The sequence below is a fragment of the Anser anser genome (assembly GCF_964211835.1).
Source record: "Anser anser genome assembly, chromosome: 10".
In the NCBI taxonomy this organism is placed as follows: domain Eukaryota; kingdom Metazoa; phylum Chordata; class Aves; order Anseriformes; family Anatidae; genus Anser; species Anser anser.
The window spans coordinates 5,661,248-5,805,426 of NC_139730.1; the positions used below are offsets into that span (position 1 = coordinate 5,661,248).

At 39.0% G+C, this 144,179-nt stretch overlaps 2 long non-coding RNA genes across 6 annotated transcripts; one reads left to right on the forward strand and one right to left on the reverse strand.

Annotated features, from left to right (window-relative positions):
- Positions 1-41,112: 41,112 nt before the first annotated feature.
- On the reverse strand, positions 41,113-42,997 carry LOC310905255. Of its 3 annotated transcripts, none has more exons than XR_014588887.1 (3): positions 42,772-42,997; positions 42,420-42,561; positions 41,113-41,721 (listed from the first exon to the last, which is right to left on the reverse strand). It is a non-coding gene; the product is annotated as an uncharacterized lncRNA (long non-coding RNA). The 3 variants fall into 3 exon arrangements; XR_014588888.1 differs by having other exon boundaries at positions 41,113-41,343; positions 41,587-41,721; positions 42,420-42,997; XR_014588889.1 differs by having other exon boundaries at positions 42,420-42,997.
- Positions 42,998-43,144: 147 nt separating this feature from the next.
- LOC310905070 lies at positions 43,145-114,420 on the forward strand. 3 transcript variants are annotated; one of them, XR_014588757.1, is made up of 8 exons: positions 43,145-43,306; positions 44,319-44,429; positions 66,055-66,162; positions 106,092-106,172; positions 109,601-109,699; positions 109,814-109,915; positions 111,525-111,609; positions 113,914-114,420. It is a non-coding gene; the product is annotated as an uncharacterized lncRNA (long non-coding RNA). The 3 variants fall into 3 exon arrangements; XR_014588758.1 differs by lacking the exons at positions 106,092-106,172; positions 109,601-109,699; positions 109,814-109,915; positions 111,525-111,609; positions 113,914-114,420 and adding an exon at positions 66,617-71,377; XR_014588759.1 differs by lacking the exons at positions 106,092-106,172; positions 109,601-109,699; positions 109,814-109,915; positions 111,525-111,609; positions 113,914-114,420 and adding an exon at positions 71,398-71,751 and having other exon boundaries at positions 43,146-43,306.
- Positions 114,421-144,179: the final 29,759 nt, after the last annotated feature.

Genomic DNA, 144,179 nt, shown 5'->3' on the forward strand with positions numbered 1-144,179 from the left:
TGTAGGAGTCTGTGACATTGGGCAAGCAGAAATTTCAGGCAAGCATCCACTGTGTAGATGCATTACATGTGCAATGATTTCAAAACATCCCCAAATGATCACTGCTTTTTTGGACCTATTGATGACAGCAGTTATCTAACTAAGCTACGTCTATTTCAGAGTAGGAAGGTCAAACAGTGGCAACTTTTAAAGTTGCATCCCACCATACACATGGGTTCTGCTCTAAAAAGTGGACTAGTTTAACAACGGCAGGAAGCCCTTGTAAAGGACAGGGATGAAAATACACGACAGGGCCAGAAAATTGATGTTTGCCTATAACAGAATTGTGGGCACAGCAGGAAATGGACCAGATCAATGCTATCAGCTTGAGTGCAGGTGCACAATGGGCCTGATTCCCTTTTCCAGTCAGGCTACCAAAGGCAGTGTATATGTTTCCAGTAGGACCATGCCCACTGGGGTAACTGGCCCTGTATTTTGGGAGCTGGATAGAAATTGAGAGCCCAGAGCACCACCTGTAATCCTGCAGCTCTCCTGCTGAAATCTGTTCTCCTGCTCTGCCTTAGTTTCTCTACAGAAAAAATAGAGAGAGTAAAATATTTTGGAAAACATTTTGAAATTAATTTTATCCTAACTATAATCATGTGATCCTAAATCATACGGCTGGAGTTAGGTGATGTGCACAGTTTTCCATCTTCCTGACTTTACCCCATGCAAAAAGAGTGTGAAAAGACAAAGCTGTGATTTTTTATTTTTATTTATTTATTTATTTATTTTCAGAAAGGATTTCCAGGAAACATTGGCATTTGGAAGAATCAAAATAAAACACCCTGGCTTGGGACTGCCTCTCTCCTGCAAGGTGTTGTCAATCTCACGCTCCCTGTGAGTGAGATTAGATACGTGCACCCAGTATTTTACACACAGACCTGATCTTAGCTTTTGGGTCTCTCTATAAAACATTCTCATCAAGAAGAGCCACGAACAAGCCTCTTCCATTAGGACAGATTTCGTCAGTGGCTGTTTAGAACCAGCAAGTTGATTACTCCTTTCAAGTTGGAAAGTACCATTAAATTCCTAGCCAGGCTTCCACACAAGAGCAGTCATTAGTGCTCCTTTTGGCTTCGTGCCCCTACCTATTGTCTGGTGAGAAACCTTGAAAAACACATCCAGATTCTTCCTTGGAAAGATGCAAAAGTGTATGAAATCTTCCATGACAATAGTGATTCAGCTGAATAAACCAAATTTGAGAATTGGTTCCATCTCTGAAGGTTTAGGGTGATATATTTGTTAGTGTTTTATTAGTTCTGGCATAATGAAAAATAGTCTGCATTTAGGATAAAAGTATGGTTGTTACAGCAACAGGCTGCATTTTTGTGTTTGGATGAAACGTTTCAGTCTTGCTGGGAATAAGCAGATCGTTTTTCCCAGCTCCTCAAGAAGTCAGTGCCAACCTTGTAAACTCTTTCAAATCTTCTTGAAGTGCAGCTGATGCCAGAACCAGTATTTTTCTATGAAGTTACATTGTTATTCTTTTGTTTCAGAGGCCCCGTGTCGTGCTTTCTCTGTTTAATGGGTATTTCCTTTGACTCAAGAGTTCAGAACCAGGCCCAAAGAATAAAAGACATTTTCCCTAGGAAATCCACCCCCGTGACTGAATCCTGAGAGTGGATTTGAACCGATCCTGTAAGCATTACCAATCTCCTCAGCCCTCCATAATGTCACGTTTGAGCACATCTATGAGAAGGAACAGCAAGATGTTCTTTGGGAGTTCGTGGTATTTCATTCTCATGGAGCTTAAGTCATTTTAAAGGATGAGAAAGTTAGTGTAATGTTTTTCTCTTTATTTGCAGTGCCTTGAATTATTTTTTATGAAGTTATTTGTACACATTTCAGCACTTCCTGTTTGGGAGCAGACTTGAGGGCTGAAATACCATGAGAAAAACTTGTTATCCTGATGGCAATTTAGATCTGGCTAAAAGGAGGATGCACTTAAAATCCTGACATAACTCATATTTTTATCCAAGTTCTCCCCTGATTTACAGACAAAAGATTTGTTATGATTTGTGGGCCAGATATTTTCTGATCTTCAGACCACACAGATATTGAAAGTTTGAATCCTAACTGGACTTTGAGATTTGGAGTTTCACTAGATAATATCTAACACCTAGAATGTCAGAGTGAGATTAAGTGATTTTTGTACCAGGCAGATTTTAGGTTAGACTAATCTGAAAGTAAATCTTACTTTAATTTGTAAAAATAGTATATTCATTTCTATGTCCCACCAACATATTTACAATTTGTATTCTATATGCCGTAGATGCTTTCAAAACCACTTTTTTTTTTTTTTTTTTTTTACAGCTCTTTCTTATGTCAGAGACCAAAATCAGGTGTATATATATATATATATATATATATATATAAATATATTATATATATATATTATATAAATATATATATAATATATTTAATTTGCTCTGGGCAAATGAAAGAAAGAAGCATTGCCATCAACAGATGTACCACCAAACAACCCAGTTCTGTCTAACTTGGTTCTTGGCATCTGTGTGCTATTTCTGTCAAACTCAATCAAACTAAATGTTAATTTTTGAAGCAAAACCCCTATGATCATTTCACTTGTGATGTAAGCCAGATCTAACCTCAGGACTGTCAAAGGCCAGAAGTCAATGACCCAATTTGGCATGCCATGCAACCCCTTATCAGCAGCAAGTGCTTTTCCCGTGTCTCATTCCTATTTGTGCAGATTATTCATTCTCTGTGAAATTTATTACAGATACCAAATAAAGTATTTATATAAAATCCATCCTGGCTACAACTTCAAGAAGCTTTGGCTATAGCACAGTGTGGCAAATAGATCCCAGAATATATGTCAGGTAAGAATAAAACCTTCCATCCAGATAGGAATCTGACTTTACAATGGCAAATAGTTGCTCTAAGCCTCAGTCCAGCTACTGTTGAGAGCTAAAAGTCCCATATGAAATGCTTTAGTGAAAAACCTGTGCTTGGCTAATGCAATTATGGAGCTTTCTCTAATTGCTCACTCACTTGGAATATAAGATGGAGTACTCTTAGTATGTTAGGACTTTTCTACTCTGATTATACTTGAGCGCTTAGTGGGACAAGATTTTGACCTAGATTTCTGCATTCACCTGAGATGAACTTGGGTTACGATGGTTCATCAGTGTTGGTCTTTGATTTCTTTTTCCCTTTTATGCTCCTGGAGCAAGGAAAGCAAAAGCCTACCAGAGCAAAATTAGCTTCAGTTTTGCCAAACTGGTAGGTAGTAAACCAGGTATATCAGAGAATTTGGACAAGCTGAGTAAGAGACGAGCTAAATTAAAAAAAAAAAAAAGGGGGGGGGTGGGTAGGGCAGAGTGACTTCATTCACTGATAATATTTTCCTACATTTCAACAGGAACGCTGTGTGATGAAGAAGGGGATTGTCTTCTCTCTGGGAATGTGTTTACTCTGGGTTGGTGACTGTCTGAAACCTCTGCATATTTGGTCTCCTGATCTGGCAACCTCTTCTGCTTTTGCGGACTTCATCTTCCCTCATGCATAGATTGTCTTTCTTTGGGGAATTTTTCTCAAGGTATCATCAGCATTTGCTCATGTTTCATCCTTTTTAGGATAGCAGGAGGTTCACAGCAATCTGTGAACACCACCTTGACTCAAAAAGGTGTACAGATGATGCAGTGAGAGAGAACAAAAATAATAGACTTAGTTGTGGGCAGAAGTAATAAAAATAATAATACAAAAATATAACGAGAGAGCTAAGCAAGCTCCCTCTGCTTGCTCTGTGAGACAGTCATTGGTTGAATTCAGTTCAAGTTGGTTAAAGAAAGGCTAGTTAAAAGAATTCCATATTGAAAATATCTCTAAGGTGCAGACCTCTTCCAAAGCACTAAAGGAACCCAAGTATCTTATTAGTGCAGAAACTCTTTAGTAAAGCTGGATGGAAAAATAAGACTAGGAAATAACTAATTTGTCCATGTTTCGGTTCTTTGCCTATACCCTTTTTCTGACATAATTTATTTAAGCAACGTATTTCTGACAGATTTAACTGCAGTTCTGATCCATACATTGTCAGTCCCCTTCACATTTTCCTTTTGTGGTTATTGTGTATCCCAAATCCATACAAATAGAAGATATTTGCCTCAACTGGCTTGCACACACAGCCTACAGTATGTAAAAAGTTAAGAGAAGTCAGGCTGTGCTGGTATCAGTGCTTTCTGGTCTCTGAACACAATTCCAAATGCACAAACCTATTTTTAGAATATGACATTCCTTTATTTATTTATTTATTTTTCTTTTTAAACTATCTATAACTTTCATTAAAAAGCCGTGATGTATATTACAGCCACACAGGGTTGAAAAAAAATAAAAATAGTGCATTAGCAGTGAAACAATAATCCTGCTGCCAAATGTACAAATATTCACTAATAACTGTTTCAGTCCTGCAGGCCCTGAGGAGTGCTTCATCTTATTCTTCTGGCCTGGTTTTTGACAGGGGGCTTCCCTTAAATCCATCCACCGCTCAGCTGTTCACAGCTCCCTGATTCATACCAGCCTGCTCTGCCTGCATGAGCACTGTGCTGGTTCCCGTGGCCAAGCTTTTGCAGCTGATGCTCTTCATCTCAGGAGGTCAACTGGGGCACCGGGAGGGAAAGTTATAGACAGATGGGCCCCCATGTCTGCTTTTCCTGAGGTGGTACCAGCTATGGTTTCTGATTACAGTCAAATAAATGCAGTGGATGCTCAGGTATACATGCAAACGCCGGGTGTTCCCCAGGTGAACCCAGCTGCAGCAGGAGACCACCATAAACTGCACTGCTGAGACCTAAAAAGAGCGTTTATGAAATTAATTGGGGCTTTCAAATAAAATGCATTTAATGTAAAACTGATAAATCCATTAAATGTATATTACAGCTGCAGTTGCTTTATTCAGGCAAAAGATTAATTTGTGGAACAGTTTGCTATTGCCTATGTAGTTATCAGTGAATAATGATCTGGTGGTTTCATGCCTGAATTCCAGGTAGATAATAAGAACAAAACAAAGGATTAATGCATTTTATCTACTTCTCTTCTATTTCTACTAGAGCGACCTCTTGGAAGGCTGCAGGAATGCAAATAAGGGCAAATAAACTGTTCTGATACTGCAACTCCTGCCTGGTTGTGTACGCGAAGGGCTGATGTTTGTAAAGCTGTGACTGCTGTGTTGCGTTAAGCACTGAGGAACTTTGCAAACACACCAAGTCCATCAATATGACCTCAAAGCACACATTTCCCAAGGTGCAACCTCCCAAAAAGGAGCCAGGAGTTCTAAAATCAAGTCTCCAGTTGAAACTCCACCATGCACCCCATTGCTCCCAACAGTGTTTTGCCTTTTTTGGGGGGGATCTGCAGTGTTCAGCTCCATTCAAAAGGATGTACTGTCCACGTCGGTGAACCCTCAACACATGCTCTTATTTTATCCATAAGTCAAGGGAGCAGCTGGGAGACATTGTGGTTTTTTTTTTTTCTTTTCTTTTCTTTTTTTCTTTTTTCTTTTCTTTGTTTGCTGCCCCATCTCTGACTTGGAGGGTCAAATCCATGGCAAGTTCATTTCTGGGCCAACTCTGCCAAATTATATGATGTGAATTAATGTCTACTAGAGCTTAGAACAGCAAACTCTGATTTAAGCTCTTAGGTTGAACTTGTCTACAATTGTTGAGGTGAAAGGCCAGTTCATAGCCATTAATTAACCTAATCCATCTCAATCTACTTTATTTTATACCTTTTAGGGTTTGTAACTCTAAGAAATATATTTAGATAAAGCAATGCAGTTAAAATCCAGGAACATTGCTAAAGAGACTCACCACCCATCATTGGTTTATACTAGAGATCCCTTCAAGCATATTTTTAATGCAGCAAACTAATTTAATCATATATTTGTTACTTAGTCCCAACACACAGTTCAGTTTTCTATAAAATTGATTCACATAGGCATTCCATTAATGTCAGGGTTATTTTTGATTCTGACTTTTAGTCAGTTTGCAGTAATTTCATGAATAGGCACACATTATTGTCAGACTCCCCCTGTTTTTTCCTTCCACCTCCTCCCTTATTGTGGTTCTAGTGCTAAAGCACATGAAAATGAGGGAGTGAAATTACCTTGTGAAATATGAACCTAAACACGACCCCTAAGTACAGCTTTTGGGGACTGGTGTGTACAGAGCAGCAGGCAAAGAATATTCAGAAAGAGTAGCAAGGTTCAAGCTTTATCTAAAAGCATATGGGAATTTCTTAAGAGGATCTAATCTAAAAATAGGATTAAGACATATTACCAGATGTCTATCCCCCAAATATTCATTTTTAAACTGAAGATATTTAATGACTGAGTAATATTTAATAAGTTATTAGTTGACCGTAGAGGCTTCTGAAATTGAAATTCCTTGGAAATGTCTATCACGATAATAATTAATAAAGGTTTTAAACCAGCATCTTCATTGGAATGGTTTTCTGCCATATTATAGAAGACCATTTTTTAAAAGTATGGGCTGTTTTAGATTTTTTTTTTTAATAATACACAGAAAACAGAAAATCATATGTGCTGTAACACTGAAATGCCTAGGCGTAAGTGGAAATGACCAGAAAGTAATCAAAAATGGTTTGAAATTTTATTTGTAAGAGTGAGATAAGAATCTAGATATTTATCCATTTTTATCTGAATGTTTCTATCCTAGAAAACAGTCCAGAAGTGCAGAGCAACATGTGATGTTTAAGGAAGATGCTATTAGTGTGTTTTGTATGGCTGTCTTGCAAGTGGCTCTTATGTTACAGGATACAGTCAGACAGCTCATTTAAGGTACAGCAGATCTTATTGATCTCAGCATCTATGAAAACCTGGAGCACATCTGAAAATAAACATTTCTCAAAGATTTAAGTTTTCTACAGACAGATAAATGAGGAGAAGCTGCAATAATGCTAGTAGAGGATTTCCAGTAGAGTCAGAAATGTGGGAGCATGCAGATAAACCCTGATCCACGTTTACTTTTGAATTTCTATCTCAAGTTTTCTTATGTATATCCACATTTGACCCTTGAGTTGTGGTTTATTTTTATTTTTATTTTTATTTTTATTTTTATTTTTATTTTTCTGATAAAAGCCTGGATAAACCTGAAGGCTAGTCTCAGATGGAAGTTACCCACTTAGATTCACAATGTAGGCCAAAATCAGAGTTCTCCTGAGACACCTCTTAGCTAACTCTCATATAGACATGGTCTCTTAAGCTAAATCAAAAATACCATCCAAGTATGTTTCTTGTGGTATCTGGACATGTGTTTCACAGAGAAGAATATCTAAAAGATTTAATGACAGAGGTTTTTATTGGATTTCCTCCCCTCTTCCCCATCCTAATGAAAGTTTCTTTAAAAAGTCCCAGGTAGCTATAATTCAAATAAATAAATAAATAAATAAAATTAACCACTTTTAACCACTTTTATAATTCTTAGAATTCCTCCTGAAACAGAAGGCTTTGTGTACCCTCAATAAATTTGAGTTGCACTGTTTCCATCGCCTGGAGAAATTTGATCTCCTTTGGTGGGAAAAGAAATCTGTAGCCAGATAGAGAGGGAAGAGATTCTTGCCAGGGTGACAGAGACAAAAATGTTGGATTTGTGGAAAACCACAGAGCCCCTAATCATTTCCAGGGTGCCATCTATTGCCGTAGCTAAAGGGAAGCTCTGAGAAGAATGGTGATGGGAAGCTGAAGGAGCTGTGTTAGCCTTGTAGCAACACTTGGAAATTGTGCCCCCTCCTTCCTCCCCTTCAGACCTGTTGAAGGCTGGCACATAAAACATGAGGCACAGCAATGCCTAGGGGGGAAATTTAGCTGATTTGCTTTACGGTTGTTGTTTTGAGTCACTGATAAAGCCAAGCACTAGAGAATAGTTTGTTTGAAGTGTGTGCGTGCTCCATTCTGAGCAGGATGGCAATTATCAGCTTATACGCCAATCTGATAATCACAGCAGAGAATGACTGGCAAGTGTTATGTTGATATTTTGGCTGAGGGATAAAGAGGACCGTTTCTGCTTCCCCTTCATGTACCTGAAGTTTTGGCTTCAAGCGAACTTGGGAATCCAATACACATCCAGGTTTTTATTGTGCTTTATTGTGTTCTATTTTATTTTTTGTCCAGCCAGAATAATTAGTTATAGGGTAGAAAATACAGTGGAAACAAACATTCTTGGAGAGATCTTCCCATTCATTTTTTTTCCCTTCATCATCTGCCAGCTGCAGGCAGAATGCTCTCCACTTGGCTTCCCAGGCTGGAAGAGAAATTAAAAGATAAAGGGACAAAAAACTTTGCAGGGGGAAGAGGCAGCACCTCATGCCTGAAATATTGTTGTTTTCATTGGTGAAGGTAGAAGACATCAGCCTGGTACTGGACTGAATACAAACACTGCAAGTATGTTGTGAGGCTCGGTTCCCTAATAACCAGCAATACCATCTCCAAAACAGATTATCTAATAGGAAAAGTGAGCACTAGTCCAGCAATTAACGTGCTAGTCTGAACTTGATAGATGTAAATTTCAAATCCTCATTCTACAAAACCACTGTGCCATAAAGTTAGCTGCTTGAGACCAGATGAACAGTGATGCTTTTATGAACAGTAACAACAGATTCGTGTTGAAATTATAAATAGGAAATTTTGTAGGGATGGAAAATCATGCCTGATTTTCAATGTGGACCTGGCCTCTAGTCTCTTGTTACTTGTCTGAGTTCAAATAGCTGTTTTCCATATCAAAGCAGTGCTTTAGAGATAAATAAATTAAAGATTACACAAGTATTGCAGAGACAGAGACAGAAGTTCAGCATTTCAGAGTGCCAGGTCACATTAGAAAGACTGACTTATTCTCCCATGACCCAAACACTCATACCTATGTATATTTATGAAATATGTAGCAGATTATTTTTCTAGGCTACCTTAGTCCACAATCAAGGAGCTGAAATGTGGCCATTTGTACAGTATTTCAACTTTTATAGTTACCTGGAGAGTCAGAGAAGTTTTGCAATGCTTATACTGCACAGTACATGGTTAAATGGCAGCTGCAACAACCACAGCGATATCACCTGCACACTGCAGAAGTTAGGGAAGGAAGAAATGTGATAATAACCTCTCATTCATTCTCAGCAAATTCTTTCTTGAGATGTTTCCCTCACCAGTCCTCATGAAGCTGCTCTGCTCCCCATTGAGCACTGCTCTGTGACAGAAATGGGTCCATTTGCTGTTCTGCAACCACCGATTCCTAATGAATTAGACTTCTTGCGTTACACATGAGTTGGATGGCCCACGCTGGGAAGGGGTGGTGAATTCTGACTGGGTTATTATTTTCTAAAGCAATCCCCTTCTCCAAGGTTAGCATGGGCGTGTACGTGTCTGCCTGTGTGCATGCTCAGAGGGTGATTCTGATCAAAGCTATCACTTCTTGGCCTGTGTCTTCACCCTGATGTAATTTTGTCATGACTAAGATAATGTTCTAGTATGGGTAATAAAAACACAGAATAAAAAAAGCTTTATTTGTTCTCCAAATTCCATACGATTTTGCCTTACACATTCTTTACTCTGGCCCTCTTTTTTCCATGAGTTGCCAAACTAAAGTTTTGTACTGGGCCATTAAAGAAAAAGTGAAAACAAAACTTTTATTGACATGAACACTTTTTTTTCCCCTCTCTGTCTTCACCATTGGGGCCTCAGCTAAAGTGACCTGAGGCTAAATAGGCTCTCAAAGAAAGCTTTCTTGCCAAAGAAATGTCATTGCTGTTAAACAGTACTAATGAATGCATAGATTTAGAACCTTATTTACATTGAAATTTGTTTAGTAAGCCAACTTAGGTCTGAAAATTGGGACAAACTGTTTCCTCAATAATTTAATAACTCCAAAGACCTCGTCCATTTGGTAAAAGCAGTCTCACCATCCACTTACAAATGCAAAGTCACGTTTCCCAAAATTGAATAAAATGCTAATAATACAGCAGATCCACAGATCAGCAAGTAAAGTGGCTTTTAGCTCTGAGTTCAGCTGGAGACAGAGTGAATAACAACAGTCAGCTTACTCTGTCCTAAGGAAAATGGTTTTATTCCATCAATTGCCTGTGTTTCAAGTGTTTTGAAGGGTTCACATTTATTTTCGTAACCTTGCTGGATTTGGCACCCTTGCCAGTAGTGCTGGAACTTTCAAATTGAGAGCTTTTCATTGAAACAGGCCAATTAACTCGCTCGGGTCACATTCCCTATATGAACTGCTTTTAATGGTGATCCGTACCACCCATTTTGTGGCAAACAGAAATCCATAAAGAAAAACAAATTCATTCCTTTCGGTGAGTGCTTCCCTGGGGAAGGCATATACCAGCTGGCTAACTAAATATGGGACACTTGAACAAATAAATAAAACATCCCTCCATTGCACACCTCCCCAAAAGATACTGTATATATTTTGTTGACACCATATACCTTGTATCTACATTTTAGGGATGAGCATTTCTGCAAAATCTGGTTTTGTTATTTTGACTGAGGTTGCCTTAATGCAGAGGCTTGAATCTTTGCCCAGATAGAAACTTGTCTACAACTTAAAAAGTTTGGAGACTAGATTATAGCCTAGGTCCAAGGTAATTTACAATACAGTTTTCTGCTCTGTCCCATAGGGACAGAATTGATCTTTCTAAAATAAAGACAATAGTTGCCATCTAAGGCATAAGTTGGCAGGAGTACTGATTTGGGAATTTATTCTCAGTTGAAAGTTGAATACTCAACTCAATATATTATGAAATGTGCAGAGCCCTGTGAGACATAAAGCTACCTATGCATACTCTATATTCCACTGTGATAGAGCAGATATAAGAAACACTACCACAGAGAATTTGCGAGGCCAGACTTTGATGTCACAGCGAGCACAGTCCCCCATCATTCTGGAGCTTGTGCTTTTCCCATTGCACTATACTTATGCAGAATTTCAGTCCTGACATTTATTCACAGTCTTCTGCTACCATCACTTAAAATAGAGTTTTAAATGTAAATAAACAAATGCAGCCAGGCCATATGAACTCCTCTGCTGAATCTGGGGTAGTGAGGAAACAAGAGAAACACCAGTAATATCTAAACATTTTAGATATGTCTGAAAAATGATGTGATATTCCCATATAGCAAATATTGTGTTGAACATGGCAGGTCTCAGTCAAACTAAGAGCACCCAAACAAATCCACCTTTCTTCATTACAAACTATAAGGAAATAAATTTTTTTGAAGCTGAGCCTCTATCAGAATATGATATTACATGACACTGTAACCTTTTTCCCTCCAGAAAACCACCCTTTATGAATAAAACATAAGTGACCTTTAAAAACTTAGCAGTTGTACTAGGTGATTGCATATTAACAAGCTTTTTGAGGAACTAGGACAGGCACTGTACGTTTCAGTTAAGGACAGATAATAGAACTATTCAAATAATTTATTATTTTATACAATATAGGGAAATGTAAGAAAACTACCTCAACAAGAGTCTGCTTAAATTTTTGTAAGTATAATTTTATGTGACTCCCCCCATTCATCTAAATTATGCAGTCACTGCTAAATGAAAGACTTCCTTTTAAAGGACAAGCTCGATTCTCCTCTGCTTGAAGTTTCTGAACAGCTTTGGTTTGAGGCCACTTCATGGGATAAGTTGCAGTGATTACTAGGCATTTTTCAAAGGATGTCTAAGCCTTCTGTCCTTCCTTTGCCAAGATAAAGGGTTTGGAGACAAGACCTGAACTGATTTAAATCAGTGGAAATACTGGAACATCAAAGCATATAAAGCAATATATATGGGCAAAGAGGACTCAGTTTTGGCTGACTGTCTTGCTCTAAGAAAGGCTCTTGACTTTATTTGATCATGTCTACTGAAGCCAAGTGAAGAAGAGAGGGAATAGGTTCACACCTAGGAGACCATTTCCATGAAAATGATCATGACATTTGTAAGTTTGCAAAATTACACTATATCACTTCTTGCATAGGTCTTCCTTCATTCCATCTGCTTTCAGTAATAGTTCTAGAGTATAGTTATCCATGGTAGAAATGTAGGGTGCTATTCTGGTGTTCTCTCCTGGTCCATCATATTGGATTATCTCCTTAATTATGCATTGAGTACATAGAGACCTGACAGACGAAAACAATAAATTGCTCAGCACTTTTTCTCAGCATATTTTTTCTACCTATCCTGTTGCATAGGATTCCTTCTTCTACTAAAGGGCATGATGGTCATATACCTCATACCATGTAAGCTGTCAAGTACCTGGTTTAATAATCATGAAATGATAGTAGTTATGAAGCATTTTAGCCATTGCAGAAATCCAAATGTTTATTTTAAAACACAATATCCATAGGGACACTCCCTCTAAATTTATCAGCAGGATTCCTGGAAAGCTAAATTCAAATGAAAAAGCTGATAAACCATGCCCCATTGTTTGTTTTCTTTGTATCATCTTAGCTATAATTGCCTTAGGGTGATTAGATGTTACTTCAACCTTTTGCTACATAAGCTTCTTCCTCTGAGTATTAAAACTATATCCAGGCACAGGAAAGAAAAAAATCACTGACATTCGTCATTTCAGTATTTAGGTTGTCTGAAAAGTTCCCAGGCAGGAGTCTTGGGTGTGTTGAGTGTGTCTTTCCCTAGTGCAGACAGAGCACATAGTGGTTTGTCCTTTGAGCCAGTAAGAGGAGTGAAAGGGAAAAAATATTCCACAAGGCCAACCTGATAGGTTTTCTCCAATGTGTCATTACTGTGTTTCAGAGCATCTGTGTTGCTGCCATATGAACTGGATAGGAACACAAAGTAATCAATTTCAGTTGAGAGCACTAATTTATCACCTTGCCATCTTTTATTGCAAGGTAGAGAATCTCTCTTTCTCTGTTTCTCTCCTACTTTCTAAATGCAAAATCAGGACAATAAAGAGCATCCCCACTCCCGCCCCCCTCCGGCCCCTCCTTTCTCCAGTTCTTCCCTCTGTCTATTTGTTTATAAGACCTTGCAATTAAAATAAATATTCTAAGAAGCAGAAACGTACATAATCATACTCCATCTTTGCTTGTTGAAGGGCAAGAACCACACTGGTTCCCATTAGAAAATATACAGGAATACTCCAAACTTTAGCTACTTCTGTATTACTAAGAATCTCCTCTTAGCTGTTCACCTAACCATGCCAGCTAAAGACAACAAGTTCACTTTACTTCTTTCCTGTGAAAATGGAAAAACTTTTGTTTCATTGTCCTTGGCATAAATATGCTCTACTGAAACCAGAAAAAACAAATACCAGTACAACGGATGCGTACTTTGAGTGTCAGAAGTGGACTCCACTTTGCAACCTCCTACACAAGAAACTGAGAGAGGGCATGAAAGAAGGGCAGAACTTCCCCTAAGGGGATGTCTATATGGTCTCTTGCAGGTAGACATGAGCTGACTCTGTGTGATTCTGTATGACTGAAGATTACTTGAGCCATTGGACTGCAACACCACAAAGCCAAACCCGAGTGTGCTGTCAGCCACAGGTCCTTGTCTTCTTGCTTGCAGGTGCTCTAACTGTGGGTTTATCAAGCCCCTATCTGAATGCAAAAGACTCTGTAGGGTTCTGGTTAAGCCCTTGTTTTATGTATTCTTTGCAATCCCCAAAAGCACACAGTATAGTACAGAAAGAAGGAATTTCAAGTCCTTGAGTGTTTTGGGGGGATATGTCTCTCAAACCTGAGCTTCCCAACTCACCACCTATTTCTAATGCTGCTTTCCAATCATGTTTGCAGCACTCCCAAGAGTTTTTCTGGCCTTGAGTGAAGTGGGGTTGTCTCATCAAAACCAAGAAGATTTGGGGCACACAAATGTGCACAGATATTCTTTCATGACTCCTAGACGTATATAGACATATATCTACTATCTGCAGTTGCTGGGGGCAACCGGAAAATAGTGAAACACCTAATATCCCATCCTAGCTATCAAGCCTTTCCCTTACTTCATTTTTACAGTGCCTTTAAACACTATTTACCTAACACCCTATTAGCTAACAAGTTCTTTTTGCATTTACACACTTTTTACTTTCTTTGTTTGCTGTTGTTTCAGTCTTAGAACCTTTACAGTAAATGCTAAAGTCTTTCATCATCATTTTCCTCAGGAAAAAAAAAAAAAACACCTTAGTTTATCCACACATGTGGTTATAAATGTATATATATATATATTCTAGGAACCTGACATTCCACTGCCATTCCCAATATATCTTTCTGGCCACCAATTTCCTAACCAAAAGCACATTACAGATCTGATGCTTTCCACGGCTTAGTAGCACATCAATAAACTAAAGATTATTGTGCTTTGTCAGGTTTTATTTTGTAACATTATGGGAAATTCTCTGCTGCTTTGGATGAGTGCATAAACTCTTATTGCTTGACAATTAACAGAACTAGTAATAGAAAATGCAATGTAATTTACCTTAGTACAAGGGATTTTGGTTAACAAGAATTAAACTATTGAACTCTCCTCTAGTAGGAGAAGGACATTGTCTCATTATGTGTGCAATTTTTTTGGTAGTTAAATAAATAAAAAAAGCCCATACACAACAGCAAGTGGGTGCTAGGCCTTCGCTGGATTTATTATGAAGGCTATGAGAAATTCTTCTCATGTGCTTGCTTTGGAACTAGACAAAATGATCTCTTTGCAAAATAAGCATGCCATAGCACTTTCTGTGATACAGATAGAGTTCACCCAAATAAATAATGTTGAAGGGGGAGTTCCTTTATATGCTGTGCAATTTCAGTGTGCTGGAGAGTGGAGAGTTCTTCTTACTTCTGTTGCTGAATTAGGAAGGTCAGTATTCAATTCTCTCCCTCAGCAACTGCATACTATAAATGTCAAGGGGCTACCCCATTACTCTGAGGACCAGAGTCAATCTTTTCATGTTGATCTCCGAAAAAGTGGTTTGTGGTTTTTTGAGCATTCTGGTCTAGAAAGGTCTTTTTTCTTTTTCCTTTTCCATTTTTTTTTTCCTCCAGGAATAGGAAGGAAACTTTAAATCTAAGAACAATGATTTTAAGGTTGAATTTTTCCCTATCAGCTGGGAATATTCATAGAATCATATAGAATCATAGAATCATAGAATGGCTTGGGTTGAAAGGGACCTTAAGGATCATCTAGTTCCAAGCTCCCTGCCATGGTCAGGGATGCCACCCACTAGATCAGGTAGCCCAGGGCCTTGTCTAACCTGGAACCTTTAGACCAGTTCAAAATGAAGAACATATAAATGAAGCCATAAGAGAAACGAGTTGAGGATTTGGATTTCAGGGCTGGCACTGAGGGTTCAAAGCACAGCCTCAGTTTCTGCATTGTTATTGTGAACCTGAACAAATCTATGGAGAATCTGCTTTGCGTAGACTCTGAGGATAGTGAGTTTTGCATTCACTGAGCATATCTAAAGAGGAGCCTCAGTAAGAAAATATACCACAGCACTGCAAGTTTTATCTGTCTCATGAACAAAATTTGATTTTTACATTTTAAAAGGTATACTTTGACCTGTTGTTACTTTCAGGCCAAAGAAATGATCTAATCAAATTTAAGGCCATAATAAGTAATTCTTTACAACCTCCTCATTTTGCATAGCTTCTTTATAGTAGGACTCATATCTGAGTCCTAAATGAGTGAGGGGCAAAGGTTAGTGTCTGTCTGTGCCTCTCTGTCTGCCTATCCATCCCTTCGTGTTTCCAGCTTGGAATCGTGGATCATAGCGGATCATGGTTCTTACAGTCAATTTTCCCTCATTAGCACTAAGTAAAAACTTGATTCAAATAAGAGGGTTAATTTTGTTCTGTAAGAAAATGAGGAGAAGGATATTTATTTAAGATATTGCATGCCTATTTCTTACCACATTTCAGTGGGTTTTGTATTCTCAATTTTGGAGGTAATTTAGATAATCCCAGACAAAGGTAAGAGTATTGGCCTTTCTTGTAGCCATAAGTGTGCCCATGGGTGAAAAAGTCAGAAAGGTTTCAACAACGGAGCAGCCCTGTTGAACACGTCCTTTTCTGGAGAGTTGGGTGTGTTTGAACAGCGGGCTTTGTAAGCAAAGCAATAATCACCTCACATAAACAGATAATGATGGATGTTATGGAATTGTGAATTGGGGTTTAAAATTGTGCCCTCTTGCCCTCAAACTTCCTTACACATACAAACAAAACAAAGCGGAGTTTGAGATGGAAGCATTAGACCGGGTTGGCTGAAAAGCTTTCCTCTTATTGGAGGGGTAAGCCTGTATCAGATAGTGTTGAAATCTCCTACTTGACCCTTGTCTAACCTTCAATCCAGAACGCACAAAGTAGGACAGAGCTAATCCCAGCAAGTAGGTTTAAGCAAACAGACCAACAATTTACTACCACTCCAAGAACGTCAGTTTCCAAACTTTCTATTCACTCACGGTTTTGAAAATAAGAGCCATATAAAGCAGAGGTCTGTTGCAGGGAGTGTATGAAGCTCCACTTCAAACACAGTGAAAGCCACCTTAGCCAGCACTGCACTAAACATCTGTGTTTCTCATGGTACACGTGGTAGAACATACATAACGCATGACTTCCAGAGTACAATACTGTAATTCTTCAAGTTTCCCTGCTCTTACCACTTACCTCAGGTCTCTGGTCAAGACATTTGCCATGACACATAGCATTTTATATGGCACAAATAAATAAAAAAAAAAGCATAAAAACTGTGTGTTGGGGGAAGGGGTTATTGATATTAGTGTAGATTTTGTTTTTAAACAAGTGATTATGGAGTAATATTTTTAGGCTGGAAACCTCTCGGCCCTTCCTACATCACCTTGGAGTACCAAAGATGCAAGAGAAAAATTGAACAGTGACAATTCTTCAAACCTAGCTTGCCAATTGGGAAAGTTTGTTCATTTTCTCAAGGCCAGGTAGTACTGACTCTGGCTGGGTTGATCTGTTCCTGACTTTCCAGTTAGTTGTGACAATTTAAGTGGCCTCACCACATGGGAAAGGCACAAAGCAAATTGGGCAGGAAAGCATTATTCAAATTGGGTAGGAGTACAGGATCATACTCATTATGGAATAGACTCTGACCCTCAAATATTACTTTTGCACATCACACAGTTTCAGACCTTGAGGACTCCTCTTTTTTTTTTTTTTTTTTTTCCCCCTGTGGTTCTGAATATAAATTGTAACTTTGTGGCTGAGCTCAACGTTTAGGTTTATGGCTGCCAGACTCAATTCTTTGGGGAGTTTGGATCTGATTCCATTACAGGACATTGTGGCTTGGATTCACTTTTTATGCTTCTGATTTCCACTCAGACATTTTCATGATAGAGATTATGTACAATAAGCATTGACATGAACATGGAAAATTATGATGTCAGGGCTGTTTAAGAGGTGTTTATCTGTTATGAGGCAAACATGTCATTCCCTATATACTTTTTTCCTTGAGATTCTTCATTATAATTTTGCCCTACAAAAATCAACTAGAACTTTGTTAAATGGTTCATCAAGGCCAGAAACAATTCTGGCTAAGAGATTAACTACATTGAAAAGCAAAAGAAGTGCAAAACCAGCTGGCACTGCCATAAATTACTGGGGGAAAAAAATGTAGTTATGCAATTCTTTGTTTGCCTTTTTTTATAGTTTGTTCCAGCATGAGCATCTCTTTTTAAAGAGAGTGCTAGTGAAATACCACCAGCCTGAAGCAGAAATGAGGAGACTGTGAATGTTTCCCACTGAAATATACAGTGAGCTCATTAAAAATACAGTCAATTTTTTTAATAGTAAAATCATTTTAAGTTTGCTTATATGGTGCACATAAATCCGGAAGCCTGAATTATTGAGTGTTATTAAGCCTAATGCCTTGAAGCCTGCACTATTATTCCCTCTGCACTGTCAAAGGCAGTGCTGAGCTGCCCACAGTTACCAGAATGACACTTTCTCTGTCAAATGTGTGTGCTGAAGTCACTGTGCTCCTTTTTGAACCCCTCATCCTTTTCTCAGTCTTTCCCTGAGCTTTTCTGGGTAATGGAAATGAATGCCCAGCATTTGGAGGTGTGAGGTCAGATACTGAAGAAAAGAGGATCCCAGGAAAAAAAAAAAATAAAATAGGGAGTGAGGGTTGGGGATAAAAGCAAGTCTGTAAAAGAATGAGTGGAGTGTGGAGAGCCTGAGAGTTTGGATCTCCTCTTATCTGAATCCTTCTCCCACTCCACTTCATGTTGAATCTGCTCTCTTATCTGTTTCTCATTTTTGGTATGTGATTTTGTTGGCACTAGCAGGGATTTTTTTTCTCCTCTCATTCTGGAAGACATGCCAAAGAGTGCACAGAAAGCTCATATGATAATCTTTTAATGGTATATGTGAAAGCATGAGGAATTTAAAAGGAAGAAGGAACATACTTGCAATTAAAATCACATGCTCCATCCTGTAAATAGACTTTCACTGAAAGAGTCACATCTTGGGCACATGCTGCAGCAGTTCCTGCACATGGCTCTAACTGTCATGAAACTACTTGCTGGTAAAATATTTACACCTCCTCAAGTTATATACAGAGGGCAAATCTCTGTGAAGCAATGGCAAGGGAGGGAACTCGGTGAACTAAAGTTCCCCTCTATCATTTAAACTCTTCATAGTACATGAAAGCCAAAATGTTCTTACCATTTGTCAGTTGCTAGATAAACTTAGTAGTGTCATGTCTGAATATGTGATGCAGTTTGTCAGCTCATGGTTGCATGGTGGTTGGTTAGACATTGGAATGGGTTGCCCAGGAAGACGGTGGAGTCACTGTCCCTGGGGGTGTTTAAGGAAAGGTCGGATGTGGTTTGGTTGGAAGTGGTTTAGTGGATAATATTGGTGGCAGGGAGATGGTTGAAACAGGTGATCTTGGAGGTCTTTTCCAACCTTAATGATTCTATTATTCAGTGATCTACCTACACATATGGATGCATCTCTGATCCCATTACCAGTCCTGCTGGTTCTGGCTCCAATCTGTAGCTGGGGACTGGAGCTGGAGTACATGCCCAGTATGCTTTAACAGCACAGCAGTTTTTAGCTGATGTAATAATTTGGAACCATTGTAATCACGTAGTTACAAGTGGTACCAGTACCATGGCCTCTTGTGGATCAGAACTTTCCATTCATTACTTCTATTCCAGACAAAAGACAAAGACATCAGCCCACTGGCATTTGTTGGTTTGAAAGCGATGTATTTATTTCTGTAAAAATGTGAGTTCTTCCTTCATGTAGCATTCACAGTAGTTTATTACCACTGTAGAAGATAGAGCAATAAGCACAAGAGCATTCCTGCAAGCTTCCCCATGTGCAAAAGCCCCCATGGGTTTGTTTCTCTAGGACTTCTCATAGTGACTGAATTGCTTTACAAATTGAGTTTCTTTTAAACATATTTCCATGAGTTTTGCTGTCAAAAGGCCTTTTCCTAGACCTAACACTCTGGAAATGCTTAATTTTGTTTGAAAATTAAAACAGTCATATGTAAACTTCTCATAACTGGGTTGAGTTTGTAAAGACATTATTTTTAAATGGTCATTGAGATTCATTACCAAATCATAGAATGTTATGGTTTATATTTGCCCCCAAACCTGAAGTATTTTGAAGCTTAACATAGTCCATATAACAGATGGTTAAAAGGATATTTTCTCACTCGTTTTATGAAGAATAGTAGGTTAGCTGAAGTAAGGTTTAGCATTATGGCTAAATAAGTTATTCTAACATGTTGTAGAGAGCATCAGGAATAACATCTCATACATCTTTCTTCACAATTAATTCATATCTTCTGTGTATTGGACACTTACGCCAAATTTTTGTGTCTCTGTCCTTCACTGAGATCTTTATCAATTGGAAACGTACACTGGTCTTGAAGCTTTAATGTTAAGCACATTTCCACAAGGAAGTATTGCTTTAACAAGGGTGGAAAATGCTCTCTTTAGAAGAGCAATTATCATTAAAGATTCATTATCAAAAGAATAGTTACCTAAAGCAGAAAAGTATGAACAGACCCACTGATTCATTCTCTTGACAAAGTGTGACAGCAATCCCAAGATGAATATATTTCAAAGACTAGTACAAATCTGGTCTGTCTGTCTATGCATATCTAATATGCCTATTGCTGTATTACCAGGCTGGGCACATCTTCAGCTGATGCCAACAGGCGAATACCTTTAATGATGAAATGACATGTTTTAAACTATGTCGAGACCTGCTTAAATATTTTGAACAACTGGTTGAATTTTCTCTTTGGATTCCTGTTCCAGGTCATCTTCTCAAAAGGGTTAATTATTTCACCAACTTCCTAGAACTGAAAGTGAGCCTGCAACTTCACACCATAAGCCCATGTGCTTTCAAACATTTTGAGATTCAGCCACTGTTAATCTGTAGGCACAAGTGGCACAAACTGTGATTTGCTTATCTCTTTGCCATGAATCATTTATTTTTTCATAGTTCATTCCAAAGCAGATTCAGAAGAGTCTATATATTCAGATTTATAGAGATCTTCAACTGAAGATGAAATGGAGATTCTGTTCTTTTGGAGTATATGTGTCTATACACACTAAACTGGTAATATGCAGACTCATGTGAATCATCTTTACATGATAAAACTGCCTAATTTTAGTAGAAATTGAATTCAGAAGACTGAATATTTATAAGTATTATTACATTAAGACACAATACACTTTTTAACATGAAAATAATAACAAAAAGAAAATCCACTTTGCCAGGAAAAACAATATAATGACAGTAACCAACTGTGTTGGCTTTTTCTCATGTCAGAGTTGGGTAGGAATGCCAGGACATATTATAAACTCCTTCACCAGTCATGAAACTCTCAACAAAATCATTTGTTGTTTGTTTAAATACAGATTTAATTAAATTTTCAGAATCTGGCCAGTTATCGGTAACTTTGGTCAGAATGAGAATCTTACGGAGACAGTTGTGTCTTTCCCATCTCTGCTCTTATATAAATGTTATTTTTGCTAGGATATCTTCCTTCACCCCCACCCCCCAAGCAGTTCAGAGACAATAAAACACCAGGAATCCCTGAAGAGTGGTAAAATGCTGACATGATTTAAGGAGGAAGACTCTGATAAGAAGATAAAAATCTAATAAACAGAGTCTGGAGGACCTTGGCAAGTCTCAGCTGCTTGCCAGTGTAAGCAAAGCCCCTCCCAAGGAAAACAAAGGGAACCTTAATCTCAAGGACATTCCACTCACAAGCCATCTGAAGGAGAAAGTCAAGGCCATGACCTCTGCAGTCTGAAGTTATGAGCATACTGACAAGAAAATATTTGACTTGGTTCAAGAAGCAAAATCAGTCATTGGATTTTTTAATATCTTTTTTCTTCAGTAAGAGACAAAATAATGCAGTGCCGTGTTATGTGTAAATGTGTACATATACCCACCCCTTCTCACTGTTAAATGGAAGGGAAAATCACATGCACATGATACATGTTTATTATTATTATTATTATTATTATTATTATTATTATTATTATTATGCAAGGTATATACATTGAATCAAATATCTACTCCCCAAGACTTCCCCAAAATAATTGTACATGACTGCTGTATTTTTGACCAGACAAGACACAATGTCAACAGATTAAAATGTTGCCTTTGTGTCTTATTGCATGTAACTTTAGGCCACTTAAAAGCTTCTAAAAGATAGCTAGGCTATAATTAGTTATAAGGAGTCTAAATTGGTTCAGATAAATCAAATGGAAACACAAAACGACATCTAAAAGCCAAAGTTTTCTCAGGCTGCAAAGATTCATTGTCTCCTTTGGTCACCATCTACTTACCCTTAACACTCACTCTTGTGCCCTTCCGTAGATGCTTCACTTGTTTTTAGCATCGGAAATGGAAACATCAGCAACATTCAGAAAGCAGGGTCCCCAGACTGCCCCACAACACTTTTCTGAAATTTCTGCTCTGATGCGAAAGGTTGGTAGGGTTTAGGCATTGAAGGCACATATAAGATGGTAGGAACTTCTCGGCTTTCTGGCAGGCATTGATTTTGTTCTTGGAAGTCATCATTTCTTGTTCAAGTGCAATTTTACAAAATACAAAATACAAAATATGATGTTTTCTGAAGCTGGCTCTCGAAATCAACATAGCTCCATCAAAACTCTCTTCTTTGCTATCTGTTGACATTTATTCCCAGGAATTTGTGTAAGCTTTCCTTATTTTGGAGGAAATTCTCCCCTAGCACAGAGGATTAGGACTTGGTATGTCACACTGCACTTGTTACAAGAAGATCTCCAGCTAAATATTTCATACAGATTTTTAATGCCCCATTTGTTTCCAGATGCTGGTAACTTTATTAAGGTTAATTGTACTGCCCTGAAACATGGCTATGAAGCATGTAATTCACACACATTGCTGTCACTCATTCACCCTTTTGGTTCCCTTACCAATGCCTAACAATGATTTCATCCCTGGATGGTGTAATCTACTGAGACCTGCTTTGCCAGTGTGGCCCAACGAAAGCATCTTGAAGTGTCAAATCACTAAGTTACTTATATCGTTAGATGTAAGTAACTCTTTGCCTATTCAGAAAGGTTCCAGACTGACCCCTGCCCTTAGAAAAATAAATAATGCAATCTGTGAATAAGAAGAGTGGTTATTTTACCAGTGTTTCACTGGCAAAATAACAAATTAGGAATTTGAATTTCAAGCTACGGGGGAGTAAGTTGTACAACATAAAGAGAAGCAAGGATGATCTGTTGGAGAGATAAGCTTGACAAGCAGAATTTGGGTTCATTCTGGAACTAGGCTAGCATCCATCAGAAGTCTGAACTAATCTGAACTGAACCCTGCCCCTCCAATAACCTGCCTTGTTGTTGTGGCACCTGATGACATTTTCTGCCGTGTTGTGTAATGACTTAAGGGCTGTAATGGGTTGCATGCTGTTAAATGTCATCAAATGCCATGAATCATAAACAATCCTGGCTTCTAAACCAGAGATTAGGGATATTTATGAAGTTTAGTCTCAGTTTGGGTTTTCCAGACTCTTGAAGTTCAGAGAGTTCCTTTTATTCTCCCTCTCACTCTCTCCCTCTTTTATTTATTTATTTATTTTTATTTTATTGCGCAAACTGCATCCTTCTGCCGCGATTGACCCTGCTGCTAATATACCCAAACTGCAGAGCTTGATGTTAATCCAAAGGAGTTGAACGTCTGAGCTGATTGCCTGCTGAGAGCCACTGTAAAACTCCAAAGCATGACTGCAGATATTGAGATTAGATATTGGAAGATGAAAAAAAAAAAAAAAAAGAAAAGAAAAAAAAGGATTCAACTGTTTCTTCTCTGCAGAAGCATCAGGAAACAATCCCTATTATCCCACTTGTTAAGTGCAATTTCTGGTTTCCGAAACTTTGCAATGTTACAAAGCTTTTATTGATCCTAAAAGAATGAAATCAGATACAACAGCGAAGCCATAAAGCAGAAAGATAAAAGAGGAATAAAAGGGACAAGGCACTTACTGATGTTTGTTATAGTCTTAAATGGAATTAAGTACAAAAAAAAAGAAAAAAAAAAGAGAGAGAAAAAAAAAAGATAAGCACTAAAAAGTAGTGAGTGGGTGTAAAATCCAGATCAGGCTGTAACTGGCCATATGTATACTGATTCATATTGTCATGCTCATATAGGAAGATGTTCTATGGGACAGATCTCAAGATCATTTTTGTTTCACTTTACATTAATTTTCTGGAGAAAAGACTGAGGATTAAATTTATAATCAGTGCTGTATTGCTGTTCACCTATGGCTTTAGTGGAAGAGACAAGGGAATTACACACACAGACACAGACACACACACACACACACGTTCTCCACTGCCACTAAATTGGTCATTCTATGTTGTAATATTTGATACTTGCACACGTGCCATAATGCTCCCATTTGGATTTGTTATCCCCATTCTTATTAGTAGTCCTTAGATAAAGATTGTCCATCTGTGAGTGACAGAGTTGTCATGTCTGTCTGGTCATCTGCTGCTGTTCAAGATAGATGCTCACAAGCTTTATCTGAAAGCTCTTTTTAACCAAATGATCAAAACTCTATGAAAACAAATAAACAAACAAAAACTGTTTAAACTGCTCTGTGCAAGATCTGATTTTGCCCAAACCTGATTCTTCACCCAGGGAACGAACCTTCTTATACATTTATTATGGCAAGCAGCACTGACACTGAACAAGTGTAAATATTCATTAATAATGACAAATCGTTCTGAATGCTGCACACAAGCAATAAAGGAAGGAGCTCCTACATAAATAAAAGAGCGGATGTGTCTGAATGTTTAAGACCTGGTATTTCCAAAGCACCTTAAGGAGGTGGATGTTCCAGTTTCAACTCCCTTGGACACTTTTGGAAATCCCATGTTTGGGCAAGTTATGAGCATCTGAAAGCATGTGCTTCATACCCCGGGTTAAAAGCAGACGGTTTGTGTTTATATGCTACTCTGCTGCTGAGCCGAGCTCTTAGAAACATAGGCAACCATCCATCCTTCTCCAACTCTCCCTCCCCAGCACTCCCCAAACTTGTATTAGGAGTTGAGGAAGAAGTCAGAGGTGGTTATTGTGCACAAATCATCTGCTGGCTGAAGTTTTTGGTGGCAGCCAAGAGAGAAGAAGGAAAAAAAATTAGAAAAATTTCAATTTCAGGACCATTATTATTTTCATTAATCATAAGAGGCGCTGTCACCCCTGTCCTTATTCTTTAGAGGGAGATCTATTATACGGTCCATTTAGTCCAAGCCATATTACCTCATATGTTTTCCTGGCTGACCAAATAAGACTTAAGAGATAAAACAATTTACTGTTCATTATGATCCGTGTCACTGGAATCAATCTATTAACCTACATTAACTGGATATGTGACGATAGCTCACATACACGCTTCTCCGATTTAAAAAAAAAAAAAAAAGGAAAGAGAATAAGGGAGGGGCTGCAAGGAGGGGGGTGGAAAGGGAGAGGGAGAGGAAAAGGGGAAAGGAAATCAAGGCCCATAAAGTGCAGCAGACGTATAATTTGCCAAGCGAATACAACTTCATTTTCAAGCGGCCACTGCTGCGCCCTCCACATCTTCACGCAGCCCCTGACCTGTGAAGAATTCTAACAAATTGGCTTCTATTGTGAAGCCAAAAGGTGCCATCAATGAAGGGACGGTTCGCTGGTCCTAAAGTATGATGGGAAATCGCAGGCTGGAATAAAGAGCTGCAGTTTTATGAAGTTAACCCGTTGAGGTTAAATCCAAGCAGGGAGGCTGGAGCCGACTCTTGCCCCTTCCGATGACTTAATCTGGAGAAGGATGATTTATTCTGACGTGTTGCCCATATGCAGGGGAACGTCCCTTGCCGAGCAAGGTAGAATTGTTTCTTTCCAGCATGCAGACGATGCAACTTCTGCTACGCTACAGAACATTCATTCCCTCCCTTTTGCTCTCTATGCTTGATAGATTGTAAGTGTCTAGCGGGAGGAAAGTGAATCAATAGGTGGTCTTCCTGATGCTCGTTTGCACAGCAAAATAACTTTTGAGTAAACAACCAGTGAGTTAAGGTAGTGCCAGCTCTACAGAGCTCCATCAGCCTATTTACTCTGGATTTGCAAATGCTTATTAAGGGCCCACATAGGTACAGGTTCCTTCGACATGTGAGGTCCCGCTGGTGGCTGAGGACTAGGAGACTTTTCCTTCATGTTGACTGCCTCCATGCTTTTTGACCCAGCTGTGCCTGCACGCAGAAGCTGTGTGCACCTAGGACCTGGCAGGGACTCTGCCCTCCTGGGCTCCACACCTACAGGGGAGAGATGGGAATGGTGCTGGGACCATTTGCCAAGGGTTTTTAATCTGCTCTTTGCAATTATTAATATGGCAAGTACTAAAGTTCATATTGTTACTACAGCTGCTTTAATCGGGTACTGGAAGTAATTTGGTTGGAAACCAGCAGGTTGAGACATATCTCATTCACACTTGTGCTCTTCCCTTGAATTGGAGATACCTCACTCTTATGCAGGTATCAACCTTGTGTTACTCCACTTGTCCTTTACATATGGCCCTTATGACCTGAGCACTGGATTAGCAATGGAGCTGCTACTGTCCTGAGCTTTGCATGCTATCTCTGTCCTTGTGTAGGACACTAAAGTGTGGGCATGCACAACTGTGTACATTCTCCAAAGACTTGGCCCAGTTCTAACTCTAGCAGGAATTATATCAAATTCGACTCTTTTTTTTTTTTTTTTCCCCTAGAGATAAGGTGGGCTTTAATAGCAGTGACTAGCGGAGTACTATTCTCGTGTGTAACATCTGCCTTAACGATTTCTTCCAGCCCAGCAAATTGCAAATACATAGCTACAAGCCCAGTGCATAGTCCTGAACTTTTTTCCTCATTTTTCTGTAAAAATGGTAATGAAGGGCTGCAATGGCACTCACAGGGAGTGTAATGAATAGTAGAGAAAAATAATATTATGGTTGTGCCTCATAGTTTTTGTTCTATGCAGTAAGCCATCATGCTAGGAACTGGACTAACATTTTGCAGAGACTGTCACTGCCCCACTGTGCCTTCAGGCAAAAAAGAGACTGTAAATTAACAGTCTGAGGGAGAAGAAAGAGAAATAGACTTGCCAGAGGCCACCCCAGGAACTAAGTGGTAGAGCCAGGGATAGAATCAAAGCCACCTGCTTTGCCCATTTGACCATATTTTCTTTAATCTTTTAAATGATCCATTCATTGCAAAATATATAAAACTAGATCATAACATCAGGGGTTCAGGGGAGGCTGTGAACGTGGTCCTTATCCAGGTCTCATATTGGTTCTGTTTACCCATTCATACTGTGTTGGGTCGGACACTGGGCCATGGATCCAGCCTCTCAGTCATGTTCCCTTGTCAGCCATGTGCCTCCAGCACTTCAGATCTTCACTCCTCAGGTTTTCCACCTGCAGCATAAGGCTAAACATACTTTGTCCAAGGCAACAAAACAGTCCGAAGTACTTGGAAAACTGCAAGGTATGAAGTCCACTGGGGTCAAAAAAAATCAGAATCACTGACACAGGGGCAGTTCCAGATACTTCTAAGAGAAAAGAAAGATTGTAGAGGTTACAGAAGCTATTTCTTTATTCTCATAGATACATTCTTCAGAAAAGTGAAAAAAATGTACTGAAAATCATTATTTATTCTTGACACTTTTGCAAAATCAGTACTAGTCCCTGTGGTGGAACAAACAGGGGAATAAATTTTCCAAGACTGTTAATACAAGACCATAATTCTTCAATTAAAAACAAAACAAAAGAAAACAAAACACCAGCAATATATAACTAAAAACAATAAGGCAAATCAACCTTATGGCTGTTCTATGGTGAGGAATTTTTAAGGGCAGAGCATGTAACACCTAATTAAAGGAACAGAATATTTTTCTCACCATAGGTAAAAATCAGTGATAAGTGAGTTAAACAGACAAGAGGAGTAGTGGAGCCACACATATTTCTCCTTGAGATGCTGGAGGCCTCAAGAAAAGCAAGGAAATTAATGTACTAGAGGTCTAGTCACAGTTGGTGAAGGAAATAAAAGTTGGGAGTGTATTAATGTCATGGTCCCAGACTTTATTCCCTCTCCAGAGCACACACCATTGCGACCTCAAAATCTGAAAATTAAACTGAAAGGAAATGTTTGTTCTTACAAAATAGCAATTCATTACCGAGAATGGAGATATTTAACCAATAAATGATTGCTTAATGGCCCATAGGACCTTTTCTGCAGCTACAAAAACACTGCATGTTGTTAAACAACCAAGAATATCTCTTGAAAATGCCATACTTACAAATAACATGAGGGATTATTTGCTGCCTGATGAATGTCCATAAACAGACACTCCCCAGGTGCCCTGGCATAACAGAGCACTGGGGATCAAGGTGGGGTGGAAGAGAGGAAGGGGGGAGTTCAGTTGGAAGAAAATGTGTCTGTCTCCTGTTACATGCCTCTGCAGTGACTTACAGCTCGCTCAGTCCGCCCATCTCTCTGCTGCCTTTTATCTTACAGTGGGCAACTCAGTGTTGAGTGAAGGGGAACAGAACCTGATACTTTCTCCAGAGTAAAGAAGTCCTTCTGGAAGAGGAATGTTGCCATGAGACTGTATTTTCAGGCCACCGCAGAAATGTTCTGATTGAACTTTTAATGGCTGTTGTAAAGTCTTTTCCTATTTTTTTCATGTGAAGTCCAAGTTTACCAGTAACCACAACAACCTCAGCTTTTCCTGCTGAGCAGAGAAGTGCTGAACATTAATCTGGGGCCTGGCTTTCTGCAAGTACTTCCAAACGGCGGTTGTGACTGAGCAGATGACAAGGTCTGCTGCTCAGTTCAGCATTATAGGATCCAGTACTTCTGCCTGGTCCCAGCCATCTCTGCTTAACCCTAGGCATTTCCAGCATGACAACTGCAGTAGGAATTAAGTTAACCCCTAATGCCATATGAACATGGAGACACAGAGCCTGGAGCAGTGACTGCACGTGTAACTCATCAGAGTCATTAACAGTGATATAAATGACTTGTGGCACTTGAAAATGAAGTCTGTGTGCAAGTGCGTATATACACATGTGTGTGTGCATAAACAAAACATCTGAGTTCAGAGCTTCCAGTGAGATGATTTTCACTTCTTGTTTGTCCCAGGACACTGTTAGAGGCTCCTAATTAGAAGCATTTTCCTTCATTAGTATTCTCTTTCCCAGCCAATGCTGCCACAGATGAATATTAGTTTGTCATTAAGGCAACCAATCTTTGTTGCTCTCCCCACTGAAGAATTTAAGATGGGTAAATGTGGCCAAGAAACCAAACTGAAGGGACTGAAGATCCTGGTTTCTTCTTCAGCTGATTGGTAACATGGAGAGGTGGGCAAGGGCCTTGTGTGAACCCAGAGGCCTACCCCTGGGAGGGCCTTGTGGGAACACAGAGGCCTACCCCTGGGAATGTCACTCTGTAGAATGACAGTTAAAGGGCTCAGCTTGGTTTTGTAAAGATCCAGTCAATCTAGGGAAATCAGTCGAATTATCTTTAATGCAATCAAAAAAAAAGTCTGTAACAGATAATTCACTAGGTGTACAATAATAACCAGATTTGAATAATACAACCAGATTTGACTACTACCAATTAAGTTAGTAATTATTTGGTTATTATTTCATTATAGGCAAACAGAATTTATGACTCTGATAATACAAGGAAGTTTTGAGTCCATTCTACTGCTCCAATATCCTCCCTTAGGTGGAGGACAGAAGAGCAAACAGCACGAAGTAAATAATAGCCATGCTGATAACTAGAAAGTTTTCAGATACAATGGTGACAAGGACAGTATGGGAACGTATACAGAACAGAAAATGGAATAAAAACTGTGGAGACATTTTTTTCATTGGAAAACACAGTAGTAGAAAAAGACACAAAAAGGTGGCAGTGAAGCTAGAAAAAAAAAAAAAGAAGCAGCGGGGTTATCACTGGGACAGGAACACTGTCAGATCAGTTGTACACCTTCAAACCAGGTTATGAAGGTGTATGGTAAAGAATTGGACAAGAATTTTTTCTATTGTAAAACGCACAAACCAACCGTTTGTTCCATGGGCACAGGGAGAAGAGATTAACCCTAAGTTCGGTAACTACACTGCCTCCTTTACTGCCTCATTCGGACCAATACTATAGTACTATAGTACAAAGAAAATGTTCCTTAATGAGCCCTATCTGCAACAACTGATGTGTGGTAACAGTCACCTGCTATAACAGACCTGAACCTTTGTTGCTACACATTTCTTCCCTTTTCCCCCTGCTATACTATTGAATTTCTAGTACAGAAAAAGCATGTAAGGCAAAGAAAAAGCTGTCTACTGTAAACTCTTTAGAGCAACCCCACAGGAGACATTTGAAGCTCCGATGAGGCATCAGATTCTCAATTACTGAGGTACACCTTTTAACATGCCCAGGAACTGACTTGCTGACATGCTCTGAAGAGTATATGACATGCCAAGGTCTTCTGGCATCAAGCCTAAATGTTTCTCCTTTTTGTGCTCAGGTCTTCCATTTGGCATCAGAAGATGTCATGGTGCCAATGTCAGTCCACCTGGATTGCAAACAATGCTTCCATTCAGTTCCCAGCATTTAATCAGTAACTAGTATCACTGTTATTTTCATTCAGGACTGTTTCCTTTAGCTCTAGCTCCAGGTGCCCTGATAACAAGGGAGCAGTCGATTTACTTCTTGCTGTAAGAACATACCATACAATATTCTCAGCAGCAACAGCACAAGGCAGATGGTTTGTAAGGCAGCTCCCATTTGTAGTGCCTGCCAATAACTTGAGCAGGCACTAAAGCGGATGCAACCAATTAGTAGACTTACCCACCTGCTGGCTGGACTTACAGACTATGCATCTTGGTTGCTGTTGCAGAACCTACTGGTCTCCTGGCCTAAAAGTTTTGGATATGAGTTAAAGGGAGTGCCCTGTCTCGTGGACTTTATTCTGGTGGAAAGACCACATTTTCTCTTTGTGCTTAGTTGTACTGCTGTATAGTCAAGCTTAAACTCTTTGCTTCTTTTATAAGGGCAAAGCTCTGATGCATCAACACTCAAGAAGGCTGAATGCTGGGGTATAATTTCAAATTTCCTGGGCTATAACTTCAAATTGGAATCAAAGATGACTTAGCATTTCAAACCTTCTGCAGACTCTTCAGGAAGGTCAGAAGGAAACAAAGAATTAGATATGTCCTTAGCATACTTTTCTGCTTTTAATAGAGCTATGCCAAGGCCTGAAATGTCCATCAGAAAGGAGGGTTAAGTTGTCTCCAGCTAACGAAGATGAAAAGAATAATTTAATGGAGGTGGGAGCGAGAATGCAGTGTAGGGATGAAAGGACGAGCAGTAACTGAGACTGAATTTAAACAACTCTGGAGAATAAAATGATCCTTTAAAAAAAAAAAAAAAAAAAAAAGATAATTATGTCTTACAACAATTACCCTGGCTATGAAGCAAAATTAGCATAGTCCTTTCTAATTTAAATGTGTTGAAAGTGCCTGAGCATGACAGCAGAAAATTACAAGGTTTACGACACGGGCTTTGGTTAAAGTGATGGCAATCGGATTATTGTAGCTTTTTGTCTGTTGATAGTAATGATTGCAAAGTTACCTATAAATATTAACTGTTTAGTACTGGGAGACTTTTGGTTTAGATGGCTAAGATGTACTTCTAGACACTCCAAGCTGTAAAGTTCTTGCACAGAAAACACTTCCCATTATAAATCATATTTGGTTAATTCTGATTCATCAAGATATTATTCTAATATAATTCCTTGAACAGGAAGATCCTGGATTTTGATTTAAATCTACTTTTGAAATGATTATATCCATTTTATAACTACTTCATGCTTCTTCAGCTTCCTCATGAAGTGTGATAGTTCAAGGATATTTCAAACCTGGATTAAAAATATTTTTATTTATGGATTGAAAGAACCAAGTCTGACCATGTGGAGATGTTTCTTTTTGGTCACCTTGTAGGCAAACTGCGAAATTATTTATTTATTTATTTATTTTGTGGTATGTCTTCAGTTTTCCAGATCAAATCAATTCAGCTGAAGAGTTATTAAAAGAAATAAAAAACAGTGGTATATCATGATTTACTCTTATATAGTAGCATCAGTTTGATAGTGATAAAAAAAAAAAGTGAATAAGCTTACCTGGGTTTTGGCCCACACTGATGGTAGAGACATTAATAGTCTGTATTGTCCACATTTTGTCTGCATGAGTTTTACCTTCGCTACACTATTGATCATCGCTTTTTAGATTGGGTTCTCAAAGTAATAAAAGTGTTATAACCACCTTTTTTATACAAGACACCCTTTCTTTCCTCTCATCTATAACAGACAAAGCAATGCTGGGATAGAATCAGAGATTGGCTGGGCCTGCCTGCATGGTATGTCGTCAGCCATCCTCACACCATTCCATGGCACCCATAAGAAGGCATCAGTCATTGAAATGATCCGAACAGTTGACATAGACCAAATTTTGAAACTCTTCCTGTTTGTGCAGCACAAGAGGTGTGTAGGGGATGTGTTCATCTGACCAGGTGAGACTGGAATACTGCAGGATGCTTTCCAGCAGCTATAAAACCACTGAGGCAAAAGACACCTTGGCTCAAAATGTCTCAGAACGCATGAAAGATTATAGCGGGGTAAGGTTAGACATGGAGTGAGGTGTAGAACTCTGCTCTGCTTTATCACTCTTCAAGTAGGATATTCTCTTTGGAAATGACTTGTCAGCTAATTGAGTTAGGGTCCTCTGTTAAAGGACTCCAGCCCATGACAGAATTGGGACAGATCCATCTGCAGAATCAGGAACAAGCAACTGCCTCATCCTAGCCCCATATTCATGTGAGTTAAATCAAGCTGGGCCGATAGGGAACCAAAACTTGAGAGATTACAATTCTGCAAAAATGTTGTCTCACATGCACTGAGTTGGACTAGAAATATATTCTAGGCAAGACAAATGTGCAGCACAGGTTGTGACGCAAGCACACCTACAGCCCAATTGCGCCTTGCACCCTAAAGTTCATTCTACAGTTTCATAAATATTCTGTGGTGGAGTCTGTTCCTGCTGCATGTGAATTCAAACACCATGATTTATATTTGTACTAAGAAGGTCAGTTGCTCAAATACTTTCATTTATTAAATTAGCTCTGCAGTAAATTAAAATGAATTTTGTTAAACTACTTTACAACTTGGGAGGTTTAGAAAACAGAATTGAGATCAGCTGTTTCCTGTGGACTCTTATTTTCATAACCTCGCTGAATCTTCTCTGCTTGACTTGAGATATATCTATATGTTTATATATAGAGAGAAATAAATTTTAGTGTACACAAGACAAAAAACATGTATAGCTTAGAATTTAGTTTCAAGTATGAGTCTACTTGATTCATGCATAAACTGATTTGCTTTTTACATTTTTGGGTCTGACATTCAGATTAACTTGGGTTCCTCAGTTTCCGAGTTTACTAAAAGCTTTATTTTTTTTTTTCCTTTTTCCTTTTTTCTTTTTTTTCTTTTTTATTTTATTTTATTTTTTCTTAGTAGGATTCTGGGAAAGAAATTCCATGCTATTGAAATGTTGGCTTATTAAATTAATGTAATTACATAAAGAAGCTGTGTTATATTTTGAATAGATCTTTGACAAGATGCTTTGCTCTGAATACTAAAAAGAATTCGGTTTTCCTGTATGTCTGATTCAAATGATTATCAAAGGCATTTATTTTTTGTATGTGACATGTTGTTAAATATGTTAATTTCCTAGAAGCACAGTGTAAGAAGAGCAAGAGCAGCTGTGTAGGACAGTGAGCTTAAAAATAACAAGGCTGAGCTCTTCTTGGGAATTAATGTGGTCCAACGGGTAGGCAAGTAGCCTACGATTCCAGACACCTGGGTTCTGCTCCGAAATCTGCTACTGACCTACTATTTTCTATTGAGCAAATCATTTTACCCTTTGCTTTTCTCTTCCTATCTACAAAACAACCAGGATATTTGCCATAGAAACTGTTCTATATCATTATAGTACAATAGGGTTTGATATGTGGGAATGCCTGAGTAGTGAAAACTTAGTATTATGCAGAGGTTATCAAAGCCTGCTAGAGCCCTTATATGTGAGGAAGAAGTAGGAAGCCCAACTGCATCTTGATTGAGTTGGATGTTAGACCTCAAAGGTTTGACAGATATAGCAATGTTGGACATGTGCTTTATATAAATAAATTGTTTCAGCTTGCATAGTAGTTCCATTTAATGTGTGGTGATGATGGGCAGGACTATTTAATTGGAATTATAATTGATTTTGATATTACCCACATAAGTGAAGGATATATGCTGCAAATGTGGATGTTCCTTGGGATTGCAGAAGCAAACGACTTGATAAATGACTTGCTTCGTCAGTCCCTTTCTCCAATTGTCTGTCAGGGTGTCTTGAAGATCCTTCTCTAATTCCACTGTAAATATCCTAAACATGAAGACTTCTTCAGCTTCCTCTTGGATGCTAACTCATATTTTCATTCATCTTGTGTTCAGAAATGGTTTTACAGTGATCCATTTCCCCATTTCCTCATCTCCAAGCTTCTCATCCCTTTTCACCAGGTTTTGTTCTGTTAATGCCCTGAGCGTGGGTTATCAACCAGCTGTTCCTTTTTGGTACCCAGAACCTCAGGCAGAACATTGATGCACTCCTTCTAATTTGGACACTGAGTTCTCTCAGTAGTGGAAAGCATTTCTGCCCTTTTAGGAAGTATTCTATTTCTTCCTAGGTTGGGTCACTTTGCTTGAAAAATCAACAGCAAAACATCAGTAGCCATCAGGATGAGGTCCTCACTAAGATAATTCATGTAAAGCCCAATATTCTTTCACATTGAGACCTTTTTACAGAACCCTGAAAATGGAAAGGAAAAAGAATAATCTCTGAAAGGATGTAAATGTGACTATCCCCTCTTTAAAAGTCCCTTTATAATACCAGACTGTTATATACATATCTCTGTGTAAATGACACTCAAGACAGTAAAATTTTCAGATAGTTTTGCTGTTTGAATATCTGCCTGAAAGCTGCACGAGGAATCCAGAAACAAAATTAACAAGAAGAGGAAAAGGGATTTCCCTCTTAGTAAGAATAATTAAAGCATGAAAGAACTTTCTAGGGATCCAAAGCCAAATTACTGGGAAACACATTCTGAGGGTGATTTTTGTTTCAGTTTCTGTTCCTTTTATCACTGAGTTTTATGTTTGCACTTATTTAAGCTGTCTGGGAAAAGAGGCTGTACATAAAAGACGATTAGTTTTTAAAGCACTCCAGGGTTGGTTTCAGGGAGAGTTCTTTGTTTTGTTTTGCTTTAACTTGTTGTTGGTGGGGTTGTTGTTTTTTCCCCCTCTTAGATAGAAGACATAAACTGTAGCTCTTAAATAGATGAATGTTGAGAATAAAATTACCAAAGACTTCTTTTTAGAAGGGAAGGCAAAACAAGAAAAGAACAAGGAAAAACCATCCGTGGCCTATAGCAGTCACTCAATGATGCTGAAATACCAGGCTAAATTCTCAGTGGGTGGAAATCAATACACCTCTGGTGAAGTCCATGAAGCAACATCACTTTGCACAAACTGAGTGTCTGATAGCTACATATATATTTTATCTATCTGTATGCAGCATTAAAAAAAAAAAAAGAAAATATAAAAGCATTCTTGAAAGTGAATGAAGTTGATTCTTAAAAAAAGTGGGTTTTAGATGTTGAATATTTATTATGCTGATAAAAGGACCCTGATTTCCTGCATATAGCTGCCACAAATAAAAAAAAGGGCGGGGGGGGGGGGGGGGGGGGAGAAAAAAAAGAAAAAAAAAAGAAAAAGAAAAAAAAGAAAGGCACATCTTAAAAGGGAAGCAATGAGCAGAAACTGACCTTTCTGTGAGCAAGCAGATGAGAGAAGGTATTTGGCTAATCCCAGCTGTCGCTGATTGGTCAGACAGAACCGTGTTGAAAATGTCTCCATCTGGGCTAATCTGCTCTCAGTTGGATGAGCTGAGGCCTTCAGAGTTAACCTGACATTTAACAATAATTACCCTTTTGGATGACCCCAGCCCAATCTCCTGCTCTCTTAGAAATCTCTCTTTTTTGTGCGTGCTCCCAAACCCCTTGGCTCTTGTGTTAGAGATAGCTGAAGAGTGATAATACGATAATCAGATATACTATACACACATGCACACATGCACACATGCATATGCACTTGCAAACATACACACGTGTGCACAGAAACATATTTAAAATGTCGCTCCTCAGCATGTAGTGCTTGATCGCTTCTGCACAGTTTATCGGATTCTTGTGTCATGCAGGATGGGAGATATTTTAAAAATAAAAATAATTAAAAAAAAATAAATAAGAGTAGTCATGCTTACTTGCTAACCTTTGTGTGAAAGCTCTAAGTTTCTTTCTGGCACTTGGATGTCTCTTATCTATGGTGAGGAGAAATGGTGCATGGAAATAGGTTCAGATAGAAAAGAAGAGTTCAGAGGTCACAAAGGCTAACCGTAGATGAAATGTGGCTATTTCTTTTTACCTGAGGCTGGCTTCATCTTTTCTCTGAAAGGTCACTGTGATAAAACAAAAACACATCTCAGGAGAGGAATCATTTATCTCTGGTCAGGTTCTCCTCTCCATTCTGTTACTTTATTTATTTTTCTCATCTTTTGTGGTCAGATTTCTCCAAGTGTCACCTCCTTCCTGACTGAAGTTCAATGCTGGTTTTGGGTGTTGGTAGAAGTTTGGCCTCATTACACATATTGTGTCTGTTTTAGTTGGAAATCACGTCTAGAAACTTGGATGATTCCCCAAATCACTTTAATCTGTTGGTGATGAGCTGAAAAGTTTGAGAAAATAGCTGTGCTAATGGAAAAAGAACAAGGACAAGTCTATATGATAGGAAGCTCATTTCCAGTATTTGATTTATTTCATATCTCCGTTGCGACCATACATAAATCTTACCTCTACCTCAGTTTCTTTATTTGTCCAACTAAGATCATAACAGTCATTTCACAAAAGGGCTGTGAGATTAAAGCACCTTGACGTTCTTAAATAGAAGACAATTAAGAAGAACTATATATCTATACATGGTATATCCTCTTACATCTTGGGTGGCTTCCAATAACCAGCCTTAATTACAATAATTATGCCTCTGGTTACTACCAGAAGCTGCGAGTGAAGTGAAAGAAATCAGAAAAAAAAAATGTTTAACCAATGCCCTAAGCAAAAATTCTTTATGAAAGCCTTATTTTCTCAATTTCTAAGCAGTTCTCAGCTGGAAATTCAGGTCCAGGTTTCTGTCTTGTCTTTGGACTACTTCATCAGCAAACAAAATTTGCATTTGGAATTGGGGTTACAGGTGAGGATTTTTTTGTTTGTTTGTTTCAATTATTTACTGATAAGCTCTTCATTTTGTATTCATTTCTTATCCAGAAGAAAGATCCTATGGTGCTTATGGTTAAAGTTCCTTTGACTGTGAAATGGCTGTGAATTATCTGACCTGCAAGTCAAATCCAGTTCTGAATATTTCCATGACCCAAGCAAACAGTCCATTTCACAGAGCATAGTTCAAATAGCCACCACTTGGTGAAGTCTCTGCTTATGCATTTGCCAACCAAGCAAACTAAGGCTGTTTACCTGCCCCATGCCCTTTGCTGTCTGTAGTGCCATGTGGATAAGCACAAGTTCAGAGACCGTCAATCTGAGATTTTAACAGTTTATACATGTGAGGGTTCCAGTAATTTTCTGGAGTCTCCACATTGATTTGGTTGTGAGATCATCTTTTTTTATACTTCATTGTAGCTTGTTGTCTTTCCATGGGTATTCAAAAGGGTATGTGGTATGGAATTCTTACCTTGTGAGTAACTCATTAGGAATAGCAATTCATATTCTATTTTCCTCTATGTTCCAAAATAAAAACTATGTCATAGACTGTTGCCCCCTGAAATCGGTCATAAGTTTTCCTTTCATATGTGATAAAACAACTCATTTTGTGGAGCTCTGATTGCTCTCTCAGCTCTTTGTATATTGTCTTAGAGCAGGACATGCTTCGCCTCTTGGAGAAAAGAGCAATTTTCCAATCCCCAAAAGAAGAATGAGTCTCTAAAAAGTATTCAAAAATTCCTGTAGTTCTTCTGGATGAAGATGCTGCCTACTATAACAGCCTGTGCTACAAACGTTCTAGAAATCTCTAGGTCCTCTTTAAAAGGGCAAAAGCTTATTTTAGTTTAGTTTAGTTTAGTTTTTCCTTCATCTTTTATGTTTATTCTTGGCTGCAGCTGCTGCTGTTATGCCCTTTGACATGCTGAGGTCCAACATTTTTTGCGCCCTTGTCCCCTACACTGTTATATCACAGATGAACTTTCTACAGAAGAGATTGTGCTAGATTTGGGAGGTATGAAACAATGTGAAATATTGGCATCCTCTCACCTGTATATTTGATTTGTTCTACAAAGTAGTTTAACATAAAACCCAGTCAATGTTTTCTACCCTTATCCTCAGGACCAAGGTCCAATTAATTTCTGTGGTGGATGAACAGAATGTCAAAATGCTCAGTTCTGGATTAACTGCACAAGCTAGAAGAAGCTTCATTACTTTGCTGAAGGTGAAGAAACAACTAACCGTTCCAGCAAAATCAAGAGATACAAAATCTTTTCCTCAGTGATGAGAAAGCGTGCAAGTTTAATTTCCACCAGGTACTATTTAACTGACAAGAAGACAAGTCCTCAGTGTTCTTGAGCCATAGTAAATTGTTGTTAAATAGTCTCATCCATATCTGATAAACCAGCTCTTGCCCTTATAAGCAAAGGTAAATATTCTACAATAATTAGGGTTCAGTGGGAATAGTCTAAGAACCAAGAGATCCTATTTAAGGTGTGTCCATTTTGATTCTTACAGTTTATGTACCTGTCCTTTAGGCTGTCTTTGGAAGATGTCATCAATTATTACACAGTAAAGAACACACAGTCAGAGGTGCATGGACACTGAATGCATAAGTAGACTCTCTTCTTTATTCATAGTAGGTAGTGCTTTATGCCTTGAATAAACCAATGAAGGGAATGAGATGAGAAAGTTTTGTTTGACATAAGTAAGAAGATTACAATTTAGCCCTTTGATATAACATCAAGGACAAAACTGGCTGCCTTATTCTCAGTGAATGACAGGGTTTTGACGGTACCTCAGTTTCACAGGGGAAATTTCTAACCCTTGTGAGCAAGGGTGTGGGGGTGGTATCCAGACCAAACATGTATCACTCATTCCTCACAGCAACAGAAGCTCACCATGGCTTTTTTTAGTTAGGTGATGTCAGTGTTGGCTTTTATTAATTCACATGATTGCCACATCTGAAATAGAATGATAATATCAGTGATACGTAGTAGTGGATTGGCTCCTTTAAGTGTTTACCTCTTTGTTGTACAGGAGCTATATCCCTTGACAGTGTAATTGAACCAATGTTTTGCTTCAGCTGATTTCCATCCACAAACTGTTTTGGAGTTCAGAGAAGAGATCACCTTAAACCATTGAATTCTCCACTTTCACAGTCAATTAGTGATGGCTGCCAATATGGAAGAGGGCAAGGGATATGGGCTGCCCTTGAGAAAATGTCATACTATGCTGATGTCATAAAATAATAATACTACATACTAGGCGTCATTACTTTTGCTAGTACATAAAGGCAGCCGAGCACTAGAGCTTCTTGGCTGTACTGTTTACATAGGCTGGGTCAGGTAAAAGTGTGCTGCTAGAAATGCAAGTGGAACAGCCTGTGCCATTTGGACAAACTGAAATCTAATACCACAAGGTTAGAGTTTACAGTGTTAGTCTTCCTATTATCCAGTCCTTATTCTCAGCCTGTGCAAATTGGACCAACTGCTTTGAAATCAATAGAGCGACGTAGATGAATGGTGCTTTCTCATTTTATACCCTGCAAGAATCTGGCCAACCATTCCTCTATACGTCATTCAAACGTAGCTATATAAAACCTACTAATAGTCTATTGAGCTCTGAACCTTATAGAAGCCTGTGTATTCCAAAACCCTTAGGAAAAACTGCCTAACCATCATCATGCAGGCAATAATTAAGCCCAGTAATATTCGGCAGACAGAACCTTAAACACAAAATTCTCCATACAGAATTTTCTAGCTATCCTCGATGTAGGACAAAAAATGTAAACTATTGTCTGACCCTTGCCTCTATGCTATTTTTTTTCTCCAACATGATCAAACTAATTAGCTAGATCATACTCCAACACCTATTTAGCTGCAGAGGGAAAATACGTATTTTAGTAAAGGCAAAGAACTGTCTGTACGCAGACAGACAGTAAACGTATATCGGTTTCCTCACTCCTCTTTATTTTTTTTTTCCTTTTGGTTTAAGTCACCCAGACCTTGTCTCTTCAGTAATGTCATAATCAGCAAGCTGAAGGCAAGGCTGCTGATAATTGTTCTTTATGTTGCTCTTTGTTTAGTATCTGATTCAATACATCTGCGTGGACACCATTCCATCACCTTCTTAGTAACAGAGGTGAAAAAAATCAATGGCAATCAGATTACCTTGTTAACAGAAAGGCTAAAGGGCTAGTGTGTTAAGTTCACAGTGCATCACCTTTCATTTAAAACATCTCACTTGTGGGGCTTGTGTTTTATTTTTTTATTATTTACCCTTTATTATTATTTATAGCACCAAGAGTTCTGTGGTATGCCTTGATATAATTGCATTAGTGTTCCCCTAGGTTAGACTGGACAGCTGTGACATCTTTTTTCAGAGATTCAGTGTTAGTTCTGATAAGGCAGCTCTTTCTGCAGGTCCTTGTTTCACACAGGGTTCATACCAAAATTCAGGCAAGTTTGAACATCTTGTATAATTGTGTGGGGGTATTTTTCCTGTTCACTCTCTTGCTTTCCCCTCATTCTCTGAGAACAGTCAGTGTGACTTACAAGATATGCTGGATAGAATGTCCATAGCACAGCACCAGCTTGTACTGAAGAAACCTAGAGATATTTAGCAAAAAGGAGGGGAGATAAAGAAAGCAGGAAACAATCCTAGTAGCCTGTGATTCCCTGAGCATCCTACTATTAGGATTTAGGTATCTGACTGCAATCTGGACTAAAGAATCATTCTGATAATCTATAATACATAAAGTTGCTGTGACCATTTTAAATGACTGAAAAGATTTATTAGAACCATTCTTCTGACTAGACATAGTTTGCATGACCACCTTATGCTTTCCTATATAAATCTGTTATATTCCTCCCTTCACCTCCGAGTCCTTTCTTATCACTGCTGGAAAATACCAGCAAGAGCTATGTCTGAATCAGCCAGGTCTCTGCCATGAACAAAACAATTCCCGTTTATCTGTTGAAGACTTTGGTCAGTTAAATCTTGTGGAATCCTTCCTGAGAGATATAGTGCTGCACAAACTTTATTAATCAGGCTGGGATATCACAATTTGTTATCATAAATATGAATGAGCAGGGAGTGTCTCCTACAAAGAGCTACCATCTTTATAACTGTTATCTATTATATGAGTCATTCTCATCAGCGAAGGGACATTTTAGAGTGGTTTGGAATTAGACTTTTTAATGACACTGACTTTTCCAGAGTTTGAATAACAAAGCCTCCAGTCTTGTATCTGTTATTTCATCTCTCTTCTGCAGCTAAAGTTGTGCTTAGGCAGGTACGTGTTGTACATCAGTGGGCAAGGAATTATGTCCAGCAAAATCCCTGAGGGAAAACAAGAGGCAGGACAAAGGGGAAAAAAAAATGCTGATTAAATTCAACAGGATCTTTATTTTTCATTCCTTGAAAAATGTTGTTCGAGTATCTTTTAGCTCTAACTGAATTCCAGGTCGAATTGCATGTAACTATTAGAGACCTCTTCACCACAGATTCCCACAGCTAAAGTCATTTCAATTAATTAAGTGTTGCAGGGGTTAGTAACGACTTTAAGTTGAGGAATGAAATTACTTTAAGAGGTGGCAAATTCCTTGTGTGTTTTCTCCTCCTTCATTTGGATTATGGCTGTCAAAAGTGGAATTGTGTCAATGGATTAAAAGGAACCACATATGTAACAGGCTCTGGTTGAAACGCAGTCCTTTGTTTCTAAGGAAAGACAAAAATGGAAAGTAATTCAAAACTAGATGAGGTAAAACATTTGTTTCTGCAAGATATGGGAGTGGTATAAGTCTGCAAAACACATAGAATATCATTCAACTAATTACTCATATCAAAAATGGTAAGAGGAAATCCAGACCAATCAGACATTTGGAAGTGATGAGTGATTTTGGATAGCTAGTACCGGGGAACTTCTCAACAGGATCCCAAACCAGTGGTGTTTATTGAGTCCCAGCTCCAATTTCCCTAGCATTTCTCCATTCGTGAGTGTCGAAGACCTGAGATATGGTCCCCACCAAGATGAACATGCTGTTAACCTGGCAAACAGCATACACCCAGACAGCTTCAGTGCACAACTCCTCAAGCAGACAGCAGAGGATTTATGGCCCTGGCCTGCTCCAGCCTCCCAGTAATTACCCCTGCAACCCTACACCCTGACATTTCCTGGTCAGGCAATGAGCTACCCATTGGTTGCAAATAAGGAGGTCTATTTTGTACCCAGAGCTCTCAACTGGAAAAAATTACAACGCTGGTGGGATTTCAAGTTCTGTGGCTGTGCAGAGTGGTAAGAATTTCTTGGTCTGAAGAAGAGTACGGCACAGAGGAGAAGTAGAGATGGGAGGAGGGAGGCAGAAGGAGGGAACACAAATGAAAGCAAGAAAAGCTCTGATCCTGCAAATACGAACCTGCATGGCTATGAAGAGCTGCCTGTGCTGGTCTCTGTGTAGGGTCAGAATCCCACTTCTGGTGAATGGGAGGAATGGGGATCATTTGCTGTATAAAGCAGAATAACTCTTCAAGAAATTACTAGCACATTACATGGTACATCTGCAATTGATATGGAATTTCACACTTGTGATACCCATTATACAATAACCAAAGACAAAAGCAAGGCATTTAGGATAGATCTATAGACGCAGCAATATCTAAGCTTTACACATTTTCTTAACCTTTTTCATAGAATAAACTTCTTTGTGAAGCACTGAGCATCTTTAGGAGCCTATAGAGAAACACAGAGTGAATAAAAGATGCCCTTACACTTCCACAAAACAGTCTTTCAAGGACAGAGTTGGTTTCTCTATTAATGAAGCTTTGGAAAGAACTTAGGATTTATAAAGCATCCTGATGAAGAAAGCAGCACTGTCCACAGGACTCTGATTTTCTGGCTCAGGGAACCAGGCCCTCCAGAGGCCCTGAACACCTCCTGCCAAAAACCTAGAACAAAGAGAGAGGTTTCTGTGTGAAATCATTCTCTTCCCCCCACTTCATACATAACAAGATACAGCCTTGCAATGGAGAAGTGAAAGCTTAAGTATTTTACTAATTAGCACAAACTACATCAACCTGGCAGGTTTGTGTAATGTGGGAGCCTCAGCTCACAGGTGGCTTGTATTTCTGGTTACACTAGATGAGATATATTGAGTGCTGAAGGTGCTAGCTGAATTCTTTCTTTTGTTCTGATAGCGTTATTAGCTAGGGAGCTGGAAGCAAAGCAATAGGGCTTATGGTGAAAGGAAGATGGAAAAGTTGCTGGGATAGAGAAGCCAAAGCTGGATGAGGATTCTCTTAAAAGGTTTGTGTTAGAGTAACTTGTTTAGCTAGGAGACTGAAAATAAGCAGCTCTTGTAGAAGGAGAATCTGGCTGTGGGACTAGGCTCTCTGAACAGCACTGTAGCCTTAGCTATAGCATTACTTTCAATAGGGCAACTCAGCAGGGGAAGGAAGAGGCTTGGTGCTCTCCATTGAGATGCATATACCAACATAATATCAAGAGGAGGTTTATAACTGTTGTTGGATGAGTCTGAACTATGCTTACTTAAGAGATAGTTCTGGTGCTACTGGATGGAGAAGAATGTTGGAGATGAAGACTGTAGTATCTTTCTATTTGGTCTTCTGCCCTTCATGTTCGAGGACTGTAAGGGCTGGACAGCCCTAGTCACTGCAACAGCTGCTTCTAGACTTGATGCCCAGCTGAGTCCTGTCCTCACTTACACAACTGCATTTTAGTTTTTTTTTTTTGAGATTTAGTTTGTTATTAAGGCCATGTGTTTTTCATAACTATGATTTTTGCTAGAACCCATGAGTATTAGGGACTTTTTGTTGACAATAATGGAAAATTCCTGTTGAGCAAGATTCAACTATGAACTGCTGTTAACTTAACTCCATATATCTTCAAGGGTGTGGAGAAGGAGGCTTTTAAATACTTCTAAATAGTTCATTTAAAAAGCTTTTTTACATTTTTTTCTCATTACAACTTGATATTAAACTAAATAGTTTCATGAAACCTTTTTTTCTTCAAGTTAGAACTAATCACTTTTATGACAAGGCTGCAAATTTTATATTTTTGGAGATGACAAAAAGTCAAATATATTTACTCGGGGGAAAAAAAAACAAAACAAACAAACAAAAAAATAAAGTAAAACCAAACCCATAAGTTTAAAACAGAAAAGGGTTGGGGAATGTATATTTGAAACATGATAAAAATTCAATCAACTTATAGGCTAAGGTTTTAATACAATACATCTATTTCAGTCAGGGAGAAAAGAGAAAGCAATCTCTTGACGTTTCTGTGTGTTCTCCAACAGAAGACAGGAGATGGACTTGATGCCAGGAACCAGACTCGATGATCCTTATGGGTCCCTTCCAACTCTGGAATTCCAATTGCTGTGGACTTTCAGTAGTTGGTGATGTGCAAGGTAGGAAAAACTTTCTTTTTTTCAACTTTGTTGCAATAGAAACTTAACTGGAAAAAATCTTGAAGATATATTACAGTCAAGAGGGAGATGGAAGCTGCTCTTAGTCACTTCTCTGACTGCAAGAGCATTTCAATAACTTTAAACACTTTCTTCATAGGGTAACCTGGTAATACCCTGTTCCAAACTGGGGTAGTAAGTCACTCAGGATAATGAGACCTCCATAGAGACAATGTGAATCAGGGTCTCGCAAAAGCCTGAAGACACCAGACTTAATGGGAAGAGTTGTTTGGTGAAACAATGAAATCACTTAACCGCAAGTAGTAATATGGAGGCGAGGGTTCTGCCCACAAGTAATTACTTAATGGTGTAAAGCATCACAGAGAAAAGCTAAAGTTATATTTTGTCTATTAGAACAGACAGAAATCAGTTCACTTGATTTCTTGCCTGGTTATTTTATATATTTAAGAGATTAGACTTATAATATTCTAAATGTTATAATTCTAAATTCTATAATATTCTAATTCTGTGTTGTGGCTGGGCTAAGCTTTAAATATGCTATGTCAGGGAAGGTTTGTGTCTTAATGTGGGTTTTAGCTTTCTATGACATAATGGAGATATTCACAAAGTTTGGAAAGCCACAAAACCAGCTCTGGGACTTATTCAGTCTCAAAAATGTGATGTTTCATGGCCTCCTCTTGAGGGCTATAATACACTTGTATTTTCATTATGGTACACTTCAACACATACCATTGCTGCAGATAAAGCGACTCCACGTTATGTAGTGTTGTAAGAACATAATCCTTGAATATTGCATCTCAGCCATGCTTGGCCTGGCATCCTTTCAAACACTAGGTGCCCTTGAAGGATGCGTGCTGTTTTTAGCTAAGAGGATGCTTTCCTTGGGATGGGAGATTATCTGCACACACCTGTCTGACAACGAGCCAAGCACATGTACTTGTCTGACCCATAACCAACAACACCTTTAGGGTAGAGCCACAGCAAACTTTGCAGCCTCTTCCTGATGTTTTCCATGCACTTCTGGTTATCAAATTCTTGCATAAAAGACTCCTCCGCACTTTTGCGATTTCCTGTGTCTGCACACCGACCTGTACCTTTATGCCCCTTCCTTTGACTCATTTCTGAAAAAAAAATCCCTAAAATCATGTTGAAAAGTTATTCTAACAAAGTGTTGTGCTTTCTTGAAAGACCTTATGAAATATGCCTATGTTGACATGTTGAGCTTGATGCCCAATGGTTTGTTTGAGATGTTTTTCAGCATGAACTTCTTTCTGTGGTAGGGGATGGTATGTTTTTACTCAGAGTAGATCTATAAAATAAAAATCCTCTGTATATAAACATAGGTGTCTACTCTTAAAAATTTCTCTTTATGCAGTATCTATGGAAATACTACTACCTAGGAAAAAAATGTTTATTAATGTTTATTACAGCACATAGGCTGTAATCTTCTTCACGTATTGGTGACCCCAAGACAGAGCAGAAGGCTTCAACCGGATGGCAATGATTTAAAAAATCAATGTAAATTATGATGATGAACATCTAGAGCTTACACAAACATGCATCCAATGTGGTTTGTCTAGCAGCCAGCGAGGCTCAAGTAAACACCACAACAGTGCCTGCTCCCTTGGCTTAAGTGCTCTCTCAAGGGCTCAGCACCATGCTAAACAGCTCAGCATGTGAGAAAAATGGTATTTTGACTGTAAAAATCCAGCAGTTATATTTTTGTTTGTATTTTGACTCTTTCCCATGCAAGATCCCTAACTACCCGTGTGCGTACCCATGTCTCTGAAGCTGCCATATTGCACAATGTGTTATCACGGTAGGTCAGATTAGAGTTATATTGCCAATACTATTCCAGTAAGAGAGCTGGCATGAAGAAAAGATGACAGAATTAGTGGCCAACTGGGACATTTTCTGACCTACTCTTTAGGAACCAAGTCCTCTGAACTTTCCCATTATCCTTCGGCTTCATCCTTTTAATAGGGACCAAATCTCCATTAACAATTGAACACTGACAATAAGTGCCATCAGGAAAAGGAAATTCAATTTTAGTGGGGGATGACAGCCTTACCTTTTCGCGCTTAATTGGCCGTATTGTCTCCAAAAGTTAATTGGTTACTTAGTCCAGGTAGTTAGTAAAATGTTTAGCTGCGTCAAAAAGCCCAGGCTCCTACTGTTAATGGGGCATGAAATGGAATGTTTGATACTGCAAATAAAATCAGTGATATTCAAGGATGTTATGGTAGGTAATGCGTTGAAACTGCCATTTAATGGGTCCTGGAAGATTAGGGTAGTGTCAGCTGGAACCGCCCGGTCTCTTTTCTGACATTGTTAGTTGCCTCTTCATTTACTTAACGGCTGTCTGCACTGATTACATAGGCATAAAACTCCCTACAAAAAAACAACAGAGACACGCTCTATTAGCAGTCCAATTAGAACTATTTGCATATTACAGTTCATTTCTGCTTAAGTGAATCCCTAATACAACTTTAGGAAAAAAAATTCTATTGTCATTTAAAAAAAAAGGAAAGAAAAAGGCAAGAAAAGAAAGGAAAAGCCTTAAAGGTGATCTCTTTTCTACTTCTTTCTCTCTGCATAAATTCAGTAAAGGTCCATTAAAAATAAGAGGTGGTGTGGCAGTCTAAAGGTGAGAGATTTCTTTCGATACCTTACATCATGATGACTTTCAATATGCCGGTAAATCCATGACAACTTTTTTATGTGGCTGTTGTGGATTTTTTCTAGATTATTTTCCACTTTTTTCTTTGAAATATCCTAAAGAAGGTGTTAGACCAACCTTCACCTTGGGTTTCTTGAGCTAAGCAGCTAATATGTCTGGGAATGGGCCTCGGGAGGAAGCACACTTGATGCTGTGCAGTTCACCTACACTATTAGCAAATGATAGTAAACGATTCCACCCCCCTCTGTTCTCACCCCCCTCACACACCCAGAGAGGTTGGAGCTAATAGGGTGGTAATACAGCCTTTCTACTGCTTTGGAAAACAATTCTAGGTAAATTTTAAGCTATAGTCAATTAGAATAGATGTCTCAGTTTGGGACGGGTGAGAGCAAATACATCCAAATTACCAGAATTCCAGAGGAGTCCTGCACACTCAATGTTATTCCCTGTAGAATACAGGGTTGAGCTAGAAGTGGTAGCTGGTGTTGCTAGAGCCTTTATTTTACCCATCTGTAGAATGGGAAGGTGAGCAACCACATGGAAAGGTTTCTATGGGACTTCTAAGTGACAGCAGTGACTGCAGGCGCAGCTGCAATGGCAGCATTTGTGCTCACATAAACAACTGAGCTTGTAGCTTTTGATGCAGTACCCTTCAGGGTTCTTAGGTTGAACGCTTCTTAGAAAAAATAACAATATTACTAGTAATAACAGAAGAAAATCATTTTTAGTCCTCCTTTTAATTTCTGCTTTTCCCAGAGTCTGCTGAGCCTGGTGAATTTGAAGGCTTCTTTTTAAGATGGTAATTACAATTTGTGCACATGCTTGCCCACAAGGTGGACGGGCTGTTTCTCCTGTGAAACAAAAACGCTGATTTTCCCTTCTTCTCTTGGAGCTAGCAATTTTTTTTTTTTGGGAGGGGGGTTCTGCTCTCACAAAAACCTGGGGACTGGCAACCAGCGAGGAGCTCCTTGCCTGCCTCTTGGTTGGCCAGGATGATATCTCCGAGGGTCTCCCAGCTGGGATGGATGGATGGAAAAGCTGAGTTGCTTGATTGGTACTTGGATTAGAGGCACCTAGAGGAGCCCAGGGGAGATCTTTGATGTTCAAATGCTAATGTAAATACCGACAGAGTTATTTCCAAAGCTCGCACAGCTCAATTCCTTTTTACATGCAGACCTAATTTCACAGGTCAGCCAACCCACCTCTGCTATTATCTGGATTTAGCGATTAATAGAGGATTTCAGTAGTTGACTGTGACAAATAGTGACTAGGGAAGGGAGGGAGTGAAAAACTGTTCTAAAACAAGGAAGGTTTTTAACAGGTCTTTCTCCCCAAATCCATTATTTTTATGCTGACACTTAAACAATTGTAAACAAACCAAGTACCAAGAAAATCTCTCAATGCAAAGAGTGAAATTCTCTCTCTCCCCCCTTCAATTCTTGTTTCGCATGTGAGAGGAGTCTCTCAGTGTGCAATATGTATTGTTTTTATGCCCTGTTGGGTCCTTTGTATCCAGCCTCCTACTTCCTATCTAACACTCATTCACACTTATCCAGAGATGTGGATTGTCAGACCAAACTCTGGCACTAAAGCTCCCACTGCCTTCCTGGGCTGGCCCGCCCCGGAGGATGCAGCGTGGTGGGGGGACACGGCCCTGCGTCCCTGCAAACAGTCTGTGCTCCCTGCCAAGAAAATGGCTTTCTGGAAAAGGGCTGCCTGCTAATGAAACGGACCCAAATCAGTAAGCAGTGATTAAGGATTGGGCAGTGTTTGCTGTTGCTGTTACTTGAATACATGCTTTTCTTGCAGACATTGGAAAAGAAAGAAAGCTCATGGTTATTTTAAGTAGTTTCTTGCAGCTGAGATGAACCAATGGAAAAAGCAGTACTTGGAAAATATTCATTTTCTTTCTAACAACAACAACAAAAAAAAAGGAATGGCAACCAAAATTGCTTTTTTAAATAAAACATCAGCCTAGGAATGCAAACCCTACTCTGTTTATATTCAACATCTAGTCTTTTTTTTCCTCTGGTTCAATGTCATGCCTAGTGGAATAGCAATTCACAGAAAACATGGGATAAATCATTAGTTCTAGTTTATTCTACTTTTTATTTACAGCAAGAAATTCTTTACCACTGAACTGAATTGATTGCTGGCATGGGACTGTTTGATTATTAGTGTGGGACTACTTGTGCACGGCTGTGCTTCGTGAGTGAAGGTGGCTTTTTGGGTGCAGAGTGATTGTGTTTGCCTGATCAGTGGCACGGGGACACCTGATGCCTTCTTAAGGCTATTCTGCAGATAACTTGAGATTCTGGAAAATATTTTACCTGTTAATATATATTTTTTGAAGTAACAGAAACTGGGTCCATTTAAAAAAAATCTGCTAGATTATTAGTTGCATGCAAACAAACAAAAAAAACCTGCTTGGTTATTTATTGCTTGCAAAAGCAATTTTGGTTTGTTTTCCTTTCAGTAATGGGGGGAATCAGGTTGCCAGTTTCACTTTGCATTTAAGATTAGACTCCCTTTCTGGTCCTCCTGGGATTACCAGCACTGAAACAGGAGGGATTTTTGACTTTTTTTTGACAGTACTGCTTTAAAAATCCAGAAGTTTGTACTCTAAATATTTGCCAGAAATGCGTTTAAAAAAAAAGTTACATCTTGTTTCAGCTAGAAATTTGCATCACAACCTCTGATGAATGTTAGCTGTACGCTGACGGCCAGTGTGCCTGTAAGCCATGAAACTTGCCTATTAAAGGGAATATGTGGGCTGAGAAGCTTCAGGGTCAGTTGGAGCCAGAAAGTGCAGCGTCACAAGAAAAAAAGTTTGCACAAGTCCTGCAAATGTAAATGAGCATAATGGCATCTCTGGGCCCGAGTAGAAATCTGGAGGTGGGTCATTCTATTTCAGTTTCGTGCCTGTCTTGTCGAGAAAATCCATGCGGTTTCATCATTTTGTTTGTGTAACTGAGAGGCATCTTTCCCCAGTCTTGGTTTGCCAGCATGGGACAGAAAGGAGAGCAACCACGTGTGGAGTTCAGCTCTGAAGCCCTGGCTCTAAAACACCCTTGTCCTGACCTGGCGTTTAGCAGCAGGATCATGTTACTAATAAGTGCATGTTTGAGCACAAATAAAATAAATACACTTTATAAAACTCAGGCCAGTTTCAAATATTCAGGCAGCTGTCTCTGCCAGTCACCTGCCAGTTTATTGCTTCAAGTCTTTTCCTCTAACTTAAATTCCTTTTATTCAGGAATAAATGACTTTTGTTGTTCTTTTGTTTTGTTTTTTGTTTACTGCTTTGGCTGAACACAGAACCCTTCTTGGAAATCTTTTTTTTTTTTCCCAAGAATGGTACTTTGGCACGTGAAATAATCTGGCTTTTAAAAAAAAAAAATCCCCCACAACATTTCCAGTACTTCTGTCCCAATGGAAGGGAAAAAAATAAAAGGGTAAGGGAAGGCTGGATTCCTCACTTGTTGAGGAACTGGCAGAACAAATCTGTTCATTAAAGAAAAAAAAAATATGGAAAACTTGATAACGATACTGCAGACTTTTTTTCAGTGGATTCATCTTCTTGGTGACATTGGGTATGTCCTTTAGGACTTTTCCTACTACTGTTTGTGGGAGAGGAGGGCAAAAGAATTTTCTTTTCCTTTTGCTGTTTGTTTAGTGACAAATTCCTGTATTGAGGGGACAAGCTTATGTCCAGGCTCCTGACCACAGAATGTTTATTACTTAAAACTTTATTCTCTCCTGTAGTAACTTCAATTTTAAGTTCTACCTAACAAACCATTCTCATATACATATGTGTTCACATAAATACGTACGTTTGCTGTTCTTAGTAACTGCATCAGTAGTTTCCAAACTTGTTGAAACACAGGCTCGTTGTTAGCTGCCTGAATTGACTGTGAACAACTGTGTTTTCATGAGCCATCCTAAATCTTTATAATCAAACTGGTAATGGAAACAATGCTTCCATTGACCATGCTGAGTACTCTCTGAACTTTGCAGACCAGATGAGTACATCTTCTAACCATGCTTCTGTTTTTGCCTTTTTAAGTCAGAGCAAATGCCCCCAGTTCTATATCAATTGCCCTGTGCCCTATGATCTCTTTGTTGCTCTTCCCTGAACTCTGTCCAGTGCTTCCATGTGCCCCCACTAACACAGTGTCCAGAACACATCACAGAATTGCAGGTGCATTTATTACAGAGCTTTGGCATACAGAGCCCTTTGAAGCCAACGGCAATTTCATGCATGTGCATTTGAAGGAATATAATTTGACCCCAAGGAAGCCTGCAGTTAGACATGGGTAGCAAGCATTTGATTACCTGCATGCACCTTTAATTATAGCAAGGTGCATGTAATTCAAAATGAAGTGCCTGATTCACTGCTATGTTGCTCTATTTCATGCTGGAATAATTGAAATGAGTGGAGATGTGCCCTGGTGGAAGTGGTGTAAAACTGCAGTGAGCAGGCTGTAAAGGTGTTCTCCAAGTTTTCACAGAGTTGGCAAGTGAAAGATCCACCACGCCTTGCAGAGCAGTCGTCTTACTATATATCTAACAGATCTATAGAACGAGCATCCGCACAAACACACTACATTTTCATCATTGATTAACCAGTCTCATGACCTTTTCAGTGAGAGAAATAATTGGCAGTTTTAACTAACAATAAATTGATCCCATTATTCAGTATAGAATATTCCCCTAATTTCAAAAGAGATGCTTATTAAAGAGGCCAGCTACTTTCTATCAGCGTCATGCATATGTAAGTGAACAGGGCTATTATATGCCATCTATGACAATGGCAGGACAAGTCATAAACACAAACATTCGCACACAGCTAGGTCTCCAAAGCTCCTGTTTGCCAATTACAGTAATGCTGATGACATATCTAGTTTAACGCACACAGCATTAAAATAGTCCCCCCTTTTCTAGGAAAATCTAATTACACCAAGCCCAAGCACTCAATCAAACCTGTTATTCTGTGGCTAAACAGCCCAGTGTTAATGCAATTTGAGGAGATCCAGGCCGTGACTGGGAACGTCATGTATTAACAATATCTAATGGGAGCTCCCGTAGGTAAATGAATATGCTAACAAGCAAGGTCGCTGCTAAATCTAATATCTTTAAGCTGTTTAATTCCAAACAGTCCCTTAATAAATCAATTGACCGGGAGAGCTGATGCCCCTATCAATTATTCAAGAGGGCAAATAAATATTTCAGATGATTTGATAGGAAGGCTAGTGCTGGTCTTATAGAAAGCTTTGCATTTCATTAGCCTCTTGCTAAAAGTTTTATAATGTGCAGAACAGTGGTGGTTCTCCCTTATCCAGAAACCCCAAGCATGGGGAAGAAGAGACTGAGGTATCCTGCTTCAGCCACCTAGTTTGCCAGGGCCTCAATGGCAGCTGACATGGGAAGAGGTGAGCATAGTGTCAGGCTTCCTAGTGACAACTCCTCCAGCCCAACAAATAACGGAAGGAAAATCAGAGCACATTTTCATTTCTGGGGAATCCAAACGAAAAGTAATCTAAAGAAGCTGGGATTAGTGGTTAATACCATGTGCCATGCTGTCTTTTGTAAACGGGGAAGTCATTTGTGTTTGCATTGTATTATTTGTGTGTTTATGTTAACACTGAGCCATGATTCAAGTTTGCCAAACGCAATTCCCTTGAAGGAAAAGCAGAGTTATTAAAAGAGGTGCTGCCTGTAATTGATCTGCATTAAGTAAGTGAAGCTTGCAAAGTGCTTGAAATACTTGGATGGAAGAAGCCAGGAGTGCAAAATATTATTCTATAAAAGCAAAGTATTATCATTGTATCTGAAAAATTGCTGATCATTGAAACATGTGGTTTATTATAAAATCAATAAAGATGAAGTTACAAGAGAAAGGGAGAGAAAATGTACCTGTCGCTGGAGAACAAAGGGAAGAGGGAAGTCCCCGAGGAAGCTTCTTGTTTAAGTGTATGTAAATTTGCTTGCCTCTGTCCGATCCTTTTATACCACTACTACAGATTAAAAGTCGATGATTACTTATACAAGCATTTCAGTTTATGAAATGAAACCTGTGCCATAAAATGTAATCTATTGTTCTGCAATGCGTCCACTAGATCTGTATATGAATCTGCGTCTCCCTATGATTATAAGTCAGGGTCTACAGTCCTGCCACAACTCTCTCACCCAAAGTGTTTCCTTTGAGAGTCCCCTGTAGGAACTGGGAGAAGAAATATGCCTAGGATGGAAGTGTATTGGCACCAAAGTTATCAACGCTGAGTCTGAAGCCTCCCATGGAGTCTCATATGCATGGACAATATATAAAAAAAAAAAAAAAAGTTTCTTGTGAAAATAGTGAGTAAGGAGGGCTCTGCCTGGCATGGTGCTCAAAAGGCAATGCAAAGTCTCCAGTAGTACCCACCAGCATCCGCCAGAATTACAGGCTGGATGAAATTCTGTGAAGGATGTTTTGCAAAGATTTCCTCCCCACCCATGCCTCCGCATTAAGTGATATTCTGAGGTGTGAGGGAGAGGAGATCTAGCCATAAGAGTCCTGCTGGTTTAAAAATGAAATGCAAGGGAAATTTTAACATCATGCTGGACATGTAAGAAAACATTACACTTTCAGAAGGTGGACGTGAAAAGCATCTGACACTCCAGACTGGGTCCTCAGCAGAAACAGTCTGACTTACGCCTCCTCTAAGGTAGGCTCTTTTTTCTTTTTCTTTTTCTGCTTCTTCTCCCTAAATAGCAAGATCTGTATAAAAATCACTGAATAAGGATCTTCTATGGCAGAAGTTTTACATTGCAAATTACTCAATGAGGTATGAAAGAGACATCTCAGCTGTGTAAAATCATAATTTAAATGTTAGGTTTGGTTTATTTTCAGCCTCATGACTCAATGGAGTAGATGCTCTGTATGGCATTGAAAGTAAAATCTGGTCAAGTTTAAAATCAGATTCAGGGATTTTAACTCGTTAAGTAACTTTCTGTTTTGCCTCAAAAACACCATGTTATCATGTATGCTGAAGCCAAAGTAAATTACATGGCAAAGTGGGAAGAGGAATTAATGTACAGGTTGAAAATATAAAAGCAGTATAGGGTATTGAGAAAGTGGAATTATTAACTAAACATAACAAGGAATAACATGGAATCCTAAAATGCTAAATTTTGTGATTATTGAAGTCTTCAGGTTGCTCTTACATTTTAGACTTCTGTGAAGTATAGGGTCTGTACTAGGGGGGATTGTCCACTGAGGATCTTCTAGCTATGTTTATGATAATGCCGTTCTATCTGCAAAGCTTCTCCTCTTACTGAGTGATTGTGATAATGAGGTACCTCACAGAAGCACATGGATATGCTGTTGACGTCACTTTTGTCCTTTTGTTCCTTCTTTTTTTTCCTTTTTTTCTCTCTTTTAAGAAATATATAGAAAATAATAATGAGAAAGTGTTCATCTAACTCATTCACAAGGTTCTACCTGCCATCCCTTATGCTCAATGAGTATGTGAGGGCACTGTTAGGCATATGTGCATGTAAATTACCTCTAACTGCACATCTCTATTATAGGCAATTACACTAATGTGCCGGAATGATACATTTAGTGTCTTCAGAAGATAGAAGCTGGGTGGAGGGCAGACTGATTTGAAGATCAATCTGGATGAAACAAAGAATGGTATTTATTTGGCAGACCACTGGGGAGAGCTGGCTAAAACTGCAGAATGAGATAACATTAGCCATTTGATACATGAGGCTTGCTATTTAGGAATCTTATTTGCTTTTAATTAAAACAAAAATAAATGTTTGTGGATTTCTAGGCTAAAATTGGGAACTACTATTGTCTCTCTGTATAATAGCTGTCTGAAGCTTTATGAGTTGGCAACCAGAAAATGTGCCAGATATTTGGATTTGAACTATCCAGTCTACGTCTCAATTAATCTGTTAGAATTTGGGTTCACTTGCTCATACATACAAGAAGACCCTCAAAATTACTATCTGTAAGGAAGAAAAGGTGATGTCAACATTGTCTATGTGGTTGCCAGCTAAACTGTGAAGTGTCTCTTTTTGGACATGAATTCGTTGTGCTTGCATCTTTTTGCCTTTATCCCTGTGAGTTTAAACTTCTGAAATACTATTTGCTGGACAACTTCTGTTGACTAAAAACAAAACAACAAAAAATCTGAACTCATAGCAGCAACGCTTTTTGTTGGTGTTCCATCCTAGATGGCTTCGAGTGTTGGGCAAAATTCAGGAGGCTTTATATTGGTGCTTGAGGCTCAAATGCTTTAGCTGGAAGTTACGGGAGTGACGTTCTCTCTGCTACAGCTGCTGTCAACACAAAGCCTTCACATGTGGAGGAAAAGTTTCTCGATTAAAAGCAACAACTATCCCCATGACTATATCCTTCCAGAATATCACCATGACTATGGGCTTCTGCTGCTGCTTGCTTGTGTTGTGGGCTCATCCTTTAGATAGAAGCATTTGGGAAGAGACAGAGGAAAAAGTGCATGAAGTTACCTATGAGGATCAAGCAAGTGACAGGTCTGGTTGTACCACTAGCTGATATCGATAATATCACGAGTTTTCTAGTTTCATAATTGTGGATTTACATGTTGTAAGTCTTACAGCAAGCTTGGGACAGAGGCTTTTCTCATTACTGGTTTCTATTTCAAATACATAGACTTAAGATGGCAGTGACATATTAAAGATCATTATCTGATAATACAATATGTCTTGACCAGATCAACTTGTGCAGGTAATTTGCTCTACTGGAAGCAGAGAGAGACTAAATACAGAAAACAGGCTCATGAACATGCTTAGTGGAATAAAAGAAAAGTAAATAGGAAAAAGTAAGCAATCCAGCTGTCTTCCTTCTATGTTACAATAAAGCATTAGTGCTAGTTTCCATGGCAGCTTAAAGAAATCCTGCACACTATAACTTAACACAGGACGCCCTGCAAGTACCGTGATGGTCAGAAGTGATGATCACCATGATGAGCCATTTTGATAACAAAATGCTTGATAATGCTGCCTGCTTGGGGGTGACAGAATGAGCTACACTTCAGAGGGCCACTGGCCACTGTGATGTGATAGGGACATAGAGCACACAGCACAAGATCAAATAGAAAAACAAGGTTATGTGTATTTGTGGGATGCAGGGAGAAGAGGAAAGGGTGGATGGAAGGAAAAGAAAGATAACACTGCTCCCAGTATGGATAAAAGGTGAGAAGTCTTTAAATGTTTTCTGAAGAGTTTAATACATTTTATTCCAAGGACCTGCTTTTTTTGCTTTGTATCCTATAGGCTGCTTTAAACAGTTTTCACATTTTATTTTTTGGCTGCACCATGAGGGGATTACTTCTGATGTTTAATGAATGCAGGGAAGAAATCCGAAGGGCCATGCATGCGCACACACGCACACATGCATGCAACTTAGATGTCCAGCAGATAAGTGCAGTATTTTGTTTACAAGGAGATATTACACTGGAAATCCTATTAGCAATCAGACAATCTGCTGGCTGGATTTAGTAAACTTCAACCAAAGGAGTTATTTAAGATGGCACATTAACCCCCTAAAGGCTTGGTTTTGCACTGAGGGTGCTCCCCTAACTTCCACCCATGCTGCATAGCCTGGCAGTAGATATTCTGTGTACAAAAGCAGGGTTTCGCCAGCCCAACTGTTTAAAATCAAGACAGAAATACGTGGTACCTCTAGGTAAGGGCCTTTTACTGCATCACAGGGATGCTGGTGTATTTTAAATTACGCCTTATCACAAAATCTCACTCTAGCCCTACATTTTAGTGCCATGGTGTTTGGCACTGAGAAGGATGGAAGAACGTATCCCTTTTCTGGAGAACAGGGCTTTGACTTGGAAAGGGATGCAGGCAGACAGACTCTGTCCCCATAGTGTCCACGTGTAAGACTCGCTGCACCATCGTAGCTTAAAAAGACAACAAGCAGATGGAGAGAAGGGAAGTAGGATGCAACATACACAAATTAAAAAGTCGCAGATGTGGTAGACGCATATCCTATTAGTTCTGTCTAGAGTTGCTTGAAAAATGCTGAGGATAAAAATTCAATGCTAGCTGAAAAAAATAGTGTTGCGATATGTAATATTTTAAACCTCATCCTAGCTTTACCTTGAGTTACTTCATTCTTCTTAAGACTGTGGATATACACAGGTGAAACTGAGAGACTGGGGGAGGAAACTGCTGTGATGAGAACTGCAGTGCTGAATGTACAAATCTGTGATGTGTGAGTTTTTTTGAGAAATGCCTGCGGAGCTTACATCCCAAAACCTGTTGAGTATTTGTGCTCTTAGGTACAGTCTTCAAAGATCCTGCAATCTGTAATAATCTTGGAGATTTTTACCTTTTTTATTTTCAATGAGGTGTTAGGTTAATTGAAAATTTGGACTCCAGTCCTGAACAAGAAAATTCAGATCTTAATTTTTCTTTGGTCAAGTGTTTCATTATCACGAGATCAGAAAATCCTAGAATGATGCAATGATTCAGATTTTAAAAAGTCTTTTTTTCTCGTTTTTAAAACTTTTTCAGTCTTTATCTGTCGTGCATTTTGAGCTACTACCACTGCTTACGCTCACAGTTTATGACTTTCTCAGCTTACTTAAACTCAGTCCTCTTCCAGTCTGCATTTCTAACTGTATATCTTTTCCTGAGGATGAATCATTTAGCACCATCACTCTGACTTTCACTCTCTCACTCTCTATGAACTGAGCTTGTTTGACAAATTCTGATCCTTCCTGAAAATATCTGGCTTAGTTTTATAATATTATTTATTTTTATAGCCAAAAGCCCAGCAGGTGAAGAAAAAAATGAAGACAATTTGGTAAATAATGAACACAGGGATGACATATTGTTTTCCTGCAATGAGGAATAAATGCACTTTATTAAGTGACCTTTCCTCTGGTGACTGCCAAGAAATTGGAGATAATAAAGCTCTTACTTGCAGAGGATTTTAGTTGAGAGGAGGTATTGCTTAAAAGAAAGGTCCATTCCTTTATTAAAACCTTGTTGCAGTGACATCAGTATGAATCAAGTGTGTTATTGAGACTATTTATGTTGTAGTTTTCCCCTTCCCTTTCCACATGGGAGTTTAGTTCCCCACTCTGATAATTTTCTGATTTGGAAATTCTTATCCTGGTATTGCTTTATTTTATTTATTTACTTATTTATTTATTTTTCAGGAGGTGTAATATACTTGCTGTGAGTTTCCCTGGGCTTGTGTGTGAGAGAATTCCGAGAGTGCCAGCTGCTTGTGTTTATCATTGAATCCATGTATGATCATAAGCAACTTAATCAGCTTTGTATCTGAAGCAGTTACAGTCACTGATGACCAACGGGAATCTTTCCACTGGTTTCAGTGTATTAAAGGTCTAATCCAAAGTAGCAGAATGGCTGGGAGAGGATGAGGTGGTTTGCATATGTATGAGGCTGTGTGTGCAAAGAAATGTTCACTGTATATGAAGGTGGGGGAGATGCTGCGTCTTTGGGGTGCGTTATCTTTAGGAAGGAGTCATACCTCTTGTAGGGTGTGCCCAGAGTAATCGCACAATTCATCCATACCTACGGCCACCATGTGTTTGCATGGTTTAAAAGTTTTATTATGGCAGACAGGAGCTTTAGCTTTAGGACAAGGTTTCTTTGGATATTAACTTGCATGAGAGGACAGAAATTATTTGGCTCAATGACTCTGTAGATGCTCTTGGGCTTGGCAGGACAGATTCCTGTCATGTGCTTTTTCTCTTTCCCCAACTTAAAATTTAAGAGTATCTTCCAATGGTATTTTCTACCCATGGAACCTACACTTTGGGCTCACAGCTATGAGTCAAATTGGAGCTAGACATCTCACAAGGTGAAACTCATTCTGGTAATCATCCAGTAACTAACTACTAGGGTAAATCAAAGCCCAAGCAGATCTGGTTGATGAGCCCTGCAGCCTTGGTACCAACATAGAGATTAGAGCAGAGACTAGGGACAAATCATGCATTAGAAGCTCTGGTTTGAGCACAGGCACTAACCACAGGTGTATATATATATATATATGTATATATATATTTAAAAAGAGGTCAGATCTCACCTTAAATATGTATGAATGAAAATAGGGTTGGCTACTGGTGAGGGAGACTGACAAAGGAAACCGAACTGGAGCCCTCAAATCCTTTTTGAAGGTTTCCACTCTTCCCCACCCCCTTCACCCAAGTTACTAAAAGCATCAAGGAAGAGAAAAAGAAACAGAAATATAAAATGCAAGTCGCACTTTTTAATAGATTTTTCTTCCTTTTCCCCAAAGGGTTCAGCTGCAGAGAAAGAGTGGAACATAATAATCCTTAGCATTTATATAGCACTTTACATTTCCAAAGCTCTGTACAAACATTAACTGATCAATCTTCACAACACCCCTGTGGGTTAGGGATGTATGATTAACCCCATTTTACATTGGGGGAAACCATAACATTTTAGAGCCTGACTTCCCCCCATCCCTCCAGAGGTGTGTGGTTCCTGCAGATCCCGCTGGTTTAAACAGGAGTTATCGTGACGCTTTTGAACACTGGGTGCTTTGCAACAGCCTCAGGGCTACATTGCCTATCTGTGGCTGGTGAGCCAAGGGGTCTGTCTTCCTTTTCTCAGCTCTAACCATTGGACCGCTGAAGAGTTGCACACCTTTGTCTTTCCACGTCCTTTCCCACTCCTTGCTAGAGTGGGACTAGTGACTGGAATTTCAAGAAGCAAAACCACACCTGGTTTATGCACCTACATGAATATTGTAAAATTGTCGTTATTTGAGACCCCTAGGAAAAAGCCTATTATCCCAATGTCCCTTCCCTCCTTCCTTCCCTCTCTTTCTTTCCGAACTCTGGAATGATTCAAAATGAAATATAATCCTGTGTTGAATGAAAGCACACAAATACAACAATATGCCTGTTACTTGATGCCTTGTTTTCCCTTTTTCTTTCAGTCTTTTCTTGATAAGTTTCTGTGTTTTAGAGAAAATGGCAGGTAGAGTAGTAGAGTAATGCAAAAATACTTTTTTTTTTTTTAGCATAGAAGTAAATAGATGTCTTTAATATGAAATCTTGGTGTAAATTGTTGAATTGTATTAACTTTTTAATGCTTCCTGAGTTTCCATTCCATGAGCATGGGAATCTCTCTTACAGCAGAGTTCTGCTCCTGCAGGAGATGGAACTGTGAGGCAATGTGGTCATTTTGCTTTGATCCTTGTTTTGTTCCTAGACTTTAGTTTTCTGAGCCACAAGTGCATTCACGTTAATTCACTTTGGGTTCCCATTAGGAGAAAAACAATGCATTCACTCAGAGAGGATGCCCAAGTGTGGCTTAAAGAAATTTTTCTCCAGTGTCATGTCCTACAGTCAGGGATGGCTCCAAATAACATGCAGCAGAATCACCAGGGTGGAAGCAGACTTCAACAGAGGACCTCAGCTTTTCTCTACCAGCTCTTTTAGGCTGACCCTGGCATAGGTCATGAAGACAATGCAAATATAAATAAACACTGTGAAGATAGCCGCTGGTTGCCCCAGTGCACATAGTCTTTCTCCCACCAAGTGCATTTTTCTCCATCAGGAAATGTTGTCAGATAATGCAGAGCTCTGAGACACTTTATGCCACTTGCTCTTCATCATCAATGTTCACCCCTTTGGGCCTCCTAATTAGCTCAAAAAAATGTTGAATCTAGTTAGGGTTTCTTGGACTCCTCCATCTTAATTAGGAGGTAGAAAAAGGGTTCTAAACAAGACCGATGGAGAAAAGAGATGGAGGACTGCGCTTCTCAACATGTATATGTTTGTGTGTGGGTTAGATAATTTAAAGAATTTCTTCAAATGTGATTGCTTTGGGCATTTCGTATATTTATTTATTATTTATTTACCTGGAAAATATAGTATTGCTACAGTAACAGGAAAATCACGTCTGGATTCATATTCTGTTTTTGGAAGAAAACTGCTAATTCTACACTGGGGTATGACCTGTGGCCTATTCTTTTTTGTCTGTATTATTGAGTCTTCTGGTTTGGGAGCTGTGCAAAACAGCTTTTCATTCTGAATGCTAATCAAAAGGGTGTGTTAATTAAATATACTTCTAATGAAACTACTTTGAAATGAGACATGCAGGCAAGAGTCTGCCCCTTCTTAAGTTAATGAGAGAAATTGAAGGGATTAGATTTTTTTTTTTTTTAGGTGGGGGAGCTGGAGGCTGATTTAGAGATGAGCATTCTTGTCGTAAAGGCTTATAAAATAAGATCATCCTCTGATCTCTGTTGTACCTGAAGTCAATGGAGTCCCTCCAGATTTGCACTGGTGGAAGAGGGGCTCTGAATTTGGGCCCCAACTACTTAAAAATAAGTAGTTGCCCTTTAAAATGTAAATCTATTGAAATCCAACCTTAGACATTGTCAGGGTCACTCTGCTTATTACTTTATGACATTTCCAGATTAAAGGTGCAGTGGGGGCTCACATTAATTTGCTTTATGTTTGACTAGAAATGCTTCCCATCACTATTAGAGCACACTTCGAGCTCTCTTCATTTTAGAACGCTTGTCAGTCATTTGAGAATGATATGCCCTACGTCTGGGATGAATAAGCACATCATATATTAGGCAGAAGCTTTTTTCTCTGGAGAGGCTCAAGAGAACTGACAACTACTTCCAAAGAAGGTGAAAAACACACACAGCCCAGTGGTTGAAAGAGGGAGGAGCGAGGAAATATTCTCTTAAGACATTATCCACTAAATTGATTGAAAGCATCCAGGCAGTTGTCCTGTGATAGTAGTTTTTAAAGATTCAGATCTGTGGGAATGAGAAGAAATGGGGACCAATATTTCCATGTACACCTCTGGTTTGCATTGGGTAGCAAAGAAATCTTTTACAGGGAGCTCATAGACGTCTGTGCTGCCCACTGGGTCCCAGATGATAGAGCACCCTATAGATTTAAATAAGAAAGGGAAAAAGCTGTCCTAAACAGGGACATTTTTTTCCTTTTTTTTTTTTTTTTGAGTGAAAAATAAATTAACTTATTCCAGTAATTTCCATCTTGAAATCTTTTCTAGTTTTGATATCTGTTTAGGAGCCGTATGCATGTTAGGCCGTTAGAGGTAAAAAGTTTTGGTTGTGCTATGAGGGTGGGAATAACAGAGTACCCAGTTGTTTATCAGGTGTTAATGTGTTTCTGGGTAGCATCACAGACCCCTCTCATGGGAAGTATTTGTATCTTTTCTACCAACAGGCAAAACTTCTGCCTGGAGTTTTGCTGGTGCTGCTCCACTGAGGTAGGCCTTTTTCTGAATGTCACATCACAGGCCCCTCTGTGTCTCTTTAACCAAGTAACCTCCCAGTGGAGATCTACAGGTCCCAAATTCTGAAAAAACTGTATTGGGGAGGAAAGCAAAATAAAAGACATTTTAATATTTTTCTTTTGAACCTTTGGGGCTGTCTGAACTTGAAGCTCAAAGTCAGCTGCTGAAACACCCTCCTCTAGAAACACAAGGTCTTATTCTCTGGGAGATGAGTGAAGGCCACTTTCCTCAAAGCCACCAAAATTTGACAAAACAAAATGGGCCTGAACTTTTACCTTTATGCTGAGGTCAGTGGGACTGCCTGTGAAGTTGAGGTTCAACATATGCTTTTAAATGTCTGGTCTTCCCAGTCAAGTTTTCAGATGATTGTGCCCTCCAGTCCAAAGCAATGAATTTTTAATGCCTTGTTTCCCTTTTTTCACCTTCTTAGAGCAATTCTTTATTTTTTTAAATGTGTATTAGCCTACTTGTTTATTTTTCTATAATCAGCATTTATTCTCTGAATGCAGTCTCTGAGAAGGATGTAATGACAACGTGGCTAAAATGCCATCAAAAATATGACACTCCTGTGGAGGGAAATTAGAACTGTAATGAACAACATAGAGGCTCTCAAATTTTTCATGCACAATTAACTGTGCATTAATATGGCTCCTTGCAAAGTATATCATAAGGACTCTGAATTCCTGACTGATCTGTGTGTCTGTCCATCGCTAGCTGTAATTAACCCACCTATTCCTGCTCAGTCTCCCCCCCCCAAAAAGGTATAGAAACCCTCTGCAGCTGCAGGTCTATGTCTACCCAACAGCTTCACCCACTCTCGCTGCTGTAACGGTCTGGAGAATCTGTCTCTATTTCCTGCTCTGTATGATATCCTGAAATACTTTATAGGGCAATGTAAGCTGGTAAATATTTGCATTTTCACCAAATGAGTGTGAAAACTGCAGCAGCCAATTGACTTGTGCATACCCACTTTCAGCTCTTAAGTGCTCCATCCTCTCTCACTCCACCTTCAGCTTAATGTCCTAACCTCAGTGATCCGCAGAATTATATGGCTTAATATATAGCCTAATCCATTCCTGAGATTTTATCTTTCCTTATATTAACTTATCCATAGATGATCTTGCAGTGATGGCATATGTTGGAGACAGTCATTTTTAAAGCCATCTGCAGCTGGTTCTTGTGTGAATACTGCACCCTGCAACTCATGATTCCTCTTCACTACTAATTATTTCCTATGGCTTTTAATACTGCTCCGAGTCTTAGAATAGCTCTGAATGATGATAGACATATATTATTATTACAGGTTGTATTAAGCAGTCGTAGCTCAAGTTCTAATTACATTACCCTTCAGCCACGGCAGCAGTAACACTTGGTTTGGTTCTTGAGTTTCTAGGAATAATCTTGCCAGTAGCTCTTAGTTAGACTGCAAGGTCAGGGAGAAAGGAAATTCTTCTGCCCTTCTTTTCTTGTAGAATCTGAGAGGATATATTGCGGAAAGGGACAAAACTGGTCATGAAAAGAGAGGATTAAAATGAGAGGCTCCTTGCGATGCATGCTAACTGCCTATGTCCTCACAGGGGCAGTAGTGGCAGCATGATTTTCTCCAGATAATAGAGGCATCCCATGAAAAGTGAACGCCGGAGATACGCATCTGGTCTAAAAGCAGTTGGGTGCATTTTAGGCTGCTTGAGTTCTGGGGCTTGTCCACAGAGACTCGAGTAGCCTACAACTGACGATTTCTAAATCTATGCAGTAGAAACCATCCAGAATAAAACAACTTCTGGTTCTCTGCAAGAAGGAAATAATGCAACATTCCCAAATCTAGAGATCTTCTTCCATAAACCTACGATTTTTACTTGGTTGCATAAAACACTGTATAGTAGGATCAAAGTTGTGTGTACATCCCTTTTTTTAATTTTTTTTTTTTTTTGTCTGGGAAAAGAATTCTTGTCCCTGCGATCAGCAAGGAAAGGCTGGCATTTGAACTTGAGCACCGAAAAGATGTCAAAGGCAGGAGTCGGTTAAAATTATTTGCATTTTATTATTTTTAGTCAGAGGGTGGCCAGGGTCATCATACTTAAAGGGTTGTTAATAACATTTCTGATTTGTGCCTGTAACATATTTATTGGTGTATGGTGGTTGTTTATAAATCTTAAAAGAAATATTTTTATGATTTAAAAATGAAATAGAAATATGACAGACATTTTTCAACAATGTTTTTAAAAATTCTAGTGGTATTGGAACAACATGTTCAGACCATAAGGAAATGATTTTTTTTTTTTACGTTTGTTTATCCAAATGCCCAAGTAAATAAACAGCAGAAATAAAAAAGGGACTATTTCTTTGTTCTCAAATTCCTTTATCTGATAATCTCAGGCAGTATAAATAACTAAGGAAAGGTTTTATTATGTAATACTGCACAGCAATATAGTATTGCAGGTTCTTTGGGACAGTGAGTCTCTTTCCACAGTCCCCAGAACATTTTGGCTACTACTATAAACTTATTACAACCTATTTCTCTATTGTAGAGTTTTCTTACAGTACCCATAAAAGCCAAGCACCTGATACTAGAATATCTCATTTATATAGCAATTTCCATCCCTCCGTGTATGAATTTGTACGTATATGTCTGTGTGCACCAGATGGTTTACATTTGTCATGTATGTTACCATGAAAATCAATATGCATATTTATTAGCAATTAATGATTTTCAATAAAAATCTAAAAATAGAATCACCATCACTTTTAGGGATAAAAAAATAAGAATCTGGTTTATCAGTTTGAAAATGAATGAAAAATGTTTCCTTACTGTGTCCATTAATTGCAGTTGACAAAAAGTAGGGTCCTTCACTCCTCCTTTCATGTTGCTAATTCCATCCCTCTCTCCCTCCCTCTCTCTCACTCTCTCCCCTCAATTAAACATATGAGAGTATCCCCTCCCCTTTCAGAAAGAAGCTTTTAGATTAATCATATTATCTTAAGGTTCCAAATCTCAATGCCTGCGTGACCTTTCTTCCGTTAGAATCCATTATCTTAAACTATCACAATAATCCTGGCTTTAGGGAGGGAGAGCGGGAAGCTAGAATCAAACCTAATAGATGGCAAATAAGATTAATCTATGATCTAAGTGCCGATTACACTTGGCCCTGCCCTTGAACACCCAGGTGTAACCTTGAAATTCACATCCGCTAAGACACTGCAATTGGATTGTGGATCCCTGAAGGCCTGGAAGGGGCAGCTGGCCAAACTTTACCCATTATTCCCCAGTGAGACATGAGCTGTCTCAGCCTGCAGCTCTCTTACTTGTGGAATTTGGCAGCGGCACAGCTGAATGTTTGTTTTGGGATGTTTAGCATTTTTTCAGATAAAATAGTTATTTTCAGGTCCTTAATTTTTGTTTGTCAGAAGCAAGCAGCCAGAGAATGGGTGAACTTTTACCTGGACCTCACAAGAGGAGAAAGCTCTCTTTTCAAAATCTGATAACTCTGCAGAAGAAAACAGAGATATTTTCTTTCTTTATAGGCTGACCTATGGACCCTGCCAAAAAAAATGTTCCATGTGAACTTGAGTTTGCAAGGCCCTTTTTTTTTTTTTCAGCCCTGAATACTCCGCGTTCTGAAAAAGGACATCTGTGATAAGATGGAACTTGGCACCAGTAACTCATGTACTATGGGTGAAGCATGCTCAGAAGAGGCAGACCCAGAGGTAATTTTTCATCAAAGAACTTTTTAAAGCCATTATTACAACTAGCATAAATTTCCTCTGCTGCTGGCAGCTTCAACGGACAGGACAGGATTGATTTGGATATGGCAGTTGAACTTTTTTTCCCTATTTATATGTAAGGCCAGACTCCCAGCTGGGGTGAAACAGTGCAAGCTTGCTGACTCGCTTTAACCCTGCCCGAGAGATTTCAGCTGGGGAGGTGGCCGTGAAGTTCAGCTGAAGCCACCTACCCTCCATCTGTTCCATTTGGAGGCAAAAACTAAACTCCACAGCAAAGGTCCATATTTCTCTTTGTACCTCTCCTCACGCAGCAATACCCTGGCGTGGCAGTAATTCAAGAGATAAGGAATTAGAAGGAAAGTACAGTGTAGAAAATGTCAACATGAAGCACATCTGGTGGCTGGCTGACTTTAACATGGTCCTTTGGTAATCTCAGAATTATAGGGGAAGGGAAGAAGAAACAGAACGATAGAGGCAAAATCATGCAGATAGCAGCTACCACTGTGGTAACCTGGCAGCGTCAGAAGTTGTCGAGAGGTGAAATTGCTGCAGCCTCCAATGGTGAACCCTTCAGAGGACTGAGTTCCAATCTGCCAGGTTGCTGCCCACCTCTGAGAATGACATTTTAGGAGACACGAATGATGTGATTCCCTTCAGGGAACTGTCAGGCACAGAGGGCTATTGTTTTGCTGCTTCTTCACTTTCCAGATTGTGTGTTGGCTCTCATGGATGTTTTAAAAGCTTTGCTCAGCTCCTATTGCTGTGGGGACAGTCTATAAACAGCACAGCACAGAGTTTGTTACCAGTTCCCTTACCCAGAAGCTGGCCTGATGGGACTTGTGGGTGCCATGTGGGCATGTAAATAAAACAGGAGTTACCTGACCTGACTTTTATTTAATTCAAAGAGAAATTGGGGGGGGGGGAATGTGTGTAACAAAATGGACTGGTGAAGTGGACTTTGATCAAAAAGTAAATCTGCTCATATAAGTATTGATTAGCAACATTGCTTCTATCTCAATTCTCTTTGCAAGTACATGAAATCCTACTGGTGTTAAAGGTGCCTGTGGTCCCTGAACTGTGATATTTCTGAAGTTTTATACTGTCAATTAATGCTGGAATCCTAGGCTAGCAGGCTGAATAATGAAAATAAGTATCTGATATTAGATGTCTTCTAATTCCACAAAGAGACTCCTAAAGACTTAGATTTTAGAGGTATGTCTCTTAAGGATCCTACAGACTCAGCTCCCAGACACAAATTGTGCTTCCCTAAACTTGGAGAAACTGAAGAGCTGGTTACCATCCCATGCCTAGCAGTTGATCTAGTCTGTAAACATCCATGGACCAATAGATGGGATGCTCTGGGATAAGGGGTGCAGAACAAAACTTGCAGATGAGAATGAGGATGATGGTGGGCAGCCAGGAGGATGCTCAGGCTCTGTGGTGACACCCGAAAACAACCAGAATACACAAACTCTGTGTCTTCTGTCCAGAGAGGGTTAACTTGCACTTGCAGCAGGCAGCCTCATGCCATTAAGTCAGGGAGAGTAATGAAATTTCATTTAATTTGTCAGGAAGAAAGTGCTAATGTTAAAAGGCATTTAATAAAAAGGGGGAGATTCTTTGAAAGGAAGCCTTTAAGTAATTACTTCAAGTGTCTTAGGCCTACTCACCAGAATATTTACATTAGTGTCTCCCAGCGCCAAAGTGTAATTAAATTAGTGCAGCATTTACATTCCATCCTGTGTTTTTTTTTCTTTTTAGAAGTGTGATTTTATTAACAATTCTCAAAAAAAAAAAAAGCAAGCCTTGATCTAATCAATTCAGGTGTTAGTATTTTTTTAATGTTCTCACTGAGAAAACCACTGAGTACGCTGGCTTGGAGAAGGTGGAGTCAGGGGGAAGAAAACTTCATCTCATTTCAAGTTCTACTTGGAGAAATGCCATTTCTTTGATCTGCTCTGGGACTGATGTCCCATGTGGAGAGCCTATAAAGATGGCATCAGATGGAAGAAGGCATAGCTCTGGGGATTGCCTATTACATGGAGGTGAGCAGGGCTCAACACTGGGGCACAGGAAGCTGCAAAATACTGGAAAATATCTGATTTGCATATTTTGCTACTAAAAACTTTTTTTTTTTTTTTAATATATATATGTAATATCCTTCCAGGGAAGCATGACTTTTCCACCTTGACCTAAGTGGAATAAGTTCTGTTTTTCATATCTTCAATACAAATGTGGCATTTTAAAAGCAGATGAGAGAGAGAGAGAGGGAGTAGAAAGTCACTAGATATAAAACACATCTGTGCAAATCATTGTTCTGTGACAAAAATGGCTCAGTTTGTTATACACAGCCACAGAATTACCAGTGCCATTACCAACCAGAAGACACTGGAAGTAGATAGAAAGAAAAAAAAAAAAGATTTTTTTTTTTTGTAACGAAACAAAAATACTTTTTGAATGTTGAAATGTTTTGATAAACCACACAATTACATTTAAAAGTTACCTCAGGAGTTATTCTACAATTGCAGGTCTCTTTGGTCAAAAGTTTAGCTCTGTGTTCCACCACAGAGTAACTAATATCTTCTGGTTGTTAAACTCATCTGGGAACCCTGTGAGGAAGAAATTCAAGTCTCTGAATTAAATTAAGCAAAATAGAGATTTAAACACAGTTCCATTTCTTCATTGTCTAGAGATATGCTGGTATTTGTTTTATTTTGTGAAACTTCGGTAGTTAGAAATGTATTCTGAATGATGATGACTATGAATAAACAAAGAAACATTTTCCAGAGCTGCATCAAAACAGTACCTATACTTTTATATAAAATCTGAAGCTATCATAACTGCTGTAGAGCTTTCACCTCGTATATAGGATCCTAAGATTCGTGTCTCTGCTTTGTCTATTTATCAGTGGGGACTTCAAACAGGGTCTCTAGCAAAATTATATGCAAGTGTCTAACAAAGTATGTTTTTGTTTCCTTTGCTTGCATTCAGATATTCCCGCATCTTGTAAATGCTTTGGGTGGATCTGAGGAACAGCATCTAATTTGCTAGGTGAAAAGTTGTTTTTGAAAAAAAATATTTTTTTAGTTTTTAAAAATTTAATGGTCACCAATACAGAGAGTTTAAGGGTCCTTCACTAGCAATACATTTACACCACATCTGGTTTGTCTGTAAGTGACTCCGAGAGATGTTCTAGCAAGAATGAGTCTTACTGCACTGAAAAAAATTAATATTCACAGCAATTAAAAGCTTTCTCCACATTGCATTCAAAATCTTTTCTGAAAGAAGGAAGAAGAACTTTGTGGCTGGGAAAAATCCTTTGCTTTTATGGCTACCTCTCTAAGCAGCTTCAGTGGGGGTGGCCAGGTTTTGGTGTTAAATCAAAGGATTTTTCAGGATAACAATAGATGAACTATTGGTAGGGGAAGAGCATGCATGTGTAACTCCATCCTAGATACAATGGTTTCCTCTTCCGTGGTACAGTGGATTCAAAGGGAATCTAAAAACTCAGAGATCCTAGAAAAATATCACAACTAGGGGAAACTGTCCAGCACGTCAGTGAAATGGTGACAGGCTGACACTCTCAGAAGGAAAAGAGGAAAAAACTGTAAAAGCAATGCACTCTGCTTCTTCCTGCCAGGGCTGTGATGCTATTTACAACATTGTAAGTCCTCTTGTATGTATCTGCCTGATTCAAAGTGGCTTTTTTATTTTTTCCGGTGCTCTACAGGCTTCACAGCCTTTGAAGGACAACTGACTAAAAGTTGTGGTTTGAAATTGCTGCTTGAGTCATGACGAACACATTTTAAAGAGACTCTGGTAGGGGCAGAGCCCAGCTAGAACATGGGTGATCCTGACATCGTCAGAGATGGACCTAGATTAGTAGAACTCACTGTTCACTCAGAGTTAAACATATTTAATATGTTGGATGGTGAAGAGGAAATGAAAAGCATTGGTGTAGAAAGATGGCCTGAGCCATGGAGGTGACTGATCCCTCAAGATGCTTCTCATGTCCCATTGGGCCTTTTTCAGTCACAGATGCCCACTAATCCACATCTTCAACATCCCTATCATAATGTCTTTTATTCTATTTTTGATAGCTGTGGTATTAGGTTATTGAGTGCAAAGGTTTATTTGTGGACCAACAAGCAAAACACACAGTAAAACATGCCAGCATTGACACCACCTAGCCATGGTGTGTCTGCACTGTTCATCAGACCTGACATTATCAACAGTTTCAGAGCCAGAGACTGCTGAATCTAGTGTCTGTTGCCAGAGACTGCTGAAGCTAGTGTCTATTTACATGTGGTTCAAAATAAGCCCCTTACTGTTTTAAGAAGGTAAGACATGTTTGATGCCACAGCCCTTTTGATCACATGTCTGTGAGGGGGGTGAGGCTTCACAGGCCTCTGGGTGAGGCTTCACAGGGCTCAGGCCAAGGCCTCACAGGCTTCAGGCCCAAGCAGCACAGCGTTCCTGATTAGGGCAAGAATAAATCAATCCTGGCTGCAAAAGGGTTACACGATCTGGAGAAAGTGGAACTTGCTGAATGTTGAGAACTTCTGAAAAGCTGCACTTTTCCTATAGATGCCTGAGCAGGAGCTAATATCTTTCAGAGATCTGGTCCTCTCTCTTAAAAACACATTTTTTTATGGTAGAACAGCTGTTGTTGCTTCTGTTGTGATGATCTGGGTGAAAAGTTTGGTAACAGAGAGGGAGGCTTTAAAAAAAGAAAAAGGGAAAAAAAATCATCATCAAAAAAAAAAAAAAATCCAAAAAAATTCCTCCTCAAACCCACCCACTGAAAAAAACCTTCTGCTCTGGCCTTCCAGAGGCATAAAACTTCTAGTGTTTCTTAATGCAATTAAAACAAATGCTGACGTTATTTATAACTAAATTACTGGCAGGAAAAACAACTAATGACCAGAACCCACATTTGTACCATTTAAAAAAAAAAAAAAATCCTAAAGGGAATGATTTGTAAGGATGTGGTTAAACCTATTTATACCCTGGGTTCTATTTGTTTTACAGCCAGCGGTGCACGAACAACATGAAAGGTTATCTTTGACAAGGTTTTAGCTATTATTTTCTTCCAGTGAAATGGTATTTCTTGAGAAAAAAAGGTCTTCAGAACAAAATAACAATAAATCCTGATTTAGATACATAAAGCTGCCATCGATATCACATAATATCAGTGTTCTTTCTCACTCGATACAGGCGTTTTTAAGATAAATGGTAAAACTGAACTGGAAATCCATCTGGCCAGCTGCCTGATCTAATGAATAACCCCACTTTGGCTCCTGCAATGTAAGCAGAAAGAGTTCTCTCCCGGCCGCTTTCGTCTGTCATGAATCTACAAGACAGCCGACATAATATCTGGGCGACAACAGCGTGCTAACAGTGCAGTGACTTCCATTTTCTTTGCTTTCTATTGATTTTCACTTAATAACTGGCGAAATACTAAACGTCCGCCCTGAGTACCTAATAAATCCTGCCTGAGCTTTTTATTGAGGAGAATTTAATAAAAACAACCATTGCGGCTGAGGGATTTTTCTTCTGGACAGAACACGGTGAGGGGTGGGTGGTGTGTGGGAGTATGAGGGGAGAGACATTTGAATTTTCTAATTTTTTTTTGTTGAGATTTTTCTCCCCCCATTCTTGTCACTGCCCTCTTGAGGACTCAGCATAATTTGTTTCATAGGGACCTGGTTGGGACCCATGGGTCCCTATGGTTTCTTTGCTTTGCATATATTTTCTCATTGTCCAGAGATGGCCACTGCATGCACACATGTATTGCCACAAGACAGAGAAGAAGAAGGGTGTTTACAGAAGGAAGTCACTTCCACCATGTCCATCCTACCCACCCACACTTGTTTCTTCAATGTGATTTCAATTTTGTTAATTGTTATGAAGGCTCTCTAATTGCCAAGTGCAGGGGCTGTCAGAATCCTACAGTAACACGCTTTTTATTGTCCCATTTTACAGCTATTTTATGTTTGACACTTGACACGCAGGCGTGAAGATCCCCTGTCGGATTGGTTGGCTACTGTAACAAAATGGCATTTTTAAGTTATACGAAGTGTTAAATCTGCATCCAGTTAGAAACAAAACAAAACAAAGCCCGGTGGTTTATAAGTTGACAATTAATCCTAATTGTTAGCTTGGGAGGAAAAAAAAAAAAAAGGCTGGAAAAACAAAAGTAAAAGGCCAACCCCCTCTTTCTCTAGCTGTCCAGCAAGCCTGCGTGTGTATGTTGATATATATGCTACCATTTTCTTTTCTGAAGATGAATCGGAGAGACCAGTACAACATTCCTAAGTACAACGTATTATTTTCCTCTGCATAACCTCCCGGAATGGCTCTCTTTGCCAATAAACTCAACAGAGTTCCTATTATACAAAGCTGCTCTTTTAAAGCATTTGACAGTTTTTATTTTAATTGACACAGAGGCAGTTTCAAAGTCATTGGGTTTAATGAACAATCATCTTAGCATTTGCCTGCTCAAATCCTCTTATTCCCAGCAGTTCACAGTAAAGTTTATTCTAACGGTTGAAATTAAAAAAGGAGAGAGAGGCAAGTAGAAACGTTGAGGAGCTTATATAAAAATCTGTGAATCTCAAGTTTTGTGCAGTGCTGTTATGAAAACTACTCAGCCATGCAAAGCAATAAGAGGTTTAATTACTCATTGGTAGTCCCTCTGCTGCTCCTGATGTGGTGTGTGGTGTTGCAGAGGCCTGGGAGAGATAATTGAGGCATATGGGTGGAGTACAGCACTGTTTTGGCAGCTCATCTATTTTTTCCTTTTTTTGTGTGTGTGTGTTTGTGTGTGTGTGCTGCTGTCTCATGAGGGGTAGAAGGAGCAACAGTTTGTGGTAGAAAAGTATCAGTAGACGACCCTGATCCAAACCGTGTAAGGATCTTGAAACCGTGCGATGGGGTTTCAGTTCCAGAGAGGATGGATGCTTTCATGAGATTTTGCATGGCTTGTTCCAGCAGCTGGGACAGTATCACGGAGGGAGCAGGATATCTCATAGTATTCTGTCAAATCCATGCTATCTCAAACTAGTAGCTGCAAGAGGCAACATGCGAATGAACCCTCTGAACCTCCAAAAAGATCTATTTTCAGGTTTGGTTTAATCTGTCTAATCTAGGCACTACTGGGCTCATGTGGTCAAGACTTTAATGGCTCTTAATAGGCATAGCACTGGTGACAGCTATAGCCTTTCTGTTCTGCGGGGTATTAAGGGGTGAAGAGAAGGACGTGATTATTGAACTTACAAAGCCTGGGCCTTTAAAATCATGTGGAGGGAATATTAAAATCCAGGAATCATTATTTCTGGTTTGATATCCATTTTAAGGTGCACTAATTCATGAAGCAGCTCCTTCATTACATATCTTTGTGTGGCAAAATAAGAAAGTACTAAAAGTTTCTGCTTCAGTTTATTGCTGTACGTTAATGACATTCAGCAGCTGGAAATAAAGGACACTCCAACAGGGTGTGATCAAATTACTCTCCACAGCTAACCATCAGTATTTTGGGTACTACCACTACCTGTAGTTAATGCTTGGAAACGTCTTTCCTAAACTATTTTTGCAGTTTTTACCAAATGGATAAAACAAGAAGAAATTTTATCACTATCTAAATGGAGTAATAGAGTGACAGGACATATTTGCATTCTGAATAGATTAGCTGGTCTTTTAAATATTTATTTGTGTCTATTTTCAAAGTCCTTGATCCTCTGAAATTTTCCAAACACTTCTGATTTGACAGACTGGGAAATCTGTCTGCAACTCCAATTATACTTGAAAAGATACATATAAATGATTTGACAAGTTAAAAATTAGCAGCAAGTTCTATACCTAGCAAGATTTTGTAAGCAGCAGTTCGTAATTCATGATACTTCACTCTAAAGTTCATGTAAATTCTGTATGTGTGGGGTCCTTTAATTGGTAAGCATAAAGGTGTATTGCTATTCACCTAATGTATTCTATTGCTCAACAAAAGGTTGTTGTAGTGAGCTCTGATTGTGACAAATGATTTACTATTAGGAACATTCTGTAATTATTGTTCGGTGGTACCACAGACCGATACATCATTAACATGATAGACGACCTTTTATATCAGCAAAAATAACTAAATTAATAAAAATGGCTTCATTCCAAACCCTGTCAGAAAGCCAATGCTCGAAACAATCAAGTATCAGTGATACCTGAAAAGACCAGAGTTATATTTTTGTTAAGCAAATCTTATTGTTTGTGTAATAACATTGACATGTGCTGTAGAACAGAGGACCGGATTTTCAGCTGCTGTGAATCAATGATCTAATTAATTCTATTTATGTAGAGACACACCACTCCACATCTGTCAGGGGTATGATATGTAGGATTTTATTCTACTGCTAAAAGCAAGACGGCAAATGAAGTATCAGAAAACTTTTTTTTTTTTCTCTTCAAGAGTTTTGGGAACTGATGCATGTTTAGACACACTGTTTCTTCAGACAGATTCTGTTCCCAATCCAGAGTGAGTCTACTAAAAGAAATACTTTCTCCAAATTTACATCAATGTCATTTGAGTTTGGGGAGGCCAGACTCCAAACTTGGTCAGACTCCAGATTTGGAATTTAGTAAAGCACCTGAAGACTAGATTTTTATATTTTTTATTTTTTTCCTACCAAAGAATCTAAGTTAGGGATCATGAAATCTTTGTGATCCACTATTCCATATTCACTTTATTATTATAAATATCAAGCCACTAGTTCTGGAGACTGTGTGGCTTTGCAGAATACAAATAACTTGGAGGTGATGCCATTTGCTGTCTCCATTTAAATTCCTACCAATTGCGGATAATTTCTATGAGGAAATAACTGTCTTTTGGGAAATGGTGTGAGTGCCCTAGGTTATCTTCCTGGGCCTACGAAAGAGCTGGCAAGGAGTAACCCTCTGCCCCCCCCAACCCCCCCCCCCTTTTTTTTTTTTCTAAAAAAGAAAAAAACCACAACATTTTGACTGATGTGGGAGCATACTTGAAGAAAATCATGACCACAGCTCAATAGACCACTCAACAATTCCTCTGTTATTGTTGTGGTGGTGGTGGTTTTTAATTATTATTCAGATTCCTCCTATATCCATCCTGTCATTCCATCTCTTTTTCCTCGTCTTGTCATTCCACTGAGCTGTTCATTACCAAGGTAACCCCCCCCCCCCAAAAAAAGAAAAAAAAAAAAAGGTAAACTAAACTCAGTTGGACACTTGTCACATCTCAGTGTCACATTTATCTCTACCTTGTCTTTCTTGGTCTCGTTCAAGTGTAAGTTGCTTTGGCAGAAACTGTGTTGTGTATAGGTGTTACACACCTGGCTTTCTCAATTTTCATGTAGACACTACAAGGATAAATATGGCAAATAAATATTAGGTGACTGGATCACAAAACGCTGCATAATACCTGACTTGGTTTACTTCCCTGCAATAAATTCTCAGGGTGTTTTTCCAGGGACACATGCTGAAAGAAGAGCAAAAAACAAAAACAATTAATGTGCAGGTCATTGTGTTCTAATAGGCAAAGAACAAGTTTTTGGGACTTCATTCCTTCCGCAGCTGTTACTAACTCACTGTGTAACCTTCAGCAAATCCCTTTATTGCGTCTCTGTAAAATATCGGTAATGAATTTACGTTTTGTAAAGTGCTGGGGGATCCACAGATGAAAAGCACTATATAAGCTAAGTGTTATTAATGTGATTCACTCAGTGAAATGAAATCTCTGTTGAGCAAAATACTGTTCTGTAAAATTTATATTTAAAGTTACATATTTTACAGCACCAAGAGAATGAAGGTTGTGTCACTGTTTCCAACATATAAACTATATTTAGCAATTTATTCCTTGGCTTCTCTCTAAGTAAAAGAAAACAGCTTGATGTTTAAAAATAACATTTTGTAGGCTTGACGTCCATAATTTGGACTGGAATATTTTTTAAACAATTATTTAAAAAGAATGAAAAATCTCTTTCTGCTCATATAGAATAAATTTTAATTCTAGCAAGAGCCATATGTATAAAGATTAGCCATTTATCTTGAATAGTTATTTCAATTTCATATGAACATTGCTATAGAAAAATGTTTCTGATGTCAACCATTTCTGTATTTTCTTTTAATGCATAGCTTGCCTTTTCTGGCATCCTGTGAAACACTGGAGTAGAGTTTGAATACTGGGTAGTAATTCAGTTTTGTAGTAAAACCTCTCTATTTCTGCTGCTGAGATGAGCTAAGTTGCAAGAGGTTATACAAACTGCATAAATGTAGGGAAGTATATTAGACTGTTAATAATCTTTTGATTTTATTAATTGACAATACCTGTAACATCTACAAGGAAATTGAATTGGTTCAACCATCTGAGTTTTAACCCAACATTCTTCCTTCCTTTTTTTTTTCTTTTTTTTTTTTTTCTCAAAGAAAGCACTATCATCACCGATGTTCTCTCATAATCCATTTGCAAACATCTTTTTATATTGAAATCTCCTGGTTCACAGTGGCTTCTGCCAGGAATACAGCCCAGCTTTTTTTTTTTTTTCTTGTCTTGAATCAATTCATCAATTACCACTATTACTTGAGTCTAGGGAAGGAAGAAAAAGCTTTTAGAGAAACTTATCAGAGGTTATAGCTACTGAAGAAGAGAAGAATCTGGATTCCGTCTTAGGACAAATGTTGGTGTGATTCTGATGATAACCAAAATGTTTGTCTAAGGACTAGGTTTGTCTCTCTGGCTCCTACTTGATAACACCATTACCAAGAGACCCCAGAGTAACCTTAGCCATATAAGCCTAATGTAAGCCATTGCCTCATATAAGGAGGTCAGACTAAATTGACACTTTTTTTTTTTTCTAGTTTTGGCATCTGAATTGCAGCTCTAAGCACCTACCACATGAGCTTTTTTTAAAGTTCATCCCATTAGATATGAATTATTTTCTATAGAAATCTGTTTGACCCACTACAATATTCAAAACCCCTTTGAGGAACTTGAAGAAACACTGAAGCACTTACCCAGTTATTTTCCTCACTTATTATACAAGACCCAGGTCCTGATGGATATGATGACCTAACTTATTGTGAATGTCTGGCCACTAGACATTAGCTTCACAAAAAATCTGGAGGCTATAGTTAACCTGGAAAAGCATAGCTCTGAACTGTAAATAGAGAGTACCTACAGCAAAATGTAAATGTGAACCCATCTGAGTAAGGAGGTGAAGAAATGTTTTGTAAAGAAAAGCTCACAACAGCCCCTGGGGCCATGGCCTTGTTTATTAAGGTACTAGCATGAACTTTCTTTGTGGAAAGGTCTATAGCTGCTTTTTATTTCAATATAATATAATAAATATAACATCACATAATATAATGAAATTAAGCAGGTATCAAGACTATTACTAATCTCCAGCAACCACAAGAAAAGATAAGCCATTTTGTTTATACATTTCCTTGGAACTCTACATGGAGATATTAAGTAAATCTTGCAACCAATTTTCATATATATATATATATATATATTTATTTTGAATAGGCCGTTATTTTCCAGATTTTAAACTCAAAGAGATATTCTTTGTCCATTCTTGTAGATCAAGGCTAGGCTTCTTCCTAGCAGTAAGCAGTCATTCTTTGAAATTGTTTTCAAAGCCAAATGTTGGCTGAAACTATTTTAGGCCTTGCCTTTGCTACCTTGGCCCTATCTGAAAGGAAGAAGTTTGCCCTTGAAAGAGAGTTAAACTGCTATGATTCACTGACTTGGAAGAATTGCAGGATGCTGACTGCCTGAAGTTGTGCCTCCCACTGGACTAGTGCAAGTTTCCTTCCTTCTTGTCTGACCAGGCCATTCAGAAGTTAGTCAATTCCCTGGTGGTTATTTCCAAGGAATCTCCAAAAAGGAAATACCCAGCCCTGGAAAGGTAATTTACCTAGACAGGATTTGAAATGCGAGGTTCTCCGCTGAGGGAGAAAGTTCTATATCCCATCTGGCTGTGGGAATACATCTTCGCAAGCTTTTTATCCCTTGAGCTAACAACTGCAGACGTTCTACTGGGAGGTGTCCTATAAAATCCGAAGTACTTGTAGATCCATATATTATCGCATCCGGCCTGTTCAAGCCAGAACTGTGGCATATCAGTGTTCTCCGAGAAACATTCTTGGGCAGAGCAGCATCCTCAGTTTGAGAATGGTTTAAATCCTCATCTGTGTGCGATGTCTCCTGAACAGAAGCTATTTTTGACTTGGTGGAGGCACAAGTGGGAGGAAATGCCAGCTATCTGCCTTTAGGGACTAGCTGTAATTTGTTTCCTTTGTTCTTAAGGAGCAGATCCCCAGCTGGTGTGAAATGGCATTTCAGAAGAGCTACTCTTGTGAGAAACCAGTCCTAAAGCCTGCTGCACTGGTGGAGCCTATTGCTCAGAAACCGGTCTCCAGGCCAAAGTATGTTTTACTTTACCCAAACACAGTGATGCTGTTTGAAATCTAAGAGACTTTTAGGTTGACAAATCCCTTTGCACAATATGTAATTTTTAGGGTCTGAAATACACTTCTCAGAACCTCTAGCTAGATAAAATCTTTACCACAGAATTTCATTTTACTTCGTTCTACTTTTTTAAAGCCCAGTTTACTCCTGAAGGAAATTCACTGGAAAGTAACTTATAAGGGGCTGGAATGACTGCACACAAATTCTTAATTCTTATGTCAACAGGTAGCAGTCTGTGCCAAGCTCTGGAAAAGCTCATGGTAAATGGAAAAATCCTCACCCTTGTGCTGGGCTATCTGGGCTTTTTTTTTTTTTTTTTTAAATATTGGCTACATTGTTGTCTGTGATTCTGTGATTTTCCTCCATTTTCTATGAGGAAGATATCGCACCTGGAGAAATAGGCTGGTCTGAGAGCACCAACCCCTTATATAAATTAAAAAAGCTTTTGGTAAATAACAAATGAACACAGTTTTCATCCTCAAACACGTTGGCTTTGACTCATTTTAAACTGTAGCTTAAAATATGCCTCTTCCCACCACTTCTCTCCTTTCTCCTTCCCCCCTTCAGCAACAAAGCAACACAGTTCAACAGCACAGGCAAAAATGCTTAAGATATCTTCATAAAAACAAACAAAATGAAACAAACAAAAACAACAACAACAAAAAAAAAAAACACAGGAAAAAACGCCCCACTCCAAAAAGTGTCTCCAACGTATCGGTATATTGAAAAACCTTGACAACTGTGTGAACATATTTTCAACACCTGTTCAATACTTAACCAGCTGCCTCTTCATTTCAAGGTTTGTGAATATTTACCTGCTTGTTCAATACACTGGGCTTAAAACATGCAAAAAGATGCAATAGGAGGAGTTTGTGACAGTTCCTTATCACAATCCCTATTATGAATTCAGAAAGTGAAACTTTGTGGATCAGGTGGACAAATTGCTTTCCTTTTCTTGTGCATCTCTCTTCGTCTCTATGCCTTAATTTCCCCTTCTATAGAAAGTGCTTGAACTTCACTGTGATCTACTGATGAAATCTGGTTCTACAAACGATGGGTTTTCTTACTATGAAAAATAATATCCCTCTTTATTTTATTTTATTTTATTTTATTTTATTTTATTTTATTTTATTTTATTATTTTATTTATTTTTTAAGTGACTCGTAGTGCTGCATCAAGGGAACTCAAGGTTTTCAAGTAAGCATCTATGTTTTGGGCGATTTCTGGAAACTTCCAGACACTATAATGGATTCATTTTTTACTTCTGGGGAAACATAAGCCACAACACATATCACATGTGCTGAAAGGCAAAACCTGGAATATATTTTTGTTCCAGCTCCAAGTAAAGAACTGCCCTTCTCCATGATGGCCAAATTGGATAATAACTGCGGTGTATATTTGACTACTCGGCTGGGGAGAAAGGACAACTTCCTTGGTCTGGTCATTGAGATTTCATCCTTTACACCGTTGTTATGGCTCAGGGCTATTTGCCAAATAAGGGTTTAAAAGGACTGTTCCTTCCTTGGATGCAACTCTGATATGGATACATAAATGCATCAGAATTTTTTTATGCTAGAAACACACTTTTCTCACAACTTTAATTTTTGATGTTAAAGATAGAGCTGTCTCTCGCAACACAACAGGCCTCAGACTTTCACAGCTCCAAGACATAGATGTCTGATTACTTAAGCTCTATTTGAAATTAAATTCCAGCCTCAGGGGCATTTTGATAATAAATTCATTTAGGGAAGAAGTTTATTTCATAGACACAAACATCCTCTGCAGCTATGCTCTTTGCCAGTATATCTGCACAGAAAATTTTAGGGTACTTTCCCCACATTTCTCCTTCCTGTATTCTTTTCTATGGTTTGCTTACCTGATTCATCACTTCTTTTGGCAGGTGGTACGCTCCTGCACTTGACTTAGCTTTATTGCACTTCCAAGTTTTCCTCAAGCTAAACATGTCTACATCATTACTTAGCTCTGCCTTGGAGGATGCCACAAGCCTGCCAATACAACTGAACTTTCTTTCCACCTCTTAATCCTGCCTTGTATTCATAGCAGAGTTCAGTGCTACCCATAAAATCACCTTCATGGCTATTTGTTTCTTCTCCCAGCATCCCTCTAATTTGGGGGATATATAGAGAGGAATTAGAAAGCAGGCTGGAAGTGAGGCACACAGACTTGTCTCTGGCTGAACCCAGGTGCTCAGAAGCCATCGGCCAAGCGAGCACTGGGTATGCTGAGCACCCATGGGTGGGGAGCTGGGAGGGTGCAGGAGACCTCATGGGCAGGTGGTGAGTTTGGGCTGAACCATGATCCCGAGCTGATACTGGTTATGTGTGGAAGGAGAGGGAATTTCAAAAGAAATAGTGTTTTTGCCTTCTTCACAGGGAAAGAGGAGAAGTAAATAGAATTTTAAAAATGAGGCTGAGAGAAGTGAATAGCTTTCTGCTGGCTTTTGTGTCCCCCAGGAATCATTTCTGATTCTGTATTTTTGTTTCTAACAAATTTAGACCATATTTTCCCGTTGCTGTATTTCAGCCTTCTTTTGATACCAGACTACAGTGGCTTATAACAGTGATCAAAATGAATGTTGAATTCCCAAGGACTTTACTGAGGTTGCCGTATCCAACACTTAGAAAAGCATTTTGAAAAGGGGACTAAGGATTATTATTCCCATTTTATGGACACAGTGTCATATTATTGCAGACATCAAGAGGAAGGATTGCCTAGCATGTATTTCTTGTCCATAGGAAACCAAGCAGAGAGGTAGAAATCTCAAGATAAAGAATATTCCAGCAAATTTGTAGACCACTTCCAGCAAAAAGATAAGTGCTCCATCTTCTGTAGTTTGCCTCAACTTGATTTCTACTTTTTTTTTTTTTTTTTTTCTCACTTTAACCTCAGCCAGGAAGAGGGGAAAGGGAGAGAACATTGATGAAGGACTTGCAGGAGTTTTCCTTGTAGCTAAATTCTGCTATCAACCACTTCTTGGGAAATCTTGCTTACAGGGACTGGAGTTTAGCACTGCATTTGCATTCAATGATAATGATTTTCTTTTAGTCCAGCTGGGATAACTGCAAAGATAGTGCCCAACTGCAACTCTGTTGAAGGGAGAGTGCAAAATAGATTACACTCCTATGACGACTGGAGCAGTGGGAAGGCAAAATGATCAAGAAAAATCCTCGCTGTTAGAGCCATAACAAGGACTCTTGATTATGCAGGTTAAAATAACTTTGTGGCTGTGCCTTCTATCCATTTTTATTATCACTTCCAACTGAGGCACTTTTTTTTTTTTTTTTAAACAGGTAAAGCTTTAAAAAAATACCCTGGATCTTTAGATAGAATTGAATGTTCTGTGACTTTAAATGAAAGCTCTACTGTTGTTGGGCAAATAAATTTAAACCACTTAACATGGCAGAGAAGGTCAGGCAAGCTTATTATAGTGATCATAGCGTTACAGCTATTGCGATTGACCGCTGCTCTTTGGAATCACCAATAATCAGAGGCCGCAAGCTGTGTTTGCAGAGAAAGGTCATCATTCATTTTTTTCGAAGCATTAATATCTTTTGTTTGTTTGGCTCAACATGAAACAGGAATCGATAGAGGTAATTCACAGAGCAATTAGCCCCTCATCTGTCAAACGGTGTCTGGGTGTATTTAACAAAAAGACCTTTGGAAAGGTTTAAAAAGGAGGAAAGTGCCTGTACAATCAACAATTTATATTTTCTACATGACACATTGTGTATGTATCTGTGAAGAGAAGGGACCTTGGGACTAAAAAAATATACATAAAACATGCTGTAAATCTGTACTCAGACTTTGAAAACCCACAGCGAGACAAACTGTTAACTGACTTGGAAAAGTTTTCCATGCTGTTCTTAGCAAAGATAAAAAATTTCTACCCGAGGCTCAGGGAACAAGTTAGACAGTTGTTCAAAAACTTGTCGGATTAACTACATGAAAGGGAATGAAGCTGCATATAAAACATAGGAAGGCAGAGACAGAGGCAATAGGTCCCTTGCAGCCCCGATCCTACAGTTTAAGGTTTTTTGAGCCACCCCCCTCCCTTTTTTTTTTTAATTTCCCAGAGTTTTTTTTATTTTATTTCCCAAGGGTTTTTCTTTACCGGGACACTTAGAAGAGTTAAGGAAAACTGAGAAAAAGTGCAGAAATAAGAACATAAGTTATTGCTCTGTTACACTTATGCAATCTTTATATAAGCACTATTGAACACTCAAATTTGAGACACTAAACTGGCCTGGGAGGATAAAGCTACAGTAGATCAAGGGCACTTTATTTCTGAATGTGAGTGTCTACCAGGGGATTTCATATACTTAAAGAACTGGCTGCATTGTATCTGTGTTTGGAGGACTGGCAAAGAGCATACAGACTGTTAAAAAGAAGGGTGTATTTTAGAGGTATCATAAAAAGTTTGGAGGTTGTCCCAGAAGTTCAGATGCTTACTCCAGATAAAATTTGGCTATCTCAGCCTCTAAAGAATAAGTCTCTGGACTTTATTAGTTGGGTAATTGTAGGGTAAGCTTTCCTCATTTTTTGTCTAAATGCTGAAATTCTATATAGCATCAGAACATTTGGAGTTGTTGAAAACTAAAACCTATTCTGAAGTCCAGAACTTCGAATGAAATTTTAAAGTCCCACCAGAAAATTTAGAATTTTTCTCCATTAGTATCTTTGTTCTCTCACTGATTTGACACCTTTCCTGCAGCACTAATGTTTTAATTTTAAATTTTAAATTCTTTTTCTTTCTTTTCTTCAGGATACAGAAGGTGCCGGGGAGTACACCCATTGATAATAGGGGAAATTTTGCTTAATTGAAGCCTTAAGTTGGATCTTTGGTGCTATAGACTTATGTTGATGCTCATTGTAGTCAGTCAATACATTTAAATATGTTTCTATCATTAGGGTCCACATCAAGGTCTTCAGATATGGAAAGAAGGTGTGCTAAGACATGCTTCCTTCTATGTCATGCTCTCTTTAGGGCCTTAACCCTGTCTCATTATCAAAGGTACCAATGGCAAGTGATGGAAAAGCAAGAAAAAATCAGTTCTACAGCATTGTTGATACTTTAAAGTAGATTTTAGATTCTAGCTATTTTCCTAGATCTTCCTCCAACTCATTTTCAACCACGATTTCTGTGATTTTGTTTTGGGCCTTTTTTAAATGGAAATGCTCACTGAAATTATTCAATACTTACTTTATAGTTGTTCATTTTAAATTCCAATAAAATAAGGAGATCTTCCTCATGACATCAAAAAGTCCATGAGTGATTAGTGAAACTTTTGTCATGTATTGTGATAATAACACACAAAAAAATCAAATGTTAATATTCTAGAAAAAACAGTGCTATTTCATTCTGAAGAAAATATAGAGTAAAATATTCCAGCCATCTTTCCATTTGCAAGGTCTTAGTTTCTTTATCTTCAAAATTCAGTTTTTACAGTGAATCATAAGTGAATTGAATTATCCTGTCTCAATCAGATTCCTAATAGGCTGATCACCATGTCAGATCTCTATTACTGGAGCATTAGCTGACAACTGTTTCATTAGTTTCTCTGTTCCTTTGTTTTCTTTTCCTTTTAGATATTGTCATAAGCTCCCAACACCACTTCTGGGATTCCGCTGAGATCAAATGTACGAAAAACTTTTCCCTAGTCCATACATGCTTTTAAATTGAAGGAGTCCAAAACATTACAAGCTAAATAGTTGATGAATTTTCACTAATATTTCACTAATTCTTGGCATTTTATTTATTTATTTTTTATTTACAGAGCTGCTCAGATAGTTTGAGAAAGTTCAGAAAAAAAAATTCAAATTCTCATTTGAGGGCAATCAGTGGTCTATAAGATAGATCAGATGGCCTTCAAAGTCCTGTAATCTTTGTGGTTGAAGTTCTATTATTTTTTGGTGTTTTTTCAATTAAAAGTTTGATTAAGTATGCTTGGTGGTTCTTGATGAATTTGGAGTGCTGACAATGCACTGTTTGCCCCCAAAGTGTGAGAACCCATGCTCTAGAAGAGGGTTATATTGCTTTCTCTTTTAATAATGGTGAGTTAAATTCTTGCAGGCTCTTCTGTGATTTTTCTCTGATTTTATGAATCTATTCTTAGATTTAGTAAGATGGATAGGCTGCTGGGGACTGTGCTACTCTGTTATTGTCACTGAGGTAGGATAGTCCATCAGCAAAACACCTCTTAAATATCAGTCCTGGCTACCATCCAGAGAAAACCAAGACATGCTATTGAACAACACTTAGGACCAAATCTTTCTTCCTCCTCTGCCACCACTAAGCAAATTCGTTAAAGGTCTTGGCCTGTATTTAAAATAACATGAGCTTAAAGAACTTGCTAGTGTTTCATCTTAGAAGACATTAAGTGTTAGAGGAAAGGCCAAAAAATTGTTGGCAGACTCTTCATCCAAGAAGTTCAAAGATGGTGTTGATACCTAAATGTCCAATCCATCCTTGCACATCTGTTTGCCAGGCAACTTGTCTAAAGAGTTGGGCAGGGTTTTCAAAGAAGCAAATGACAGTGAGATGCCTGACTACCATTTATGCCTTTGAAAAATCTACCTTCTTGTCTACAGTGACGTTTCCCCCAAAATTTACCATCAGTGGTAAGAATAAATGGTTTTGACAGTCACTCAACAACTGCAAGCAATTAGAACCATCTAGATCTGCAACGACTCTACATGCCACAGCATTTAAAATACCAGCAGTCAGTTTGTTAGCACTCCAACTGGTGAGCACAATCTCTGTCTCTATCTGTGAAACATTTCCAGGTAAGGCAGTTATGAATAATTGCCGTGGCAAACAAAGTTAAAAAAAGAGGTGGAGACCTTTGTGCCTCAGAAGATAAAGGGAAAACAAAGCGTTTAAAGTAGTGAAAGCCAAAGAACTTCAAGAGAGAAAGACAAAGCTTATTTGGTGGATTTGCAGTAGTATTTTTACACATTGTAGCAAGTCAGAACTGGAAATGAATGAGTTTAAGATATGCTGTCATTCAAAAAAGAAACAAAGCACTAATTGCTATTTGGCATCACATATTTGTTTATATTTATGACTGGCTTTCTTAAAAGCCTGACTTCCTATTCATGTGCAGGTTTCCTTAAACAGTTTTAAACTAAACAATTAAACTTTCATTCATGGATATAATCTAATAGGAAGGAATTCTTCTGTCACATTGTTTTATGCTCTTGATGAAGAAAATATTTCAAATTAGCTTCATAAATGTTTTAGGAAAATAAAACCCTGTAGGACAGCAGCTCTCAAAAATAACTCACAATATGTTCCTGCATGGTAGAAGATAGCAAATCCTTTTTTTTTTTTTTTTTTTTTTTTTGTGGCAACTTCAGCAGCTGCATTTTCTTAGCTGTGAGCAACATTTCTTGTGAATTAGAGAGGGGATATTTATCTCTGTTCCACAAAGGCCCAGAGTACACCTGCTCTTTATCTCAAGGACCTGTCCAAGGGTAATTTCAAGACCAGCCTAGTTTTCTAGACTGTTGGCAAATCTTCAAGTTTACCCTCAGGAAGAGTCAAGGGTGTGTGTCCTCCAGAAGGTCTGTGCCCTGTTGTACTGAGCAAGCACAGCAGCTGGACGTGAGTTTTCAGCCATGTGCTGGACCATGGAGCATCCTGAGCTTACAAGTGCATTCTTCAATGACTCATAAAATAACAGAAGCTTAAGAAATTTGAATGGTTCATCTCTGAGGACGGTAAATTTTAAAGGAAAGAGCAGACAAAGTGTAGAGATGGTAAAGGAGTTTGGCACAGATGACAGAGAAAACATATATCAGAGGCAGAAAGTGAACCAAATTCCAAGGCAAGGACAGTTGCTGTGGTCCACTTAGGAGGCCCGTAAACAAAGTCTGCATTGAAGCAAAAATATTTTCACAAATCATTTTGGCTTTAAAGTATATTTTACTATGAAGTTTTCAGTTAGTGGTGTTGTTAACATCAGGCCAAGTCCTGAAATCCTGTATTCAAGTAAAAATTGCGACAGAAGTATAGAATAGCTTCTATGGTGAATTCAATAGGTATGAGATGGAGAAATGCACCCAGAAGAAACCTCAGGCCTAGATTAGGACAAAGCCATACTTGCTTTCTACTGGAGCCTTATCGTGTCCTTCTGTACAGCTGTAAGTGTGGAAATACTTATGCAGATTGCTTTCAGAACCTCCATAAAGCTTTACAGAGGTTAGGTCTGTTATTTATCAAGATCCTGGCAACTAGGGGTTTCATATTGCTAAATTTTTTAGGGCCTTTATGTAATGAGTTTTAGGCCACAGTCACATCTGTGCAATAGAAAGGGCACTTCTAGAAAGAGTCCAGTCTTTGGACTGGATTTTCAAAAGCACCTAAGTGAGCTATACTTTTTCAGAGACTTGCAAGTACCTTTAAAAATCACATCCCATGAGATCTGGATTTCAGAAAACATTCAGGATGACGTGAAGGATAAAGTGCTTCTAATAGTAATTGCAGCATGAAGGCTCTGCCCAGGCTTCTTTCCCTTCTACTGAATTGCCAGAATGTTCCCTCAAACCAGGATAGCACCCAGTGGGCCTGGCTTTTAATTTTACCACCTCTAGCTGACTGTAAGGATAGCATGTTTTGTTTTGATTTGATTTGGGTTTTGGTTTTGCTTTTTTAAATTTTATTTTTAAAATAAAGATCTATTAGGAGAAAACTGTTAATTCACCTACAGTTAGCAGTCTTGTGCTTGAGAATCTGTCACTCTGCTGTTGTGTCTCATCTTTATTGTTAACCACTCGTAGCTGATATATAGTCCCTGTTAATGTTGTTTCAGTTAATAAGTCTTCTCATGTACCCTCAGAGTTCTAGCACTCCGATTTACTGAAGAGTGGCCTGAATGTCCAATATGTAAGCAGAACTGGATTTTCAGTTCCTTTCTTCCAAAACAGTAATGAAATGTTTTTCTTTTGTGTTGGCTCCATCTCAATCTCTGTCAGACTACTGTTTTTATGTGGACTTGTTTATGACTGTTATGAAACCTTAATAGAGATGTCTTCTGACACCTCTCTATGTACGAGGTCTTGATACCTTCCTGAAGCCCCCTCCCTCTCCTGCAGATGTATCATAGCTACTTAGATATTTGATCCCTGTGCTCCCAGTCAGAATCTTGTGACAAATTGCTCTTTTGCATCATTGCCAAACATATTGAAGTGAAAACATGCCTTGGGTGGGAAAGGAAACCTAGTTATACGTTAAACGAAAGCAAAATTAGGGTCCTGCTAATAAAATTAGATTTTCTTGACACTTTTAGTCAATGCAAAAATAATTGTGGGAATATAAAAGGTTTTTTATGGTCAATTATTCTTGTCTTAGTAAGTATCTATAATCATAACCGCCTCTGAATAGGTAATAATCCTCAGTAGGGAGAAGAGAAACTTCCCTGCAGGACCATAAGGAAGGTAAAACGTTATCACATGCATGCATAAAATATATTAATATTGAGATGGTGCCAGTGCTAAGGTCAGATGGTTAGACATCTTTTCTTCCCCAGAAAATATACTATTCCACCTTATTGGACTGCTGACATCCAATTGATCTGCATTATTGCTCTTTGGCAAGTATATGTGCACCTAAATGTTTCAGATAATAGGTATTACAGTATTAGGTAAAAGCTTCCTTGAAGTCTCAAGCAATATCAAAAAAGTATAAATTGTAGAATAGGAAAGGTGAAGATGACACTGGAAAGCTTTGAATAAGATGTCATTTTGCATTTAGAAAGATAACTAGAAAAGTTAAGACAAAAAGAGGGGAAAAATGCTATCCCCTTATGTTTTCAGCAGATGCTCTTAAAGGCTTACAAATGACCTCTTAGCAGAAATGAGTTCCTCTATGGGTTTCAGACACTGTTTATTATCTCAGAAAGAAACCAAGAGGAAAAACTGACATAAAAGTCTGACAAATTATGCTTATTTGAAGGTAAAATGCTTCTCATCAGCAGGGCAGTGAGAACGTACTGTATGTGTCAGCTGGACGTTGAAATGTTAGTGTTCTTCACAAGGTCCTTAACCAAGCGGGAAGTATAAGGAAACTTTCTGGGGAAAATCCTCCTGGAATCTGAATCGAGTGACATCATTATCCCACACATCATGCCTGGGAAATCTAGATTACTCCTGGTAATGAAAGGGGAAAGGGAAGCATGTTCTGTAAATAGGGAGCTTGAACCCAGATTCTTTGGCTGCCACCCAGATGTCTCTCAGTACAAATGGGCTCATCTGATCTCTACAGTCAATTTTATTCTGGAAAGTAGCCAGTGGGCCTAGTTCATGACCCAGTGATGTCATAATAATTCATTTTCGCTCACCACCAAGCCTTCTGAACTTTCCATTTTACAATGGGTCTTTTTAATAAAGAAGGCAGTCATGAATAGAATTCATAAGCACTCCTAATGATTTATAATCTTTTTTTTTTTTTTTTATCTTTAAAATGGACAATCCTGCCTTCACTATCAAAACTGCTTAGGGAGGTTTATTCCTTCTGTCATAAAACGTAATATAGATTTTAGAGGTAAAACGAATGCCGTTGCCACCTATGTAAAAAGGGGAGCTCTTGTGAATGTAAAAAGTCCTCTTCTGGTTCAGCAGAAGACATTTACTGCAGGAAAGAGGGGGTTACTCTATCAGTGGTCAAAGGTGTGGAGGCTTTTATTGGAATGACTGAAGCACTTTCCTGTCACTTCTGGGGAGGTATTGCAGCTCACATGGCACAGTACAAGCATGCCGGAGAAGACCCAAACAGCTGTGGCATGTATAACCTGTAGCCTGTACCTGCACAAACACGACATTGCTGAACTTGGCTCCAGCGCCCTCCTGAAGCTTTGCCTCATTGAACTTGTTTAACCCCTCCCAGCTAAAATAAACTTTCCTGAGATTACTTCACTTATCCTCGGCATGGATCTTTTCACCCCTGGGTTGTAGGAGCTGAGTGGATGATCAATGCATTTGCAGCCTGCACTGTAATTTAACTTGCTGTGTCTGACAGGAGATGTGGAATTGCTAAAGAGAGGCTTTACTTGTAATCTTCTTATCATCTTATCCTGGAGTGTTTGTGAAGGGGGAGGCCTTTCCAGCAGGGACTCAGAGTTGAGGGTTAATGCTGAGAAAGAGAAATTGCCCTATAGTGCGCCTGACTCGGTGACCTGATAAAACATGCTCTGGACAGCTCATGAACTCTAGCCCCTAACTACACACTGTGCTCAGGCTTCCTGCGCTAACATCACTTGCCTTCCTTTCAGAAGCTCATTAAGAAAAGTCACTGGCTGTAAATATGATGGGGGGAAAAAAGCAAATCTTTTCTCCCTTCCTCTCTTTTTTTTTTTTCCTCTCTTTCATTTCTGATGCTATTTCAGATCTTCCCGGCTGAACAATAATTAGCACAAGTCTAGTGTGATTAATGAACATGAGATGAATGGCCCAGTAGTACTAAAAGCTGGAAGGAGACGAGAGGGAAAAGGTGCAGGAAGTCAGGAACTAAGGGATCCTGGAAAGAGGACTTAAGTAACTGAAGGAATGGAAATAGGGACTGAAGAGAGTACAAGGACTGAAAAGAGAGGCTGGAACTGAGAGGTGTTGGGGGGTGATGAAAGTGAAGAAATATCCATTGGAAACTGAAAAATGGGAGGAAACTCAAACATCTGTGTTAGAACAAAGAATTGCTGGCTTCTAACTGGAGCTGTGCAAGAGATTTGTTGCACAGCCTTAGCAAAATGGCTTCTTTGAGGAGTAAGCAGGAGGGAGAGCATGATCCTGCCAAGCTCCCAGTGCCATCTGTGGAAGTCCTTCTATTTCCTTCACTAAGATCTGGAAAAAGCTCTAGGAGAAAAGGAAGCGGGGCCAATAGGACAAACTGCAGAGACAGCTAGTTGAAGTGGAAAGGGAAGGAGAAGTGGGATTTTAGGATTAATCAAGAAGCTAATGGGGAGCGGTGACAAGCCATGAAAACCAGTTTTTGTAACATAACATCCTGCAGACATAAGTGAAATGTCTTAAAGCTTTCACATGCAGTCGTACTGTAAAGTTGATAATCCTACAGAAGCACATGGAATTAATTAAAACTCCTTTAAAGGGCTATTAAGGGGAATTCCAACTTCTTTACTGTCTGAGTGCTGTTTCACACAGTTGTTATTGATTAGACTTGAGTTGTAAAGTGGTTTGTAAGAATTAGGGAAGGGCAAACGGTTTAGAAATAGACACGGTGGGTGTTCAGACTGGAGCAGACCAAACTTGAATAGTTATGGCTACTGTATTTTTTAATATTCCTCTCATTTGAGAGGGGAAGAGGAAAAACAACTCCATCGGGTGAACCTCAAAGAAGTTTTCCAATAAGTCTTTTCCCACATCTGAAGTCATTTTTTTTTATTTTTTTATTTTTTTGGTAGGAAGGGGTAGTCAGATCTGAAGTCTGCTGAGCTTTGCTGGCTGTGAGCTACATGCAATGTATGTGGCCCATCAAACCATAGGTGCCTGTGATAGGAAATGTACTCCTAGGTGAGTCTGCTTCTGATCCTAGACTTAGTCCAGTTTTATTAGTACCAGATTTGGTGCAAAATTCACTCACAGTCCTCAATGCGATGAGCTCTTTGGGAAGGTGGTTAGCTGCCAGTGAAGAGGGAAGGATCCAAGATCAATACAAATTTTTAGCTGCTTTTACTTGCATGTTTATATATATATAAAATAAAATGCTAGTAAGCATAAGACTTTTGAAGTATACAGTCCTCAACTTGCCTTGTACAGATTTAGCCATTTTCTTCCTCATGCCTGTGACTTCAAGCTGAACTGCTGAAATGCCTTCCTTAAGTCCAAAGAAACTAGTTGTAACAAGTGTCATCAGTTAAATTACCTCTCCTTTGCTAACTTAAGTAAAGTAACCTTTTGTACTAGATGCTTATATTCTCTCTTTTTTACACAAGGAATATGTGTCTGTACAAGGGGTGCTTTGGGTCACATACATCTCACAACCACTAGAGACAACTTTGTTCTATAATAATAAAATTCATGGATTAATTAATTAATTAATTTAATTTTTAGCTGATTTGGTAGTTTGCTCCTCTACTCCCTAATTAGAAACTGATCCAAGAACCTGTCTTTTCTAATGAGTAAAAACTTTCATCTAATTTTCAGCCTAAGGGCACACCAGGCCAGTCAAAAAGCTTTTGGTGTCACTGTTATGTGTTTGGATATAAAAGTCTTTGGTTTCTTTCTAATGTATTAATAGAGTGACTATATACGTTCTCAGGCAGTGTTTTGCTATATGAAGGAAGCCATTTCCCCTTTGTCATCTTGTAAGACTGTTTCTCCAGCAGGATTTGAGGTAAATAGGAAGAGATGTCCTTAAGTCCCTAAGTCCTTTATAGTGGGTGTAAATATGCAGTTGTGAGGAATCAACTTTCCTTCTTTTCCATCCATGAAAATACAGAATAGATGCACAGGTGGTCTTCTGGGAATAGATTTTGTGTCCAAGCTTGGGTGCAACCCAGCTTTGAACTTTGACTCTAGTATAACAAGTTATACACAAATGTACAATCTAAGGCAGAGGAATGGAGGAGTTGACCTGTTTATGACTTCAAGGAAGAAATAAATTGGGAGTAGCGGGAAATACTGTGATCTGTCAGTCTGATTACTAGCTCACACTTCTCTATACATTTCAGCCATCACTACCAGCAGCAATCCATCTTATACCATGACCCTAACCCTGTTATCTTTCAAGGTCTTGAGGCTTGGGGTACTCAGAGAACTTTTCTCTTTCTGGCTTCCCATGACAAGAACTGTTCTTTTCATCCTCCTCATCCATCATATTTCACAGAAGATCCTTAAATACATCTAGAGTTTGCAAAGCTACCAGTTTTTTGCTTTACAAGTATTTATGTTGCAAACAAAAAAACCTGATGCTAAAATCTCACCATTCCTGTTGGCGAAAACTGAAATAATTGCTCAGCGGAAGAAACTGTGAATTTTCACAGTTTTATTCTGGGACTGAATTTTGGCCATTTTTGCAGTGTATGTGTTTTTTATGTGTATGCCTGCTTTCAAAAGGCCTGGAGGAAACACACCTCTTATTTAGCTGAAAGTCATGAAAAAGTTTCGGGCAAAATGACCAAAACCACTTTCATTTTCATAAATCTGATTGTTTTGACCTTTGCTGTCAGGGGTGGAAAAGGAAGAAACTCAAATTAGAAGCTAGGCTTTATGGACTCTGGCTGTTGGAGTTGTTGGTGTCTGACCACTGCCTTTGACATCACCAGCAACAAAGATCACGCGGTTCCAGTTCTCTGTTTGTCAAAGTAGATCATTGCTATCTACTTCCTTGTAATAGTTATCTGTTACTAACTACACTGCTCTTGGTGAAGTGCTTTGATAGCCTTGAGAGAAAGACACTGAGTGAACAGAATTATCAGAAGTTAATTTTCTGCCAAGCCACCTGCCTGCTTTATGGTGGTCTCATGCCAGTCAGATGAGAGGGTTTTATCATGCGCTTCAGTAAGCAAATAAAGTGGATCCTACAGCGGATCAAGCAGTTCCGACTTCTTCATGACAAATGTTTTAATCTTCTGTTTTAAAACACAAATAAACAGGCTTTTTTTTTTTTTTTTTTTTGACTTTACTACTGGGACTATGAAAGTGACTTATTTTAAAGAAAAGTTAAGAGTTAAAAAAGTCACCTTCATTTTCCACAGCAATTTTGGTTTCTCCTCAATTAAGAGGAAAACAGAAACTCCCTCCATCCAGAAGAGCAGTCTGGTGGCATTGTCAGAGCACAGTAGCATTCTGAAGACAAAATCAACCAAAGAAGGAACCACAAAATTAATCTAAGCTGGTGCATTAGAGAGCACTTGCTTGACATTTGCTGCTCCTGTCAGGCCTAATAGAGAGATTTTTACCTGTATTTGCCTATTCAACATATCAGCCCCTCAGCCAATTTTGGAAATTATTTCTGATTTATGGCTCTCATTCTGGCGAGTGTCACCTCAACCTGTCAATTATCCCTCAAAGCAAATGCTAAGTGAATGCTAGCTGGGTAAAATTAATAAAGGAAACCTTTACTTTAAAAAACCGAAGACACAGGCTTATGAAAGGGATAATTCAGCCAAGCTTTAACTCAATTGCTGCTGATATTTTCTGGTGGCATAGAGAAGATGCTAGAAAAAAATAAAATACAAAGGGCAAAGAGTCTGCTGGGGGGAACATAGTTTTTTAGCTCCTCCTCTGTAGAGCTCCTCAAGGTACCTTCTGCCCCCTTATCTTGAGTTTTCATTGGCTCTGTATAACACCTTTATGTCACCTGGAAAGGCATAAAAGCTTTTCTTTGCCATCTGCCCCATCCAAAACACACTCAGTGCAGAGCAAAGAGCTGTGATGGGTTTTCATGCTGTGCTTCATGTCGCACTTCCACCCCACAGAAATACGTGCAATCAAGCCAGACAGGAATACTATCAGTTCCTTTTGTGTCTGTTTATGTTGGGAAGATGATAATGATTTGTGGGAAACCATAAGGATCAGGCAGTGTATCATGTGTCAGGAGAAGCTGTGGCAAATTCCTGAATCTATATCATTAATACATGGTTGCACCAAGTACAAAAAAGTGCAAAAGCGTTTGTAAAAGTCTACCGTACTGCACATGGGAGACAGTATGGATCCTTCAGTTGATGTCCATCTCCTGCCTGCATAATGCTTAGCTTGCCAACTGAATTCTAGGTGTTCTCAGTCTTGACTTTCAGTTGGGTTAAAGATCCTTTCAGATAATTTTGCCCAACATGGTATACAATATTTATATTGTAAAAAAATATATATGAAATATTACCACATTTAATATTTATAAAAATTACCACATATGCATACTGAAATAATCTATGGCTGACTCTTTCTTCATCTTTCTGTGAGGGTGGCATGGTCCTTTATGTTATGGATCTGACTACAAGAAGAATCAAACAGCTAATATTTTTTTTAAGGTTATTTGAAACAGATTTTTTTTTGTGAAAATTATGTCTGAGAAGGTCGATGTTCTACCGCATATAATTTCATAAACTTCATTGCAAATGTAAAGTCGGTGAAATGACGTTTTTTATCATGGAATAGTACTGAGGTATTAACTTTAGAAGGCATTTTATTTCTGCATTTCTCTCAAAAACAGGTCTCTTGCATAAAAATAAATAAATAAAAAGAGAGAGAACAGATATATACATATATGTATATATATATGTGTTCCCTACATTTTCACTTCAGAGTTACATGAAGTTCTTGATTATAAAGTCTTTGTCAATTGCCATGTGAAAAAGATTTCTGAAGGCATCAGTCTCTGGATCAGGCAGACTCCAGTGATCTTCCTGATTTTTCAAGGCTGGGCCTGACTTCATGACATCAAGACTTGCATGCGAGATTTACACTATCAGGTGTTTTTTTTTGACCTTTGGGAAGCCTGGATCACAGATGTGAAAGGACCCAGATGGCCTGAACTCCAGAGGTGTTGAACACCAGAAATACAAATTGAATTTTAATAGGACTTGGGACAGTTCAACACTTCTCATTGTCAGATTGAAGATTTCCTTGATCTATGTAAAGCTGGATTGTATTTCTCTTTTTTTTATTTGAACTCTTCATCAGGTCAAATTACCTTTGCATAATCAAGGAGATTTTAGTTCCTTCACTTTAGTGTAAGAAATACATCACTTTCAAATATGACTGGGTAAGAATTCACAGGAACAGGGAAAAAGAAAAAAAAAAAAGAAAAAGAAAAACCTGCTCTAGTTTCATTTCTCACCAGGGAAAGCACTGACTATTCAACTGGTCCATCTGCCTGGGAGAAGCCTCCATGTGGTTCTTCCTGCATGACAGAATCCTTATGTTACTCCGTTTGGATCAATAATTTCTCATTTGGGGGCCAGCAAAGCCCTGTGAAAAGTGTGGTTCAAATCAACCGGGTCCTGCCGCAATCCTAAACCAAGGCTCTCTGCATCTGAATGTTTATACTGTGTCCATCTGGGTTAGGAATTTCTTATTTGGGGCCTGGCTATGTCACAATTGCGTCATCTCCCTTAAAGGGAGGAGGAAAAAAAGAGAAGTCTGGTTGGGTGTCAGAAACCTATATAATTAAAAGGCAAGAGTTCAGTGTTCAATGACACAATGGTGAAATGCCCTGTTTTTCTGCAGCCTCAGGCTATTGAACCACAAATAAATCCCATTTTAATGAAAGAAATCTTATTTTGTCTACAAAAATCTGAAAGTCCAGGAACATAATGAGTGTATAGAGAAACCTCACATCATCCTGGCTGTGCAGGGGTTTGCCTGCACACCCTCATATAATTATATACAGACCGCATATGTACCTTTATCACAGGCAGCTGGAGAGAAACGAGCAACAGTTCTACAGTCAAAGAGAGTCAAGAACCACAGGCTGTACATTTTTATGTGACTGTTACTCTGAACAACCTCCTTTAATTTTCCATTCTTTCATTTTAACAAAAGCTTGAACACTTCTCCATTGATTTGCCTATTCCACAGAGAGACAGACAGAGAGAGGGAGGGAGTAAGTGAGGGGTGGGGGTTGATTTCCAATATTATGTAAAACATTTGGTTTCATGAAGCAAGCTGGAAAAGAGGATGAAAAAAAAACCCTTTAGGAAAATAGTTTTCCATTGAAATCAGTGTATAAAGTAGGTCCCACTGGGAATATGTTTTCTCAAAGCTAAATTTTTAAACTCTTTCTACACTTCCCATGCCACTTGTCAGCAGAGAAATGAAAGGGAAAAAAATAACCCTTGGGGTTTCACAGCTTTGCACATTGAAGAAATGAGGGATCACTCAATGGTTATCAGAATTCAGCATTTCTTGTAGAGGAAGAATCTGCCATCCCTCAGACTGTATCACACTTGTGGACATAAGATTAATTTATTGTGGCATTCCTTCTTCAGTTTTGGAGGACTTTTAGTTTGTTTCCTACTTCATTATTAGACACCACTAAAGGGTTTCCTCTACATGCCATCTTGTGTGTGCATATTTTGCACGTATCACAGTCTTAGAGTTAATTATCCTCAGTGTAGTGGAAGCCACCCAACTTGCATCACTTTGGAGGACTCGGGCCACTAAGACAACTGTAACAATATGAAACCATTAACTCAGACTACTAGATTGGCACAGGCCAACCACTCCAAAAGTACTGAATTTGGGTCTGAGTTGCAGTAAAATAAAGAAACAGCTCTAGGGGAGATGGCAAACAATGCAAGCAATTCTGCTAGAACATCCCACATCTCCTCAGAAGGATAAGTTTACAGTTCTCATTGTTAAACTTGACAGGCCCCTTCCCTAAAGCCAATGATTTAATACGATGCTAATAGTTCCTAAGCAGAAAGCTCCTCCCTTGTTATAGGAATACCCTGGTGTTTTTACTGTCACCTTTGCAAATACGTGCAAGAATAGTTTCACAAAATCATAGTCATGCTGTGCAGAAGTAGTTCTTCCTGTTAGCAAATCTTGATATGTCAAAGAGAGAGCAGGTGAGCACTCACAGCACCTATGAGAACATTTTGCTTTGTATGAAGCTGTGAGGCACGCTTTTGAATCAGGGTTTTCAGTTTTGATCAAATCTTCCAGCTCATAGGCAAAACGACGTTTTGCACAATTTCCCCTCAAAGCCATAAATTAGGCAAAGCTCTCTCACAACACAGCCCAGATTTGTGGACATGCTTGCACAATGTGTTTTGTGAATTCTTCTCCCAAATATGTGTGTACTTGGAATGAATTGCATACCTGATAAATGTGACCAGATACAATCATTGATAGTTATGCTAAGAAATTGGTATTATTTGAATCCTAAGAATATTGTGTTGAAACCACCATCCTTCCAGGTTATTTCTTTTCTGGTATTTATCTATCTATCTATCTATCTATCTAATCTATTTATTTATTCTTTCAAGGGTGTTTGCTTATATATATTTGAGTGTATGGATAGAAAAATCAAAAAGTAAACATTAAAATTTTAAAAGCAATAGCATTTACCTCTGGGACTGAATTCTATCCTTTTATTTATTTATTTATTTGTTTATTTTTATATGTCGATTATTTATCAATCATTATGTTAGCACCCATTCCTCTCTCTCTCTCTCTATTTTTTTTTTTTTTAGGACTTTGCCATTTCTGGATACTTCTAGGGTATGCTGCAGGAGACATGATAGATAATTAGATATTAGTGACACATCATCATATCATAGAAATACATATGCCAGGAGTGAAAGAAAAACTGACAGTATTGTTGATTAATCTTAATTGTTGCCCCAGAAATGTGGCAGCCATGTGGCTGAAACATAGTGAAAAGAATCCATCCTGTTCCCTATTACAGACCCCCTTGGATAGGTAGTCAGTAAAGCAGTGTTTTATGTTGTCCTATTTCACAGGAAGTTTTAGAGAAGGTGCTGGGGAAAACCAGTATATTTGGGGCCACCACATGTTTACTGGCACCTGCTACTTCTCTGCTGATCTGCATCATGTTATTTTAGCATCATGGTAGTGACTGGCAGTGCCTCACTGTCTGTCTTTGGAAATGCTGCTTTATAAATTAATGGGTAAGTCAGACTGGATACACATTTTATATGTCTAATCATACATATTCCTTGGGTCTCTTGCCTGTGTAGCTGGGGCAAATCTCAAAACTCAACCTTGCGATTCTTGCATACAATTCCTAGGAGGATAGGCATAGTTGTGTCCCTGAAAAATTTTGGCTTATAATATGCATCATTGAATTCTGTAAGCTCCACTTAGAGTGAAAGAACACGAGCAGACCATGTTTCAACTTGAAACGGTGTGAAAACAGTGATTCCTTTTACGTGGGATGTCTGCCTTGACTGACACTCATTGGTTATGGGCCATACTGTACGGAAATTTTGCTCTCCAACACCAAAGTTAGTTGAGGAACATTTTCTTGCTTTTCCCTCCAAAATATATGCGAAAGAATTGGAGGTTTCCTGCTCGCTATACGCCAAAAAGAATCGAGAGCAGGTATTTATTCACATGTTACTCAGCTGCTCGTTTGCGAATAGGGGGGCCATGTTTTCATAGACCATGTTTCATAGGCAGCATGTGTTCAATAAAACGTTTGTACACTTGCCAAAAATCGGGCTGCCAGAGTGATTTTCATGGATTGTGTCAGCAAATGTTATTAGCAAATTGTGTAGTTAACCTGGTGTAAGACTTTTATTACTGCTGGGTATACTTACATATCAAAAAGCTTCTGATCCCCGCCCACTCTAAGCCTTCGGCAAAGAGAATCTGTAGTTTTTTTAAGAGACCGTGTTTACAGCTAACTAGTATTGTTCTTAATCCTGTAAAGTCTATGTGGGAGAGAACCCCATCAGTTTCAGTCTTAATTAGTTTTGGCAATTAGTTCTCCTGGAAAGGACCATGAACAAGGTCCAGGCGGCTTCTCAGCGCATTATTCCTCTTCAGAAATGAGCCTTCCTCTGGCTGTGTGAACCTTTGCAGGCATGAAAAAAAAAAAAAAAAAAGCAGTGTAAGTCACTACAGATATTGCCAGTCTGACAGAACAAGAAGTTGGGCTGCAGGACGGCATAGTGAGAAAGCTGTTAGGGTACAAAGGGGCAATCTGTGGCTATTTTATCTACACGAAATTAGAACAAAAAAGCTGTGTGCTACATCAAAGGGTCCACGAGAGGAGACTAAATCTTTTCTTATTTAGCATTATGTTAGTAATTACTGATTTAGGGGAAAAGAGAAGGGAAAATGTATAGAATATTGTCTCAGGAGATATCATTACATCATCATTTGTACTTCAGATTCTGTTAAATGATCAGATTTTATAGAATTTGATTAATTAAAAAGAAAGGTTTGTTCTCCTACTGCGCTGTAAATTATTTAAATCCCAAAGTAGCTTAAATTTCCCAGTTATGTATTAGACAGTCATCTTGGCCAGGGAAGACAAGAGGACAGATGACTTTTCCTGAATTAGAAATGTAGGTACTGAACTCAGGACCTCAGCTTCTAGCGCATCCTTTGCAGAAACAGCTTGGCTTTTGCTCTGCCATCTCTCCTTCTCTGGTAAATGAAGTTAGTCATGGGGCTTTCCTGTCTTCCCTTCATTAACTGACAAGAGCTGTGTGAAGAGGCATGTCCTAATATAACGGCAATCACAGTACATCTCTGCATATGGCTAAGATCTCTTAGAAATACACAAAATAAATGGTGAAGTCTGCCCTGGGTTTGGAACAAGTGCAAACACATGATGTGGGGGCTGTTAAAAGGAGCTGAAATTATTTCTTTTTGTCTTAGTGCTGAGCTCTGAATTCAACAACATTATGAATGCCATTATGCACCTTGAAATATTTTGTTCTGAAGCACTGGATATACTTTATTCCAGCTTGTCCAGTATAAATACATAGATAAATCCTCCTGGGATTTTTTTTTTTTTTTGTGTGTGTGTGTGTGTGTGTGTTTGTTTTAACCAACCTACAGAATTTAGGGGGAAATGAAGCAATATGACTCTGTTCAGATATTCTGCCTCTTGAGCTTGGTTGGTTTTCTTCCTTGGTGTCCTGATTCGAAGGCGCTTTAGTATAGAAAGAAGAATCTGTTATAGTATCTGATATGCACATGATGAAGTATATGTCTTTCTAAACTGCTGTCTTCATAAAAGTTCTGCTGCTGGGAGGTTTGTATAATTTATTTGAGGTAATATTGGGAAGCTATGCTATTAAATTCTCACCAAATTCCCTTGAAATCAAGCTGGACTGCAGTGGATCTCTGTGCAGAAGTCACTGGCTCCAATACATCAGGCACCTATGCAAATTCTTAAGCTCAAGTGTACGAGCAAACAGCCTATAATCTGCCTGATTTCCGTGGGATTCCTTCAGAGTTTTTCACAGTATAAACATTTCTTAAAGTTTTCAGGTGTTTTTAGCCCTTCACAAGGGATTCACATTCAAGTCACTCATAAACCATGTCATGAAATAAAAATCTTAGTTTAGGGGTTAAAATTAATTCAATCATTTTAGCCTTGAAACAGGTCAGACAGGAATTATTGCAGGGCCTAGCTATGGCAGACACGATAACTTTCTGAATATGGAAGGAATACTTCAATCCTGTGCAGCAAGGGGAGAGGAGTTCCTGACATGTGGTGCTGGTTGGACTGAGGCTTGTGTCAAGATCCTTACTTTGATGGCTGTCCTTCAAAATAGATGGTAGAAAAAGAAAAAACAAAACATAGAAACATAGAATATCTGAGTTGGAAGGGACCCACAAGGATCGTTGAGTCCAACTCCTGGATCCGCAAAGGACCTCTCAAAAAAAAAAAAAATCAGATCAGATCCATCATGATTTCCATGCACAGGTCAAGCAATGACCAAGAAGCTGCATGCAAAATAGAAAGGAGAGGTGAGAAGGGGATATTTGGAAATTATTCCCAGTCCTTCTCTCTATGGTGTTGCCCCAGGGTGTTTCCCAGGGGGAGAACACTTTGGATTTTCCAGCGGGCTTGAATAGGAAATGGTTAATGCCATCATCACCAAGAACTGCAGTGTGTGTGGAATAAAAGCTAGGCACTCTGCCGATCAGCCACCAAAAACATGCTCTGTGTTAGACATTTAATCATATTACTGCTCCCAAAGCTATCGGAGCCAATTTAATCAAATTGTATCATGGACGTGGTGTTATTGTTTTTAATGCCTATTAGGAAAATAAAAGTTAGCACTTATTAAATGAGGATCCTCTTGCACGTTGATTGCTTTGCTAATTTCTTGCTGATAATCCCTTGTTTTGTCTTCAGATAGAAGGGTGGATTTTTGTCAAGTTTCTCAGCAAAGGTCGGCGTGCTGCAGGGTCTCTGACATCAGCTGCACGTAGGAAATGAAAAATAAAAATAGAACCTTGTTCTTCTCTTGCTTGTACCAATACCAAGTCAGAACAAGTACAATAAAGTCAATGGAGTTATTTCTGTGTAAAATGAATGGATGTCAGTGTGACTGAGAGAGGAAGAGGGATGTCCATCCATTTTTTTCTGGCAATAACTATATTATCACCCTGTTGCAAGAAGGTGTGCAGAGCATAACAGAGAGACAGACAAACAAACAAAATGTGATGGAGTTGAATTTCAAAGGTGGAGCATTTATCTGCTAAAAATCACCCAGTGGCTTTCAGAAGAAAAAATGGGTTTTGACAGGATGGTGATGGGAGGGAGTGGGTACTATATATCTCAAGAAATTGGGGACTAATCTGATCTGAGGAAAAAAAAAAGAAAAAAAATGTTGCATTTTGTTTGAGGCATAGGTGACTGGGATCAATTCCTGTTATTCGTCTGCATCAAGGTGTGATGGATCTCTGAAGGTTTATTAAATATATGAGCTGAAATCATGAAGTTTATGTGCTGGGCATCCCAAGGCACTCATGGGAAAATTATCATACTTCTTCAGTCATGCTTAACGACAAAAGAAAGAAAGATGATCCAAATATTAATTAATCATCACAGGAGATCAAGATGAAGTACTTTCCTTCCCAGTATCAATTGGCTAAATGAATGAGGCAGATCCCATGCTTTTCTGGAAGCATCAGTTAAAGGCCACTGTTGAGACAGGGAACCTGTTCTGATGAGCCATTGCTTTCCTTCATTAAGGCAGATTGTCCATAGTTAAATAAAATGCTTTGGAAACAGCATGAACAAAATATACTGCACTTTCAGTGTTTACCATTACAGGAGTAGCAACAGCAGTGATATTTGAAGGCATAGTATTTTCTTCCTTTCTTCCTGAATCTAATTTAAAGTTGAAAGAAGGTTTCTGGAATAGTAACAGAGCAACAGTAACTGCTGGTTCTATTCAGCTTACACCCAAATAAAATGGTTCATTTCAGCTAAGTACAATATCATGCAATGCTGGTTAGTTTAAATGCTTTGTTTAGAGGGTTGTTTTTTGCTTAAAAAAATTATACAGATACTGCTGAATGAGCAGTTAGGAAACACATGTTTCCGAACTGCAGTTACAAGTATTATAAAATATGATTGATACCATATGCTTTCATTCTTTTCTTTTCTTTTCTTTTCTTTTTTTCTTTTTTTTCTAAATGCAAATTAAATTTTGAAAAAGGTTTTATGCCATTTTTATATTTTAAAATTAGTAATAATAATTAAAAAATGGTCTGAGCCATGTGGTACCAGAGGTTACTGCTCTGCTCTGCCACTAAATAGACCCAGGTTGTATTTGGGGTGGAACATTTGACTCCCTGGGGCTGGAGGCTGCTGTATCAGCCAGCTGGTGGCCAAGTATTTGAGCCAACTCAACCAATTAGTTGAGTCCTCCCATCCGGTGGCTGGACTTGTTCAGTGTATGTCTTGCACATTTTTTTTTGCAGCTGAGATGTGAATCGGGACGATTCTAATTTATATGTGGCAGTTCTGCCAGAGGACCTATGCAAGGCATGGTTTACTAGGAAAACACTCTGCAAACATACTGTGGAGGCACAAAATAGTTGTGTGGTTGGTCCCCTTGATAAGAGGAAGTAACAGAGATGGTCAAGTTACAAAAAAGTCAAATGGAGTTTTAAAGGGGTTATAAACTAGAGATAGGCAGACAAATGAAAGTTGGTTTTTGAAGAAACTGGTTGAATGTTTTTGAAGAAACAACTGATAGAACTAGTGAGAACATTGAATCCAGGACAAATGTGGTCAATATTTTTAATGCTTTGCTATTCAAGCTCTTTGGGTACGTCTTCAGAGACAGCTTCATCTAGTTGTAAGAAATTCTTGCATTCACTTCCATGAGCTCCAAGTCTCACCTAAGAGCTGTGCTGACACTGAACCAAACACAGGGAAGGTGTGGAACTCACAGCACCACTGTAAACAAAGGGCACAGCTTCATCTCAGTTATACAGAAAATCCTGCACTAGGGTCCCTAGTTCCAAGTGAAAACCTCTATGGCTACGTAATACAAAATACTGCTCGTATATACATTTTTTCCCCGCTGACTTGAGTTTGTTAAAAAAAAGATGTCACAGCTTAACTCTGTCATGCCAGGCTTTTTGCCAGTGCAGATATTGTCTGTTCATGCCACTCTTTCTTTAAGCCAGATCAGATATTGTCTGTCTAGACACAGCCAGTGTAAATCTGGCATAAACTCCATGTTGCATGTCCTGGTTAGTTTGACAGAGATCGGGCTGTGTGTATCTGCCCAATCTGAATTAAGCTGTTACTGCTGAATGATCAGTTAACTCAGAAACATGCTACTAATGACAGGAGGATGACGGTCAGCCTTTGAAATGAGCAGAAACTTGGCCTCCCTTTCCCCTGTCAAAATCTAATATTAATAGGGGAAACTCTCTTAAAAGCCAATGGTATAAGTACAAATGCAAATCTTATCTTTGCCTTGTTATTTTAATATTTCATTTCCTTCTTTCCATATGAATTCAGCAACTCTATTATTGCCAACTGTCAGAATCATGTGGGAAAGAGGAGGTGGTGGGAATAAAATAGTTATATTTATTAGATCAGCAGGAACCGGCATGGAAATGGACCCCTTTCTTCAGCATCGCCAGAATACCACTGCATCCTGCTGTGTTACCTTTGGTCCATTCATGTCAGCCAGGCAATCCCATGTTAAGGAACACACACACACAAAAAAAGGTGATATACAGAAGGTTGGGAATTAAAAGCGTTTCACATCTATTTTACTTCACCTATAATTCTCTATCATTATTACCATTATTTTCTGCTTCAAAAGAAATGCTGTGAATAAACATAATCCTCTTGAAAAGTTTCTCCCTCTTAAATGTTTTTTTACCACAACATTGAAATAAGTTACCTTATGCTAAATGTTACTTATATGCTATTTAGTTTGAATATCTTTGTTGCTGGCTATGGGCTGCTCTCACTGTTAGCCCGTGGTCTTTTCTCCATGTGATGTTGCAGTGTCATCTTGTTCTGAGAGTGTCTAATATTGCCAGAGCAATAAAACACAAACCAAATGTGTGATGTTGGGAAAAATACCTGGGAGCATCCCAGGGATGCTGTCTTCCAGCAGCATTTTTCTGTTACAGAGGGGGAGATGTGGACGGGGTCCACACACGAGGCTGTGCAAGAGGAATGTTCCCGTTCTTGTGGGCAGCGAAAGGAAGAGCTGTGTCTCGCTGGAAACCTCGCCTCATCCTCCCTCCACCCCATTCCTCCACCCCCTCGTTTCTCTCCGTGAGCTCCTTGCCTCTGTTTATGTTTTAGGTGACAAGACACAAACCAGAAATGGGAACGGGAGTGAACAAGGCTGTGTGCGGGGCTGTGCTGGAAGCGGCGGGCTGTGATTCCAGCACATGCATTTGGCATTTGGCAATATACCGCCTCTTCAGCCTATGCTCCGTGCAGATTCCAAGGGGATGATTCATCCTGACAAGGGAGCCCATGGCTCCTTTAATGCCAAGCATTTACTCTGCAAAACGTGAGAGACAAGAGGAAAGATCTATTTCTTTCTGATTTTCGTGAAGAACTCCCTCCTCCTTCGCACCCCCCACCCCATCCTGCATAGTTGAGACAGAGACTTTCCTATGAGAAACTTTGTGTTCATGACATAATTCCATGGTTTTCAACCCAACTTCTTCTGCATTTTCCCCTCTCCCTCTCTTCTCACAATTCACAAGCCGTGTGAGATTACCAGTACAATTAAAGCCACGGGAAGAGGAAAAAAATGGGTATTAGACTTTGATAACCCTGTCAGGGTCATTTGCCAATAGGGAATGGGGGTCAGCCACAAATTCCAATTTTAGTGTCCGTGACAAGCAGTAATAATCAAAGGAACACAGGAAAGCAGATACGTGATCTGAAATCATCTATAACCAGAAGTGTTTATCTAGAAATGCTACGCTCTGGCCAGATGTCTATCTCCTCCTTTTTGCATATATTTCTCTTTTGGAGAATGGTCCTTATCTAACATCTAGCTTCTTTTACAGTCCTAGTTTGGAAAGGTCTCACTGGTCACACGTACCTTTGGCTAGAAAGGAAGGCTGCTGATTACATATTTTTCTTAACTGGCGAGCGGCTCTTGGAGAACAATGCACGATATAATTATAGAGTTGCTTTCAAAGATGAAGATAAATGAAGCTGTTGCAGCCATGGGGGTAAATATTGAAAGGTTCATTGCCCACTGAGTGGAGAAAGATATCATTTTGTGATCAAAAGGAAAACCAACAGAAAGATGATAGGGATGAACCTTATGCATACTTGCTCATTGGGTTTTAGAAGAGTTGGATCAAATGCACCTCTGCTTTTGATAAAAATCCTACCTTGAAAGTGGAGATGAGGATATGAAATCAGATTCTGGGAGATATGGGAGCTAGCATGAATATGTGGTTCAGGTCTACTTTTTTTTTTTTCTAAATGCAGTTTTATTTTTAGAGGCAATCAAAACTCTTCTGAGAAATCCTTCGCATTCAAGATTTCAGGCCAGAACTGCAAGTTGATTCAAGCTCCCTATAGGTAAGAGGGATTTCTCTGCTGATGACACCTCAACACATAATATTTCTGGATCTCTTTTCTGGCCAGAAGTAACACCAGACTGAGACAGCAGCTGAGAAAAAAAGCTCTGAGGTTTGGCTCATAGGAACATATGGGGGCTGTTAACTTTTAGCAAAGGCTTCTTTGGATTTACCACAAGTAGGGTTAGTCCTGAGCTTTGTGGCTCTACAGTATAGATCTACAGCTCCCAGGTTGTTTTATAACCTGGGGTTTCCATTCCGGTCTATGTCTATATATGATAAGGAGTTGAAAACCTGAAGACAGAGATCTGAAAGAACTCTAGGTCATTCTTTCGAATAATTTGTGCTGCAAATATATTGAAATTAATTGTATTTTCTTCCCCTGCCTGTGTGGAATTTCCCCTTACTGTCACTGGCCATTATTAGGAAGTGCACATTCAAGCAATAATTTATAACCAACAGCTAAACAAAAATAGGCTTAGGAAAAAAGAAAACAACACTTTTTCTTGTTCTTTTTCTTCTCCTTCTTCTTCTTCTTCTTCTTCTTCTTCTTCTTCTTCTTCTTCTTCTTCTTCTTTTTCTTTTTCTTTTTCTTTTTCTTTTTCTTTTTCTTTTTCTTTTTCTTTTTCTTTTTCTTTTTCTTTTTCTTTTTCTTTTTCTTTTTCTTTTTCTTTTTCTTTTTCTTTTTCTTTTTCTTTTTCTTTTTCTTTAAAATTTTTCCTAGAGATTTGGTCTTTCCCTCTAACCCATCCACTGTGCTTAATTTAGAACAGTTTTCAACATAGGGTAAGTCCTAAGTTTAGGGCTAACTATTTACTACTATTTACTTACTTTTCCTTACTCTCCCCATCATTAAAAAAACAGTGATAGGTGCTGATGGACGAGGTGCAGTGATATACCAAATAAAGATCTAGTGCTGCACACTGAGAAGAATCCTTTAGGTAAAAACAGGAAGGAGACAGATTTCTTTTTAAGGTCTTGTTTACTTCTGGTCAGATGAGTGAAAAGAAATTAGGATATACACACTCAGCTCATCATTGGCTTGAGAATATGTGGTAGCACTGGGCAAAGGCGCTGGGCTGCAGCAAAATAAAAAATCAGAATTGCAAAATCTTGGGCCTGAGCAGCCTGCTTGGCCGAATCATCTGTGTCTGCCTGTAGGTGGAGAGCAGTGCCATTATATCACTTGGACTTTTATTATATTCTGTATTTCCAGTGATGGGTAAGCTCACCCTTTCCCTACAGGTTAATGACGCTGTAAGCAAGAATAGCAGAGGAGTGGCCAACATAGCAAAAGTCAAAATGCTGGTCCAAGTGAACCGCTCTATATAGTCTGAAACTGTGAGTTAAATCACAGGCCCACCACAGCACTCTGTGAAGGGGATTTACATATAAAAATAATGCATACAGCTCATGGGGAGGAAGAGAGAAACTTTGGTCAGGTGAGGCCAAATGCAGAATCCAGCCACCTCCTCCTGGTGTGTGACCACAGGTAAAATTCAGGCATCTGAGGGAAGACTAGTAGATATTTGGGCAACAAAGGAAAAACAGTAAGTCGAAGTCCTTGCCATAGGACATTTGGGCCATTCTGATGGCTATGATGTTGGATTCATAAAAAAATACCATGGGACTTTCCAAAGTTGCTAAGAACTTAGTAAAACCCAGATGGAAAGATTTTTCTTTTTTTTTTTAACCTCTATTTGTCAGCACTCTGTGGGAGCGTGCAAAGTTATATGACCCTTAGCTTTACCTCACACAGTCCCACCATAACTCATTTTTGTGGGGCTCTGACCTATGATGGCATGCTGGCCTTGAAGCCACAGTGTGAAGAAGTGTGCCCAGGCTTGGAAGTCTATCAAAGTATATCCAGCCCTCCACGGTCTGAGCACAGGTCTGCAGTTCTCACAGATGACAGTGTTTATCACTCTGCCTTTGGCACCTGGAAAAGCAGCACAGCAGGTACCATTACGGTTTGCTTATAAGCTGATGGCTCTACCATGTATTTTAAACAGCAACCATATTTTTATTATATCCAAGGTCCATTAATAGCAACATACTTTATGAAACCATTTCCATCGTAATATAACATTTGTGTTTTCTGTTTCATGGAAAGCAATATATTTATTGCATGCATTTGTGGTTTTTCACAGTGTTTTGGCCAAGGTCTCAGCTGGAAATGATTGGCATTGTTTCATGGACTTCAGCAGAGCTTTGATGACTTACAGAAAATCTGGCCTCTTATATGTTGATTCAACATTAGTCTGTTTAATAAATGCCCACTCACATATTTATTTATCCCCAGAACAAGAAAGACAACAGTCAGCAGATGAGCAAGTTTCTTTATCATCAGTATTTTTAAGGAGAATTCTGTATTTCTGGATACAAATATGTCCCACCATGACTGAATGTAGCTGGATGGGAGCCATTCTGGTCAGAAAAGCAGACACAGATCCCAAGGGATCAACCGAAAGGCCCAGGGCGTAAGCTGAAGCACGGCACCGCACGTGTGCCATTTTGAAAAGTCATGACAGATTCATGCTGAGGTTAATGTGCCATTCATTATAATTAAAGAATTCCTATTTATGCTTCTTACTTTGATGCTGGCTTTTAGTCATTAACGCTGTGGGTGACAGAAGTTTGCTGCAGTCTCAGTGCCTTCAGCTGGTAAATCTCCATTGAAAGAGAAGCTGAAGAGCTGTTTGGATGGGGCCTAGTACGATTCAGTAATGCTGAGGACAATCTGACATTGCTTTTGTAGGATATGTTGAAACAGTCCAGAACAGCAAAGCTTAGGACCAAGCCTGGTTAGGTAAATCCATATTCCAACTTTCTCTATATTTACAGGCTCTGGAAAATACCCAGACAGCTTGAACTATAGGCAAAATAAATAAATAAATAAATAAAATTGTGTGCGCTCAGTTATAAATAATGAATGAAAGAAATTCAGCCACACACTTCTTTTGAATTCTTGCCTTTCCAGCAAAGAATAAATAAATAAATAAATAAATAAATAAATAATATGTCAGCTATACTGTGAAAGATGCCCCTTAGGCTGACACTGTGCCCAGACAGCAAAGGCCTGTTTTTAGAGCTGCTGAGCACCTACCAGCGATACCTGTAGCTTGAGATGCTTGGGTTGATCTTTATCCAAGAAATGAGAACTGCTTTTTTATCTGGATCCTTGGGACCTTCTGTCCATGCTTCATCTGCAACTTACTGATGAAGTGGGAGAAAAAAGGAGTTGCAAGGCTATGTCCTACTGAGTCAGTAAGAAAATCATCACAACAGGGAAATCATCAGCTGTAAGCTCATACACAGAGTCTGTCTGAATATAGGATTTGAACGTGCAGACTAGGCCCTAACAAACCTTATATGTTTTTTGTTTGAAGTCTGCTTCCAGACCAATTTCTAACTGCTGCTTTTTTTCAGCTGTTGCCCAGCAAGTCCCTGCCCAGCTACTGTCTGGCTTTATTTGAGGAGTTCGTGTCTGTGTTGAGGGATCTCCTTGGAAATCACCAGGATGCTAAAGTTAGTCAATAGCATGTAAATCAAGCCTAAAGCAAATGTGCTTCTTCTTGCTGGTGAGGAAATGATCCAGTGAGGAGACAGATCACCCAGCCCTGTATTTGTCTCTGAATTCAGAGACTACAGAAGCCATTTGTCCACCAGAAGGATGAAGATGGCAGGCTGCAGACCGACAGTGCTTAAAGATGGCAGTTTCACTGTTTGACGTGTTTGGCCAAGGTAAGATTTATATCCTCAGTCAGTGGGAATCTGAATCAAGTGCAGCTGCATCCTTCTTGCTGCTTTTCTTTTCCAGGAAAGCATGAGGGCTGGGAGGAGTGAGAGGGAGCTAATGGACACAGGTTTCCAGTGAAAATAGACGATTAGGACCGTACCAGTAACAAATTCGTCAGAAGCAAGATGTGACCAATGCAACTGAAAAGCTGTTGCTGTGTTGCAGAAGGCCTAGTTTCACTAAGCAGCTGAGGAGCAGAGACAGATATGAAGTCTCAGAGGAATACGCTAAAACACATAAGTAATTCTGGTTACCTTTCAACCTCAGGGCAGCTGCTGCCCTGACCTGACTCTCGTGCTGGGACTGTGACTGAATTGCCTGACACAAAAATGCGTGCAGTAAGTGATATTTATGTGGATGTGAAGGTCCCCTCATGTGCATGCCTGTTCTCACTTTTAAGCAGCCACTTGATCAGATCATTAAGGAAAGACAGAGGTGAAAAACAGAGGCCTTATCAGCTTCAGTTTGGTCCGTGTGCAAGTGGATTTGCTTCCTTTATCCAGGGCCAAACTAAAGCAACACAGAATACAAAGTACAGGGCTTACTTATGTGGATGCTAGTTTTTCCCCAGCATAGCATGAAATGGGAACATTGCCATTATAAAGACCAATGGACTGCTTGAAGTCTGAAGCCTTACTACTAAGTAATTCACATTTGTGGTGTGGTGTGGTTATGTACAGATGGTGAGAGAGAACTCAGACTTGCTCTACCGCAGCTTCTCCTTACATAGACACTAGAGAGTAAACCTTTTCTACCTTCTTTTGTTGCTTTGAGACCTTTGGACAAAAAGGAATAAACTAAAATGAACAGCTTTTGGTAATCAACACACAGCTGAGCTGAGGGTTTTCTTACTAGCAGATGTTGTGGAAGTTTTCACAGGTCCAAGGAAGACTGATCAAAGGCATGGAAGGACTCTACTAAATATTTACAAATCATGAAGTGCAGTGGACAGTGCGATATGCTTGGCCTAGTTTTATACTTTTGCCTAAGCAACTGCTCTTGCTACAATTCAAGGCAGGATCCTCGTCTAGACTGACGTTTGGTTTGCTTCATTGTGGCCATCCTTATAATAATGCTGTTCCTGTCTGTCATTAAAAAACATGCACATATGCTCTTTGCTAAGTGCTACTCGGGGGCAAGTGATTCCTTTCTATTCATGCAAGGCGGTGAGCTTGTTCTTGTTCCAGCTCCTAGCACATAAGGAAGGGCAAGCCCTTCCCTACCCATCCCTCGCTCCCACAGCTGCTTCTGTGGGTGGGAGAGGCAAACCACAGCTCCCTCTGGAAAACAGCCCTGGAAACTCCCTGAATTGAAACTTTGCTTCCCTTCCCTGGCAACAAATTACTCATGTACAGCCAAATCCCACACTTACCATTATAAGGATTCGGTATTTCATAAGGGGAAAAAAAAAAAAAAAAGGAGATTTCAAACACTGCATCAGGACGACCTCTAGGTGTGATTTTGATAGTTTTGGTAATGTTTATAAAATGGTAATAATACAAGGATAAGAAGAGGAATTTCCTAATTTTCTCTTGTTTTTAATCCTAAACACAGCTCCAAACAATCTACACTGTGATGTCATTGTGGTACCCCAGCAAATGTCTGTGATGTCTCATGGCATGGAGGTTTCAGGCCTCAGGTAAGGGAATTTGTAAGCAAGATCACTCATGCCATCTGGGTGCAGAATCCCATCTTCCCTTAAAAAATCTTTAGTGTAACACCAAAGCAAAGAGAGGCATAGCAAAGATAGGTGTGCAAATTAATTATTTCTCTAGGGATTTTTCTTTTTAAAGACTTTTTGTCACCAGATTTTAAAAGTTCTTTCAGAGGTGTTCAGGAGAGAAAACTTGAAGCTCCAAGAGCTTCAAGGGGCTCTGAGGTACTTGTTTACAGAATGATTTGGAGCAATGCACAGGCATGTAAAATCAGTGAAATACTGGATGTTGCACCATTATTTCATTCGCTTTTGGGTGCACAGTAATAAGGACTTCAGACACAAATACAGTCATTTCAATGAAAATAGAAAGAGCATGAGAAATCAAAGAGCATTTTAAAGTGTAAATATGTAGCCATGGAATCGTTAAAGGGATACAAATGTGGAAAAAAGAGAGAAGTTTATGAACTCCATGTTTAATGGAAGTGGGCTGGGAAAGATTTTAGCTGTCCTTCTAGAAAACAAAAATTAATTTGCTTTGGCCAAATTAAAATTAATTAAAATTATGCAATGTTGCCCTTGTGTTAATTTTAACGGTGAGGTTGTTGTGATTTAAGGCTACAATTAGTTCTAGTGTTTGAAAGAGAAGCACTGTAATCGAGACAGGACATTTTAATAATCCCGGTTATAAACATTTAATACATCATCTTTAGGGACTCACAAACACATTGTAATTAACTTTTACAACTGAAATAAATCAGATTGCATTAGCATATTGCAAAGGAAAAAATCATTTGCATGATTGAAAACAGCTTCGGAAAATTATGTATAACAGGCTTCATGTAAACATCAATGCAAGCTAGTCTCAAACTTTTGCAAAGATTTTTTTTTTTTTTAAGGTTATTTTTAGAACAGTTACAAAAGCACTCCCATTTCTTTTCCTCCTGTTAAACCTCTCCCTGTACCAGGAATGTCACTCATTCTACCTTGTACTTTTTCATACCAGTAATAAATGTGTACATGACCAAGGTCAACGAATAGCATAAAACACAAGATTAAGGTCCTGATCCTGCAAGTACTTAAGACATGTGAGTAACTTTGCTCATGTAAAAGCTCCATTGACTGCACCACGTCTGCTTATATGAATAAAGTTATGCCTAAGTGTCTTCAGGATTATGGTCCTAATCATTTGTCTCCACTCTCAACCAAAAAAGTCACAAACAAAATATACTGAAAAGCCATAAACAGGATTTGAACTGCAAAATCACCAAAAGAAATGGAGAAAATATGAAAACAACCAAAGGCCAAGTAGGAAACTGGTTTCAGTTTATTTCATTTATTGCAGTCAAAAAGGAAACGGCTGACCTTTTGACCAGACATCCAGATCCACCTGCTTCCAGGGAGCTTTGATTCAGATTTGGGCTGTCATCATGTGAAAGTTTGTGCTTATAGTCATTATTCTAACCCTGAGAGTTAATGTGGACAAAACCTGCATTCTTATTAGCTTAGAAATTCCAATAACACCATTAAAAATTTGGGGAAGTTCTGTATGGGATTTCCTAGACTGAGATCTCTGTTGATAATATGGAATCAAAGTACCTCATTAAAAAGAAAAAAAAAAAAAAGAGAAATGGAAAAATATCATATTTTACATACATCTATAAAGTTGGACTCCCATTGGATGAATTTTAATTTTTTTTAAGAGTAGTCTGATATTTGATCTAAGCCTTTGGTGAGTAGTTAAGATACACAAATGCTAGTCAACTCTGAGCTATCCAGCTCAAGGGATATTGGTGTAAAAATGGGTGTTGGTCATTCTAACACATACCCACAAAGGAAGACTAGAGGGAGAGAAAAGAAGAGATGGGGAATGGACAAATTCAGTGGAAAAAGAAGATTCCAATTAGACTGAAAAAGAAGAGGCCATAGATGAGGGAAGTTTCAGATGAGACAGAAGGGTAAAAAGGATCCTGTGAGAAAAGTTTCTGATTAAGCACTAAAAAAATAAAGAGCTATAAGGAAAGATTAAAAAAATTGGACAAGGGAAGAGAGGGGTCTCAGGTTCTGAAGTATATAGAAAGGTTTGCACAGACAACTTCTGTGGGATTGTCTGCTGATAATCTCTGCACCATTTGGAGTTCTGTACAGGATAAAAATTAGGTTTTTCTTTCATCAAGCAAGGTCTAAATTTCATTCTCATTGGCTGAAGTGCTTGATCATCTCTTAACACTTTGCTCACTCTGCTTTTCTTTTTTTTGTTGTTGTTGTTTTGTTTTTTTCCACATGGAGCTATGCATTTGTGGAGCTACTTGGAGAATGAAGACAGGAAAAGAGATGAACCAAACTTTTTTTTTTTCTTTTTTTTTTTTTCTTTTTGCCCCAAAGACCAGGGGGAGAGAGCTTTTTCTCCTGAGGACACAGTGTATTGATTCAAAGGAGCAGTAAGTTAATTAACACGAGTAGTGAAGCCTCCTGCATAATTAACAAGACATTTACCTAAAATCAATAATCTAATTGCCACACCTACCGTACATGGGGGACAGTGTTTATCCTATTGAGAAAGACTCATTTATATCTGTGTGTTAACATGGTGATTCGTGGTTTGTTTAAGAGCCTAACCTGATCTGTAAAGTGATAATTTATTGAACGATCAATTAAACTTTTTAACCTTGCAAATATAAACAGGTAATGAATAGCCAAAAACCTATTTCCATATGAAAGTTCACACATTGCAGGGATTTTCATGTAGTTCAGATTATTTTTCATCAGTCCACTCTGGGACTTAGCAGAGAAGAATGAGGAATTATTTCTCTTTGAGAGGCATTCAGCAGCCTTCCTGGATTTTGGTCCTGCATTTATATTCCTTAATTTCAGGCTAGCATTGAAGTGCTCTGCCAGCCCCCTTCTCCCTGACAGCTGAAAAGCAGGGCCTGGCGATTATTTTTTCCATTTTTTGTTTTCTGGGGATAACAAATTGTGTCAGAAAGGAAACGTGACCTCCAAACCACCTGAAGACCTGAAGCTGGGCAGAAATATGATGACCCAAAGCAACCACAGTATTGCTCTAATTTCGCTGAAAAAAGAGCCCATCAGACCAGAACACTGTAGCTGCACCATCGTCGTTTTTTTTTTGTCTCACCACCCTGTGATAAGGAGAAGGAAGAGAGGAAAGTGAGAGTAAGAGGATGAGGTTTATGCTATCAGAACATTGCTTTGCTTTGAGAATGACAGCTGGCATCCCTATCAGAAAGGTTGGGTCCACTGAAAGCTGCTAAAATCTGGAGCCTGAAATTGTTTAGACTCCTTTAAAAAGTCCTGTCTTTCATCTTACAAGTGTAAAATTGGACTTGAAGATATCCCAAGAACTAATTTTCTCCTGAGTTTTCAAGTATATGTCCCAGCTTGTGCTAAAATGGCATGGGGCCCAGCACGGAGGTGTCAGATTGTTTTAAATGATATCTTTCATTTTGGCATGTTGATGTTTTCTAGTCTCACCCAGAATTTTGATGGTGTAGAGAAACAGAAGACGAAATAAAAAATGAATGCAATGGTTTTCAAATCTTGTCTCCAGAAAGCTGGGACTCACAGCAATCCTGTTTTTTCCAGAGAGGGGTTCTGGATTTGTTTTTAGGCAATGGGATTTTGACACTGTCTTGCAAGAGCCGAAAGAACTCTTTTGTCTACACTAGGAAGTCACTGGGATAATTCAAGCCACTAGTAAAATAAGCGATTGAAAATCCATAGCACCTAATAACATTTGCTAAAGAGTGTCTGAGAGTATATAAATTGAACAATAAATATATCTTTGAGTTCTTGGAGCCTTCTGGCTTTAATAGGCACTGTGGTGGAAGGGAGATTTTAAGCTGTCAGTCACCCTGAGCTTTCTGATCCTTAGGTGCACCTTAAAGCCATAGACCATGGCTTAGGAGAAGTCTTAGAGGAACCAACTTTCAAAATCCAAGGTCATGTGTGAAAGAAAGAATGAATAGATCTAACTAAACTAAAATGCCTTAACTTCTCTGCTGGTAGCCAGGATTTGGTTATGAAATTTTTTATTTAATGCATTTCAATAAAATTAGGACTATCAGAGTCAATGAAATTTGTCACAGGAGTGAGTAGAGCAACTTACCTACACATGCAGCAGACAGAAACAAAACTACTGTATCCACTGTACTCAGCATCCCATTGTATCTGTTCACATTTTATTAAATATTCAGACTTTCTCAAGAATCATTAAAAAATGACTATAGCCCCTATGATTCCTATGGCAGTGTTCGGAGTATTATGCAAGCTGATGTCCTGCTATCTTCGGTGAAAAAGTCCTATGCACTTCTTTACCTCCCTATCACAATTTTATAGATCTTTGTCTGTAAAAAAAAAGTGCAGGGAGAGAAATTTGCTTCCCCTTCTGGTCCCGTCATCATTGGTATGTACTAGTTAAGTAAATGAGGAAAAACTTGACCCACCCCAAGTTCTTCCCAGCTGCCTGCAGACTGTCCCAGGCACTGCTGTGCCATGCAAACTGATCCTGCCTCAGATTTCATCCTTCATATATGGATGGCACTTAAAGCTGGGACTATAAAACAAGCTTTTACACATCTGCTCCAATATCTAGCTTTTAACCCTTCACCCAATCCTCTCCATCATCTTCCAACCCTCATTCAATTTTGCTGGCAGTTTTGACTTTTCAGTCCGGCAATGCCCGACCACTAACATCTTACCCGGACTTTAATAACTTGTTTGTTAATAAAAATAATTTTGGGATTAGGTGAGAAAAAACAATGAGGGTTGGATGATTTAGATACACATAAAAATCGTTTTCTGTATTATTAAGCTTGATATTTAAACTTCAATAACAATGAAATGTGAAATATAATGTTCTTAAAACTGATTTTTTTTTTTTTTTCCAGTTAGACGGTGTCTGTCTTAAAAAGTCCCCACATTTTTTGGAGAAATTCTTTAGTGCTTTTTACATATTTCATTCCTTCTTCTACCTCTCTTTCAAATCCATGAAACTTCAGTTGTATGAGTTTAGGAATTTAAACATTTGGAATATCTTTTTATTTATTTATTTATTTTTAAAGGACATTAACTTTTTTTTTCTTTTTCACTGATTTTTCTAGTGTGACTACTTTAACTCACTGCTGTCAGTGGGTTTGTTTTTTGCCTGTTTTTAATGCTGTACACTAAACAGAAAGTTCCTATGATCTGTGGCCCATCTGTTCACTCAGTTGGCTTGCAGCTGAGCGAGTGTCTTTGGTAAAAAGTGACACGTTGGAATATCAGTAGAAATAAATGATACAGGTAGCAATGATACAGCAATAGAAGAATAGTCATGGTGAATGGCCAAAGCATAAGACCACAGTTCAGGGTATTTTTTCTGATAGTAGAGCCTCAGAGGCTGTGTGATTCCAGACTTTTTTTCAGCCACATTTTCTGCAGTATTCAAGGATTTTTAATCCTTCAGTTTGATGGAGTCCCAAAAAAGTATTTGGTGGAAACAAGTAACTGAACAAACAAACATCTGAATGCATTATAAAGCTTGTTATTCTTTTCCTTAATCTTGAATTATCTCCATTTTCTCATACATATTTTTGGAGATAGCAGTACTATTCATGTTTTGGGGTTATATTGGGTGCCATCAAGAAGAAGTAGGGAATTTTTAGTAGTATAGTGATTAACCATCTTGTCCAGCCTTGATTTCTGTGAATTGCATCAGGGCTGAGATCCACCCTTGTTTTCGGTGTGAGGTTTGCCCAAGTTTGGTAAATTCACATCATAAAGTATGTGGCACTGAAAAGCCCTGAAAAGGGCTTGATATTGCCATGATTTCAATGTTCCTGCATGAACCCTGCAAGAGAACCCTGCAAGGAAAATCTCTGGATTTTCTTATCTGGGGGGCTCAGAGGGGCTCCTGCATAAGTGTCATGTAATTATGTGTAATTATATCCCCCCTTGTATTATCAGTGATATATGCTCTTAATGATCTACACATTAGTGTTTCCTCTTAGCCCCCTCATATGTTTATGACATGTTTTATCTTTAACCCCTTATGGATTCCTTTCCCCCTCCCACCCTGCTGCCTTTGGCCTGCTGACCCCATGACAAGAGTGGTACTGGGTTAGTTGGACTTTGTACATACACCAAAAAATAAAAAATAAATAAAATAAAAATTCCCAGCTAATGTTTTCAAATTAGCACAGCTCCAACTCTGGAGATTCTCATTAGTTGTTGGCTGAGATTTATCAGTTCTCATTTGCCTAATATGGAGCCTAACTTTAGGCGCCTGGCCCCTTCGGTGGGGGGTAAGAGAGAATAGGAAGGGGTCTTTTGTCATTGCCATGTGGGCTCACTAATTTGCTCTGCCTAATAAAATTACAAATGAACACAGCTTTGCTCATGTTGCCTTTATAGGTTATAATAACCTTGGTACCCCATAACCTCCCGCTAGCTGAATTAATCAGATCATATTAATATTTCTTCTTACTTTCTTTTAACTGGTTCTTCTCTTAATTAAAGGGGCCAAAGATGTAAACAGGGTAGGTGACTAGAAACATGGCGTCAGGTTATAAACAAGGCTCATTAAAAAGATGGATGTGCCAGCAGACTGCGAAAATTGCTTACTCCGCAAGTGTACATTTTGTAATTTCCTGACGACTAAAAGGACTAATACCAGATCCTGCTTTGCTTCCCTAGCCCCCACCCTTTTCTTTTTAAAGCATGTATAAAAGATGATAATTTTTGTAAGCTGGGGGAACACAGAGGAGTTCATTCATCAGCTGGGATAAAGACCATTTGTATTATAAGCCTTTTTGCCCCTTCGAAAGATCAGGATGCAAAATGGGATGTTATTACAACAACAATAAGTGAAAGAAATCAATCAGAAAACTGAAGATTTTGGAAGGGATGGGGAAAAATAGCAACAAAACAGGTTTATTATTAAGTCTATTTTTTATTATAATTGATATTAAAACTTTATTCAGTAGTAGTGAATTTCCAGAGCTGAAATCAGAAGTGTTTCTGTGCACAGCTTGGAGTCAGCAGGATCTGCGCTAATAGAGACAAGTGGTGTGTGCTGTCCATGCTTTCGGCACCCTCCCTAAATACACACATGCTTCTGCTGTCATCCAGACAGAAACTTATCTATCGTACCTGTTAGGTTTGGTGGGAGAGTCTACCAACTGATTTTTGTAAAGTTATGTGTGAACTTCATATGAAAAGACTAGCTAGTTATCTTACATAAATAATTTATGTTTTCACTCATTAGTAACTTCAGTCCCTTTAATATTGAAACTTGGCCTTGTAATATGTGATATTAAATTCAGCTGCAGTACAATAACCACTGAATAAAACAGTGCACAGTTTTCTTTCTTCCAGTGATTATTAGTAGGAAAGCCCAAACCCCTGATTTTTCTATCTCCCTTTATCCCTTCTCGAGAAGAAGGAAAGTCATTCTGACAGGATGATGCACAGCATGACCAGGAAAGACCTCTCTCCTTCATGAATAAATTAGAGATGAAAGTTTCACTGATCCCCTTGCATTTTTATGGAGGGACCTCATCCTAATTTACCTAAATGCTTTGAACAAAACGAAAGAAAAATGTAAGCGGCGAAGGTGAAAAGGTTAAAATCTGTGTTTAAATGGAACGGCATTTTAACAAGAGGCTATGTGGGCTACCTGCATGTGGTTGGGGTATCTTATCTTATTTTTAAATTTAAGCATTTAAGTGACTAAATCACAACACTGTGATTATTATTATTATTTTTAACCCAGTAGTAATCAGTTTTTGCATTATAAAGCCTTTGTAAGTAACTGTGTTCAATCTGCACCTATGAGTGCCTAATCTGAATTTGATTGATATCAGTGAATTTTTATAGTGTTAAGTATAATATAAAAATAATAATAGATAATAAAACCTGAAAGTTTTGTAATTCATTAAGTTTATTTGAAATATAGAACAATGGATTTTAGCCTTTAGGGTGTTTTCTGGGTTCTTTAAAATTCCTGTAGATTTTGGAGAGAGGAATTACCTTTTCTGCAGGTAATTTTGAACAGTACAAAATAGCATACATGATTTTAGTGAAAGGGGAGAATTTTACAAGTTACTTAAGCCATATCTTTAGCAAAACATTCATTCCCTGAAGTTGTTCAGGTGTATTTCTAGGGGAGTGCTTTAAAATCCTGTGAAAGTTAACAGTTTAATCCCTATTATATTCTCCAGCAATTTCCTTATAAGCTAATATATTTTTAAGAATATCACTTAGGAACAATTAAAAAAAAAAAAAAAAGGAGAGAGAGACTCTCATTTTCACATCAGTTATTATAGTCTCACTCAGAAGTTTAATAGCTTTGGAAGATGTTCTTCCAAGCCCAGGTGTACTTTTCTCAGTTTAGTGTCTTCTTTGCCAGCAGAGTTTTAAAGCTGGGTCCAAATTCCACAGGGAACAGCAAGTTGGGCATTTGTCTGGGAATGACAGGTTTTGTTTGCTCTGTTGTTGTTCAAAGTCTCCTGGATGCTTATAAAAAAAATATAAAATAGCCACTTTGTATTTTGTAAGGACTCCAAACCTATTTTGTCTGTTGTGAGTGTGAGAAAACCACTTGCATGCACATAGATGTAGGGCACTAGTCAAAAACATGATCTCCAAAATTCTCCAGGATTTAAGAAAGAGGAATGACATTGACTCACTTGTTGAGAACATCAAATCTGTCTATTGAAATGGCTCTATTTACAAGTTCAACTTGGTGTTTTCTCACCTTAAGAACAAAAAGTTCTTAATAGTGCAGGCAAAAGTTCTAGATAATGCAGGCAAAATTACGTTTAGCAGTGACCGCAATGATAGCTCCTGGCATGGTGGAAAAGGTCACGGTCACACCCAGGTAGATGTGGGGAGTTTGGAGTGTTCATGGCCGTTGAAGAGTAGAAGATGGAAAAAGTCTCTTGGGATGTCTCAGGGATGATCACGAGGGCTGCAGCTTGGGCAAGGCTTTGCTTCCATGTTTTTCTGCAAGGCCACTTTCCTCCCTATCAATGCTTTTGGCGATGGCCTTATGTCATGGTCCCCCTCACTCCCAGGATCCTGGCGCAAATGCCTCTGACTCCACAGGGGCTGGATTCTGCTACAGACAAAATGGGAAGGGCAGAGAACTGAAGGTATCTTGTGAACAAGCGTGTGGCCTCTGGCTAAAGTGAACCTCAGATTTGCTGCAAAGTAATGCTTCGGTTTTGGACTGAGCATGAATTAGGTGACTGGGTCTTCATCTTGTCCAACTGAAGCTACCTTTAGTTATCTAACCTAGGAAGCCATCTGGCTCGTGTGCCCAGCATAGGTTTTAATTGAGAAAGATCTTCTCTTTCTTCACTGGCATGACTAAATGAGTTATCCAGTTGTCCTGGTTGTCCCAACTCATAGCATTTAGACAGCTACAGCTGGGTCACAGGAGTTCTGATCTATGAGCCAGATGCTGTAATTTATCCTGCCATAAAATCCAGCCCAGGATAAAGCCTGATGTTTTCAAGGTCCGTGTGTGTAGCTAAATCATAATTTCAAAAACACCTTAATGTGCTGAGTAGGCTCAGCTGCAGATTTCTAAGCTACTCTGTGTTTTTAGAAAAGGGATGCTGCTTTTCAGATCATCTAAAAACACTGTTAAGTTCCCTCAAAATCTATGGAAGATTTATGCCCAATCTAAACTTCACAGTTTGAACCAAACTGATGGGCATTATAACAAAAGCAAAACAAATCATTATGTGTCTCTAAACATTTTGGAAAGAAAAGATAAGATTTGATGCAAAGTCACAGTTACATCTGCATATGTGACAATGCACTGTGAATTGGGATGCAATCTCCCTCTCCTTTTTCCCTTCTGACACCAAATGTGACACCAAATGCATCCAAGACCACTGAAACTCCATTAACCCTTTGTGTGCCTTAGTTTCCCCTACATGCAGAATCATGAAAAGACTTATTATTTGTCTTGTATTACATTTGGGCATCTCTTTGTGGGAAAAAAAAAAAAAAACAACAACAACAGAAAAAACCAACACTTATTTATATGTCATGAGGGACGCTTGCCTATTCTTTGCTTCCTCAGCTTTCCTCAGAGAAACTCAACTGTTTTGATGCTGACTGCTTCAAACAAAATATTGCAAAAATAATGGGGAGGGGAGAGAGTGGGAAAAGCTTTTTTGGGAAAAAAAAAAAAAAAAAAAAAAGGATTGAACAATCCCAAATGCTTCAGCCCTTCAAGTGTCTTTTCTCACTGGGGTCACTATTGATACAATGAGGCAGAAAACACATTCTGGTAAATATGGCATGACAGACGTTATCTATACAAGCATCAAATAGACATCTATAATTGACGTGCATTTTCCCAGTTTTTGGCAAAATCTTGCTGGGCATAGAGGTGAAGGTTATGAATGACTGTGTTCACATTTCTGTGAAAGATGAATGCCCCCTTCCCAAGGACAGTGGCTTGCCCACGTGCATGTGCATGTGTGTATGTTTTTGAAGGCTGACAAGGCACCTCCACCATTTCCTCATTTTGAGGCCTACCCCCAGACCACCACACAGGCTCCCCTCTCTGAAATGTTATTATTCTGTCATGAGCCCTTCTTCGGTCAGGATGTTACTTCATTTCCACCTTTTGTCTCAGGTTGAATGTGAATGATGCTCTTTCAGCAATATACGGTCGCTCGAGCTCCCTGCTGCAGCCTTACATAAATATACAACACCCGTCTCGGCCTATAACTCACTTCAGGCCTGGAAAAATAGTGACTTCCTTTATTGGCCAGATTCTTTCGCAATTCCCAACAGCTGTATGTTTTCACCTCCGAGGATCCTTATCTTCAAGTTTCCATTTGTCTCAGCACTATTCCAGTGGATTGCCAATAAAAATGATTCCCATTTTTATAACCCCTGAGAATGCAGGGAGCAGGCTTTCCAGAAAAAACTATTTTTTAGCGCACACACACAAAAAAAAAAAAAGAAAAAAAAAGGCTCCCCACAACTTACCAGAAGGCAAGATTTAGCCTTCACAGAAATATTTGAAAGTGTGAAACTTCCCGAGCAATCATCGCGACTCTGCAGAGATGGGAATGGAGACTTCCAGCAATCTCTAACGCCGTTCAATCAAGGACTCTTAATTTTCCATTTGAGCAAGAGGAACGGCTGCAAATGGAACATTTATTAACACATGCACCTCACATGCACAAAGAGAGCTATATTTACAAAGAATTAAACTTGAGAGCATGAAATAGCCTTGTAACCATATGACAAAGATACACTTAAAGAGATGTAAACACTAGGTGCAGGGAAATTTGCCAGGTTAGAGTCAGCTGTATCACTCTGTTTTATTACTATACAACTGTTTACTGAGAAAAGACAGATGATTGCTGATATACTCTGTGTGTTATCATAAGGGCTTGCTTGGGAGCTTTTTGTGACTGACAATTGCTACAGCCCTATGCAAAAACCTGGCCTGGGGAGTTGTTTTTCTTTTAATTCTTCTCTGTCCATCATTCCAAAGCATTAACAATTCTTTTAGAAAAGTAAACTGGCAAAGCATCCTGAGTGGTTTGTATCACTCCCGTGAGACAGTCACTAAAGAAGTTTAAATCATTCTTTCTTTTTGTTACAGGGTTATTGGTTTTGTTTTTTTCCAAGGATAAATTTTTTAAAGCCTCTCCCCTGTCTGGGCAATGTAAGTCCCAGGCTGAAGCAACCCTTCCCTGCTCAATTCTTGGAGAAAACACTGTGAAATATCTTTATAGTGGTTTCCAGCTCCAATTCTGCTGCTAGCAGGTCCTAGCAGTGGCTCCTGAGGGAAGGTGTTGTTCCTGTGTCTCCCTGGAGAGGTGAAAAGCAGACATCAGGTTGCTCTAAAATGGGTTTGAAGGGACCCAAAAGAGGAGTCAGAGCACCATGTGTGCCTCTCTCATCTGCTTCATGTCCAAGATAGCCCATGGGTTGCAAAGACTAAGAAATGGAGTGCCAGGTGTCTGAAAGAGCAGTTTTAAAGTGTGTTGTGCTTTATTTATCCTTAGTGGGGTCACAGTACCAGGGCTGCATTTTGAGACAGCCTTCAGCAGTGCTCTTTGCTCTTTCCAGGAGCAGGTCGCTGCACTGGGGCAAGAGGTGAGGAGGGAAGGGCATCTCAGGCAGGTGGAACCATCCCTCCATCTCCACCACTGCGGATATCTGCACAGCAGGGAATTCAAGCCCCAGTTCATCCCACCTCACTGCAGATAAACAAAGCACTTAAGTTATGAACTAAATCACTCCAGACTTCCTCTGTGGTCAACGGAAAGAATGAGAGGGATAGTCAGAAATCATCCCTCAGGGTTTCATTCAGCTGGGATGAACCAAGGTCCTGCTGCCTGCTACCACTGAATCAGAAACCTGCCGTCACCTCCCCATCTTTACCATCTCTTTTCACTGGCTTGTGGAAAAAAAATTTGGCCTGTACTTAGGTTCAAGTATCTCACCCAGGGAAAGGAGGGGAAGGGTTCTTTCCTTATGGGTTCCTGATCTAAATGAATTATTGTGAAGCATTTTTTTTAAGGCCTCGGAAAGGGGATTTGAAGCTATTCTATTTATCTGACCGTTATGAGCACTGTAAAACATGCTGTTTCACATTGTAACATAAGCTCTTTTTTAAAGTATGCCCAGAGTATTTGTAATTGTTATCAGGCCCAGATGTATCCGAGTGTCAGCATGAAGCACTGAGAGTTGGCTCAGATGTACAGAATGTAATTAGCTCAAAGCCCTGTGCGCTTGGTTTGTAGTGGAAGCACAGACTGATAATAAAACCAAAAAAAATGAAAGTGGCAAAGGTTAAAATCTATTGTTCACAGTGCTAAAGCTGTTCTGGGGGAAGCCGGTGCCAGCTGCTGCAGTGCTGGAGTGCTCAGACTCCAAACGAGATCAGAAGTGAGCCAGTGACAAAGGTTAGTTCAAAATAGGTGATGATAGACTAACATTAAATTGACGTTATTCTCACAATAGTGGCCCAGACATTTGGTCTATCTAGTCTGGTATCCTGCCTCTGACTTGCGCCAATCCCTCATGTGTCTGGAGAAAGAATAGCATATGACCCACACACCCACTTCCCACTGAGCTTCCAGCGACTTATGAAATCCCAGATGTGGTGGGAGCGCCGTGATGGTACAACTGGTTCCTGTAGTTGCATGGGAACCATCTCTTCACTCATGTACTCATATATATACTTGCCAGTTTGCTTTTTTTTTTCTTTTTTTTTTTTTTTTTCCCATATCCCGGAAAAATCAGATTTTTTGATAGACACTTACTGAGAGCACACGAACATCCCTCATCTCCACCTACTGCTGCCCTCTACTGAGTGGGAGCAGAAACACTTGTCTGGGTTTCTGGAGCCCCGTGCTGCCTAAATTAAAAGAGTCACCTCTTGCTTAAGTGACTTTGCAGCAGGTGAGTTTGATCTCTATCCCTACAGCCACTATGACATTTCCAAAGGCTGTTGTGCAAAATATGGTGACAAGCATGACTTTCTGAGGTGGCTAACAGCTTGTTAAAATACAGATACTTTCTGGGCTGATTGTTGTTAAGGAGACAAATCTTAACGCTTGCAAAAAAGCTCAGACAGTTACTGTGTTCTCCACCAATATAATACTTAGAAATGTGGGTGTACTTAAATGTAGATGAGTGCACTCACATCACATTCACAAATGCAATAAACAATATCTAATAACGTTAATAAGGCACAGGCACATACCAATGCACAACAGGAAATTCAAATCTGAGGGTGACACGCTGCTCTCAGCCCCCTCTGTTTAGGAAAAATAAGTCAGAACAGCTTGAGTGAAGGACAGAGTGTCACAGCCTTAACTTGAACATTTCCTGGCTTTTGTTGGTTTGTTTCACAGCCTTCACATTCCTTAAACATAGGTTTGTTTGATTTTAATTTCCTTTTCTTGGTTAAAAGAATGAAGAAACATGTTTGAGGGGAGCTCTGAGCATGATTTCTTTTCATAGCCACAGCTGAAATTTCCTATGTTTGTTTTTTCTTTCACAATGTTTAGTGGTAAAGACAAACTTCTGGTGAGGTGATGCAGCTAGTGATAGAGAATGTGTTTTGAGGCAAGAAGGATTGTCCCAGGGCTATGCTGGTCGTCTAGCACATGGTGAACTTCACTTCTAACTCTTCGTCCTCCATGGACCTTACCAAGGGGTCTTAGTCAATACATCGTGTGTCAGACATCACACTGGGATTGTGGTTTGCAGTGTCTAATTTTGAAGTATTTATTCTGCAGGTGGTTAAAAACAAACAAACAAACAAACAAACAAAAAAATCTTGGTAAAATCCATCTGCTTGGGACACATGAAAAAGGATTAGCTTGACTTGGTCAGCCTGAAAACAAGTCCAGTTACCTGCATTTCTTTTGCAGCTTTCACAGTGGTGTGCACAAGAGCTACTGTCTTAAATCCTATCCTCTTCAGAGCCTGACAACCTTATTCCCTGCTTCTTAGTGCAGGTCTACCATCCACATCCCTTTCCCAGTTTCATATCATATGATAATGTCATATGAGCAGAAAGTTCTGTTAAGAGAGATCCTTCTTTTCGTTTTCAAATTGTTCTTATCACTCCACTGTATCCCTCCAACTCACTCATATTCTCTACAAGGATTCTTATAGAGGTATAAGAGGCTTGGCCATTGCCCTCTTCTTATTTTTCCCACAGAAAACTACTTCTTGCAACTGTATTTCAAGAATTCACCTTACCTCCATGATAGCTACTTTTGTTGTGACTCTTCTAATCCAATTACAGAGGAATCATTCATGTCCTTTCCATTTCTCTGGATTATTAAAAGAGACCTGGAAAGCTATGAAAGGATTTCAGGGGCATCAAGAAATGGGCATTATATAAAGGAGGGAGAGAAGTGAAGGGAGATTTCCAGTGGCATTCACTCCTTTCATTGGTGCTCATGAGGGGAATAGTTTCTGAAAGACTCAGTCCAGGGCCTGGATGCAAAGCCCAGTGAAGGTTATAAAATCACATTAGTGGGTGCAGTAAAATAGGTCTACAGGATGCTCCAAATGGGTTATATATAACAGTGAAATAGCACAAGGGCAGAGATGAGGGGAAAATGGCAGCTTTGAAATGACTTCAAGAGCTTCTTAGAAAGGGAATTCTCCCCACCCACTCTGTTCCCTCTCTCCTAGGATTTTGCAAGCTCTCACACCTCCAATTACTCGTTAATTTTTTTCCTTCTAGTCTCAGTTCTGCAAAGTCAACATGGCTTATGAAAATCAAGTTGTATTCTGTATACTTAATACATCATCTCTAAGAATAATCATTCTGGAATCTGAACTTGTTTCTGTTATCTGGCTCAGCTTGACAATGATTTATGAAGCAGAAAACAAGACAGCTTCATTTTCATAAGGCAGCCTGAACCTTCTGGACAAGGAAGAGCTCTGAAAGTTGTTTTGACTAGTAAACTGAAACAAACATGACACAAAAGTCAATACAACTGCAACATCAGCCTCTCATTTTACAGAGTAACTTTCCTCTGCTAGAGCAATCTGACAGTCAAAATGTTGTGATATTCGATAACATTCTGCATCTTCACTAATTACAACTGCAGGGTACTTGTCGTGATGGACATTTTAGATGCAAACGAAATACATGGCAGCCATTCACAAAGCATGTCTGCCTAGCAGTTAAAAGGACACTGTCATCGCATTTGGCTTACATTTCTTTCCTGTAGATAGAGATATTACACATTACATTTGAACATTAATCTGGATTTATATTAGCTCTCTGAAAATATAAACTGAGTTATGTGAATCTGTACATGTTTATTTGGCGATGTACGTGTTGAAATACATGTGATTGATTCTCTGGAATTTCATTCTATATTCACTGCCATTATGCATCACTGAGAAACTCCAAGATGAAATTCCCATGAAAACTTTAGAAAAGCCCTTACAATTTTAGTTCAAGTAGACTCTCCACCCATCACTAGTAATATAAAACATACGGCATATCACAGACAATGCGGATATATAGATATCCTCTGCTCCACTTATTGCATCTTCTTTTAATATGTAATAAGCAATATAGATAGTACAAGTTTTTCCATATTATCTTAATTTATTTTGAGCTTTTCCTTAATGACTTATAAAGCAAGCCAACAAAGTGAGAATGGTAGAAAAGATTACAAAATGAGGAAAAAAATCTGTAAATTTCTGAGTTATTTAAAGTGTTAATAGAAAAGATTTATTTTATATTATATCTAAATGGACTCTCAGAAAATTAAGTTGGTTTATTCATTGATGCTATGCAGACTTCCTTGAAATATTTTGAAGGATATTTTGGGGTGCCTTTTTTTTTTTTTTATTTAAATTAAAGCTAACAGTCTAGAATGTTATTATTGCTACAGGTAATGCTTTAGATAAATATATTATTGGTTTTTTTTTGACAGTATTATTTCAAAGCTTGCTTTTCAGCTAGGCTAAATTGACACTAAATTGATCCCAATTTTGAAATGGTACATTTATAAAACAAACTACAATTTCTGAGGAAAATCTATTAAAGAATATGATCAGTCAACTGTACGCAAAAAGTGTCTGTTCCAACATTACTTGAAATCAAATGTCAGTGGACTCCTAAACAGAGCCTAGAAGATACTGTGGCATATTGCAGCCCTTGAGAAAGAAAGCAACAGCAAGTAGTTGCTTATTTATTCATTTACTTGCTTCATCAAGAGAAGGGCTTCCAAGGAAGCAGGGCTGGGCTGTGCAAGGCCTTTTCTCTGTTCTCACTGGAGCAATCAGGATTAGCTCCACGTTAAATCCATATGCCTGCACGGTCAGAAACACGTCCAGAATTGGTCTCTTTGCCCTACCCATCTGCCTCCCTAGAGCACATCTTATTCATATTCTCTGGCTGTGAGATCACATGTACCTCTGCTATCTGATTTTTACAATGTGTGGTGCATGGTATAATCTCACTTATGGGGGCCAGTGTAGCCACTAGTGCTGCGGGCTGGCCGAGGACATGTGCGTAACTCCAGCGAGCCAGCAGGGAGTTGTCTCTGTGGTGTTCTTGGGGTATAATATGTCTTCCCTTCCTCCCATCCAAATGTGATTTTTCCTGCCCCTTTTTTCTTCAGATCGCTAAAACCAAAAGCACAGGACACTTGGAGAATATTTGATTTTTGATGCTTTACAGTTTAATCAGTCAAATGTGGGCTAAAAAACACTGATGTTTTAGTCCCAGCGTCAGTACGGAAGTAGATTGTGTACTTGACTCGAACAATCTTCCAAGATATAAAGCCATTTGACTGAGGTCATACTTAAGATAATAAAATTCTCTTTGATGAGGTTCATTTACATATTTGTTTTCCTTGCCTGAGCCTTTTTTTTTTTTTTTTTTTTTTGTGTGTATAGATTTAGTGCAGTTGTTTACAATGCTGGAATTTTTATGATTAAGGTCATACATGAGAATATTTACAGCGTCAGGAATAAACACGACTCCTATTTAAGAAGCATATCCTGTTCACAAATGAGATCCAAGCCCTGCTTATAATGTCATGCATTTGCAGAGCACTTAATAAATGTTTATTTTCAAATACAATTATAAACAATTCTTGCATTGTTGCTGTAGGATGTGGGCTTTACATCTCCCATTGACATTAGCACAGTAGTTATCCATTAAGCAATATATGCCTCTTTTAGAGGTAGTTTGACCTCCAACCTTGTCTGAAGGGGGCAACCCCTTGCTTTGTGACACTCTGGCTTGCAAATGATGCTTTAACTGATTCCTCAAAGGGTCCAAGGAAATGCTCTAAATAAATAAATACATGCTTACACGTCTCGGACATTTAAAAGAAATAAAAGTTAGCATCCCAGCTTCAGGACACCACTACCTGCCCAGAGTGATGTGAATGTGGTCAGTCTGAACAGCAGTGGTATCGTGAATATTTTCAGAAAGGTGACCAAAGGCTTGGATTTTTTTGTTTGTTTTGCTTTGCTTTCTGGTCCATGGCCCCTTCCCCTTTGTATGAGATCCACAGACATTCTGGCAACAGACCTCTCTTGTTGGAGGGGCAGAGAAGAAAAAAAAAAAGAATCACCAGAAAAACAATGGGGAGATATAACACGTGCACTGTAATTAGATGAGGAAGCCATTAATTATGTTGTTTCCAATATCCTCTAAAAGGGTTGCCCACCCCTAACTACGTATTTATACATATTTACTTGTTAATCAATAAAGGAAAATGGCTACATTATTTTGATTAAAATATCAACCAAATGTGTGGCAATAAAATCAAATTTCAGGGGGAAGGTAAAAAAAGAAAGAAAGAGAGAGAGAATGAGAGAGATAGCTATGTATGCCTTCCTCCAGACCATGATATATGATATTTTCAGGCTGCTAGGAGAGCAGACACATTAAGAAAATAGTGCTAATGATATTAAAGTACTTTACAAGGCTTGTTACTAAGCGCTGACAAACCTGTCAAGTGTATAATGTAGGAGGCTATTGTAGCGTTCTCAGAAAACCATACCTCTGCCCCATTTCAGTGCAATCTCCTAATAATGGAGCTGCTATAAATTCTAGCCTGCAATGGGACAGACTCCTGGCTTCTCACCCCAATGTGAAGACATGATAAATATAAAAGAAAATGGCTGTCAGTTTTGGCGCCCGAACCTTATTACAAAGTCTTAATCTTACTGGCCTCAGCACCTTTTATCACCGCCTTGTTATGAGCTGATGGCTTTTTTATTTGCTGGGAGATGGAGGATGTGTCATTTGATGTCCTTTTATGTAGCCACTGCTCTGTCCTCTCATGGAAAAAAATCTTTTTTTATATGTTTATTACAGTAACCGATTAAATGCAAGGCTCATGCTGTGTTTGGTGCAAGCATCTTCCTGGTTGATTTTTGCAGAGGCTTGGATTAGATAGCCATATGCAGCTATTAAGAACATGGGCACAATGGAGTGTTACGTTTATTTTCCGGCTCCTGGAGCGTTGGCATTGCTGTTGGTGTTATTATTTATTATTATTTATTGTTTTGTTTTCCGTATGGATTTTTCCCTCTTGCCAAGGTCAGAAAGAAACCGTAAGTCCTGGCTCATTCTCTTTCGCTCTTCCTCCCCACCCCCCCACTCCCTCGCCCCCCCCTTTGCAAGTGTCAGCCACAGAGATGATGGGCCTGTAAACAAAGTTTGACTCAAAACTCAGCTCAGGTTCAATCAGTTTGAACTTTAAGATGAGATATCTCACAATTATCTAAATATTATTCCTAAACCTCACAGCTGACTTCCTGTCTTCTTCGTTTATGGCAAACAAAAGACTGAACTCCACTTGAAACAATGACCCTGTCAGAGCCCTTATCCCCCCAAGAACTGCAGCAAAGTGCCAGCATCAGGTACTTAACTCAAGATGACATTGATGGGTTGCTTTCAAGCTGTGGCCGGAGACTCCATCACTTGTTCTTATCCTCAATTTGAAGACGGGGCGGCCTACTTCGTTGCTGCAGAGGAGTCCCCTCCTCTGATTTTGTCTGCCAGATGGTGACCAGGCACTACGTGGGGCTGGACCCATTAGCCGAGCTCCCCATCTAGTGGCTGCCAGCATGAGGGGGCTGGGGGGCTGGCAAGAGGGAGTCGAGGCAGGACCTGTCGCCTTCCAAAGGCCAAAGATAAACCAAGGAAGGGGGCAAAAAGAAGAAAAAAAAATTAGTTTTTTCCAACCAAGTATGAATGAAAAGTTTATCTCCTCTGAGAGCCAGTCAGGTATTCTCTGTATGTTGGCTTTCCCAAGACCCCAACACCTGCTGTAGGTACTCACAGAGCATGAGGATAGAGGGTGCATGTATGGCATCCCTTGTTTTGTGACCCTTTTTTGTGGCACGCACAAGTTCAAGAGAAATGTTCGCCTTCTCCTGTGCCTGCTTCTGTTTGCTAGATGCTCTGATAATCAATGGCCAAATTTGACTAAACAACATGCAGGTGCATTGTCAAGGAAGTTCCCTGCAAAATGTAATTTGGAGCCCAAACGTGTTTAGGAGACAATGCAGTGAGAACAAAAAATATAAAGATGTTTAAAGATGTTTCTAACTTGCCTCAGCAGAATAGTGGCAAAGCTAGGAATGAAACAGTTTTGACTCTGGGACTTGCCTGAGACAAACTGGCTGTTCTCCTTTTACATATATTAGAAGAATAGTGATGCAGATACTGGTATGTGTGATGTGAGGTTTATTTTTAGCCTACAATTCACAAGCAATTAGGTTCCTGTAAGTTGCATGGAGCTAGGCAGTTGGGTAAAGAATGGAGACCCTAAGAATCATGATTATGAGAAAAGCCTGAGCCTGAGCTCTCACATTATTAGACGTCAGAAAATACACAGGGCATCAAGTGCCTCTCACCCTCCCTTTTGTTCACTACTGCCTGGTCTCTGTGGGGAATTTGAATATGAGCTTTCACCATCCTGGAGATCCCACTCAATTGGCCATAAGGAGTTTGGTTAGTTCTGCTGCATGATGAGCTGGTGTATAGCCCAGGGCTGAGCACAGCTGGGAGGCTGAGGGGCAGAGCCTACAGTGAAATGATCCTTCTCTCCTTTACCAGTTGCTAGACATGTGCTGTGTTGGTGTTGCTAATGAGGAAAGGTGGGAGAACAGCAGCTTCTTAAGCTTGTTTCCATGAAGATGTATATGGTGATGGACATATTAGACTAAGGACTGATGAAAAGGAATTAATGGGTACACCAGAGAACAGGGTTTTGCACAAAGATTCCTACAATTACATCTATTACACATAATGCCATTCTGCATCTCCTCATACGTCAGGGAAAATATGTTTCAATATCCCTTATTCTGGGTTATCATCCTGTTGCTTATAAGCGGCTAAAGTAAAACAAAACAGTCCTTAATACATCCTGGGGTATTAGCTTGTTACATATCTTTGGAAGTGTGTTTGCACTCTAAAAGCAACCTTCAGAGTGGGAGAGCTCAGAACAGTGTGATAGTTACTGTAATAAGGCACTTGTGGTTTGCTAGAGCACAAGGGGAAAAAAAAAACAATTGATGAAAAACTCAATAGGATGGGAAAGGCAAATTGCTTGGCTGGAGATTTAATTAAAAAGGAAACAGCCCTCCCCATTTAAAGGTCGGTTTGCACCCCTTAAATTACAAAAAGAACTCGGGGCTGAAATCAACACATGATGCATGTTAATAAAAGAGAGCAGCAGGCTGCAGGACTGATCCAGCTCTTCTCAAGCTGGTCTAGCAGGCTCCAAGACATGAGCAGTGCATGCCAAATATCACAGGGACCTGACTCCTCATGAAGGTTATAACCTGTCTGCAACAGAAGCTGCCTATAGAAGACATGATGCCTGCCTGGGTCATGCAAAATAAGCAGAATAAAATATAATGTAGCTCAAGTACATTTGCTATTTTTCTCTTCCTATCTCCCACCCCTCTCCACAGCCCTTTATATATTACTGTTGGCTTTGTACAGCACTTTCAGTGCCATGAATGCCTCTCTCCCATGGGGGAACTTGGTGAAGGTTATCCATTGTCACCCAGTGTTATACTGGGATGTCAGGACATCCTGAATAAACGGTTTACATGAGATGCTGCCTCTAAGTGCATCCTCAGAAAAACTGCCATTGCCCTTTGCTGAGAAAGTTAACATCATAAAGTGAAGGCTGCCTCCGACCAAATGGGAATGACATTGCAGATTAAGGGCTCTTTAAATTATGCATTTAGTTCAGACTCCCAGGGAGACAGTATATGAGATAAAGCTAGCAGACTTACTCTGCAGTGTGGCTCTGGAACCAAAGACATTTTTAAAACAGTTTTCCTCTGCAGAAACTTCTGTAGAGGTAAAAATAAAACAAAAAAATCAACAACAACAAAAACCACCTGACAACAACAAACCCAAACCCACAATAAAATTTAATCATATCTTTAAGTGTAAACATTATTCAAATAAGGAAAAAAGAAGAGAAGGAAAAGGGAAAGAAAATTTCTCTGGACTATTGCAGGATGGTGACTATCCCTGTTTTAAAGACGGGAATTTGATTTATGTTGAAATCCATGCTATCTGAACCAAAATTACATTTTCCAAACATTTATTAGATTGAAAATGGTCTTATTTGTTTTCCAGGCTGATCAACCCAATGTTCCTAGCAACACTGAAGTATGCAGGGCAAGCTCATGGTTTGTACCTGCTGAGACAGATTTGAGTGAAAAAACTCTTGGTTCCCCTGTTTGCATGCAGCTCTGTAACCTGTAACTTCCTGCCTTCATTTAGCAGAGTTTAAATTGCAAATTCATGTTTCTTAAAAATGCTGTAACATCATAAGTGGGACAGTTTTATGACAGCTCTGAATTACCAGACAATACTGACACATGCCGCATGCACTTACTTTGCCTACCAGTTATGGCTGTATTTATCTGCCCATATGTCACTCTGTGTCTAACGCATCTATTTACCACTTTGAGATGGATATTCCACAATTGAGGGCTCTTAGTGCATCCTTTAGAATTTAAAAAAAAATCTCGTTCCTCAGATAGTTTATTTTATAGGTAGTGGTTCTGCCTTTTTCAGGGATTTTACTTTATATCTTTCTGCAGTTCCTTTATTTGTAGAAAACTCTGGTTTGGAACTCTTCCCTGCCAGGCAAAATGGGCAGGGTCTTCATTTTATTGATGGTAAAGCACAGCGACAGCACTCGCAGGCATCTGTAGGTGAATCTGGGTTGGCTTATTAAGAAGTTATGCTCCCTTAGCTGGTAAATCAACATAAGAATTCAAAATGAACCTTCTCTGAAGATTTGTCACTCTTCCTCACCTCTTTCCCCACTCCACAGCCTCACACTCACAACCTGGAATGCTATGAGCCTCCCCTACTCTGCTTTCTTGCAGACCGCTGGCAGCAACCAGCCACATTTCTGGGGAGCCAGGGGAGAAGTCCCCAGCACAAGGTCTCTGGTGGCCCAGAGGGACTGGATCTGGGAAGGGGAAGACTTGCAAAAAGCAGTTCCACATGGCCAGATTTGCTAAGTGCTGAAGTTCCTCCTGGATATTTTGACCAAACAGGAAAAGTGGCAGTCGGTCAGTAGCTCTCCTCTTCTTGAGGTGAAAAAACCTGGGTGCAATGAGGCACTTTTGTCTTTCATTTTATGCTAGGAATTCAATGTGTTTTTCTAGATCTAGCTGTATTTCTAAAGAGCAGACAGTAAGAGATCCAAAAAACTTATAAGATTGTCAAATTTGCAAAAGATAAATATATATATATGCATGCATACATACATGGAGAAAGATAAAGAAAAAAAAGGAGAAGCAGAGAGAGATGTGTATATTTAGATACATGTATATGATGCATGTATATAAATATTATTTATTTTGCAGAACCTTTGCCCAGGTGCATGATTTGCTTTGACCAAGACTTACCCCATATTTCCCATTTTACTCTTAATTGTTTTAAGCCAGAATTAAGGTGATCTTCATTCATCCTAAAGAAAGCAAAATGTTCTCTCCAAGTGCACTAACAGATGCAACGCCTTGTGATTCAAATCCTGCATGAGTTTTGCCTGATCTCAAGTTGTTATGCTTCAAAAGAATAATTTCTGCCATCACAAATGTGTCGCCATTTTATGGTTAAACACAACACCTGGGTGATAGAACACAGAAACACTTCACAGTGAATCAGCTCCAGGTCTGAAATGTGGTATGTCCTACAGAGATCACCAGGGAGAATTTTGGTCAGTGGACTATTTAGACTTAGTCTGAAGTTTATCCTCCAAATCTTTATCTTGCAAAAAGTTCCACAGGTCATTGGAACCCACAAGCTGTTTTACCTCCTGGTCAAAAGTTATCTTCTTCTGCCACACAAAGCTATTAAAATTGCTCTTTGGGTGCAATTCAGTGATGCCGAGGACTGTCACTCTTTCGATCTGCTACCTTTTGCTTGCAGCATTTGAGGCTTGAACATCTGCATCCTGTTGCAAGCCAGGTATTGACCAGATTTGACTGCTCATGAAAGCTCAAAGAAAGATGAGACAACCTCCTTCTTCCACAGATAAGGAGAAGTCTGGCTTTTTTCCCTCCACTTACTAGACAGACAGGAAAATTACTCCTTCAAGGTAGAGCAAGAGCAATTGCACTATCCCCTTAATCAGTACTTGCAGCATATCAAGCTCATCATCTTGATGGTAATAGCTGTTTGACAAGTCAGGATAAAAGTGATAGTCCTCTGAAAATGAGATAACAATCCGGTTTAAAAAGGAACCAAAAGAAAAAAAAAAAAAAAAAAAAGAGAGAGAGAGAGAGATGTGACCCTGTGTAAGGTGTCTTTTAATTTAATTTCATCCAAGGATAACAGTTTGCCCAAAAATGTCTTCTGCGAGTCACGTATGGTATTTCAATCTGTCATCTTGTATTGACCTGGCTAACATGGAAATATACTGTGCTAAGCTTTTGTCAAGCTTACCAGCTTGGTCTAAAATTTGCTGATTTCTTTTTTAGACCATAACTTTGCTGAGCTATCTGCTTCCACTTTCTTCTCTCACACACAGGGAGCTCAAAATGGCAAATTTATCCAAATGTAAAAAGAAACAGCATGATCTGGCTCACAGCTCCTCAGAAGTACAGACAAAATTGAATTTTACTGTTTTCCTAAAAGTGAAGGCCTAGAGTCAGCCAATTGTACCAGGAAAAAGGGAAAGGGAAACTGCTGGAGTAGAAGAGGACTGAGAAAAGTCAGGCAGAGTAGTGACAGGGAAATATGCCATTCCTGCTGTTACAACAATTATAACAGTTTTATTTTGGCAACAATTATTTTTAAAAAGTTATTTACAAAGTTTCACAGGAATCAACTGCAACAATTTGTTGCATGTGCTAATGGATTGCAATGTAATTATTTCACATTATTTTGTAATTATTTTGCAGTAGTAGAAGTCAATTCAGTCTTGACTTTGTTAATTCTGAGAAAAGGTACCAGCTGGACACATCACGGGTCTTTAACTTCAGAACTATCTCTTCCAATTCAAATATTTATAACATCAGAATTAGTTTTCCAGGAATCTTCTCTCCTGTTTTCTTTAAGGTAAGTAAAATAAATAAATAAAAATACCCACAGTGGTCTATGAGCATTCCTGCCAGTGAACTTGTTTCCTGGAAGCAGAAGGGGAGAAAATACAATCAAAGCAAATGTATTTAAAACTAAATAAATCTTCATACAGCTTCATTTGAAGATTTTGCTCTCTTCTGGCATTTGCTCTGCTTTTGTTGTTGCTTCCTAGGCTTCAATGATCAATCTCTCTCTTGTTAAAACCGTGCCACCACAACACCCTCCTAGAACTCAGCAAATTCTGAAAAATTTAGTGTTGGTGTATTCTAGTGGTGGGATCAGTGATTTCTTATTTGGAACAAAACAAAACTACAAACAGGCGACAAAAAGCAACCCAGAACAATGTTCTGTTTTTAAGCTGGAAAAGGGCTATTTCATGGAAGCTGTGCTATACAATCTGCAGTTGTAGATGTGCCAAGTGGAATGGAACATGGCGTATGAGTAGCCGTGTGTTCTTACAGCACGTCCAGCGCATTAAAACCTTACCTGAGATTTATCAGAAGAGCAATCCTAAAGAAGTGGAAGCTGTGATTTTCACAGACATGACTTTCCTTGAAAGATTTCCTGCATTTTCAAAATCTATGAGAAATTGAATCCTTTTAAGCCTCTTCTTGTAATTTGCAGTGTCACAAGCGTAGTTTATATCTTTTACTTTCCCCACACACCACCTAGGTCTAGGAATCCCTTTATTTTTATCTCTTTGCACTAGTAGAACCTGCAGACCTAGCCAAAGTCCTACAGACACGTAGGACTACATTTGCTGCTGAGAAGACCTTACAATCTAAATAGATCAGGCAAAATAGGAAGAGGAATGGAATCACATTAGGGGATAATGATTTGTCCATGCTCTTAAAGAACTCCTTGGCATCAAAGTATGCCCAGATCTCTGCCTACGGCCTTACTGTCAGCTAGCCAAACAGATCTGGAAAGTCTAATAAAAATCAGTCAATATTTAGATGGTGCCATGGCATCTTATTATTTAATGAAACTGAGTAGGAAAGTAGAAAAGTAGATGCAATGCATCTAAAGATCTGTATTTCAGCAGAATCCTTCTTCACAAAGATAAAGAGAGAGGCTCCAGAGCAAGGAACGTATTTTTCACCGTCTGACAACACTTAAGCCTAAGTGTTTTGAACAACACTAATTGCCCCTCAGATTTCTACACTGCTTTATGACAGAGCAAATATTGCCACAGATATTTCATTTCTTCCTGGAAGAACATTTTACAACAACCACCTGTTGATCCCCCATTTCTATTTTATTTTTCCGTCCTCTGGTTCATTTCTGTTTTCAGCAGCATGTTGCAAGTTCTGATCAATAGTCCTGGGGTAGTGAAGTGGGACTTTTTGCCAGCATGCCAGCCTGTCTCTCCAATATCAGAGCAGACCCTTAGCAGGATCTCTGCTCAGAATAGAGGGGTTATCTCTGAATACAGGTAACAGGCTGCTGAAAGCCATTTAGCAGTTTTTTGGAGAAGAGGTGGTCACAGGCAGGCGAGGTCTCTAACCCATGTTCCACCCCGCTAACATGAGCAACTCTGTAACTTATATCATTCTGAGTAATGTTCTCCATCACACGCAATTCACCTGCCTTTTTTTTTTTCCTTCTTTTTTTTACCCCTTTTTTTTCAGCTGGCTTTGTTGTTTGTGTGGTGTCAGTAGGAATGTGCTTGGAGCAGAGTTATATGGCATCATTTGGAGAAACATTGCGTTAATAACCAGAGTTCAAGGGCAAAGGATATAAACGGAGCAAATTACAAGTCTGAACAGATATATGGCTTTTGCTAAAAGGGACACAGGCTGCTACTTTTATTTACTGGGTGCTGGAGCGCTTGTAAAAAGGTGCAAGAAAACATGAATTCATTTTTAAAATGTTACATCGTAGTTTAGAAAAGCAATGCAAATTTTCAAACTAGAGTCTGTTCAAGAGGGAAAAAAAAAGAACAAAAAAAGAAAAAAAAGAGAAAAAAAAAAGAAAGAAGAAGCCCACCCTTGCAGTGACTTTGTATTTTTTTTTTTAAGTCAACAATACTCAAGCACTAGCATCATTCAGATGTTAGTGACCCAACTCTGCCCTGACTGAAATTTGGAGGTATTAAAGCAGACATTAACAATAAAACAACAGCGGGTTCAGGACAACCATTCGTCTAACCTCAGCTGTAATTAAGTTCCTGCCTCCAATGGCTCAATCCACACCCTTGATCCTCTGGGTTCCGCCACCACCTCTCCGTTATCTCCGGATTAGGTGGCGACCCTCCTGCCTCTGTGACTCAGCATAAACCCCAACCCTATTCCCTGGAAGGAACAAAGTCTGCTGAAAGGCCAGGGAGTTTCAGGCAAATTCTGCCAGCTTGTCACAGGGTGGGATTATTTCATTTCACAGCCTGTAATACAATTCCATGTACTGCTATTGAGTGTGGCAATAACTAACTAGAACATTTTGTTTATCTGATTTTCTGAGGCTGCAGATTCATCACTAGTTTTATTTCATTTTTCTTAAGTGTTTCATAATTTATTAATTTTTTTCTAAAATGTAAGATACCACTGAAATTCATTTTTCTACTCTTCTTGGACATACATTACTGCTGATTACCAGGCAAGATATATAATGAAACCAATAAATAATAATCTCCTTTTGTGAAGGGATATCCAAACTAAAATCTTTCCTATTTCAAAGTCTTTGAATCTCTGTTTTTTAAAAAGCAGCTCATTCTTTAAGCATTGTTTTTACAGCTTGTTCTACAAGTGTGCAAAGAGAAAAAAAAATACCCCAAACCAAACAGTTTAAAAAATGAATTTTCTGAAAACATCTGGTCTCTCTACTTTGTCACTGTGCCACTGAAAACATTTCATCTAGGCAATTGCAGGTGATTTTTAAACACACAGAAGTTGGGGAAATATTAAGGAGGGCTTATTCCCATCTAATACTTTTTTATGATGTAAAAATGGATGCAAAAATACATATGTATAGCATAAAAAAAAAAAAAAAAAAGAACAACAAAAAACACAGGGAAAACCTTAATCTTTGTGGGGAAAAAGAAAGCTAAAGGAATGTTTCCTTTCACAATATTCACTGAAAATACCAAACTTTTCCTTTTTGCTGCTTACAGTTTACGGGATGCTTCCTTGCTTTTTGAGTTCTGAACTTCCATTTTAACACAAAACGAAGCATTACAATTTTAACGTAATACAATATAACAGCAGATGTACACATTTGAATCAGATACAAATGAGAAAAGCAGAAAATGACTATTTAAGTGTGTGACTGAATTCCAAAAGGTTTTTATTTTGTATGCTGTGCACTGATCGCAGCACAGACCACACAATTTTGCTCGGGGATCTGCAGAGTTATATTTTATAATGGGTGTGAGCACCTGGGTTTTTGGGGGTCTGTGGGCTGATTCCAGCGGCAGCACAAGCTGAGCAGCGCTGGGGACGTGGACTCTCGTGCTTGTGTGCCACATGAAGCCTATCCAGTTTCCCATACGACATATTTCTTTCTCCCACTGGGACATAATAGAAACTAATCTTCGCCATCTAAACATTCAGCGCCGAGTCCTTTTGTTAAGCCATTTTATTCATTTCATTTGGTGCCAGCGCAGCGCTGAGCCCACGTGTATTTACATACACGGAGAACCCCGCTGCTCCGAACTCTCTGCTCGGAAGACAGGGCAATTAATCATCCCCAAATCCTCCCGCCGCGAGCGCCGCGGCTCCGACAGCAAGCATAACCAATCAGCCAGGGCAGGTGGGACGCGGACCGGCAGGAAAGCCTTGCACCCTGACCCAGCACCAGTGTGCCCTCTTCCTTTCCCCTCTCGTTATTGAGTAAGAATAACACCGTTAACGGTGTCCTTGTAATCAGCTAAATATACTGAAGTTGGGAGTGGGCAGGTATTTCTTTTGTGGTTTTGGGGAGGTGGTGGGTTCTCTTTCTGTCAGTTGTGGGATAGGAGTGTGGGGCACAGGCTGAAATTCAGCCCACGATGTAGAAAAACTAGGGGGTTTTGTGCTTGTTTTCCACTTGTGAATGGAATTTGCCTCGGTGGCTATGTGCCTGCATTGCCTTTTGTACACCAAACCCCTAGAGAGACAGTGAGATGATTTGGTGACAAAATAATTCCCTAGGAATGCCTTGGCTAACCGTACACACCAGATAAAATTGGAAGATTGGGGTGACTGTGGCAGCTACAGCAAGAGGTGTAGTACACCATAGGCAGTACTCACACAGACATCAAACCCTTCCTTCTGTTCCCTTGCTTTTCTTGCTGCTACTTTATATTTCCCTCCGTACGGATCTTCCTTGCTGTATCTTCCTATTTTTACCATCCATTTTCCTCAATCTCTGGACTTAAATTCCTGTCTTATTTAAAAGGTACCATTTAGTTTTACTGTCTCGCTGTCCATTTAGCACACATATGGCAGGACACCATCGCTGACAGTGTTTCCCTGTAACAGACACACCTGCAGTCAGTGAGAAAGTAAAGGCAATGGAAAGACACCCATCGACACAACTGAGCTCAGGGTTAAGCCCATAAATTTGCTACCAAAGTTGTCTCATTCCTCTTTGTAAATTATAGGGACCATTGAAAATAGCTCAATAAAAGAAGCAAAAGTCAATTGTTAATGATATCCAGAATATTAATTCTCCATAAGTGGAACTTGTTGGTGAGGCTTGCCTGGATAGTCTTATCTTTTCCTTCTAGACCTGTCAGATATTCCTTTTTAATTTTTATGAGATTTTTTAAAGTTTCTGTTTACAGCTCCTGATGACCTTGCCCTTCAGCTGCATCATACTAAAAACATCTGAGGTTTTGCCATAAAATGTTCTGCAGATTATGATGTGCCAGGACAGGACGTAGTTGAATTTGGAGCTGAATTAAACTTCTGAACAATCTCAGTTGCTTTTAATTAATACAATGGAAAATGAGCCATTTTGTGCATATGCAAATTGAAAATGACTTCTTCATTTTTTAAAATTAATTATGTTACTAGAGGTCTATTTGGTACAAGGAATATTGCAATTCTTTATGGCATTTTGAGGGAAAAAAATAGATTGAGATATATGCTGCCAATTGACTCGTAATTAGTTTCCCAATGAAACCTCAGAAATATGTACCTTTCCTATTCATCTGCTGAAAAGGTTAATAGTTTGCAAAACTCTCCAAGTCTCTGGGAGAAAGAACACACACACCATGACGTGTAACTGAGATTTCTAGTTCCACTGCTATTGTATTCCGTGGGACAAAAATACTCTGAAACCAAGAAAACATCTCAGAGATAGGAGAAAAGTACGTCTTGTGTACAGATAAACCACATTGTTCTGCACCTTCCTTTCCAGGAAAGACAGCTGAATATCTTCCTTATCTCTAATCATACCCAAGACATGGCTGTTCTCTTAGGCACAAATTAGCCAGTGTACAGAAAACCTGACAAAACCACGTTTGGAAAAGGATGAGGAGAGGGAAAAGAGGAAAAGCTCAGAGAGTTCCCTGTCTTCATGAAATGATGAAACTTGTGTCTGTGCCGAGAACCTACTTGTTTTGGTGAGTGCCATCTTACCTAAGCTATCCTATTTTATCCTCATTTTAAATCAGTCCTGGTTTCAAGGGCAAGGAAGGTTTGGGCAGTGTTCTGCAGGACTGGGATGCAAGAGCACTCTGTACCTAAATAATTATGGATGTAAATCCAGAGAGTTAGGCCCATTGGCCCTCCTGCACCCATGCAAATGCATGAGGAAAACAGTACCAATAAGTAGCAGAGGTCTCGCTAATGATTATCGTCACTCCTTATAGCAATGACAGTCTGCTTCTAAAAAAAAAAAAAAAAAAAGGAGGAAAAAAAAAAGCCCTTTTTTGGCATGGAAATTGCTTATCTCTAGAGTGCAAATCATAAATCATTCACAAAGATAGTAGTGACTCCAGCTTTTGAGTGTTACTTTGTTAACAGCACAAACTGGTACAAACCAAAAGGAAGAGAAATTAACATTTGAACCATATTGTTTCTGAAGGGCTGGGAGAGCCCTTGCGAGCCTTGGCTCTGCCTTCGTGATGTAACTTCTGGCTCGGGATGAGCTCTGCGTGAACTCTGGTCCCCCTGGTTCGCTCTCAGAGCCTTGCTTGGAAGATGATACTATGCAATCTGTCTGCTTGTAAACCAAAATTGGGAATGAAAAACATTCCTCTGTCTCTCTCTCAGCACTTCTTTCAATTAGCATTTTTATTCCCCTTCTTTAGTATGGATCCCTTGAGTATAGCATCCTTACATTCTACATTTTTGATTGCATGTGCATTTCTTTATTAAATAGGGGAATGGGCTTTCAATGCTAGCTTTCCACTAATTATTACTCACTTCCCAGATAAATAAATATTTGATCAATTTCTTTGGTGTTCTAATTATAAACTGTCTTTCAGGCATTACCTTATAATACTAGAATATTATTTAATACTTATTTTTAAGGGACACTTCTAGGTTGAAATCTAGTAATTTTTAACACATTAATACTGTACCTAAAACAACAAATTGCAAAGCCTTCACCATTATTCAAAAATCTACATTTTCATTATCCTATTAAGACAAAAGTTTTGTTTTATAATTTTTATTTCCCTGTGATGTGAAATGAGACGCAGAGAAGTCAGGGAAAGTGATGAATAAAGTTGCTTTAAAAGAAACAGTAGAACGAGCTATACAAAGCACAAGGGAACCAGACTTGAAAAAATACTTTTCATCCTAATTCCTTTGAGTTGCAATAACTTTACTTGCATTTTAATAAGATTTATATAAAATCAAGCTTATTTTTTAGTTGACATGCCTTAAAATCAATACATATGGTAAAAGAAAGAAAGAAAATCTTAAGTTTTCAGCATGGCATGGAGACAGCATTTAGGTTTTGATCCTTCTGCCAATGAAATCCACTACAAAACCACCACCAGATCCCCACATGGGGATCGTCTCCTTTAGAAGTAATGACAGCAACAAGCCTCGTGGCAATCTGTATCCACCACAGCACTCCTTCCTCCAGACCCCCAAACCTTTGCAAAGGTACAGTCAGTACATGGGGTTTTGGGGAAGGGGCAAGGGTTTCTGACCTTTGAGATAGGTCCTTTTATTTATTTATTTTTCCTGAGAAAACCTGTTTTTTACAGACATTGATCACCCATCTCCAGCCCCACATAGGTGGACACCTTTGCTTCTGAAATGATGCCCTGCCTCAGGCTTCAAAGGAAAATTCAATTTTCCACTCCAAGTATATAAGACGGCAGAACTCCTCCACAATTAGGATGACGGTTATTATTATTTTACTTTTATTAAGCAAGCCCCAGCTTCTGCTTTCCAGTCTTAGCTTTTACTTACAGTAATCAATTTTTCAGCATAACTGGCTGTAATTGTTAGCCAGATATTGAGCCTTCCTGGTGCTTAGACATAGTGTGTTA